Here is a 144,179-nt window from a genome sequence, read left to right on the forward strand (position 1 = left end):
AAAAAAAATCTCCTCTAAACCTTCTTAGTTTCCAGATTTTTCTGAGAGCTGATATTATCTCCAAAGAGTTCCTCTTTACAATTCGAATAGATTTTGAAGCAGTCATAATCACTTATAAAGAAATCAACTTTAAAAAAAAGATACTCTATATTTAATGGTCTAATAAATTAAAAAGGAAGCACTAAATAAAGTATAGGAACTTTATACTTGGGGCAGATCCAAAAACCAAAAAGGTTATCTATTTATTTAAAATTAATATTTATTTATTTTAAATATTATTATTTTAAAAATATTATTAAATATTTATTTAAAAACCAGAGTGATACCATTAAAATTCTTTTTAAAACTGGAAAGTGATTGCTTTATAAAGGTATAATAATTTTAAGTACTAGATTCACAGAACATGAATAGACACTCTAAACAAAGTGACTACATTAACTTCCCAGAATGTATTCAAATTATTTTAATTTTCATTAGACTGCCTACATTAAGCATGATTTTTTTTTTATAAGTTGAATTCCACTATTGTCATGAAAAACAGTCTTTGGAGGGATATTCTTTCTCTTACTTGAGAAGATAAAAATTTTAGGATTCAGTCCTAAAATTAAGAATGGGAAAGGCAATGAGATTGAAGAAAAAAAAAAAAACTCTACTTTTTAGTTTTAAAAATAAAATAAAAAAAAATAGGGTATTATACAATGTGAGTAGATTTCTAATGTGAATGAATGTCACAAGAGACTGAAGAGACCAAGGAGAAGTTATTTTTTCTGTTCTAATTTGATGTTTTAAAAATTGAAATTGCATCAAATATATATTATTACAAAATATTATATAGTATCTTGCATTTTTCTTTTGTAAAGAGCTTAACTATCAGTGTTTCTTTAAGACATGGAGAAAGGGACTCAAGTAACACCCAGTATTTGAACAGTGTTTTTCACACATACAGTATGTAGGTCATTAATATTAATACTGCTGACAAACATTCCTGTTTTTTTCTCCTTCCCAGGATATCTTCTTTTTTTTAGAACATTTTTTGGGCCACACTATGTGACATAAGGGATGACACCAGCCTTATGGCAGAAAGTGAAGAACTAAAGAGCCTCTTGATGAAAGTGAAAGAGGAGTGTGAAAAATTTGGCTTAAATCTCAACATTCAGAAAACTAAGATCATGGCATCAGGTTCTATTACTTCATGGCAAATAGATGCGGAGACAATGAAATAGTGACAGACTGTATTTTGGGGGGCTCTAAAATCACTGCAGATGGTGACTGCAGCCATGATATTAAAACACGCTTGCTCCTTGGAAGAAAAGATATGATCATGGCACCCCACTCCAGTACTCTTGCCTGGAAAATCCCATGGATGGAGGGGCCTGGTGGGCTACAGTCGAGGGGGTCGCGAAGAGTTGGACACGACTGAGCGCCTTCACTTTCACTTTTCACTTTCATGCATTGGAGAAGGAAATGGCAACCCACTCCAGTGTTCTTGCCTTAGAATCCCAGGGACGGGGAAGCCTGGTGGGCTGCTGTCTATGGGGTTGCACAGAGTCAGACACGACTGCAGAGACTTAGCAGCAACAGAAGCAGCAGACAGCATATTAAAAGGCAGAGACATTACTTTGCCAGCAAAGGTCCATCTAGTCAAAGCTATGGTTTTTCCAGTAATCAAGTATGGATATTAGAGTTGGACTATAAAGAAAGCTGAGTGATGAAGAATTGATGCTTTTGAGCTGTGGTACTGGAGAAGACTCTTGAGAGTCCCTTGGACTGCAAGGAGATCAAAGCAGCCAATCCCAAAGGAAATCAGTCCTGAATATTCATTGGAAGGACTGATGTTGAAGCTGAAACTCCAATACTTTGGCCACCTGATGCAAAGAACTGACTCATTGGAAAAGACCCTGATGCTGAGAACGATTGAAGGCAGGAGAAGGGGATGACAGAGGATGAGATGGTTGGATGGCATCACCAACTCAATGGACATGAGTTTGAGTAATGTCCGGGAGTTGGTGATGGGCAGAGAAGCCTGGCATGCTGCAGTCCATAGGGTTGCAAAGAGTTGGACACGACTGAGTGACTGAACTGATATGACATGCAGGATCTTATTTCCCCACACAGGTATAGAACCCATGCTCACTGCACTAGAAAGGTGGAGTGTCAGAGATGTCTCCTTCCTAGAATATGAGGAGATTGTACCTCTTGGCTTTCTTTTATTTGCATTGGGGCCATCCAACTACTTCTGGTCAATCAGTGGGTTGTAAGCAGAAGTCTCTACTTGAGACCCTTCCGTCTTGTCTTTTCCTTCTGGCATAAAAATTAGCAATGTTCAAGATGATAGCTGCTGCATTGGTTTGGAACCCTGAGAAATCCTGATGAGAAAGCCTTATTGCTGGCCTGAACTGGGCATGAAACACTAGTAATAAATAAATCTTCACCATTTTAAGCCACTAAAATTCTCTGATTGTTATCACAGCATCACTTTGTCTCATCTTATGTATGCACTGTTTCCTATTTCACAGATGGAAAATCCACTCTATCTCTATTAGTATCAGAAATCTGTAAAAGTTAATAGAGAAGAGACACAAATCAAAGCAAGAAAGGTCTGACAAGGACTTCCTCTCTCTTCATGGATGTAAATATCACCAAAAGTCTTTTGTAGATGCAGAGAATTCATTTGATTTGAAGTTGACAAAAGTAAGAGGGTTTCATTCTGAAACATGCATTTTTGTTAATTATTAGTATTAGCAAGGATAATAAAGACAGCTACCTTGAACTGAGAGTGAATATGTTCTGAGTTCTATAATAGATGTTTATTTTATCTCATTTAATTTCATTTAATCCTAAAAGGTAGCTATTACTAAACTAGATCTATCTTCAGTATTTTTTCCATTATGGCAATGGTATTGTATGGTTCACAAAGTACTTTTATTAAAAAATATTTTGCTGCAAATACCCTGTTGCTATTCTCCCATCTTACAAATGAGGAAAAAGGACATTTTTGATCTGTGCAAGGTCATACAGTAGTAAGAGAACCTGGTTTTTGGAATACAAACCAGTCTGATTTTTCTGTTAGAGGAGTAATAAATAAAATGCAAAGACATGGGTTGCATTATGTGAGTGTTCAGTCATGTCCAACTCCTCATGATCCCATGGACTGTAGCCTGCCAGGCTCTTCTGTCCACGGAATTTTTCAGGTAAGAATACTGGAGCAGGTTGCCATTTTATAATCCAGGGGGATCTTTCAGACCCAGGGATCGAATCTATGCATCCACCATCTCCTGCATTGGCAGGTAGATTCTTTACCATTTCAGTTAGATGTAGTATATTTCTACCTTCCCTTTATGCTTTTCTTTGGGTTTTTTTTAATTTACATAGGTGCGTTTAACTTTGGGAGAGAAATAGCCTAAACTTGGAATGCTTTAAACCCTAGGTGATAAATAGTTTGCAATTTAGTCAAGCCAGCTAAAAATTAAAGTATAAATCAATTAGAAGTCATTGTTTCCAGGTTTATAAAGTATTTTTCAGAAGGCAGTCTGGTGAGAGTTCTGAATGGATTGTCATGTGTTTGACTAAATGGTCCAGTGAAAGTCCCTTGAAGCTTGTAGAAAAGAGACTTTATTTTCAAATAGACAAACCTGAATTGCATTTAGCTTGTCTGGGCAAGAGCCCCTTTGAAAACCTTGGCTATGAGAAAAGAAGCCAGGGGTCAAGCACTCTTCATGTCAAACTGGAAAGGTCCATTCACTTTTTTTTGGTAAATCCTATCTACTTTCTATCTTTTCCAAAGCAGAAAAATTAATGTCTTCCTGTCAGGACACTCTTCCAAGCAGACTGAGAAGCACCTATTCTCTCTCTCCTTAAAGAAAAATTAATTGGCATAACATTATATATCATAATCTTTTTTTCATAATCACAACACTTAAAGCTTTTATTTTACTGTTTTTCTTTCAGTCTTTAAAAATTTATATATATATATATATATATATATATATATATAATATATGGAATGTGTGTATTATGAATGTATGTGTTTATGTGCTCAGTCACTCAGTTGTGTCCAACTCTTTGCAGCCTCACAGACTGTAATCCGACAGGCTTCTCTGTCCATGGCATTTTCCCAGCCAGAATACTGGAGCGGGTTGCCATTTTCTACTCCAGAGGATCTTCCCGACCCAGGGATCAAACTCGCATGTCTTATGTCTCCTGCATTAGCAGGTGGGTTCTTTATCACTAGCACCACATGGGAAGCCCATATTATTAATATATACATATATTGTTTTTCAAATAATTTTTATGTAAAAGCTGTTAGACTGTTGGTAACATGCTTTAGAACTCCCAAACCTAACAATATATTCTGAACATCTTTCTATGTTATTAACCATTTATCTACATACAATTTTAAACAAATATATGCTATTACATCGTACAGATCTACCTTCATTTATTACACTAATCCCTATCTTTAGATATTTAGATTAGTTCCAACTTTTCACAATTATGAATACATAATGCTGAGACATATTTCTGTCCATATATATGCATGTAGGCAGTTGTGGTCTTAATTCCACTTAAAGGATGGGGTTTATCATCATACTAGTGGGCTTCCCAGGTGGAACTAGTGGTAAAGAATCTGCCTGCCAATGCAGGAGACCTAATTGTCACGAATTTGCTCCTTGGGTCAAGAAGACCCCCTGGAGAAGGGCAAGGCAATCCATTCCAGTATTCTTGCCTGGAGAATCCTATGGACTGAGGAGCCTGGTGGGCTAGAGTCCATAGTGCCACAGAGAGTCAGATATGACTGAAGCAACTTAGCATGCATGCAGTACTCACAGTTAATAGTCACTGAACATGTTGTAAACAGGTAAGTACTTCAAACTAGTTTCTCTGTCTCCAAATTTCATGCTTTTGCTTTTGCTTAGTAGTGCTTCTTTGATCCACTATTAGGAATCTGGGTTGCTGGCTTTGCTACTTGCTACTGGGTGACCTTAGGTAAGTTATTAGAGCTCTTTGAGCCTCAGTTTCATCATCTATAAATTGGTGATAATACCTAACTCACCAACTTATTATAAAGATTACAATACAAGCAGAGAGAATAATGCTTGGCACACAGGAAAAAAAAAACCTCAATAAATATGAACTACTTTTCTTTGTCTATCCATAAAGCTAATGAGGAATTAACATTGCTCATACTCACACAGAACGAAGTGTTCAGCCAGCTTGTCTTGATAGCCTCTTGCTCTCTTTTCTTTTTTTTTAAATGTATTATTTATTTGTCTTTTGGTTGCACTGGGTCCTTGAAGCTGTGAGTGGGCTTTTTGGCTGCACTAGGTCCTTGAAATTGCAAGTGGGCTTTCTTTAGTTTCAACAAGCAAGGGCTACTCTCTCGTTGTCTGTAGGCTTCTCACTATGGTGGTTTCTCTGGTAGCTGAGCACAAGCTGTAGGCTTGAGGGCTTCAGTAGTTGTGGTGCACGAGCTTAGATGCCCTGCAGCATGTGGAATCTTCCCAGACCAGGGGTCAAACCCCTGCATTAGCAGGCAGACTCTTAGCCACTGGACCACCAGGAAAATCCTCTTTTTCATCATAATTTTTAATGCTTAAAAAAATCTCCATATCAGCAGTTATATCTCTATTATCATCCTTTTACTAGCTGTGTCTCCCCTGGATTCAGTTCAGTTCACTCAGTCATATCCAGCTCTTTGTGACCCCATGGACTGCATGCAGCATGCCAGGCTTTCCTGTTTATCACCAACTCCCAGAGCTTGCTTAAACTCATGTCCATTGAGTTGGTGACGCTATTCAGCCATCTCATCCTCTGTTGTCCTCTTCTCCCACTGGATTAGTTTTGCCAAAGATTTTCCCTATTTCCTTATTTCTTTGACTTTTCAAAGAATTACCTTATTGGTCAACTTCAAACATTTTTTTTGTTTTGTTTTGTGTTACATTAATTTCTGCCTTTATATTTTAGAATTGTATTTGAATTTGTTAATCTTAATAAATTACATCTATTTGAAAAATGGAGTTATATATGGGAGAAATTATGTATTTGATCTATAATACTTGGTACACATAAGGGCCAGGACATCTGGAAGGGATTCTGCTGTAATCTTAACATTCTTCTACTTTTGTTGAATTTATTTTGTTTTCTTTTTCAACTCGTTTCCTGAGTTGAAAGTTTGGTTCATTTGTCTGTACATTTTTGTGTTTTCTGTTCAATGCATTTAAAGCACCAAGTTTAAATACTACTTAGACCATATCCCACTGATGCAAAGCTGCGTACACAGGAAAACAACTTTTCTCTTTCTATGTTTTCTATGTGGAAGGGTTTTACTAATAGCTTCCTTCTGTTACCATTTACTACTGTCATTTGGCATTCTTTGGTTATTTACTACATGGTAGGTCTAGGAGAGCAAAAGTAATACTAAATTTCACACACTGAAAACAAAGATCAGATGAATTCTGGGTGCCAAAAAGGTTTTCACTGTGATTTTTCTCTGTGGGCTACAATTTTAGTTTGTCTGTCCACATTTGGTGTAATTTAAAGAAGAAGGAATAAGTGAAAGATAGGGGATAAAAATTCATATTCAACTATAGGCTACTAAATTTAGCAATGACCATGGTGTGTATCTGTTACCTGTATTACCTGAACTTTAATTATGATTGATAATAAGAGAGTTGATAAGAGTTTTGGAAAGTCCTACCAAAATATGTTATTTAGGCCAACAGTTCTCAATCTGGGTCTGTGAACTTTAATGAAAAATAAATATACAAATCTTATATACATATATATATATAAACATAGGCATTAATAATACATATGCATCAATGTATTTTTTCACTAATCTTTAATTGAAAATGATCATTTCTTCCATTATGAATATACTCAGCAAATCATAGTAATGTTAGAAATCTTTGACTTTGTTCCCAATAGAAATCATGCATATTTTCTACCTCATTAAGTTGGTACAAATATCTCAAAACATTGTTTATGTATATCACTACTGCAAAATTACTGTAGGTATTGATCTTGTTATTTGATGCATTAATAAAGAAGCAAATATATAACTATTTTTATCTATGGCTGTGTAATAAATTACCCCTGGCCCAAATTAATGGCTTAAAAAATGAATACATATTATTTCACAGTGTCTGCGGGGTAGGAATCTTGCAAGACGTTGCTGTGTATGTTGCCTAAGAGTCCTTTACCAGGCTGCAGTCATCTTGAAGTTCCACTGGGATAGAGTCTGCTTCTATGTGGTTGCGGGCAGGATTCAGTCCCTCACAGGCTGTCGGACTGGGTGCCCCAATTCCTAAGTGTCTGTTGACTGGAGACTTTGCTCTGTGTTTGCTGTGAGGCCCTCTTCACAAGACAGGGCAGAGCATGACAGCTATTTTCATTAGAGCGAGTAAGAAATGGAGCAAGAGAGGATGAATAAGATGGAAGCCAGAGTTCTTTGTAACCCAATTGTGGAGGTGACAGCTCATCATTTTTGCTGTATTCTCCTTTGCAAAACCAAGTCACTAGGTCCAGTCCACACTTAAGGGGGTTGTGCAAGATAGGAATACCAAAAGGTGAGGATTATTAAGAGTCATCTTAGAAGCTGCCTACATCAGTTCAGTTCAGTTGCTCAGTCGTGTCCGACTCTTTGCGACCCCATGAATCGCAGCACGCCAGGCCTCCGTGTTCATCACCATCTCCCAGAATTCACTCAGACTCACGTCCATCGAGTCCATGATGCCATCCAGCCACCTCATCCTCGGTCATCCCCTTCTCCTCCTGCCCCCAATCCCTCCCAACATCAGAGTCTTTTCCAATGAGTCAACTCTTCGCATGAGGTGGCCAAAGTACTGGAGTTTCAGCTTTAGCATCATTCCTTCCAAAAAAATCCCAGGGTTGATCTCCTTCAGAATGTACTGGTTGGATCTCCTTGCAGTTCAAGGGACCCTCAAGAATCTTCTCCAACACCGCAGTTCAAAAGCATCAATTCTTTGGTGCTCATCCTTCTTCACAGTCCAACTCTCACATCCACACATGACCACAGGAAAAACCTTAGCCTTGACTAGACGGACCTTAGTCGGCAAAGTAATGTCTCTGCTTTTGAATATGCTATCTAGGTTGGTCATAACTTTTCTTCCAAGGAGTAAGCGTCTTTTAACTTCATGGCTGCAGTCACCATCTGCAGTGATTTTGGAGCCCCCCAAAATAAAGTCTGACACTCTTTCCACTGTTTCCCCATCTATTTCCCAATAAGTGATGGGACTGGATGCCATGATCTTCGTTTTCTGAATGCTGAGCTTTAAGCCAACTTTTTCACTCTCCTCTTTCACTTTAATCAAGAGGCTTTTTAGCTCCTCTTCACTTTCTGCCACAAGGGTGGTGTCATCTGCATATCTGAGGTGATTGATATTTCTCCTGGCAATCTTGATTCCAGCCTGTGTTTCTTCCAGTCCAGCGTTTCTCATGATGTACTCTGCATAGAAGTTAAATAAGCAGGGTGACAATATACAGCCTTGACGTACTCCTTTTCCTATTTGGAACCAGTCTGTCGTTCCATGTCCAGTTCTAACTGTTGCTTCCTGACCTGCATACAGATTCCTCAAGAGGCAGGTTAGGTGGTCTGGTATTCCCATCTCTTTCAGAATTTTCCACAGTTTACTGTGATCTACACAGTCAAAGGCTTTGGCATAGTCAATAAAGCAGAAATAGATGTTTTTCTCGAACTCTCTTGCTTTTTCCATGATCCAGCGGATGTTGGCAATTTGATCTCTGGTTCCTCTGCCTTTTCTAAAACCAGCTTGAACATCAGGGAGTTCACGGTTCATGTATTGCTGAATCCTGGCTGTTTCAAGTGCTGCACTCAATATGCTGCCTACATCAGAACTATATAAAAAACTCAGTTTTAGTATTTTAATAACTTTACATTAATGTAATCAATTTCCTTTATATCCTAGGTAGCTTATTTTATGCATTTAAAAACACTATTCTGAAAAAGAGTCCATAGATTTCATCAAAATTCCAAAAGGGCACTTGGCTCTAATTTGATTCAGGTCAGGTACATTCAACACCTAGGGGAATTTGTTAGGAATGCCTTCAGTTTAGAAACTAGCCTGCCTCGTGTTATCTTAGTCTGATACCCTAGACTAGTTCATATCTCTTAGTGCCATGAAAATAGCATGGCACATTTGAAAACATAAGTTTGCTAGAGAATACCCCATAAACTGTTCTCAGTCCTCAGTTCAGTTCAGTTGCTTAGTCATGTCTGACTCTTTGTGACCCGGTGAATTGCAGCACACCACGCCTCCCTGTCCATCACCAACTCCTGGAGTTCACTCAGACTCGCGTCCATCGAGTCAGTGATGCCATCCAGCCATCTCATCCTCGGTCATCCCCTTCTCCTCCTGCCCCCAATCCCTCCCAGCATCAAAGTCTTTTCCAATGAGTCAACTCTTTGCACGAGGTGGCCAAAGTACTGGAGCTTCAGCTTTAGCATCATTCCTTCCAAAGAAATCCCAGGGCTGGTCTCCTTCAGAATGGACTGGTTGGATCTCCTTGCAGTCCAAGGGACTCTCAAGAGTCTTCTCCAACAGCACAGTTCAAAAGCATCAATTTTTCGGCGCTCAGCCTTCTTCACAGTCCAACTCTCACATCCATACATGACCACAGGAAAAACCATAGCCTTGACTAGACGGACCTTAGTCGGCAAATTAATGTCTCTGCTTTTGAATATGTTCTCAGTCCTACTCACCTGAATTAATATGTGTGTGGTGGAGGGAGAGAGGTGTATAGTCCTCTGTCAAGCGTGTTTGATCACAATTAAACTTCTAATGCTTGCATATGGCAACCGTCATTTGAGCCTCAAAATCACCATGATATAGAAGGAACTGATTTCTCCAAGAACACACTAATTACCAGATCACATAGTGCTTTTTCCAACAATCAAGCTACGTATGAGAGAGAAGAGAGTGTAAAAAAGAGAGAGAAGTGATGTTAAGATTCTTTCCTAAGTCTTTCCTATGTTTCACCTGCTCTGGGCAAAACTAAAGATAATGGTTGTCATCTCTGAATTACATTTTCTGCAAGCACAGTGCTAGCTTTGTATATTGTCTTAACAGTCTAAAGTAAATCTTATTTTATAAAATCTCCAATATTCAGATAGAAGATAATTTGTTAACGATAATTGGGGACAATTTTCTTATTTGATTTGCTCAATAAAAACTCAAATGCATCACCTTCCCAAAGCCATCCTTTCTGAGTCATAGTACAGGTGATTTTCCTCATAGTTCTCTGATCCTAAACAAGCAGCAGCCCAGTACCATCAGTTATTTTAGATTTTCCAAGATGATGCAAACAAATTTTTCATGAATGCTGCAAGTTTTTTTTTTTTTTTTTTTTTTTTTGTAGCTTTTCCAAATGTGAATTCCTCTCAGGTCTCTACAATCGTCATGATGGAAAAGGAAAAGGGTCAAGGAACACTGAGTTAAGAACTAGTTAGGCAACTGTGATCAGCCAATCCATTTTTGTTGACCACATTTTCCTACTCTGCAAAAGGTTCCAAAAAAATAATAGAAATGATCTCTAAGCTCCCTTTTAACACTCACTTTGCATTGTGAAGCATCAAGAAAAACTCTGGCGACCTGTAGGACACGTGACCAATGTGGCAACACCCCGGGTCACTCAAGAGTGGCCTGAGCTAGCTTTCAGCAGAGAAGAGGGAGGTGAGGTGAGGCTGATGAGGAAGGAAGGCGGTGACTCTTGGAACAACTCTTTCAGGGCCAGTCAGGAATTTACCGGGCGCAGGTGGGTGGTGTGTGTGTGTGTCGGGGGGTGCCTGCGTTGACGACAGAAGGCTACTTCCGGCTGTGGTGCGTATGACGTCAGGGACCGGCCGTGTCTCCTAGAAGCGGAGGAGAAGGGCTCGCGAGAGTTCAGGGAGGCCGCCCCGAGATTCCGGCGCCGCGGCGGCGGGTCCCACCTCCCGGGGGCGGGGCGAGGGCGGAGCGGGCAGAGGGAGCCTACGGTCGCCGGGCCGGCTGCGGTCCGTGCGGAGGCTGAGCCGGCCGCGGGCGCGACCGGAGGCAGGTGAGTGCGCTGATGCGGTGCTTCTTCGCGGAGGAGGCTAGGGGTACTGCTTGCCTCTCCGGCCCCAACTCTGAGAGCCGGATCAGGAGATCTTATGTGTCTTAGGGTGTCCAGGGAAAGCCGGGCTGATTTCGAGGCTGGAAATATCTCCGGTGAAGCTCCGGTGACGGCCTTGGCCCTCTTGTTCCTTGGGGTGATAGTGGCCCCGGGTGTCCGGAGAGGTGGCCTGTGGCCCGGGGAGGAGTCTTTGTCCTTCTAGGCTCCTTTGGCCTCTCCCCTCCGCGGTCCCGGAGCCCCGGGCTCTCTGTCCCTGCCTGGGCTTCATAAACAATAACAAATGTCGTGAGGACCTTCCCCTGTATCCCCTGCTCGCCTGTCCCGTGCCCTCCAGCCGATGCCAGCGAGGGGAAGGATTCTGGGCATGGCTCTTAGATTGTGGGGGCTGTTTGTGTACCATTCCTAAAAACTGATGCGTCAGATTCCTAAACATTTCTCAAATAGACACAGTAAAAGCCGTCCAGCTCCCAGAAGCCAAGGAGTGTTTAAAGCCGGTCTCTCAAAATCGGACCCTACCGGTGGAATCCTAGCCCCTTCTTTTCACCATCATTTTCTCCCACTCCCTTTTTTTCACCTTTACTACGAGGGGACGAACGAGTGGTTGTTTGGTATGGGTAAAAATAGGGGAGGTTGTGTCCGATGGAGGAAGGAAACATTTCACCCTTAAAAGTTGCCAGGTAGAGAGCAAAAGAACTAACTTTATTTTCAAAATCGGTGGCCTCCCGTTTACTGATACTACTTTTGTTTTATGAGACCGCTTTTCGAATTGTGGATTTGGAGGAAAGACTTAAAAAGAAATGGGGAGGGGGCGGGGAGAGCTGGTGGTGCAGGGAGTAGTGGATGGTCCAGAAAGTATGATGCTGGTGTTCCTCGCTTGATAAAATGCAGAGCCAACGCTCCTGTCTATTTCACGCAACTTGGATAAGTTTTGATAGAAGCCAATTGCTTGGAAAAGGTGGCCTGAGTATTAGCTTTAATACTACTAAAATCTGAGGAAACAGCTTTAAGTGTTTCAGTTATGACTCCTAGCTGTAAGCTGGGAGTGAGACTTGGTCTTTCAGGGGCTGTGAGTGGGGGACGAGGTTAGGCCTTAATACTTGCCAGGTCTCCTTACTTTAAGGCAGGGTTTATTGTTGTTTAAGCCCAGTTTTGCTTACTGAAGGCAGGTTTTTGAAAGTTCTTTGTCTCGGTCATAAATGTCTGTAAGATACTGGAAGCCTCTTTGTGTTTGGTTTTTCTTTGAATGCCTCAGGATATATAAAACAATTAAGTTTATTATACTGTCTATCCAGCAGCTGAGAGGTATTGTATGTGAATTGACCATTCTTGTGACTATGTGAGGGGAGAGAAATTCGTCCAAAATAGGATGTTAAATTATGATGACATTTGTTCATTGCATAGAATCGTCAAAGTACCTTTCTGTAAAAGATTCTGATCTCAGAGGAAGTACAATGGATAAAAAAATTTTTTTTTTAATTTGTTTAATCTGGCTTAGCATTTATGGTCTTCTCCTTGTTAAGATGGCTAATAACATTCCCCGTTTACTTGGGATATGTTTAGAATGAGAAACAAATTGGGTGTTGTCTTTGTAATCCTTTGGAAGCCCCTGCCCCTGGGGAATGAAAAAAAAATTAGAAAAACCACATTAAATGAGTGCAATTCTTCTTTAGCCTTTTGTTTTTGAGTTTCATTTTAAATAAATCATAGAGTGGAGACCAGAAATATTTGTGCAAATAAGGTGTCCTCAACAGTTTTTATGCTGAAAAAATTAATTTCTAAAGGTAACACGCGTTTAACAAAGGAAGAATCGTAGTTTGTAGAAAGGGATAATAAAGCAGCAGCCTCAATTCAGCCATTTGTTCTCAGGAAAGTTCTGTCCTCTCAAAGTTAGGGCTGCAGCATCATGTTAGCAAAGTTGGATAACACTTTAGATAGTGTTTTCCCAGTGATCTGGGATAAGTTGGATGCTCTTTTGCATGTGTGTGGCACTTTTTTGAGAGATGGAAAAGGGCACAAATCAAAGCCAGAAAGTTTTGCATCTCAATGTAATGTGAAAATGATTTTATTTTACATGAACAATAGAGGGTGAATCAGGCAAGCATATTGTCATCTAGCAACCCCAAGATTATGTTAAAATTAGCAGATGGGTAAGTTATGATTAGGTTGACTTGACGTATGTGGAAATTATGCTACTGTATTTTTATATTAAAAACACCATAGACTTTTTGAATGAAATAATGAGAGAGCTTTTAAAGCATAAGAAATTTTAAAAAATAATTTAAAAAGATAACCTTGGTCAGTAGTTAAAAGATATTAAGTGAATCCTTCTTCCCTACCTCCCAAATTTTTGTTTAAGTCTTAAGAGAGTGTTGACCTAGGTATGTCCGGTACTGATGTGTGCTAATTACATAAAGCTCCTTTCTCCAGGTAAATGTTTTATAATTGATTGACACAGTATTATTGTTCAGAACCTTTAGAGAGAGGAAACTGAAGGGCAACAATGAGTAGTATTTGCTGCCCTGTGCACTCAGATGAACTGTGGTCTTTTTCTTCAGCCTGATGGGAAGAAGATATTCCCAAATAACTATAATACACAATCCATTTTGTGGGGAAGCCAAGGAGGAAGGGGTTAAATTTTACTAGACCAATTAAAGAAGGCTTTCATCAGGGAAAGGCATTTGTGTAGATGAGTGAGATGATCTAGTCATATGATAATCATCATAAGCAAACACTTTATATAATGCTGCTTGCTCCTAAGATGTTATCATGCTAATCTACCTCAGTTTAATCCTTCCAGCAACTGTGGAGTGGGTGTCTTTATTCCCATTTTGCAGACAGAGTAATTGAGGTATCTAGAAAATGGTAAAGCAGGGGTTCCCACCCAAGAATTCTGACTTGTATTCCTGTGCTTAACCAGTCTCCTTGATTTTTCTCCCACTTTTGATGATGTTGGTTTGGGAAAATGTGTTCATCTGACATCTAAATTTAGGGATCTGTTTTCTAGGAAGAGCTCCAAAATGGTGAAAACCCAGGTAAATATGTTATTTTTGGCATGTTAGATACTGACTCCATTTTTAGAAATTGCTCTTGGTGCATATTAAGTGTAATCCTTGAGTGGGGTTTTGATAAATTTGATTCATTGTCTAGTAGCAGTACCCTCAAGGGTTTACAAGAGAGAAATTGTAACTATGTTAATTCCTTTGCCTAGTGGAATGTTTGAATCATTGTATATTTTGGCTTGTAATTTTTTAAAACCACTTGGCACTGGGTATTTTTTGGATTGAATTGGGAAGTTGGAATTTAGTTAATTATTGAACGTCAGTCTCAGCAGCCTTTTTTATTTTTTATTTTCACCACAGTTAAATTTATAATCAGTGAATTTGAATAGTGTTGAACAGTTGAGTCAGTGTTTTGAATATTGTTGTACATGTATAAAATGAGAGAAGTTCAGTCACTGATACTTTTATGTTAGGGCAACTTTGAAAGCTCTTTGGGCTTGTGAAATAAACGGTACTCTAGAATTGCACTGGGCCCAGTACAAGCCTACTTGGTAAATGCGTCTTTGTTGAATGAATGGTCCAACTGATTTTATTTATGAAGTTTCAGGAGTGGTTTGCACTTGTTGGTTAGGTATTGAAGTAACTTTAAATTGGATTTAAAGATAAGGGAAAAAAAATTATCATTAGACCATACCAACCATATGGATACTTAACTGTCCTTTCCTCCCAGCAAGATGCAGACCTTTGTCAGAGCGCTTATCAGCTGTACTTGTAGTATTAAGTAGAGCTCTAGGGGCACAGTTTTTATGAATGAATATAAGTATCTTCTCCTTGTGTGAGTGTGGTAGATTGTAGGAAACCTTGACAAGCTTACAACCTAATGGGAAAAAGTGGCAGAACAAAATCCAGGATTTAGAGCCCAATGTATTTATATTATTACAGTAAGACACAAATTGCAACAAAACAGATTTTTAAAAAATGTTTTTCCACACAGCCTGAATTAGTAGTGATGGCATATTATTTCCATTTATCACTGCCTGATTGACAAAATTTTGGGGATCTTCAGCCCATAATTTCAGGGAGATGCTTTTAAGTCTGCTCTGCTTTGTTATTAAAAAAGAAAAATTACACATTCCTTTAAGTACAGGTTTTATTTTGAAAGGTTATTCTCAGTAAGGAGGAGTGTGAGTTGGGCAAACTCAAAGGGAAACCAGACATACCCTCACCTCCTTGAGCAGTTACAGGTCAGATAGTGAGTTGACCGTTCATGTTGATATTGTGTAAATTCAGAAAGGCCTCGAACTTTGGCAATTTGCCTGTGGCTTATGACAGTAGTATTTGTACTGTGTTCAGCTTTTAAATTCTTAAACAAGCTCTTTGCCTTCCCCTGAATTAACCCTAGACAGGTTGACAACCCAAGTGGGTGTTGATTCTCTGGCCACCCATATGGAACATTTCCTCTTTTCCTGGTCTTTTGCTGATTCTTATTGGTTCCATGGGGCTTCCCATATTGCTCAGTGGTAAAGAATCTGCCTGCAATGCAGGAGACCTGGGTTTGATTCCTGAGTTGGGAAGATCCCATGGAGAAAGGAATGGCTACCCATTCCAGTATTCTTGCCTGGAGAATTCCATGGACAGAAGAGGAGTCTGGTGGGCTACAGTCCATGGGATCGCAAACAGATGCAGCTGAGTGGCTAACACTTTCACTTACTTTCACATCAAATCTCTGATTGGTGACATGGGTCTTAACATCCATGGGTGCAGACTTTTCACATGTTAGAGTGTTTAAGACGCTGAGCTCATATGCAAAGTCAGTGTCCATTGTTTTTCACCTTTTACAATTATTTGCTATCTCTTCATCTGCTTCAGGAGGGGATTCGATTCCTCTTCTTCCTAATTTTAGGACACTTTTACTGTTTTTGCAGTTATCAAATATGATGACGTTAATAATGATTTCCCAGGTGACCCTACTGGTAAAGAGTCTACTTGCCAATGCAGGAGATGCAAGAGATGCGAGTTCGACCCCTGGGTCAGGAAGATTCCCTGGAGGAGGAAATGGCAACCCACTTCAGTATTCCTCCCTGGAAAAATCCTATAGACAGAGAAGGCTGATGGGCTACAGTCCATGGGGTTGCATAGAGTTGGACATGACTGAGCTACTGAGCGCATGCATGCACGCGCGCACACACACACACACACACACACACACATACACACACACACACCATCTCAAAATCAATCACGATACAGCCACTTCCCCAGAATAAAAAACAAGATGGCAGAAACTGAAATGATTCTACATGATGCTGATACCATCTATTTTGGGTCAGCAGAGTTGTGGTAGCTTTGCTATGGAGCCTCACTTTCATTCTATCTATGAATATTTGGAAAATTGAAAGTTGCACATCACTAAGCACTTTTTTTTTGTCCTGTTCTCCTTCTATACAGTCGTTGCTCTTCAGCTTTTATGACTTGGAGATTTTGGCTACGCTTCTCTAGATTCTTCAGCAGTCCTGGAAGCACAGTAAGTAATTTGTGTATTTAATACGAAGAATGCTTTGTGGTAATCCATGTTTCCCAAATGTTGTCGCCCAGCAGTGGAATATAGACTTAGCCCTCTGTATTTCATCTTCCCCCCTGACATGTTCTTGGCTCCTTTTTCTTGCTGAATGTCACCAGTCAGGTTACAGGTCTAGTAATAATTTTACCAACAACAGTAATCATTTATTCGCTTAATACTTACTATGTACCAGATATAGTACTGAGTACTTCATATAAATATTATCTTATTTAATCCCACAGCAACTGTCTGAGCTGTTATCTCTAGTTACAGACAAGGAAACTGGAGCCTAGTGGGGTGAAGGGACCAGGGCCACAGGAGTAGCTGAGCAGATAGTTAAGTGGCAGGGCTAGAAACTGATTCTGAGATCTAGGGTTGCTTTCTCTTATATTGCTTAATTTTATTACAAAAAACTTCTCCTGTACTATTTAAGTTACCTCCTTCTTCTAGTCTCACTTGAAATTTGTTTCCTTTCCTCTCCTCCCTCCTTTTTTTAGGAGTTATTTACATTTTTGATATAGAACATAAATTCCTTTGGGAAAAGTGTACAGAAACAACTTCACTTCTGCTCAGATTTCCTATAAAGGGGGATCTGCTCTTGCCGAGAGCTAACTATAAGAAGAATACTAGTAACACCTTAGTTTGTATTGTGCTTTAGAGTCTTATAAAGCATTTTTAGACATTTTCTTGGTTAATCCTCAAAACAAACTTAACTTTGTGTCTTTAGATTAAAAGCTGCCAAAGGTAGTTTGCTAAGGCTTCTGCAAAGTTAGTTGATGAGACGATTTTGGTTCTCAGCAGTTTTAATGCTGAAATAAATGATGTGATCAAATGTTCTGATTTCATGCCAGTTGGGAGCAGATGTATATTGTTGTAGCACAGCGTTTTCCTAAAGGGTCTTACAGGTTTGAACTTTTTTGGTCAAAACTGAGAAATTGGAATTTTAGTTTTGCATTTTGAGTCATAAACTGTTTTAAGTCCCTAATTCTTACAGTTCAGGTGAGTGACGGTGAAGTTTCTATCTGCCTCATCCTGCACACAGCTGTTGGATTTAACCAGATTAATTATGATGAAGGAATGGGTGGAGGGAGGATAGATATTGTTTCAAAAGTGAAATTAAAGAACGAGGGCTTGGTGAGGAGTCTTCCAGTAGCTTTGTTTTAGGAAACCGATTATAAGCTTTAAAGGATGGACAAGCTGCAAGTATTCACCTGTGGAATTTGAATGATCAGAGAGTTTATTGAATGATCCATTTTTGAAATACTATCTTGTACCTGTATCTTGCTTTATTAAATTCAGTGTTTGCCCCGCTGTGGACATTTTTAGTTAGCTGAGCACTTGTCCATTGACTTGTCCGTATTATGGAAACACCATAACGTTTGCCCTTCATAATGATTCTGTATGTGTAAGCAGGGGCTGACTTTAGAGACTGGGGAGTTGCCTTTTGTTGTGTTTTTACAGTAGTGATCCATTGCATTTGGGCGTATCTTTCAAATCTGGTTGAGGATGTTCTCCTTATGTCCACTATTACTTTGCCAAACAGAATAGACTTTCTATTTTGGTGGTGAGAGTGGAAAAATTTCAGTCTTGAATTGTGTGTATTATTTGACCCACTGATATTCTTAATATTGGCAAATCCTCAAGGAATCACAGACTCATAATATTTTCATGAGCTTAATCATCACAGTTCAACATTTATCAACTATATTCTGGACACTTTATTAGGTACCGTGGCAAAATAGAGACAAGTGAAAGGGATTGCCCTTCTATTTAGGAAGGTTCAATCCAGTAAGAGACATAATGTATGAGTACAAATAAGTGTAAATCAAGCAGAAAGTGATAAGCAAGTAACAGGGTACTGGGAAACAAGGAGAAAAGAGTGCTTCTGGCTGGAGAAATTAGGATGGCTTCCTATATAAAGTGAAATAGAAATTGTCTATTTTTGAGTGAAAGACATGCCAGTGAAAGACATTAGCATGAGTTTGAAATATCTCTATAACACTTGATGAGTTTTGTGTTAATTATTTACTTCTTTCTCTGCCATTTTGGATTTTAGCCCATTCAGCTTAGAGAACAGGTGTTTTTCAGCTTTTCATTCTCTGCATCATCAACTGTTCAACCTGGTACATTTAATTAAAGTTCTACGTTAGTAAGATTACAGAGGCAGTAATGTATATGGGATGGATTCAAGGGAAGATGGACTGGAAATGGGAAGACCGAGGAAGAGGCTGGTTTAAATAATCTAAGAGATTGCACTCATGCTCAGTTGTGTCTGACTCGTTCATGACCCCACAGATTGTAGCCCACCCACCGGGCTCCTCTGTCCATGGCATTTTCTAGGCAAGAATACTGGAGTGAGTTGCTGTTTCCTTCTCCAAAAGGATTGATAGTGAAATTCTAAACCTGGTGGGAGTAAATAAATTTATATTAAAAAAAAATAAAGAAACCTGGTGGGATTGGAAAGGAGAGACTTGGATGGGTGAGTGTTGGCTCTTCATGTTGAGATGTAGGGAGTTCTTTGCCTCTGTGATTACGTGTGAGGTCTGTGTCCTGTTCCAAGAGATGCGGTGATGGAAAGACGAGTTGTGCCCTCAGAAAGCAGGCAGGCAACTGCTGAGCTACCTCAAGGTTGAGAGATAATTGCAATAGCATATAGCTGCTGTAATGAAGGAGCACTCAGGAGGAAAGGAAAAGGAGCACCTGTTTGGGAGAATCAAAGGTTTCCAGAGAGGTGGTGGTGTTGGAGCTTAGACTTGAAGGGTGAGTAGGAGTTTTTCTGGCCAACAAGCAGGAGGAAGATATAATAACATAGAATGTGAGAGACTGTTTGGGGATTACTTTAGCGTTGGGACAAGAGGCTGGGTAAGATAAATGAACTTGCCCTGGTAAAATAACTTTTTATTTGCTGTGTTTTTCCATATTTAGTTTCTTTAGCTTCAGCACTCTGAACTTTTGTAAGGAAATGTTTCTGTTGCCTCTTATAGCCTTGTGGAAGCACCTCTGTGGTGTTTCCCAAATCGTCTGCCAGGGATACATTGTCTCTTGCTTCCATTTTGTGAAATTAAAGAGAAAAGGTAATGATACCATTAGCCAGAGAGGAAAAAGTCCTAAAACCCTTTCCTTTGATGAATGCCTGGAGCAAGTAAGCTTGTTGTATGAGAGTGCAGCATCAGAACACAGCTTCAAGAGCACCTGACTTGAGAGGAACATAATTATTTACCTTTCCCATAAAGTTTTATGGTGCCCCTAGAACTTTCCCAGAATTGTAATATCTAGTGCTGAAGTCCTTTTGTTTTGGATCTAGCCTTGACTTTTTTTTTTTCCCCATCTTCTCTACTTTAATGCTTATTGTGTTGTAATTACTTAGTAGGATTCTAAACTTCAAATGGTATCAACTGTTACCTCTCGTTTGTCCTGTTTCTCTCTGTTTTGCTCATTTAGAAACCTGCATCTGCAAGTCATGGTTCTGAGCCTCCTCATTAGACTGCTAGAGCTAAAAAGCACTTGTGGTTTCTTTGCACAAAAGTTTATTTGCTGGAGCCATTTGTTTTCCTGTCCTGTGGATTGGGTCACTGACACAGAATATAGTTAAATTCTTTTCTAAGGACAACCAAAAAGTTCATTGTAGACTCCAGTTAGATTTATACCCATTGTATTTCTAGGTGGGGGGTTGAGGGGGTGGCAGCTGTGTTAGCTTTACTGCCATTAGTGGTAATAAAAGTTTATGGGTACTGCCAGGAAGAAAGCGAAAGACAAGGGCACGAGAAGAAAAGGAAGGCTTGCAGAGGGGCAGGACAGGTGTTGACTGGGGGAAGGAGAAAGGTGCATGTGGTTGAAAGAGGTCAAATATCTCTGACACCTGTTCCAAGTGTCTCTGGGTAGAACCAGTGTCATCTTTTAAGGTGAAATTTTAGTCCTCTCTAAAAATACCCTGGGTGTATTGTTGTGCCAAAAATGACAGTTTGTTTTAATCAAACATTTCTGGATTTAATTTTTTAAAATGTGTTTATATACCTGTGTCTCTGTGTTTTTAGAATTGAGCAGAAAGGGAAACAAAAGCCAATACACTTTAAATATTAGTGGAAATTATAGCTACGTTTCGGAAAACCTTTAAGACTTAAAACCATAGATTAAGTCTAGCCCCAGTCAGGCACAGGATGACAGAAAGGGAAAGGAAGAATAAGTAGGCTCATGTGTTTGGGTAAAACTGCATCCTGATACCAACTGTATAACAGGACCCATAGAGGGGAACGAAGAACAAGAAATCAGGTAAGAGCCTGTGCTCGCCTGTCTTGGTCAGTCAGGGACTCCTTCCCTTTACGGAGACATTATCAAACAAGAAACTTTAGTTCCTCAAAGTGTTTTTTCATCCTGGACAAACATGGCCAAAGAATTAAAATAAGTATGGGAAAAAAAAGTATGATTTTAGTTTTTCTGTAGTGGCAATTAAAAGTTTCCTCAGATTGTAAGAAATACTAGATTGAATTAAAGTATTTGATTCATTTTCAGAGTTGAAAGATCCTATAGAGGTCAGATAGTCCATTTCTGTGCTGTAAATTCCCCCTAATCCTTGGGAAGTGGGTGTTTAATCTTTGCCTAAGTATTTCAGTTCCTTGCAAAGAAAAGAAACGTAACAGATCATGAAATCACTGCCTTTCATTGTCTTGAGTAGTTGGTGTTTTCCAGCCTTCTGTCCCCAACCCTCTGCTTACTTCTCACACCCTGGGGTCTGGATGGCCTCAGAGGCTCTGATGCTTCCTTCAGTGACTACTCGGTGATGATGACTTTCAAACCAGACCCCTTTTCTGAGCTCGAGACTCCATGGTTCATCTCTTTCGTAGACATCACCACCTGGGTGTTTTTCCGCAAGACTCAGTGTTATCTTCTCCTTTCCCAGAATCTGTCTCAGGCTTCTTACCTCTTCCAGTGCACGGTATTATTCTCTTTGGTTGTCCCAGCCGTAAAGCTGGAAATCATCCTTGACTCTCCTCTTGTTTATCACTCACATAAACTCTTAGTTGCAGCATGTGGAATCTAGTTCCCTTTCAGGGATTGAACTTGGGCCCCTGGAACTGGAAACATGGAGTCTGAGCCCCTAGACCACCAGGGAAGTCCCCATCTTAGCTTTTTCTACAATGTCAGTATCTTCATGTGGACTCCAAATGATTGAAATAACCGTCTTTTTCTGCTACCAGCCTTGTGCTCTTCCAATCCATTTTATGTGTGGTTGCCAAAAGGGTTCTCCTCAAACATAAATCTGATTATGTAACTCCCATCAGTTACAATTTCCAATGATTCTCCATCATCTCCACCAGATTCCTTACCATGGCCTGTGACCTGAGTCCCTTCAAGAAGTGGTGCCCTTTTGCTTTTCTAGCCTTCTCTTTTATTACCCCCTCTACTCACCTCTGCAGCTTTCTCTGACCTTGAATCTTACATGCTTCTTTCTGGAATTCCTTCTCCCACACTCTTCTGGGTAACTCCTGTGCTTTCTTTCATACCCTGCTTAGGTATCTCTACTTTTGAGGATGCCTTCCTTGATCTCTCATCTCTTGTTCCGAGTTAGGTACCCCTCCTTTGCATTCCCACAACATCTTGTAATACAACACAATCATAGCTAACATTGTGAACGTTTCCCAGGTGTCCAGACTTACTGAACCATGCCTGTGCCAGGCATGGGACAGTATAAATTGAAAAACTCTTCATTACACAGATTTCAACTGATTCTCATCACAGAGTTAGAGATAATTTTATATCACTGAAAATGATGAAGGAAATGGCAACCCACTCCAGTATGCTTTCCTGGGAAATCCCATGGACAGGAGCCTGGCAGGCTACAGTCCATGGGATCGCAACAAGTCAGACATGACTGAACAACTAAACAACAGCAAGAGTGATGACTGAGGACAGCTGTCTCAATCATCTCTGTCTCAAAATAAGCATGTTCATTTAATCTGTTCAAATATCAGGGATTTCAGACTTTTTACTTTCCTGACTACTCTCTTCCACATGTGTTATATTTTGTTAATTTTCTCTCTTAAATAAAGAGAAACAGGACTTCACAGGTTTGTGGTATCTGGATATAGAATGACACAACTTAATGTATAGACTTTGCTTTTCCAGTTCCATAAATGTGAATTTTTGTGTATGTGTGTGTCCAGAAATACTTGGGATTATGGAATCTACTTATATTTAGCAAGTGACCAGGAGACTGACAGAGAAATAAGACATCAACTAATGAATTTATTAATATCGCTGTGAGTAGAACGGAAACTTCATAATTTGGTCAGCGCACTGTCACCCCAGTAGGACAGTCTACATGGGAAGTGGTTAATTCTAATCAAAATAGGTCATCTTAATATGAGGAGTGTCACTGAGCCAGGAGAGTTGATGGCGCCTCTTTTTAATAAGGATACACCTACCAGCAGTGCTCTGGACATAGTTAGCCATCTCTGTCTCAGACAGTGTTGGGGAATACAGGCAAAATCTTGCTTGTTAAACTCCTGTCCCCACCCCCAACAGATTAATGTAACATTCTGCTCTTAACAGGCTCACCAGGTGGTGCTAGTGGTAAGGAAACCACCCGTCAGTACAGGAGACACAAGACATGCAGGTTTGAGCCCTGGCTCGGGAAGATCCCCTGAAGGAGGAAATTGCTCCCTACTCCAGAATTCTTGCCTGGAAAATTGCATGGGCAGAGGAGCCTGATGGGCTACAGTCCATGGGGCCACAAAGAGTTGGACACGACTGAGTGACTGAGCACCTTCTGTTAATACAGTCTTTCCTTTAGCCAGACAAAAACACAACTGACAATGTTTCAGCTTTCTTGATTCACATTCTGTTACAATCCAGCCTCCCAGGAAGTACACCCTGCTCACTTGTGACTGGGTTTGAATGTTCTCAAATATTTTCAATTATACCTTTTCTTGGAATTACTTATGTTGATAGTCATTTCTAATTCTTTTGGTTCATGCTGTTATTACTCCCAGAGGGTGACTTAATTTTCAAATTGTGAGGACATTTAACTTTGTCCTTTTGTACTTACCATAGCACATTGCCAACTGTGGAAAACTTCTCCAGGTCAGAACCCAGTGATACAGCCTGCTGCTGCTGCTGCTGCTAAGTCGCATCAGTTGTGTCCGACTCCGTGCGACCCCACAGACGGCAGCCCACCAGGCTCCCCCGTCCCTGGGACTCTCCAGGCAAGAACACTGGAATGGGCTGCCATTTCCTTCTCCAATGCATGAAGTGAAAAGTGAAAGTGAAGTTGCTCAGTCCTGTCTGACCCTCAGCAACCCCATGGACTGCAGCCCACCAGGCTCCTCCGTCCATGGGATTTTCCAGGCAAGAGGACTGGAGTGGGGTGCCGTCGCCTTCTCCGATGATACAGCCTAGTGTATGGCATTCATCTTGCTTGTTTCTAATCTATGTCTATTAACTCAGCCTAAGATTGAGATCATGTAAATTTTGAGGACAGCTTTTCCATACTTTTAATTTGTGTCAAGCTTTATTCAGCAAAATCTTTAGTTGTTCCTTATGTATATAATAGTTTATCACAATTTATACTTAGCATTTGTTTTTGAATCCAAATATAATTTTTACCTTCCTTCTATTAAATTTCATTTGTTAAAGTTCAGTTCAGTCGCTCAGTCGTGTCTGACTCTTTGCGACCCCATGAATCGCAGCACGCCAGGCCTCCCTGTCCATCACCAACTCCCGGAGTTCACTCAGACTCACGTCCATCGAGTCCGTGATGCTGTCCAGCCATCTCATCCTCTGTCATCCCCTTCTCCTCCTGCCCCCAATCCCTCCCAGCATCAGAGTCTTTTCCAGTGAGTCAACTCTTCGCATGAGGTGGCCAAAGTACTGGAGTTTCAGCTTTAGCATTATTCCTTACAAAGAACACCCAGGGCTAATCTCCTTCAGAATGTACTGGTTGGATCTCCTTGCAGTCCAAGGGACTCTCAAGAGTCTTTTCCAGCACCACAGTTCAAACGCATCAATTCTTCGGTGCTCATCCTTCTTCACAGCCCACCTCTCACATCCATACATGACTATTGGAAAAACCATAGCCTTGACTAGATGGACCTTAGTCGGCAAAGTAATGTCTCTGCTTTTGAATATGCTGTCTAGGTTGATCATAACTTTTCTTCCAAGGAGTAAGCATCTTTTAATTTCATGGCTGCAGTCACCATCTGCAGTGGTTTTGGAGCCCAAGAAAATAAAGTCTGACACTGTTTCCACTGTTTCCCCATCTATTTCCCATGAAGTGATGGGACCAGATGCCATGATTTTCGTTTTCTGAATGTTGAGCTTTAAGCCAACTTTTTCACTCTCCTCTTTCACTTTCATCAAGAGGCTTTTTAGTTCCTCTTCACTTTACCTTCTGTAAAAATTAATTTGGATTCTGACTCTGCTGTCCTGCTCTTGGTTATTCTCCAGGATCTATTCATCCTCACGGTTTGGTAAGAGTGTCGTTAAAAGCTTTGTCTGGTTCATTGTTAGTATAACTGTTGAAGCCCCATAACCTTGTATAGAACTTGCCTATGAGCATTCTGAGTTTTGTTGCTTTATAAACACATCTCAGCCCATGTTTCGTCATCTTTCTCCCTTACCCCTCTAAAAAGACTTGGAGAGTGACTTGTTAAATACCTTTCAAAGAGTCACATAGATTGTTTGCCAAGAAAAGAAGTAGAGTTACTGGGCAAGACTTGTTCCTCCCGAATCCATGTGGATTTTTAGTGACCACCCATCTTTGTTCAAAAACCATCAGCACAGTTCAGAGGCAAATTCCTGGTGTGTGACCTTAGCAGCTGGCTGAGTCAGAAGACTTGCAAGGCACTGGGGGCAGCTCTTTTGTGGCCCCTGCCGTCTTGGGCTTTGGTTCCCTCACCCCACGGACTCCACTTCTGGCCCTCATCCTGAGGAGGAGACCAAGGAAGGAGGCCGAGGTCAAGTGGGGGATGCACACTGGACAGAGAGTTTTTAAAGTATTGGCTGGCCCTACCTCTCAAGGACGTTGTAAAATAGAAACATGTAAACTGTAAGGTGGTATTCAAGTGTAAAAATTTTAAAAAGCAACATAAAAGTAGAGGTCATTCTTTTTTCCCTGTCATGGGTTAACTTCACCATTCACTTTAACCAGTGTACCCAGGCCTTTTGCAAATTTTCTCTCCTGGACATAAATTCAAAAGCCCGTTTGGTCGCCCTTGATGGTTTTCTTAAGCTCAGCTCACTGTGGGCTTTTTGCTTCCTGATGTCACCCTGAGCTGCTTTTCCAGGCGTCCATGTTATGTGTTGTCTTTTATCTGTGTCTTTTAAAACCTCAGCTCGTTGGAGAGCTCTGTGTGCACCTAGTCCTTTCAGACTCTTTTCCTCTTCTGTGTTGCACATTATAACCAGAATTCCATTTTTTTTATACCAAATCATTTAAGTTGTACTTTTTTCTATGTGACTAGAATGAACTGGGGCATGCTGTTTGATTCTATCTCTTTCCACATGTCTTTCTCACTTATCTTCTTTTTTTAGTTCTCTCACTTTGTCTCAGCCTTCTTTCCTAGATTATTCTAGTGATGTGGCTTTAAGAATTATTTACTCTAAAACCCAGAAGTTTAAACCTGTTATTTTATCAAGTCCTGTGTGGATATGAAACATCTTCCTAGTTATTCTTTTAAATTCATTTTCAGTTTATAATTTACTTTCAATCATGTCTGACTCTTTGCAATCCCCTGGACCATAGCCTGCCACACTCCTCTGTCCGCGGGAATTCTCCAGGCAAGAATACTGAAGTAGGTTGCCATGCCCTCCTCCAGGGGATCTTCCCGACCCAGATGCCGAACCCAGGTCTCCCGCGTTGCAGGCGGGTTCTTTACTGTCTGAGCCAGTGCTGCTGCTGCTAAGCCGCTTCAGTGGTGTCCGACTCTGTGCGACCCCAGAGACGGCAGCCCACCAGGCTCCGCCGTCCCTGGGATGCTCCAGGCAAGAGTACTGGAGTGGGTTGCCATGGCCTTCTCCATCTGAGCCACTAAGGAAGCCCAAATTTTCTTTCAACCAAGTTTGAAATGTTCACCATCTCCAGGGCAGTAATCATGTCTTCTACTTCCTTTGTATTTTCCTTGTGCCTGCATACTTGGTTCTGTCTGACTCTGCCACCGGATAAACTGTAGCCCACGAGGCTCCTCTGTCCTGGGATTCTCCAGACAGGAGAACTGGAGTGGGTTGCCGTGCTCCCCTCCAGGCGATCTTCCTGACCCAGGGATTGAACCCTCATCTCCGGCAGCTTCTGCATTGCAGGCAGATTCTTTATCGCTTTGCTACTGGGGAAGTCCCATTACCTGGCCCATAATAGATGCTCAGTAAATATTTGTGGGATTAATTAATCAAGTATTGTTTAGCTAGAATTCTGTTCTTGAGAACTTCCTAAAAACATAGGATGCATCTTCCCTTTTAGAGTCTCAACAGGGTTTACTTTTCTTTCCTCTGAAGTTTTTGTAATTTCTGTTCCCTAAGCACGTCCCACATTCCTGTCCCCAGCAATTGTAGCCAACTTGAGAGTTACTGTCAGGTTTTCCAGTTAACCATTGCTCTTCAGTCAGCTGATTTCTTCCCAGTGGTTGTATTCCTATCCAGAATGTTTCTTTTCCTATGTGAGAGATGGAGATTAAGCAAGGCATTATCAGGTGCCTTGAGTTTTAGCTGTAGGAGAGCTCTAGCAAATATCCCAAATGTTGAAGTCCCCATTACAGCTTGGTTTCTTTCTGTGTCAGCTTCAACCTCTAACATAATCCAGACCAGCAGTTCTTTATGTTTCTAAGTCCCATCCCTTCAAATCTCACTGATGCTTGGTGGTATTACAACTTATTTTTAGCTTATTTTTATAATGCCAATTTTCTTTCTTTAATCCCATATTCTGGACATAGGTTTGCAGGGAATCTAAGGCTGCATTGTTGCTCACACCTTTCCCATTTCTTCTTCTGCAATAAATAACTTGCTAGACCATTCTCACTATTGTCATTTTTTAAGGAGAGCCTGACCAGCTGCTTTCATTGTTGCAGTAATATCTGAACTTTTTCTGTCTCCTTTTCCACTTTAAGCTTAAAGTCCACTTGATCAGTAAGTCAAAATTACATAGTAACTTCTGAGAATATGTTCAGAGGAAACAAAAACACTAACTGGGAAAGATATCTGTACCTCCATGTTCATAGCAGCATTATTTACACCAGCCAAGATATGGAAATGACCTAAGTGTCCATCAGTGAATGAATAGATGCAGAACTTACGTACACACACATACACACTTGAGGCAGGTTCAGAAAAGTGAAACATGAGGTTGGAGAAATCGAGAAAAGCTTTGTAGGAGAGGGGAAATCCATTAGGCTTTCAAAATAGAAGTACAGATGAAAGGAAGGGCCTTTTTTATGTTTAGATTTTCCAGAGCTTGGTGGTAAGATTGATTATGGCATGTCTCTTAGTTGATGAGGGGTGAGACTGGCAAATAATGGAAAATAGAGTTAAGTAGTTAGGGTGGAGCCAAATTATGGGGTTTAATAAAAGCCAGGCAAAGAAGTTAAGATTGGAATGGAAAAAAGGAGACAGTGTCGAAGTTTTTGAGCCTCCAAATGACATCATCTAAATTCTGTATACAGAGCCGTGATTTAGAGAAGGGTGAGATGGCCTCGGGAAGACCCGCTTGAACGCTGGTACCGTCACGTAGGGCGTCCCAGGTGGCGCTAGTGGCAAAGGACCCACTTGCCAGTGCAGGAGATGTAAGAGACACGGGTTTGATCTCTGGATCGGGAAGATCCCCTGGAGGTGGACACGGCAACGCACTCTAGTATTCTTGCCTGGAGAATCCCTTGGACAGAGGAACCTGGTGGGCTGTAGTCTGTGGGGTCGGAGCGACCAGCATGCACACACGCACCGTCATGTTACTGACAGTGCGGTCAGGGCCTGGACTACCCAGTGGCAGAAGTATGGATCAGGAGTAAGATGCAATGGGGAGAGATTTCAGCAGATTTTATTAATGAACCTGAAATGGGAAAGGGAGAGGTAAATGAAGGCTGTTTTCCAAGATTCTGATTGGGAGAAAGGTTAGTGCCATGGCTAGAAATGGGGTTGTTAGCAGACTGGCTGTGGGGGAAGAGTTACACATTTACTTCCAAGGTAATTAAATGTAACTTTTTTTGTAAGATGTTTAAGTTGAAAGGAAGAAGAAGTAGGAATGAAGAGATAACAAGGTGTGTTACTCGTCCTTGTGGAGTATGGCTTACAGGCATAAGGAAGGGTGACTTCTCTCCCTGAAAGTTCAGAGACAAGCCAAGAACTGGCATTCATGGATGGCTTCTTAAAGATAAATCTGAAGAGATTCTGGTATTTATGTCAATTGAAACTACTTTGAAAGTAACCCCTGCCTTGGTGATAAAAGACATGTAGTGATATGTCAGGAAATTAGAAAGTTTGAAAAGGTATCAAGTTTTCAGTTACTTTTGAAAAGATAGCAGAGGAAAAATAGATAATTATTGGTGACTTTCTGGCTTTCTCGTATGCATCTAGAAGGGTAGGAAATGTATACATGTATGTAAGTATACATGTGATACACATATGTACGTGTGATCATACACTACATACACTTTCACAGCCTACTTTTTTCATTTAATGTTGCACCATAATCATTTGTCCATGTCTTGAATTACTGCTTAAAAGTACTATTCTTTAAAAACTATATTTTCCCCATCATTTAGATTTATAATTATTTAATCAACAGCTTTATTGTTGAACACTTAGATTGCTTTGAAATTTTTTACTCTGTTAATAATACTATAGTAAACTTTGATGAAATATATATTCTTCAGCTGTTACTTAAATATGAGCTCTCTGAAAGCAAAGACCTCCATATCCCTAGGACTTGGAAGAATGCCTAGACATAGGAATTGCTTAACTAAAGAAAAAAACAGTTATTGCCAGGATGAAAGAAGACCATTAAATTCTCAATTCCTCTTACTTCCTTAATCCTGATTCCATGCGTACTTTGGAATCTTCTCATTGTGATTTGGCTGTCAGTAGGAATCGGGTTGTAATGAAATGACTGGCCACGGATGTCCACATGGCAGGTGTTCTTCCTTCTGTCACTGTCATCTTTGTCAATCTTAATCATTTTTGGGGGGGTACACAGCACAGCATGTGGGATCTTAGTTCCCCGACAGAGATTGTGCCCCCTGCTCTGGATGTGTTTTCTTTTGAAGAGCGTTATCACCTTATTTTCCTATGGTAATAAAACCACATTTTGAAGAACTGACTGACCCAGTTCACAGATTTGTTTTACTTAGGGAAAACTTTAGTAGAAAACTAGAAACTTTCTAATTGTATTAGGGAAAGGCTAGTGTAAAAACCTTTTAACTAAGAGGTATGATTTGAAACATATTTTTCTACTGGAGGCTTCCGTAAAGGCTCTACCTAAACCAAATAAGACCTGCTAAAAGCTGTAGAAATAGATTTATTTTTTATATTCCATCCAGATCTTTTCTGTTGCACCTTATGCTTATGTTATGTTTTGCCCCCAAGGGAATCACATAAAGCTGTCACCATGTTCATGTAACACTTGAAATGACTGTTCCCTTAGTTACTAAAGGGTTGTATTTGGTTATGGGTTTTGATCCCAACTGCCCAGGGTTTGGCTTGGACAGATCAGCCGCTGAAGACTTAGGTATCTGAATACCTTTCACCAGAGTATTGTCTGCTCTCATATGCTCTCTGGTTTGACCTCTGTGTCATAAAATGTTTCCCAGTTTGTGTTATAGGAAATATGAATCCTAAAAGATCACTATGTAATTCACCATGTTAAAAGATTCTAGAGTCAAGTTAAGGAAATTCTATTTCTTCCTTAGGAGATTTATCTGTTTAACCCATTAATCCTCGAATTTATTTCACTCCTGGTACCCATTTTCCCTTAGACATCTAAGAAAAAAATGGTTTATAGAACACACTTGAATAACTGATGCTTTGAGTCATTACTGTGTTGTTTTTCTGATTGTGAATTCAGTTTGGTTCCATTTTAAAGTTTAGGATTTTTGTTTCTGCTGCAGATTTTAAAATTTTCTTTATTTTAAAATTATTACTTTTCTAGTCTGCCATGTGTACGTTTCAATGATGGATTCATTATGTAGACTTGCCTAGGACTCATCTAAAAGGAATACATGTTAAATTGTTTTTTTAAGATTTTGAAGTGTGTTACATGTTAGAATATAAAATATATCTGTACAAAATAAGGAAAAATAATGAAACCCATTACAAAGTATCTTCCAGGGAGTTTAAAAACTAAAACTTTACCAGTATTTCAGAAGCTTCCCGAATGCCCTTCCTCCTCCGGGCTGTCTTTAATTTTATGGTAAACAGAGGAGTCAGACATGATTTAGTGACTGAACAACTAGCACTTCCTGGCTTTTACTTACAGTTTCATCAGCTCGGAATAGATCCCATTGAGTCAGTATTATTTTTTAGGTTTGCTTGTTTTTTTGAACTTTATATAAATGGAAACATACAGTGCATAATCTTCTTTTACTCACTTCCATTTTTCCAGTTTATGTTTCTGAGATTCACCCAGGTGGTGGTACCTTGTTCATTTTCACTGTGGTGTAGTTTTCAGTTAGATGAATGTACCAGAATTTTTTTTTATTCCACTTCTATTGATGGTCTTATATTAGACTGTATAATAGAATGTATAATCTATAGAATATAATAGAATATATTAGACCATATAATAGAATATTCTATTCTATTTGTTTCTTTCTTTTTTTTTTTTTTTATCTGTAGTAACAGCGTCCACTGAATGTTTTTAGGTATTGCCCTTGTGCAGGGGTATCTTTTCCATTTATACCTAGGAGTAGGATTGCTTAGTCATTGGCTATTCATTTTTGCTTAGGAATATCCAACTGTTCTCCACAGCAGTTATACCAGTTTAGACCTTTACCAGCAGTGGATAAGAATTCTCATTGTTCTGCTTCCTCAGTAGAACTAGATGCTGACAGCCTTTTTAGTGTTTGTGAATCTAGTGTGTGAACTGATACCTCATCAGGCCTTTAATATTCATTTCCCTGATTAGAATTGTAGTTGAGCATCTTTTATTATGTGTATGGGCCATTTTTGTTTTCTGTGAAATTCCTATTTGGGATTTTTGCTCTTTTAAAAATTTTGTTGTTTGTGTTTGTCTTTATTGATTCATGGTAATTCTCTATGTATTTAAAATACATGTATATAGTTTAGAATAGTGCCTGATACTTAGTAAGAACTGTATAAGAATAACTATTACTGTTATATTACCATTGTATTTAGTTCTTTATTTTTATGTTTCAAATGTCTTATGCTAGTTTGTAGCTTATTTTTCATTCTCTGATGCTATATGTTTTTTAACCTAGTATTTTAATATGTATAAATTAAGTTTTATATAAGATCACCATGGCAAATTCATGGGGCAAATGTTACATTTCATAACCTATAACTTTTCAGTCTTGAGTATCATTTTTGTTGCTACTGCTCTTTTTTCCTAACCCCAGGAAAAATTAACCTATTTTGTTTCCTGTTCAAATTACTGTAGTTTAATTCTCTATGTTGTAGCCTAGTTAAAGATGCAGCCATCTCTCCAGATGTATTGTAATGATTTTGAAGACAAAATATCTTTGGCTTCATTATTTCAAAATTAAATACTCATAACTTAGGGCCTGCCTGAAATCTGTAACAGTTGCCCATAAGAGATTTAAATGAATCCTAAACTATTTATTATAGTTGAGTGGTTGAGTCCTTATGATGTTAAATCACAGACTTAAGTTCTTTGAAATATGTAACTTGCCGACCAAGCTGTTAATGGATTATTTTCTTCAGCTTAACAGTAGTTAAGAAATCTGATTATCTCCTGATAGATTCTTCCACATACTAGAAGGATGGTAAAAGGGGTATGTTAACAGATTATCGAGTTAACAACAGTGATGATGGACAGCAATGATAATGATAATAACAGTTTCTCCAGATTGAACACTTAAGTGTCGGGTACTATCCTAAAGGCATCACATGTAGTAACCGACAAAAATTTCTTTAATCAGTGAGAAAACTAAAGACTCAGACAGGTGAATTAACTTCTCTAAGGTCCCAAAGCTAGCAAGAGTGGGATCAGATTCAAACTCAGTGAGTCTAGTTGCAGTCTCAGAAGTAGATTCCTAAGGTAGTTACTGACTTGGTGTCGGAAGTGTTACCTCATTTAGTTTTAAAAGAATTTACCTAAAACTCTGTATTGTTTTTTAATGTAGTGGTGAAAGAATGGAAAGCACATTTTCAGCACGATGGGTGGAATCAAAACAGGAGGAGAGCTTGGAACTGGAGGTGTCTGGTGTATCAGGCTCACATCAGAACACTTTGGATCTTTGTGATTGGACTGTGGCCTGTGAAAGATCTCAAGAGTCCATAGCCTTTAATTCACCGCCCCCTGCCCCCATGCCGTTGTCAACTATTTGGAAAGGGAAAAACGGGGGAAAGGCTTTAGAAATACCACAGAGAGCTCTCACTGATTAGAGCTTGCTTGGAGTTCTAAAAGATTTAATAGGGGAATCTTATACAACTATTCGGGAAAATAGGTAAACATATTTGAAAAGTGTCCACTCATTAACTTTAGGTTAAGAAAATTTCACCCCTCATAATCTTTATTTTGAATTTGAAACATTCTCCTTGGTTCGTGAAATAATCTTCTTTGTTGCTATTGCTGCTTTGTTGTTGTTCTGTCCCTCAGTCATATCCGACTCTTTGCAACCCCAGGGATTGCAGCATGCCAGACTTCCCTGTCCTTCACCAACTCTTGGAATTTGCTCAAACTCATGTCTATTGAATCGGTGATGCCATCCAACCATCCTGTCCCCTGTTGTCCCCTTCTCCTGCCTTCAATCTTTCCCAGCATCAGGGTCCCTTACTGCTTTGGTTAGTGGCTGTTTTCAGATATAATTTTCACTCAGCTGTGGCTTCTTGATTCATTCAGCTATAGATTAAGTACTTACATAAATTAAGGCCAGTGCATTTGCTCTAAAAATTATAGAGTTAAATAAGTGAAAAGAGTGAAACAAATTATAGCTTCTTATCCATTCTATTTTGAGGGAATTAGCAGAGTTGCAATGACCGTCTATAACAAAGGTAATTAGTACTGAGGTGAGCCACTGTAGGGTGTTACGATGATGACTCAGCTAGGGTGTGGATCTTAGTGGAAAAGTTTTCAAACTTTGCTGTGGGATTTAAATATTATGCCTTTTCCTTTTGCTTCCCCCTCAAGGAAGGACCAGGAAGGTAGCTCTTTTCCCTCCCTTATTTGGTCATAATGAAGGATTGCAAGTTAATTAGCTGCATTCAAAGCATCACACAGATTGAATTCCATATTTGTCTTGGAGGGAAGTCCAGACTTCTGTTTGGGGTGATTGAATCTGTGCTTTGTGAGACTGGGTGCAACTTCCTTGTATTCAAGGGTGGGATCATCTTGTCAATTATGAGGTATAAGTCACTTGGAAGAAATGAGCCCCTGAAGTGTGGGGTTTTTTTTTAAATGTTTCTCTCTGCCCTCTTTCACCCATTCTGTCCCCCCGCCCCCACTCTGTACATCAGAGAGATATGGCACTTGCTTGCTACTTGGCAATAGGATCTATGAGGATTAATTGTATACATTGTTTTCTTTGTGGGTTGGGAACAGAAAATTGCTCATTAACCTTTTCCCAAGTCCCTGAGAAGTACTGAAAACTTTGACAATTAAATATGAACTGTAAAAGAAACATGTAAATAAATATTGGGAAAGCAAAAATAAAAGGCATAATTAGACATCTGAGAAGCATTATTTTCTAAATTAGCTCCTTTTATGATTTGAGTTTAAAATGCCCTTGATGTGTCAAAAAGAAACCCTACTAGCTTTTTTAAAAAAAATTTTTTTAAAGAACGTCATGACCTTTATGCTATGTTGACAAAGCCTGTTTTGTTTGATTTTTTTTTTAAACAGGGTGGGGGTTTTATACTTTGTTGATTCCTGTGGGGTCATTATGGTTTGTTTCATGGAACAGATCCAGTATTAGAGGTAGAGTGTTAGAGGGCCTGAACCATGAGCCTAATGCTGGCTGCATTTCTAAATATGTGCCCTTCAACAAGTCTTGTCAACTTTGTGAGCCTCCGGGTTTTTTTTTTATCCTTAAATGGGTTTGGGAGAGAGAGTACTGCAGAGTGGTGAAGAGTTCTGGGCTACTGAGTCTAGCAGGCTTGTTTTGGATATATCATATCAGATAAGGTACATGTCTCTGAACCCCATTTTTCCCTACTGCAAAGTGGTAGTAACTTTATGTACTACTCCTTAGGGTTAATGTGAGGATCAAAATCAAATGAGACATTGTATATAAAGTGTTAAGCTTGTTACCTGACTCATGATTAATGCTCAGTTCGTTACTATTAATTATATATTGTTATTGTCAGTAATGTTTGAAGTGATATTAACATTTTATAAAGTTATGAGTTTGAAATTGGACGATCAGATTTTGAAGTTTTGATGTTTAGTAGCATAGGCTTACTGCTGAGAAAATCTTAAAAAGTATAAGAAAGTAAATACTTAACAGATGGGCAGAATTTTTTAATTTCAGACAATAGTTATTAATAGCAAGATGTTGTTTAGATGACCTCCCTTCCTGTGCTTTATTTTTTATTCAAATAAAGATAATGGTTTCTGAGGGAAAAATACTGCTTTTGTTTTATAAAAATTGAAACAGCATTGCATGTGGTTTGCAGCACCTAGGACTGACTGAGCGCTCCTAATTCTACTCTCAGAAGTGCCCCCTTGGGAGCTCAGATAAAAGATACAATGTAATTTATAAGGAAAAAAGTATCTTCTGTAATAGTCTACATGTTGGGTGTAGTCTGACTCAAATAATAACTGAACTATCCACTCATTCACTTGTGTGGGGATTATTGCTGATACGGTCTAAAAATCTGAAGGGGATAAGGGGTTATGGGGAGGGTCTCAGAGGGGCATAAAATTATCAGGACAATAATTTTCATCTCTCCTTACTGGTGCTCTTGATCAAGTCATTGCTAATATGGCCAGTGAGCAGGGAGTTAATCACCTGTACCATGTGGCACTGTTTCATTAGCTTATGAAAACTCATCATATCCAACACATAACCCACATTTGTTAAGCACCTGCTGTGTGTGGGGCTTCCCTGGTGGCTCAGTGGTGAAGAATCCACCTGCTAGTACAGGAGACGTGGGTTCAATTCCTGGGTCGGGAAGATCCCCTGGAGAAGGAAATGGCAACCCACTCCAGTATTCTTGCCTGGGAAATCCTGTGGACAGAGGAGCCTGGCAGCTATAATCCATGGGTCACAAAAGAGTCAGGCATGACTTAGCAATTAAACAATTGCAACAACATGTGTGGCACTGTGCTTGAACCTGGCCCCTCAGTAATGGTGAATAGATAATGCCTCATGCTATCATTTCTGTATTATCTTGGAAGAAAGAAGCAAACCATAGCAGAGTACCTAAAACCTGCATTTCTAAGATCTTTGCTTCATTTATACTTTGGAGAAGGAACCGATTGCCTTTACTGTACATGAACAACTACTTCCTCATGTAACTGAGTGTGCTTTCTGTTCCCTGTTCTGAACCTCAGGGTGCCGCTAGAGCAGAATCTCAGGAATCTCCGTCTGTCTCAGTTCAAGGCCTCATGCATCTCCTGCTTGACCATTTTCAGTTCAGTTCAGTCATGCAGAGATGTCTGACGGTGACCCCATGGACTGGATCATTTTAGTTTTCTCTTAAATACTAGATTTAATTTCCTTCCTTTTTACCCTCCTCTGTTCTATAAACACCACCAACTACCACCAAATCTGTACTCCTGTTCCAGCAGATCATCTAAAATGTAAATTGGACCACACCATTTCTGGTTTAGAAATCTTTAAGATGCTTTTCTTACCGCTTTTCAAGAAACTCCAAATTCTTTGGTGTGGCTTACAGGGTTCTTCTCAATCTGGTCCCTGCTTTCTTTCCAGTCTCATCTACTGCACCTTACTTTCTCTCTCCCTTTGCATTTGAATTTATTTACAATTCCATGCTTTCTCACATCGTGAAGGCCTTCTAGTATTTTTTTTTTTTTAAGATTATTTATTTTTGGCTGTGCTGGGTCTCCATTGCTGCACATAGGCTCTCTCCAGTTGCGACGAGTGGGGACTACTTCTAGTTATGGTGCTTGGGCTTCTCATTACACTGGCTTCTCTTTGTTGCAGAGCTCAGGCTCTAGGTACTGGGCTTTGTTAGTTGTGGCACACAGGCTCAGTAGTTGTGGTACATGGGCTTAGTTGCTCTGAGGCATGCAGGATCTTCTTCCCGGACCAGGAATTGAACCTGTGTCCCTTGCATTGCAAGGTGGATACTTAACCACTGGGCCACCAAGGAAGCCCCAGCCTTCTAGTATTTTCACCTCCATCACTGCGATGTCATCATACATTGTAAAGTTGTCATTTGTTTAGACATGTTTTCCACTGTGAGACTGGATCTTGACGGCAGAGATTTGCATCATTTAATTTTGTATTCTACCCACATATAATACTGCCAGGCACATAGTGCACATTCCCTAAATGTTTGTCAAATAAATAAATAAATGAGGGATTAAGGATGCTCCTATGTGACCATAGTGTATTACTAATAACATGTGCAGTTCTTAACTGTATTATTCAATAACTAAGTCAGTTTATAAATCCAGTAATCATGGTATAGCCAATAGGGAAGTTAAGAACCATCTCATCCAATCCTTTCACTTTTTCAGACGGATGAAGTCAGGACCAAAGAGACTGAGTAGCTAAGGCCACGGCGCAGAGCTGAGTGATGGCATGAGGATTAACCCTGGTGTGGACAGGCCTAGCAGATTAAAATGGGAAAGGCTTTTAATGTGATAACTGTTGTTTCAGTGGCTAAATCCTGTCCGACTCTTTGTGACCTCTTGGACTGTAGCCCACCAGGTTCCGCTGTCCACAGGATTGCTCAGGCAAGAATAGTAGAGTGGTTTGCCATTTCCTTCTCCAGGGGATCTTCCTGACCCAGGGATCGAACCCATTTCTTCTGCATTGGCAAGTGGATTCTTTACGATTGAGCCACATGGGAAGCCCTAATGTGATAATAAGTAAACAACTTAGTTTGGATATATTTTTTGAAAGCTTAATTATGAGAAAATTTTAATATATACAAAAATACAGAGGAGAGTATAATATATTCCCATGTACCATCACCAGATTTTATCAAATCATGGCATCTTATTTCATCTGTAACCATACTCATTCTTTTTGTATTATTTTACAGACAATTCTTGATAATGTTACAGTATTTCATCTGGGAATATTTCAGTATATATGGGATATGTTTTTAATCTTTTGAATATAGATCTCTTGGTATTCTGGGAAGTCATTATACTTCAGATAAAATAATGACGCCTCACTGAAGGCTTGGCTCCAGAAAACTGGCAGCGTCTCCCACTGGGGGGGTAGTCTTCATCCCTCTCCAAGCTGTTCCAAGACCATCAAGTCCACTGAGCCCATATCCTTGAGCTTCGTTTATCTGTATGCCCTGGAGAGAGTTGTGCTGTTTTATTTAGATTCAGTTAGATGGAGGGGTAAGGGAGAAAAGAATCGGTGACCGTATTAATAAGGAAAATAGTTGTTAGAGAAAGGAAGATACTCTATGTATAAGGTTAAATAGCTTTAAAAAAGTTTATCCACAGGAAACCTGTAAAAGTTCTTGGAATCTTTGTCATTTTTATTTTCTCAAGATTATATTAGAAACTTCCTTTTAATTATGGATTATTACAATGTTAGAGAGAAAAATGGAAAGAACATTTATGTACCTGATGCACAAATCTTAACTTTTTGCTCCGTTTGCCTGAGTTTTTATTGAGATAACAAAACATTACAGATAGAGTCTGAAATGCCTTTGTGGTCCTTCCCTTCCTTCTCTCCCAGACATACTCATCCTGGATGCAGAAGTTTCATTGTCTAGTGTATGTATAACTGCACATTGACTACTGTGTTGCCCTTTAGAAAGCAATTTTATCTCTCCCACTTGATCTTCACAACTCCTAAAGTATGTAGGGAACTATACAGAGTGTTTATTTCACTTCTAAAAATGTACAACCCACTGAATTATCCAAGTTTCACTTAAAAGCTACAGGGTATGAGGCAATGTTTTATGATTTACAGTGTATCTCATTAGAAATTGAGTTCTGAGGCTTTTGTGTGAATACTCTTCATATGCTTAAAGTACTAAAACTTACATTTAAAAAGTATAAACAGTGTCATGAGATTGAGAAGGAACCTCAGATGAATAAATGGTCTTAACTTCCTCATTTTAGTGAAGCTACGTTAATACTTCCCAGGGCTTCCTAGGTGGCGCTAGTGGTAATGGCTAGGTAATGGCGAGGTAATGGCTAGGTGGCTGCCATTGTAGATGTAAGAGTTGGGAAGATCCCTTGGAGAAGGGAATGGCTACCCACTCCAGTATTCTTGCCTGGAGGATCCAATGGACAAAGGAGCCTGGCAGGCTATAGTCCATAGAGTTGCAAAGAGTCGGACACTACTGAAATGACTTAGCATCCATGCACAGGTCTTAAAACTAACGCACAAGTAAGTTTTCTATGCACTTTCAAAGAAAATACCGTAAGTAATGCTTGTTGACATATCAGGTTGGTTAAAAAAATTCAGAGATGTCTTGCTTCGCATTATCTAATAATATTTTAAAATAAATATCTGTAGAGTTTGCATAAGATTAAAATTTTTTTAAGAGTTCCACCCCCGTTGCCCCCAACCAGTTTTCCCAGCTATGTTTAGCATTGTTTTTTTGTTCCTTGGGAGGAGATACAATGCTCATCCTGTTTATTCAACTAAAAAAAAATATTCTTTTATTCCTTTCTTTTTACTTTGAACAAATCTAGTGCTGGTAAAAATTTTTGACTCAGTGCTTTTGGAAAGAACTACCTCTTTCCACAAGTCAAGGAGCCCTCGTACTAGGTCTTCTGAGTAAACCAGTGACTTTCCATGATGTGAGGAAACTGGGTGGAGTTTCTGTGGATGTGAGTCCTCTAAAACAGGGACTTTTCAGGTTGAGTGTAGGGGAGTAGGATCAGGTTCTGGTATTGAATAGCCCTCATGCTGCAGAGTGTTTGGGGATTTCCCACTGGGTTAATCCTGTGCCCGCCGCAGTTTCTATGTGTCATCTGGAGTAGCTGCTTCGAGAACAGTGAGAGATGGCGTGCTTATGGGCTCTCTGCCCTTTTATCAGGATGCTGGGAGTTTGACTGAGTCGTGATTTATAAACCAAGGTGAGCTCATCACTGTTTTTCTTAACCTGGGCTCCTAAAAAGCTGTCATTAAATTTTGATTACCGCATTCAGGTAAGCTGGAGCTGAGTTTAGCCAGCTTACTAGTTTTTATTGGGTGCTACAGCCCACACTGATCTTTCCCTGTTTGAAGCCCTGCTTACATCACATAGGCTCACCTGGGCATATTTGTCACATGCACTGATGGTTTTTGTGGTTTTGTGTTGCTTTTTTCAACAGATCACCAGATTTTAAGTGCTCAGGTCACCTCTCTTACTATTTAGGTCTCTTCTTACTAGCAGAGTGTCAGGTGTATAAGGGGTGCTTATGATGCCAATTATTTGATCATAATTGGCCAAGTAATGATCAGTTATCTAAACCAGTGGAACTGTTAGCTGGTGTCTATCTCTCTGCCTTTGGTCTTCCTGAAAGCCAGCCTTTTAGCCACCACCTGGTAGGTTTACTGAATATTGATTTTTTTTTCCTGTAATCAATAAGAGACACTCTAAGTTTGGATGCCACTTTTAAAAAGGGATCTTTAGGGACTTCTCTAGTGGTCCAGTGGCTAAAACTCAGAACTCCCAGTTCAGGGAGTCTGGGTTCAATCCCTGGTCGAGGAACTAGATCCCACATGCTGCAATTAAAACCCAGTACAGTCAAATATATATATATATATGTATATATGTATGTATGTATGTATGTATATTTAAAAGAATTTTAAAAACCTTAACCTTCAGTTTGGATATTTGTTTCCCAGGTGATAGAAATACCTTGGCAAAGGAACCAAAATCAAATTGGTAATTTTAATCCTGAGGCTGAGGCTGAAAGTGAAAGTCACTCAGTCATGTCCAACTCTTTGTGACCCCATGGACTATACAGTCCATGGAATTTTCCAGGCCAGAATACTGGAGTGGGCATCCGTTCCCGTCTCCAGGGGATCTTCCCAACCCAGGGATCGAACTTAGGTCTCCCTACATTGCAGGTGATTCTTTACCAGCTGAGCCACCAGTGGCTGAGGCTGGATGTGCTTAAACCGCCATGCCCTTTCCTCCCCCTTTTCAAAAAACTGATACCTAGTCAAAATCCCAACAGTGTTTTTAATTGAACTTTAAGAACAGAATTTAAAATTCAGATAAAAGAGTGTATAAAAATTTGGGAGGAAAGCAAAAGAAAGAGGAGAGTCTTTCCAACAAGATGTCAAAATATATTTTACAAGCTCTGAAAATAGCTTGGTTTAGTTATGAGAATAAATAAATAAATAAATAAGTAGATTGATGGAACAGAGTAGAGTTTCAAAATGGATTGTTACCAGATGGTTGTCTCGTGCAGAAGTTCTGTAGTTGCTCAAACTCTAAATCTTGGTGCACATAATTTATTTTCCTTAGATTTTTAAGGTGTTTGCTGCATTTTTAAGTTGATTCTCTTTAGTTCCGTGAAACCTTGTGGTTGTCGTATTTGCACAAATTTTGTGTTGGAAAGAGATGAGGAACATAAAATTTATTATAAAGAACTTGGAGCTCTTAGAAACAAAGTGCTCTATAAACAGAGGCTTATTTACCCAGTTAAAAATAAAGGTCAGATGGGAGACGATGCAGTAGAGTGGGTTATAAGCTTAGGCTCAGTTATAAGGCAGAATCGGTTCCATTTACTAGCTCTGTGGCTTTGGGATGGAGACTTAACTAAGCCTCAGTTTCCTTATTTGTAAATGTGAGAAGCATCTACTTCATAAAATTGTTGTGAAGATGAAAAAATGTTAAATGTTTAGTACTGTACCTGACACAGAACGGTTTGAGAAAGTTACCTATGGTTTTATTTTTGTTGATAAAGACCTTTAAAAGCACTGCTGAAGGGCTTTTGTCTCAGTTAAGTACCAGTCATGAAGAGTTATAAATAAAGCAACTTTATTTTCAAACCAGTTTCACAGTTTTCTTGCGAGAAACAAGCAATTCTTCCCTTAGCAAAAAAGGACTGAAAACTTTTGATTATGCAATGAAGAGAATCAAAGAAAATCAGTACTGGTTCCAGCTACTTTTTAAAAATTTGCTGTGAGAATTTGAGCAAGTTAATTGCTGCAGCGACTTTCTTTCTTTTTATGGCAAATATGAGAAAAGGAAATAGGCTTGAATTTCAGTGGGAAAGATTTAGGTTGGATGTAAGAATCCTCTGATTATAAGACTGCCAAGCAGATAAGAAGGACTCCTTTGTCACCACCAGGAGACCTTTCTATTCTCAGGTTATTTCAGGGCTACTGTGACCCCATCTAGACACAGGTTAAACCTGGATGGACTTCAGCCCACATGATGGTATCTTTGCCAAGATTCTGGAAGCCTCTCAATGTTAGTTAATCCTCTCGCTCATATAGCAAAACATTCTGATACTGTTTCCCTATTTAGACAAGTAAATGAGGACACCAAAAATTCCCAGCAAGATTATGAAACTTTTTAAACAGCTTCTATAGCTGTGTGGACCAGAGGTCAGGTTAGCACAGTAGAGGAAGGTTAGCACAGCCTTGTTCCTGATAGAAGGATGAGAGAGTCGATCCTTTGAAGTTTCTTTAAAACTAGGGATTATACAGCAATTTAAGATTTGTCAAGAGTAAGTAAGGTGATCATGTAAGAAAAGGCCAGCCCTTCTCTGGAGTTGCCTTTTGGAAGTTACAGATTTATTTTTGGCTTTAGCTTCGTTTAATCGCTTGAGTCTGGTCATAAAAGGTAGACATGATGTTGGAACAATAGAATAATAGCTCTGGAGTCAGACAGGGTTGAAACCCCAGCTCTGCTACTTGCTAGTTAAGAAGCCTCTGGCAAATGACTTCATCTCTCTGAGCCTCAGTTTCTCAGGAAAATGCAGAAACAGTATCTCCTGCCCCTGGTTGTCGTGAGGTTACCTGAGAGGAGGCACACAAGTACCATCTGGCATGTCATGTTGGCTGTGATGCTGACAGTGATGATCATGAGAAGGACATGATTAGTTGCCTTCTAGAGAATTGTTATCTAAGTTGGGAAGTTTCTGCTGAAGAATAATTTGGCATTATTAAAAATTTATATATGCTGGTCCAAATAAATAGGGTCTACACAACAGGGTCTTAATGTTGCATCTGAATCACAGAAAGTTTTACTTAGTTTGGAAAGTTATATTTCTGTATATATTTTCAGCCTTTGAGCTTTGTGACACTTTTGATTTGATACTGTTGATTTATAGGAAAGTGCCTTGCTGCTGTTGTAGTAACTACAGTTCCTGCATGGACTAAATTTTCTTAAATTGTATAAATGGAAATTGTTTCAATATGGACATTATGATATGATTTAAGCTGGGCAAAGAGTGTAAATCAGGCAGCTTACAAAAGAAGAAATAATTATTTAAAATACACGAAAATTGGTTAACTCATTGTATGTGTGTAACTCAGTCATGTCTGACTCTGTGACCCCATGGACTGTAGACAGCCAGGCTCCTCTGTCCATGGGATTTTCCAGGCAAGAATACTGGAGTAGGTTGCCAGTTCCTTCTCCAGGGGATCTTCCCAATCCAGAGACTGAACTTGCGTCTCCTGAATTGTCAGCAGATTCTTTACCACTGAGCTACCTGGGAGCTCACTGTAGTCAAAGAAATGCAAAACTAAGATGTCCTATTGGGCTGGCCAAGATTAAAAAGATGGACAGTGACTAGTTTTGGCTCTCTCATGTAACTGTGGTTGATCAATTGGTTTTATATCTCTGGAAAGCAACCTTGCTGTGTGTATCAAAATTTTAAATGTGAATGATTTGACAGCAGTTGCATGTCTGCAAGAACATAATAAGGAAATAGGAGAAAGCATGCACAATCTATGATCTAATATATTCATTGTAGTATTGCGAAAAATCCCCTCCTCATCCATCAGTAGAGACCATTTGAACATTGGTTTAATGGACACTGGTTAAAAAGTATGGCACTATAGAGAATGAAGTGTGCTTGGACCCTCAGTCACAGAGGAAGCAAGTTCAAATCCTGGTTCCACCATGTTCTTGGGCAAGTTACGTAATCCAGCGATGTCTCACCGCCCTCTTCTCTATTAAAGGCACATTCATTTTAGGGGTCTTGTGAGGATTAAGTAGGGGCTTCTCAGGTGGCTCAGTGGTAAAGAATCCATCTGCCAAGCAGGAGATGCAGGTTTGATCCCTGAATTGGGAAGATCCCCTAGAGAAGGAAAGGAAAACCCACTCTAGTATTCTTGCCTGGGAAATCCCACGGACAGAGGAGCCTGGTGGGCTACAGTCCATGGAGTCCCAAAGAGTCCTACAGCACTAAGCGACTAAGCAGCAGCAGAGGATTAAGTGAGATGATACACAAAGCACGGTATCTAGTACAAAACAATTCATTACATGTTAGTATAATGTGTTATTATATGTTAGTAAATATTATTACTATTTGTTGCTTAAAAAGGATAAAGTGGATCGGTTGGAATTAACACTGAAGGATGTCTGCAAGTTAGGGAAAAAGCAAGTTACAGAACATTTTATATAAATGCATTTTGTTGAAACTGTGTGTGTGTTTGTGTGTGTTTATATGGACATTAAAGTTTTGGAAGGCCATAACAACAGTTAGCATTTAATGAGCCCTTGACTAAATCTCAGGCACTATTCTAAGTGCTTTAACTCATATCAATCAACTACTTTATTAAAATTGGTTAACATGTTTTAAGTACTTGGAATAATTCCTATACTTTGTAAAGTACTTAATCAACACTTGTTATAATTCTCACATGCTTTCATGGTCTCTGTTTATAGATAAGGATACCAACACCCTGAGAAGTCTTCCAGTTCTTAAGCAGCAGAACCAGAATTTAATGCAGGCAGTCCGACTTCAGTCCGTTACCCTACAGTGAAAACTGGATTTTAGAGTGATGAGGTCACTTTTGATTGACACTATATACTTTTGGATATTTTCACATTTTTTACATGACAGATATTTCTTTCATAAATAGAAAAAAAAGATATTTCTATCTTCAAAAAAAGTTCGTTTTTATATTTTAGAAACCTTGTTTCATCTGTTATAGGATACTATGCAAATTCCAGAGACCTGAATATTTGTGCACTTAGGTTTGCCATCATGCTAAATTATCTTGGACAAGGAGCATACAAGACCCCATTACAGTATACATGGTTTTGAGAAACTCATTTTGGAGCATAATTTTATAAGGAAATAATTACAGATAGAGGTAGAGCCCCAAACTAAATCTATATCACTTGTGTGTGTGTCCAGACTGCGACTCCATGGACTGTAACCCATCAGGCTCCTCTGTCCATGGGGGGATCCTCTGGGAAAGAATACTGGAGTGGGTTGCCATGCCCCCCTCCAGGGAATCTTCCCAACCTGGGGATCAAACCCTCATCTCTTTATGTCTCCCGCATTGGCCAGTGGGTTCTTTGCGACTTACACCACCTGGGAAGCCCTGTATTGCTTAGTGGTTGACTAACTTCTGTAATGAGGTACTAATAGCCTTCAAGAAGCCTTTAGTCACAATACTTTGGTTTCCAGAAAGTTTGGGGTTAAAATGTCATTCTTTGGTCATCTGAAAAGCAGGCAGTTATTTGATCCACAGATCCATAATCCTAGGAAAGAAAGCAGTGACTTAGTGTCAGATGTGGACTCCAGGGACAGAGCTGGTGGGGGCCACTGTGGTCCGGGGCTGCTCTGGTGTTCAGTGTTCTGAAGGGCAGCTCCACTGGGGGGTTACACAGAGCTACATAGAGGCTGCATAGAGCAGCTACCACACTGTGGACTCTCCAGATGGACTGGGAGCTCCCCTGAAAGTTGATAACCTAGTCCATATGTCTCCCCCAGATGTGACTGTGGGCCTCATGTCTGCAAAATGCGGGAGATGAACTCGATAACGGAGTTTCTGTCTTCAAGTTCTATGATTCTGACAGTCTTGCCTGAGTGGTGAACTAAAATTGTGACCTGAGACCTTTAATGGCATCAAGAAAAGTGTTGAACAGAAATGAACTCATAGGCTGATTTATGGAAGGGTTTGCCAGTGTACTGTCTTGAATTACAGGATATCCCCAGTGACAGAAACTGTATTATTCTCTTTTATTCTGTTTTAGGCACAGTCTTCCTCCTATATTTGTTTTCCAAATAAACCAGAATTGTGTTCTGAAGATCACAGCTCAGCACAGTGGTCTGGCCCTGTTTGATAGATAATAAGTTTTTCAGGTATTAATTATAAAGGTTACTAGTACTAAAAACATTTTTTTCTGTCTTAAAGTTTTCTGTTCTCTGGTGTCTTAACGAGGTGGGTACCTCGTGTTTTTTCTCATGATTGCAGAAGTGAGGTAATCTCTTGTGTTCAGCAGAATATCCGAGTCTGATGAGTCACAGGGTATGTCTTTCTAGCTGGGAGCAGTTTTCACTGGTCCCTTGTAATGGTCAAAAAGTATCTCGGAAGAGTTTAAATCACCCAAAATAACTAACAGTAGCTCAAAGCTACTTAAATCTTAAAACCATAAGCTTGGTGATACCATGTTTTAATTTTAGTCTAATCTTTGCCCTCAAAAATGACTTCTGCTCTGGCCCTTATGTTGTTAAATTAGTCTGATCTCTTTGAGTGAGTGGTTTTCATTTAAGAACAACAAAGAAAAAGCAACACAGTAATTTTAAAATTAAAACATATAAAAGAAATTGATACAATGGAGGAATCTACATAAGTCTCCCCTGAAGCTTTTTAGTGATACAGAAGCTTTAAATATTCTGAATGAATGGGAAAAGTAAAATCGTTTATATTTTTAATTAAAGTCATTATTTAGGAAATTTATATTTTACAGCCTCACTTAAAACTTTTCTGTTTTCAGGTTTTATTGTGTGTGTGAATGCTGATCTGTTTTTACTTCTCCTCTCTTAGAAGCTTACTTTCAGGAAAGTTAAAGGCAAGAGAGTGCAGAGATGACCAGGCTTTTTATAACTGGGCTGCTGAGGGATTTGTGTGCTTAGGCTACTTCTAGAGCTCCTCCTCTTTCCTTTACCAGCATGTCACACCACCTCTCACTATTCATCATTCTCCTGCCTTGCCCACTCATTGGTTGTTCTCTGTCACACCAAACCTTCACCTTGTAGCACAAAACAGTTTTGGTTGTACTGGTGTTATGAATCAGGCTTTATTATTTCCTTTAAAGCAGGCAAAGAAGGAGTAAAGAGGAGTGAGGCTCTTCTTTAAAGCTAGAGTGCTCATTTCTTCTCTTATGCTTTTGGAGGAGTAGCTAGCTTCCTTACGTGAAATGAGGCTTGAAGTTAATTGAGCTGAGATTTGTGCTGTTTTGCTTTTTGATTGTGGTACAGGCCTTTTGAATCACAGGTGGAAGAGCTATTTGAGAAGTGAGGGGCAGTCTTAGCCCTTGTAAATATGCACAAGTATAAGTCCCCACCCCCAAAATGTTTCCCTACAAAGATGTGTGAGGTATGACTGAAAACTACGGAATTCCCATGAGTCTTCTGGTTTGCCTTTAGTTTTATTCTGTGACCTCAGACTCTTTTTGCTGTTTTTTGTAATCCTCTGCTAAACCCAAACTAAGAATTTGGTTGTTTTTGTTGTTGTTTACTCGTGTCCAACTCTTTGCAACCACACAGACTGCAGCATGCCAGGCTCCTCTGCCCTTCCCTATCTTCCAGAGTTTGCTCAAACTCAATGTCCATAGAGTCAGTGACGCCATTCAATCATCTTGTCCTCTGTCATCCCCTTCTCTTCCTGCCCTCAGTCTTTCCTACCTGAGTCTTTTCCAGTGAGTTGGCTCTTTGCATCACGTGGCTAAAGTATTGGAGCTTCAGCTTCAACATTAGTCTTTCCAATGAATATTTGGGGTTGATATTTTTAGGATTAACTGGTTGGATATCCTTGCATTCCAAGGGACTCTCAAGAATCTCCTCCAGCACAATTCAAAAGCATACATTTTTTGGTGTTCAGCCTTCTTTATGGTCCATCTCTCACAGCTGCACATGACTACTGAAAAAAACGTAGCTTTGACTATACGGACCTTCATCAGCAAAGTGATGTCTCTGCTTTTGAATATGCTGTCTAGAATTGTCAGCTCTCCTTCCAAGGAGCAAGTGTCTTTTAATTTCATGGCTGCAGTCACCATCTGCAGTGATTTTGGAGCCCCCCCAAAATAAAGTAGAATCGCTGAATGGATTAAAAAACAAGATCCAAGAATATGCTGAATAGGAGACGTTTTAGCTTTAAGGACATACACAGACTAAGAGTGAAGGGATGAAAAAACTTATTTCAAGCATATAGTAACCAAAAGAAAGCAGGGGGAGCTATAGTTATAACAGCCAAAATAGACTAAGCTTAAAATATCAGAAGAGACCAAAAGATTATTATATAATGATAAAGGGGTCATTTCATCAGGAAGAACAATTGTAACTAATTATGTCCCCAACATCAGAGCATTGAAATATGTAAAGCAAATACTAACAAGGAAAAGGGGAAGTGAACATCCATACAGTAATAGTGAGGACTTTAATACCCCCTCAATAATGGATAGATCAATCAGACAGAATCAATAAGGAAACAGCACATTTGAATTAAACCAAATAGATCTAACATTCCATCCAGTTGCAGCAGACTGCACATTCTTCTTAAGTGCACACAGAACATTTTCTAGGAGAGATCATGTGTTAGGCCAAAGACAAGTCTCAACAAATTCAAGAAGGTAAGAATTATCAAGTATCTTTTCTGACCACAACAGTGTGAAACTGGAAATCAATAACAGAACAAAAGCTGGAAATCTTGCAAATATGTGAATTTAAATAACACAGAAATGAACAACTAATGGGTTGAAGAAATAAAGATATTTCAAAAACATGAAACAATAAAAAATGAAAACACGCATACCAAAACTTGCAGGATACAGCAAAAGGATCTAAGAGGGAAGTTGATAGTGATAAATGTAAAACATAGATTAAGAACAAGGGAAGCTCTCAAATTAACAACCTAACTTTCCACCTCATGAAGCTAGAAAAAGAACAAGCTAACACAAAGTTAGAGAAGGAAGCAGATAATAAAGATCAGAATAGAAATGAGTAAATTAGAGAATAGGAAAACAATAAAAAAGATTGATAAAATTAAAAATTAATTCTTTGAAAAAACAAAATACAGAAACCGTTAGCTAAACTAATCAGGAAAAAAGAGCTGAAATAAAATTATAAACAAAAGGGGAGGTACTGCCTCTCATACCACAGAAATACAAAAGATCATAAGAGAATACTGTGAACAATTACAGGTCTCAAGTTAGACAAGCTAGAAGAAATAAATTCCTAGAAATATACAACCTATCAAGAATGAATCCTGAAGAAATAGAAAATCTGTGCCAAAAATAATGAGCAAGGAGACTGAATCCGTGATCAGAAATCTCCCAACAAAGAAAAGCCGAGGACCAGGGGTTTAATATCCAAAATATACAAGGAACTCGTACAACTCAAATTCACAGTCCAGTTTAAAAATGGGCAAAATTTGTATAAACATTTTTTAAGAGAAGATATTCAAATGGCTAAGAGGTGTATGAAAAGGTGCTCAACATTACAAGTCATCAGGGAAATGCAAATCAAAACAGCAATGAGATATCACTCTGTACTGGTTGGAGAGGGTTATTATCAAAAAGGCAAGAGAGAACAAGTGTTATTGAGATTGTGAACAAATGGGAACTCTTGTAAACTATTGGTGGGAATGTAAATTGGTACAGCTACTATGGAAAACATATAGAGGTTCCTCAAAAAATTAAAAATACAACTACCATATGGTCCAGCAATATAGAAAGGAAATGCAGTTACTATCCAAGAGATTGCTGCACCCTCACGTTACAGTAGCCAAGACATGGAAACAGTCCAACTGTCCATTGATTGATGAATGATAAAGAAAATGGTGTACACACACACACAGCCTACTAGAATGTTATTCACCCAGGGAAAAAAAGGAAATTTGTGACAACACACATGAACCTTAAGTTACACAGTCTTACATATCCATTAAATCTCAATATAGCTATAAAGCATCCACACGGATACAGATGATGTGTAGAAAGGTATCTGATGATAGACTGGGCCCAAACAAGAAAGTTTTCCCCCAGGTTGTGGCTACTTTTACGTAGGGAATATATTGCATTATTTTAAAATTTTAAAGTTTCCATGTCTTTGATTTATTGCTAACATTGAACGTTTTTCATGTTTGTTAGCTACTTTTACTTATGTATTTGTCAGTATTATCTATTTATTATTAGGGCTTTTATTGTCTCTTTATACCTTTAATGTTATAAAACTTGTGTTATGAACTTTGTATGTATTTTAAGAAGTTAATTTATTTTGACATAGGCATAAGGTATTTTTAACATAAAAGTTTAATATATACTGCTATTTTGCAGTTTCCCTTAAAAGTACTATCTTTTAATCTTGTTTGATACATATATGGATATTCAAAATTTTTCTGTAATTGTACCTAGGACTCTTTTCCTTGTGATGATTTCCTATTATGACAGTCCTTTTCCTTTAAATGATCAGTTAGTCATCTAATTTTCTTGTAATTTTTTTGAAGTTTAATTTTTCCTTTTCCTTTTATTTCCTGTTCCTCCTCATGTTTTTCTTTCCCTTCCCTTTCTTTTTCCTTCCTTTCCTTTTTCTCTCTTTAGCTTTATGTTCACCCTTTTGTACCATTTGAAATTTATTTTGCCCTTTGGAATGAAATGAACATCTGACTTGTTTTTTTTCCACAAATAGATAGCCAATTGTCCCAACACATTAATTGACTAATTCTTCCCTTCTTTCCACAATCTGTGATGAGATTTCTTCATCAAAAAGCCAACACTTTTTTTTTTCTGGATCAAGGTTATTCTAGGTATTTTATGAATCTTGTTCTCCTCCTCCTCTTTGCTACTTTTGTAAACAGGATTATTTTTCCATTTCTAAATGTCTATCTTTAAAATTAACCCCTTAAGGAGTAAATTTTAAACCTTAAGTTGAACTCTTTATTTAGAAAATAATTTGTCTTCTTTTCACTGACCCATACTCTTTATAACAGAAGCAAAAAACATAGAAAACTCATGTTGCTGGATATTAGAAGTAGACAGAAGCATGACTGACAAGGCCAAAGGAGGGCTAGTTCTTTGAATGCATTCATTGTCTTCGTTCATGTTACTCCTCCATGTCTCAATTCAGAGCCACAGCTTAAATCTGGGAGCCCCAAATCTCCAGATCACTGTCATGCCTCACTCTCTCTCTCACTATCTAAGAACTTCTCTTGTGTAACTTTAAGATGTATAGTGTAATGATTTGATATATGTATCACATTCTGAAGTGATTATCATAATAGTTAATTAACATCCATCACTTCATATAGTTAAAATTTTTTGTGTGTCTAGTGAGAACTTTTAAAGTCTACTCTTGCTGCTAAGTCGCTTCAGTCGTGTCCGACTCTGTTCGACCCCAGAGACAGCAGCCCACCAGGCTTCCCTGTCCCTGGGATTCTCCAGGCAAGAACACTGGAGTGGGGTGCCATTTCCTTCTCTAATGCAGGAAAGTGAAAAGTGAAAGTGAAGTCACTCAGTCATGCCTGACTCTTAGCGACCCCATGGACTGCAGCCCCCAGGCTCCTCCATCCATGGGATTTTTCAGGCAAGAGTACTGGAGTGGGGTGCCATTGCCTTCTCCCAAAGTCTACTCTTAGCAGCTTTCAAATATACAGTACTTTCAGATACTTTCAACTTTCAAATAGCAGTATAATATTGTTAACTTAGTCTCCATGCTGTGCGTTATATCCCCAGGACTTATTCATCTTGAAACTAGAAGTCTGTAAGTGAAGTCAGCCAGAGAAAGACAAATACCATATGAAATTGCTTATATGTGGAATCTCTTTTAAAAAATGATATAAATAACTTATTTTTTTACAAAACAGCCTATTTACAAAACAGGCTTAGAGAATGTTCTTATAACAATTAATAGAACTTGATTTTAAAAAAAAGTTTAGGGCGACCTCTACTCTCTAAGCTTGTTTTCTTCTCCGTTGTGGTGCTAAATTATCAGTATTTGGAGTTGTCTGGCATTTCAGATGAGGAAGTTTATTTTTTAAGCATCTATCCTTTGCAGGCAAGATCTGATGGATTACCAGACAGAGCTATAGCAATAGAATAATTGAATTACGTAACTATATTTAAGAGTGGTTGACTTCTTTCTGAATACTTTTGAGAAAAATGGGTTACTACATTACCTAAACAATTAGAACTGTAAACAGGCCAGGTTTTACACAAAATTACCGCTACTTTGGCAAATTTAACTTTGTTTATTTAATTCAGCTTCTTGGATTACATTTGCTTCAAAAAACACTTTCCCTTCTCATTTCAAGTTAAAAGAAAAAAAAACTGTACAGAGGGAGTTTGGATTAACATTCTTAAGTAGTCTGCTGTTAACAGTATTACTATAGCCAAATAAGCTTTGGGGAGCTCAACCTTTGAACTGTATTTTGGTCACCAGGAAAAGGTGCCTTTTTATAAACAGTTTTAAAAATAAAAATGGTAATGTTGACTTTAGCACCTCCGCGCCATTACCACCAGGCTTATGACACACAGAAAGCAAGGACAACCGTGTATAAATTCGATCTTCTGGACTAGTAAACAGAGCCAGTTCTCTCTCCACAGATGGAGAGCGTCACATTAACTAATTAAAAGCAAAAGCTCTTGACACTAAGCAGAGTAAATGGATTTTAGGTAGAGTGAATGTCTGTTGCCTCATGGGAATGACTCCATCTTGTGAGAGGAATGAGAAGTTCTCTGGAACACTTCCTCCTGTCGTAGTCACATTCCCAGATCTTCACTAACATCTAGCAAGACTTCTACCAAAAATTGTCTTTTTTTTTTTTTCCTTCAAGTCTTTATGTTTAGGAAACTGATAAGTACTTTTTGATACCTTTCTCTCACCACTAAAAGCACTCTAAACTTTCAAATCAAGTAGGTTTTAAGACTAGAAGACATAGAGAATATCCACTAGAGAATAAATTTACAAATTAACTTACCAGAACAGTTACTCAAAACAGGAGGAATGAGCAGGAGGGCTGGGTAGAGAAGGGAAGAAAATTTGTCATTTTTGTTTTGTGTATTTAATATGAGCCACGTGTATTTAGAAGATTTTCTCATTTATTATGAAGGTATCAAACACATGACGTTTCTCTTTGCTAGGCACTGTTCTAAGTCCTTTACAAATATTAACTTTTGTGATTCTTGTAAGACTTACATTAACATGACAAGCATGTACTATATAAGTTGGCCACCATAATCTTTATTTTAGTCAACAGTAAACTGAAGCACAGAAAGTTTAAGTAATTTGCCTGAAGTGATGTACCTAGTAAGTGTCTGGGCCAAAATTCAGAGCTAGCAATGTGGACCTTCATCACTGGGCTTTGCCATCATTGGAGCTTCACGTCAATTCTATAAGGCGGGCCTGGTGTCTATCCATTTTAGAGCTGTGGATCCTGTGCCTGGTGAAATAACTCAGGATCAGCCTTGAGCTTATTTTCTTTCCCCACCAAGTTAGCATTTCTTATGTACTTCCTGTTCTTATTAATGATATCAAGATTTACCCAGTCATCCAAATCGGAAATTGAATTACAGATTTCATTATTTTCAGCTGAGTATCTGAGCCCTTCTTTTAATCTCTTCTGCTACTGTGTTAAATTGGGCTCTTATTATTCTGCCCTAAACCAAGGATTGTAATCTCAGATGCTTACTGGAAGCAGGCAGGTAGGTAGTACAAGGAGTGAAGGAGGCTGGCCCTGAGGAAGGAAGTTGGTGAACTCTGGCAGGAAGTGGGGTTTTCAGGGACCCACTGCTTCTGTCCTTGCCGTCCATTTGCAGGCAGGATTGTGGGCTCGAACTTGACAGATTGGATTTTTTCGAGAGGAGCCAGAAATCTGGACTTTTATGTGAAATCTTCTGATTTCTGAACCATAGTACAAGTTACACAAAATATGTTTGTAGGCCCTCAGTTTTGCTACCCCTGACCTTGAGTCCTCCAGGCTGATTTACACTCCTCCAGTCTAGTCTACTCAGCCTTCTTACATCCTCCCTGTGCTAGCATAATCTATCTGAAGTCCCAATCAGATAGAATTGTAGGGGAGATTAGCAGGATCAAAAGCATTAAAACATGTAACATTTTTGGAAGAGTTCTTGGTACTTGAGTAAGTGCTCAAGCACTGTTCTTTATTGCTTTTCACTTAATTAAAGGCCTTAGGCAACTCCCGTTTATACTCAGGATAATTTTTTAACATGGCCAGAAAAGTACTTTATGATTCCTGACTGACTTTGCACCTTCATCTTTGGCTATTTCACCAAATGTACTCAAGCCATTCTCTACACTTGAGTGTGTCAGTTGATTTCAAGCCCTTTCAGCCTCTTCCCCTTCTGCCCTGGCCATCTGACTTGTGGACTCTTTGATCATCACCAACAAGAGTCAACTGAGGCATCTCCTCCTCTCTTAAACCTCAGTCTGTACTTTTCCTTGAGTTTTCCTTGCGTCACCCTAGGACTATGAACTCCACAAGAGCAGGGACTGTGTTTGATCAGTCTTCATATTCTCAGTGCTTTGGCAGCGCGGGCACATTGTGTGTATTTGCAGAAAATGTTGGTTGGGAATAATGTGACTATAAAAGTTAGTATTGGCACTTGAACTCTCACCTGACAGTGAATATCTTGTTCTTCAGATGGAACCTCAGAGAGGAAAGAAACTGGCTGCTCTGTTGGGGACCCAGAGGGCAGTGTCCAGCCTGAGGACCTGCTGGGATTCTAGGTTGCAGCTAATGATGAATCTAGGAAAATGTTTATTCTCCAAGGCATTAATGCTGCTCTGTCCTCTGAAATGTAGTTGGAGAAAGTTAAGGTGAAGCCATTGGTTAAATCGTACTGGTCAGGTAAAGCAGCTCTGTTTCTCTATTCTAGAAGTGTGATGGTAAATGCTTGGAGACACTGCATCTATTTATAGATGGCCCCTGTGCCAGATTTGTTATCTCCTTTCCTCAGGCTTGATAAACGAAAGAATGCTGAACTGCCATTGGTAGCTTCTCCATTAATGAATAGGAGAGTCTGGACAAAACACATGAACAGGAAATTCAAGGACACCTACTGTTGTTTTTATCACTGCAGGAATTCTAGACTTGCAAATTATATCCTGTTCTTTTTCTGGCTGAAGAAAGGGCTTTAGTAAATAAAAGACAAAGAGCAGTGTGAAATCCATTAGAGGAATACATTTGCAGTATAACAAGTGCCAGTTATCCAGATCATTCTTTGTAATAATTTGGTCCCTTCTGTTCTTAGTTTTGCTAAATTTTAATATTATAAAGCCTATTTGTTTCTGGTTAGAGAGTAATGATTTTTGTTTTATTTTGTTTTTTTAAGCCAATCTCTAAAAGAGATTATTTAATCCAGATTAAGGGAGAGAGTTTGGGGTTTTTCTGTAGTTGACTCTCTCAAGTAGTAGTTGTCTTTCTGAAGGTTAATATAACACCAAATGATACTGTAGTTTTTAATCCAAAGGAAATTGTTAGATATGAGACATATATAATTTAAAATCCATTAATTTTGAGTTTGGTTGCTCACCATCATTTATAGAATGCAGACTGTGTGCTCAGCACTTTGCCAGGTGCTGTAATTTTGTTACAGAGATGAACAGACATATGTTTTGCTCTGATTAGGTTTTTAAACAAGGCATACACTTGCATGTATGTATAATTTGAATGGAAAAACCATGGTGATCATGGTTAAATTATGTAGTGTTTGGAAGTCTCTTTTCATCGCTTTATATCCCTTCTGGATTTTGGAGTTAAAAGTTCATTTCATCTTTCTATGGAAGAATCCTTCTCTTCTTTTTGTTTACCCCTCTTTCATAAAGACTTCAGGTTCATAAATCTTTATCTCAAACTGTCTCACATTTTTTCTGCACTGCTAATGCAAACACTTTCTCTGGTTTGGAGTTGTTTTTAGTACCCCAACTTCTTTATGTTTCACAGAAATTCCCCCCCCCCAAATTTTGCTCAGTAATATTTCTGCCCACTCCTAGCCCCCTAATTTTGCATCATCTGGGAAAGCCCTGTCAGCAATAGGACCTGCTGGGATTCTAGGTTGCAGCTAATGATGCAGAGAATTAATTAATTAATATTGGCCATCTCCTCTTGCCACTTTGAATGGGCAGAGGTGTCCTGGGCAAGATAGTGGTCAATCTTTTTTTTTTTTTTTTTTAAGATTCCACTTTCTCCTTGTGCCATTAAACAGTTGAATTGAATAAACACTTCTCTGTTTTGATGCCATGCTCACCAGCCTTCTTGTCTTTACATCTAACTTGCCTACAGAAACAGAGTGCGTTTGCCAAAACATGCAAGTTATCTGTGTCTTGTTCCTCAGTTTCTTACTGTGTAAATCTGTAAATTGCCATTATGTCTTGTTTATCAGTCTCTTTTGAACTTTGTGAGGATTAAGTAGCTTCCATAACCTGATTGCCCTGGAACACTGGCAGCTGAAGGCCAGACTCTGCTCCTTGGCAGACAGAGCAGAGCAGCCTGTTTTGCGAGGCCCTTTGGCAGCCTGTCAGCTGCCACACCCTGAGTTCATCATATATCCTTCTTTCTGAATTCTAAAAGCATTTGTGTTGTTTAGTCACTAAGTCATGTCCACTTCTTTGTGACCACATGGACTGTAGCTCCACCAGCCTCTTCTGTCCATGAGATATCCCAGGCAAGAACACTGGAGTGGGTTGCCATTTCCTCCTCCAGGGAATCTTCCCGACCCAGGGATCAAACCCACATCTGCTGTATCTCCTGCACTGACAGGCAGATTCTTTACCTCCGAGCCACCTGGGAGCATTACTGATGTGTTATTTCTTTGTGCTTTTTCAAGGGTCATTATAAAAGGTTTTATTTATTAGTTTTTTTCACCATTCACTTTTTGAAAGGAAAGTACAAACTTTGGATAACTATAGTTGAGTCTTGACCTTTTATCCTCCTGCCGACCGGCAAACCAATTGGGAAAATTCTCTTGTCAGCTACAGGTATTCTGGACAAATCAGAAAGCACTCTTAAGATTTCTAGATATTGCTCTTTGTTGGAGTTTCTAAGTCCTCCTCCCCCCGCCCCCCGCCAAATATTAAAAAAAGTAACAGGCACTTTTTTAAACCAGTGTTTGAAAATAACTGTCTATAAACTTAAAATTTATATGCCTAAAGGGGGTTTCCTCGAATACTGCTGCAAATGTCAACCTATCGCCTTTTTGAGGATTTAGGATACATATTATTCCATTAACAATACAATGTAATGGTAAGTCATACAGTAAAAACTTTGTATAATCTAGACTTCCTAAATTTATTTGACTTCTTCCACTTCCAGCCAGCCTCCCAGCTCCCCACTTCCTCACCAATCCCCAAGTGCCAATTAGCAAACATGACTGGGGATGTTTGCTCTGTACTATCCCATCCCCTCTTTTCCTTTCTTTGACCTTTCTGCGTCTGATCCTGAAACATAGACCATGAACCCAGTTTTCTGAGATCTCCAAAGATAACTGGGCAGCATTGCCTTAGGTAGCATTCCAAGCTTCGTCATCGTGTTCAGTCGTGTCCGACTCTTCAACCCTGTGGACTGCGGCCTGCCAGACTGGTCTGTCCATAGAATTTTCCAGGCAGGAATACTGGAGTGGGTTGCCATTTCCTCCTCCAGAGGATCTCTCCTACCCAGGGATCGAATCTACTTGTCCTCCATGGAAAGTGGATTCTTTATCACTCAGCCACCTGGGAAACCATTCCAAGCCTAGTGCTCAAAAATCATTTGGCCAGGATAATTCTTGAGCTCATTTTATTATTGTTTCAAAAATAATGCTCACTATTATTAAAGCACATTTAAAAAGTAAACTAAGTGCCTAAAATAATATCTTACATTTGTATAATTTCTATGTTGTATTATCTCAGATGGCCTTAAACTAGGTCTGTGAGCTAACCGAGCAAGTACTGTAATTCCTGGATCTGAGGGGAAAGTGACCTGAGTTCAGAGCATTGTGGTGATTTGAATAGGACCCTGGTGGCTCAGATGGTAAAGCATCTGCCTGCAATGCAGGAGACCTGGGTTCAATCCCAGGGTTGGGAAGATCCCCTAGAGAAGGAAATGGCAACCCACTCCAGTACACTTGCCTGGAAAATCCCATGGACAGAGGAGCCTGGTAGGCTACAGACCATGGGGTCACAAAGAGTCGGACACGACTGAGCGACTTCACTTTCACTTTTTCACTTTCATGTGATCATTTAGCTGCAGGACCTGGATTAGATCTCTAAATATCTGACTCCAAGGTTCAGTAAGTTTCTTTTTCCACAGTTGCCACCCTTTATAGGCAAGTTTTGCTAATTTTTTAACTCTTCTTTCACCCCATCCCCCATTTGATAAGTGGACTCATTTCATTGAGTAATACCTACTCTGAGTCCAATACAGTGCTATCAAGGTGAACGCTCAAGAACGAATCAGGGCAAGTTCTTCCCCAGAAGTGCTCCGAGTTTAGTGGGATAGGCAGATGACATGATCAGCGCTTGTACCTGGGGTATTTGTTACACGTGGCAGAGAGCACACTTGAAATAATGCCATTTGGTGTCTTCTGGTAAATTGATGTCTCTCCTGGCAGGGAACCTTAGAGAAGTCACCACAGTAAGGCTTCTGTCACACTGGGCTGTGACGGATCAGCAGTAGCCCTGCAGATAGAGCGTAGGACAGAACTGGCTCAGGAATAGGTCATGCCAGGGCTTGGAGGTATGAAAAGGCCAAGTGAGTGGTGCGGAAGGGCAGCAGATAAGCCCAGAAGGGCAGATTGGAGATAGGTGGGGTGGGACTCCAAAGCTCACCAGATGACTTTTCCAAGTTTCATTTCCTTTCTTTACTGGGCTGTTGTGAGAAAGAAATGCTTGAGAGTGCCATGGTCTTAAAGCCTCAGGCAAAAAGGGGGAATTTATGAATAAACTCTCATAAAGTTTCTGATAGATATCAGCAGTCTGTGTATGAGTTGTCCTTATTTATCTTGCTGAGCTCATTTGACTTGCTGTACATGCCATGAACAATTTTAAACAAGTAAAGTGATCAGCTTCTTGTTATAAAAAGATTTAGAGTAGCTAGCAGAGAAACAAGTTTATGATGTTAAAATAATAAGTGCAGTTTTAGACATAATGAGGTTCAAGCAGTAGATTGAGGTATAAACTCACTAAGACAATAGCGGAACTGGGAGTTTGCCATAATTAAATTTCAACCTGTGTATGACTTGTTTCACGTGAAGAATGAGATCCCTGGAGTGCAGTTCAGTTCAGGTCTATATCTAGAGCTCTGTGTCTTGATGTAGTTAGTTAACGAGAGGTTGGTGTTGGGGGTAGGTGTCAGATTTAGGAGAATACTTTTAGCTATTAATGCAGTGTTGGATAGTTACCCTGGCAATCTGGATCTTCTCGTATGGTCTGTAATGATCTCCCATCTAGATTAGCAAAAGCTTCTTTAATGTATGGAGCCATTCTAGGTTTCTTGTTTTGGGGTTTTTTGGGGGGGCAGTGGGGTCTAGATGTGGACTATGGTGAGCAAGTTTCTAGGGTCAGTGCCCACCTATAGCAGCCACCAGAGTTCAGTCTTAACATTCCTTATCTTGTCTAATTGTCTACCTTATCTTCTTCTTCTTGGTTTGTTGTTGTTGTTTGTTTTTTGGCCACGCCACACAGCATGTGGGATCTTAGTTCCCCAACCAGGGACCAGATCTGTGCCCCTTGCAGTGGAAGCATGGAGTCTTAACCACTGGAACTCCGGGGAAGTCGTCACATCATCTTCTTTAAACCAGTACTTTGCTTGGCTGGCTCAATGGTTTTTAAAAGTTGGCACCTGAATGACTTTAAAGTAAGCAAACATTGTCCAGGAAAGACCACAGACCTTCCCTGTTGTCACCTGACTTGATTCATATGTTTTTGTTTCCTGCCTGGTTCCTACAGGCATTTGAGTTTCATCTGAAAATGAAATGGACCTACCAGTCTAGAGTAGTGTACTAGACTTTGTCCTAACACTATTAGGAATGACTTAGGATTCAGGATGAAATAGGGCATCCATGGACTCCATTCAGAGGGGCTTGTTTCTGGGGCATCCTTGGTTAAGCCTGCACTTCCAGCGCAGGGGGCACAAGTCAGGGGATCAAGATCCCACATGCTGTGCAACGTGGCCAAAGGGGTTTGCTTCTAAAAGTAGTTTTTCCCTAAAACATAATACCCATAAGAATTGCTCTGACAGATGTTCGTGTGCATATTTGATACAACACTAATTGATTCATACAATTTATATGGCAGAAACTACTTCTTTCTGTTTAACTAAACTTTGTTAACTCTTTTGGGGATGTGTGTTTATTGGGTCATAAGTATTAGCAAAATCTTGTGAATTATTTAGTAATCAGTGAGACAACCACAAAATTGATTGAACCTTTCTTGTTTTGAGTGACTGGTGGAGTATGTATGTGTACGTGTTCATATTGTGTGTGGACTACTGCTGGTGCTTCTTTAGTGTGATTTACATCTGCCAGCACAGAACTCATTTCTGTTGCTTTGGGAATGGTGTATCTTTATCTTTCTTTGCTATATTTACTAAATACTGTATTTCTTTATTTTACTTATAATGTGAAAGACTCTAGTGTCTTAACTGTTAGGGTACAGTGTTGTTGCCTAGTAGAAATCAGGCCATTTCTAGAGTTTGTTAAAAGAGATAGAAAGTTTTCTTTTCCTATGAAATAATTTGTGTCTCTGTGTCATTCCAGTTTCTGTTACTATGGCAATGACGGCAGGGTCTACAACCACCTTTCCTATGAGCAACCATACTCGGGAAAGAGTGACTGTCGCCAAGCTCACATTGGAGAATTTTTACAGCAACCTGATTTTACAGCATGAAGAGAGAGAAACCAGGTATAGTAAAGGCTGGTCAAAATTTTCTGTGTAGTTAAATAAGCTATTATGTTGCAAGTGGGATGTAAATATGTTGTCCGTTAATAATATAAATATTGTGGATCCTTGAATGCTGCTTTTAAGTTTCCCATAATGACAGTGTACTTGGTTACTTGTTTTACCTTCACAGAATAGTGTCTTGTCCTGGCACCAATATATTTATATCTTATGTTAATTGATGTTTTAAACAAAATGTTTCTGACCATGAGATTATGGTATATCTTTATATTTTCTTTTTTAAGAAACTTTCTTTTAGAGAGCTTATTAATGAATGACTGCTTTTAATTCAGAAACATCTGTAGTGTTGTGTGTATATCAGGGGGAATGAGAGAGTTTTTTTAAAAATGACGTTATTTTGCCTTCAGAAAACTTACATAAGGAAGATAATGCACATGAATATTATATGAAAGGGTGAAAAGTGTGCCCCTTGGGAAGGGTGAAGGAAGGAGAGGTTGTTTTTGACAAAGGCAGCTGGGAAGGCTTCATCAAGGCTGGTGGCATTTGAACAGAGCCCCTAAGGAAGAGTACTGTTCAGTATGCATGAAAGGGAGAAGGGAGAGGTTAACAAGCTGGAGGGAGGGTACTGGAGACAGAAGAAAGCACGTTACCAGGTCAGGCATTGTCCAAGTTAGCTCCAGCTAGATTTTTACCATTTCCTGCGAGCCTTGGATGCTTCAGATCAAAGCTATTCTCCTGTGGACTAAAGTAAAGGCTCTTTCAAGTAAAGAGCCTTGAAAAATTTTGAACAGAAGATGCAAATGATCACAGGTGCTTCTCTGGAAGATCACTTTAGTTGTGTTGTACAGAATGGATTGTGGGAGGAGAAATTGGAAACAGGAAAGGATGTAGTCCCAGCCAGTGGAAAGTAGGCTAGCCTTAGGGTTATGACAGCAATAGTAAGGAAGAACTCAGTGAGAAAGATGGGAGAAAGATGGCAGCTACCCAGATAAGGAATGTGAGAGAAAGAAGTCAATGCTGGCTCTGGAATTTCACACCTGGGCAAACAGAGAGTGGTGTAACTTAGTGAAATAGAACTCGAGGGGAAGAATCTGGTTTTGGATGTAGTTTTGGGTGGGTCTAACTACAGATTAGACATGGCTGGGGAGAGTACAGAACTGGAAAGTGAAACTCAAGTGACTGTTCAGAAGTCAGCTTAGAGGAAGGAAATATAAAAGAGAGCTAAGAAAGGTAGAGACTAGTGAGGAGAGTAAATGTGTCCTTGATCAAAATTCCTAGAGGAAAGAGAATGGAACAGAGGTGAGTTAAACTGAGTTCACCATCAGCAGAAATTCCAAAAGATTCAGCTTAGGCAGAAGGCAAGTGAGCATACTCAGAGGATCTAAATGTAAATATGTAGATAAATCTCAGCCAAAATGACTGTATAAGAAAAGTTCAACAATAATGATACTATCTTAGATATTTTAAAGAACAGAACTAAAGTATTTTTATACGGGAGACTATCAGGAGGGAAGTGGAATTAAATTGTTCTTAGAGATCAGTGTGTCCTAAGGATAGGGATACAACATAGACAGGAGTAAAGATTGATTAATTTCAAGCTTTGACAAATTAAGAATGCTTGTTATAATTTCTAGGGTGGCCACTAAAAGAATAAAATTAGTTTGTAACTTTCAAATTAATAGAAGGAAAAAAAGAGCTAGGGGAAAAATAAGTTCAGAAGAAAGCAAGGGAAAAAGAAAAACTGAAATACCTAAAAGTAAGTACAAGTAGAAACCACACCATAAGTTAGAAATAAAACATATAAGAAATTACTGTAATTGTAAATATAATGAAAGTCTGAAAGTGATCAGATCATCAAGGGAGACTGAATGAAGTAAAAGAGAACCAAGGAAGGAAAGTCCTATATTTTTTCAATGGTCACTTAAGTTACCATCTTTTTCAGTGAGAAAGATGGGAAAAACATGGCAGCTACCCAGATAAGGAATGTGAGAGAAGGAAGTCAATGCTGGCTTAAAGGTTCATTATTGTCTTTTATTGCTGAAACCTTAAAGTAACTCAGTTTTGCCTTCTGTTCCCAAACAAAAGAAGAAAGTGAAAGAAAGTAAAGTTGCTCAGTTGTGTCTGACTCTTGCGACCCTATGGACTGTAGCCCATAGGCTCCTCCGTCCATGGGATTTTCCAAGCAAGAATACTGGAGTGGGTTGCCATTTCCTTCTCCATATCTTCCTGACCAAGGGACTGAACCTGAGTCCTCCGCATTGTAGGCAGACACTTTACCATCTGAGCCACCAGGGAAGTTTTAAACAAAAGAAAATAGATATAAAAATTAGTTTTTTAAAAAAGCATGGTAAGTGCCATGGAAGTCAAATTAAATAGCTCATGTTTTCTAAAAGCTTGTACTTTAAGGAACATGTGATGGATTTTTTAGGCTTAATTAATTGGATAAATGCATAAGCCAAATAAAGTACCAATCAGTACAAAGCTTAAGATCATTTCAGGAGGAAACTGTGTTTTAAGAAGGGACAAGAGAAGCCTGTGGGTCTTCTCATTTAGGTATGGAAACAGATGGAAGTTTTTGCATCTCTCCCCAGAAGGAAGGATAAGTTACTGAGGTGTTGGCTTTAGAAGGCGAGCGTAGGGATTTGACAGAAGAATAAAGTTGTTTGTATATTGATAGTCCCTCCTGTGATAATGGTCCTCTGACTATCTGGATTCTTCTTGCAGAGAAGAAAACTCAGATCATTCACCAAGCAGCTCTGGTGTCTAGAGGGGCATGATGGCAGACACAGAGTCCAGTATCAGGAACTTAGTCCATTCAAAGGGTTGGCCTTGGGCAATCATGTGTAAACAAAAGATAAAAATCAGTGTGATTAGCACCAAGGTAGGTGCTTATTACTAGAATTGAGGAAGTAAGTGGAGAATATTCTTATGAACAGCTGACTTATGAACAGGCTTTAGATAGTTTTGTTATGAATTTTCCATAAGAAATAAAAAGGATCTTAACAGTGGTTTAGGAAAGAGCTTCCCTTGGGGTATATTGTCATAAACATCATGGTTTCAATCCTCAACCCTTATGGATAAATCTTTGAAAGTTAGTCTTTTTCTAGTATGCTGCAAAACTAATTAGGAAAACTCTCTCAGGTTTATCATTAGAGGGGGAAAAAGGCAATACAATAGAAATGAAATACTAATAGTCATTTGGAAATGAGTTGCAAAGTGGATACTCCAGCTTTCTGTCTGGTTACCAGTCATTTGATCCATATGGACCAACACCACTCATCCCCTCAGCCCACCCCCTAGTCCCTCTGTAGCTTAAGTAACTTCAAGGGTACATTTTAAAATATTGAACTGAACTTGGCTATACCTAGCAATGCAAATACTCTAGTAGTTAATGGGTTAGTTTTTTAATGTACATATATCACTTTCCAATTTCCCAAGAATTATAGTAGAATCAAATATACTTAATTGCACTGAACATCTTTCCTTGATTAATTAGGAAAATCAAGTTTAGAGGTTAAGTGAAGGATGTAGACAAGCTTTAGCAAATAAGCGTTAAAACCAAAGTTCAAGCACAGGGAAGCCTAGAGATATCCACCTTAAAAATTTTTACTTTTAGTCACTAGAGTTACCTTTTTATATATCTAGTATAAGCGCTGATAAATGTTAATGATTTTGGAGGTTTGAACATTAGACAACAGAATTTTTCGTGTTAGAACATGAGTCATCTTTGCTAACAATTCATTTAGGCAGCTTTAGAAGTAAATTACTCATTTGACTAGTATAAGACAGCTAAATCTGGACTGGGCTTATATTTTGAAAAAGAAATATTTATATGTGTGTGTGTGTATATATATATATATACACACACACACATAATCACTCTTTCTAGTGATTACTTTGATTCAACTTGAAAGATTTGGTTTTTAGCATAGCAATCTGAAGTATAAACTTGAAAAAATAAATGTACATTTCTTAAATGGAAATACTTAGGAACACATTTAAATTTAAATTATTTTTTCTTCTAAAAAGGCAGAAGAAATTAGAAGTGGCTATGGAAGAAGAAGGATTAGCAGATGAAGAGGTAATGTAAGCTGTAATTACTATGACTAATGCCTCTGTTATATACCTGAAAGTCGCTAAATCTTAAATGTTCTCACTACAAAAAAAAAAATAGCATTTAGTTATGTGACATGATGGATGTGTTAACTAACTTTATTGTGGTCCACATTTCACAATATATATTCACTTGTATCAAGTCATCACATTGTAGGAAATTCCCTGGTGATTGGGACCCCATGCTTCCACTGCTGAGTATCTGGGTTTGATCCCTCTTTGAGGAACTAAGATCCTACGGATCACATGGCATGGCCAAAGCGTAGGGGGAAAAATTGCCACATTGTATACCTTAAACTTACACAATATTATATGTCAATTATCTCTCAATAAAAAGGGGAAAACTATAATAACTGTACAAAGCTACCCCAGTGGCTTTTTTCAAGTATTAGCGCTAGTGGTAAAGATTCCTCCTGCCAATGCAGAAGACATAAGAGAACACGGGCTCGATACCTGGATCAGGAAGATCCCCTGGAGAAGGGAATGGCAACCCACTCCAGTATTCTTACCTGGAGAAGCCCACAGATAGAGGAACCTGATGGGTTACAGTCCATGGGGTCACAAAGAGCTGGACATGACTGAAGTGACTTAGAATGCACACATGATCTTATAATTTAGATAGTGTGGGTTTAATATTTGTATGTGGTCTTCTTACTGTGTTGCTATGATGGAAATCTTTGAAAGGGGGAAGCTTTTTTTTAAAATTCTAATACCATATATTCAGAGAATAGTATCTACAGTATTCTAGGTCTGAGGAGTAAGAAAAGAGGGCTCCAAGAAGAATCAGTTAATTGCCAAATCTTTAAAATTTTCCTGCATGTTTCTTAAAACCTCCTGGTTCACTAGTCTGGTGCCAGGAACCCAGTTGTGTAAATGACCATGTATTTCACCTGAAGACTCACTGCCCGCAGCTAGTCTGTCTTGCGTTCTCAGCCGTGTTCCCACCCCCAGTTTTCCTATACACTGCAACCAGGGTTACCTGTCAAAAACCAGATCTGACCAAGTCACTCCTGTTTAATACCCTTCACTGGCTCCCATGTTCTCTCAGGATAAGGCCAACTCTTCAGTGTGAGTGGATATACAAGTCCCTTTATAATTTGGCTTTTGCTTCCCTTTCTCTCACCTTGTCTCCTGTCACCCCACCACCAGGCTGCCCAGTGGGATTGAATTATTTTCATTTCCTTGCTCCTGCCTGTAGACTTTCTTCTGTGCATCTCTGCTGCTTGGAACTCTTCCTTCTGCCTGCCTGAGTTCCACTATTCTTCAAGATGTTTCTCTCTCTTTCTAGGCAACACGTCCACTGAGATAGTACACTATTCTTGTCCCTGAGGCAACCTTAAAACCATCTTCCCAGAGTAGAAACTCTGTGGCGTCTATTCAGCATTACGTGATCCGGGCTGGCAGAGGGCTGGGATAAATATTTGGTAAATAAATGAACAAATGGACAGTGGATCTCTCCCTAAAGAGTTTATAGATTAGGAGAGGTTACCTGTGTGTATGTATACAAATAGGTATACATGATAGAATGTGGCAAACTTTGAAAATATGGAGAGTTTTTTTCTTAGTTCAGGGGATCAGAAAAGGTTTCACGGAAGAATTAACAGTTGATTTGAATCTTAAAGAAATAGGTAGAATTTACATGATTGTTAAGAGGTACATTCAAAGTAATGAATATGTGCAGAATATTGCACTTTAAAAATGAACTATATGAAAGCAGATGTCCAAAGGCCAAGCAAGTATCAAACAAGAGAAGCTGGTCACATTGGTTTCCTAGGGACATTTAGTCTTTTGATCTAATATATTTTGCATATTTAATTCACTTTTTTTTTATTTCCATGGAGAAATAGATTTTTTTTTTGCCTTGTTCTAAAGATTTTCTCCTCACAGTTTATCTTTTAATAAAGAATACCACTTTTCACTTTGCTGAAAGAAAACAAGACCACCAGCCTGATTATACCAGTTTCCCATGACTGGCACTGGGGTGGATGGAGGTGGCCTGGTTTCAGGGATATCCTGTTGGCCCAGTGAAGCCAAGTTCTGCTTTTCAAGAGAAGCTGGAAATCTGGACTTGTATGAAATCATTTGCCATTTTAAAATATTGGCAAGTTATTAGAATGATTTAAAAACAACTTAGGGGCCAAATCAGATGCATGTAAGCATTGAGTATAGCCTCTCATCCACACCAGGAGGGGCTAAGTACGTCTAGAACTGTTCTCTTTAATTCTCTTTAAATAACTCACAGAAAATGTGAGATGATTTTACCCCTAAAAGTTCTCAGTGGCCTAAAATAACCATGTATAAAACATCTAAAATTTTCAGTGAAGATATTAGAATTCCACAAATGCTCCTTGTTGGGCCCGTTTCTAAGCCCTAGACGGTCACAAATAGACGCGATCTCTGAAGGAATGTACAGTGTGCTGAAACTATCTTTATGTGGGGTGGATCCAAAGTAAAGTTGTTTTATAAAAATAAATTCATCCTTAATGCATTCTGTAATAGAAACTAACTTGTGAAATAGTTTATGAAAGTTAGTTGTGAAAACTAAACCATATATAATGTGGCCATGAAAAGCATTTATAAGAGATGAAGTTATTACCTGAAGTATTCCCCATAGCTTAAAACTTCTGTGTACACTGTCTTCTACAAAAATTGAGCGCCCTGCAAAATGAGTGTTTGAGGAACACCCATTTGAAGAGAAATGGAGTAAAAAAAAAAAGAAAATGGTGTATTTCTAGTTTCATCTCCTTTTAATCCTGTCTAACATGGAATATTATTTTCTGTAAGGAAAAACCAAACTGTACAAGTTTAAGCTGCAAGAGAGCCTTGAAATGTTAAGCCTGCCCGTAGATTTCTGTTGTCTTCAAGAGGAAAGAATATGATTACCAAAAATATGATTACAACGTTACTTGCTTTCCAAGATGACTTGATTTACACAAGTTGTGAGCAGATATATCAACATGCTTTTTTCATCAGTTTTTTAAGAAATGTGAACTTGTTTCAACTCTCTTTGGACTACAACATGGACTTTGATATTTGATATTTGATAGGTTTTTTTGTTTTTCAAGTGACAGTGTCATAGGTGATTTCCCTTCTTCATAGGATTGTATATTCCATACACTGTGATCTCCCTTTCACCATTTAAAAGCCGTCTCCTGACTACATAAACCTGTCAAATAGTGATAAGCATTACATTCTTTGACTGCCTCTCTTGTCTGTCAACTTTGAGCATAATTTATGAAATTGTGATGAGGTCTTTTCCATTCAGATTAGACAAGTTTCTGAATCTGCATCTAACTGTACATTGTTAAACCCATAAAGCCAGAAATCCAGCCTGCCTTTCAGAATTCTTATATTTAATCATGCATGTAATTTTTAAAAGGGTCTTTTGTTTCTTTGAAAAATGGTGTTATAGTGCCACCATGTGGCCTTTTTAAATTAGAGTCAGAATTTATAACAAGTTACTTCTGAGCTATCCTTTTGTTTTACTAATAATTCATTTTTCAACATTATTGATTCAAAAGGCATTTTTAAACAAAGAAGGTCTTCACTATTTTCACCATTGGTGTGACTTCATTTAGCTGTTTTAAAGGTGTTTAGATTGAAGACATAATTTCCTGATTTTATTTTTGTAGACTTTGTTAGAGGTATCAGAATTCCATTGTGTTGATGATGCATCCTTGCATATTTCTAATTAATAATTCACTTTACCAATTTGGAAACAGTTGCACACAGTGGGAGGAAGGGTTTATTCAGTGGTTATATCTTGAACTACATTTAGGAACAGTGCTTCTGAACCGTTTCAGTCATTTTGACTTGTTTCTTTCTCAGACCTGAACCTCTGCATGTTTGATAGGGTTCAGTTGAAGATGAACTGGGGCTTGATTTTCTCACTGATTTTGTTTGTTCTGTGTGACCTCTATTATGTTGTTCTGTTGCTAAGTTGTGTCCAACTCTTTGCAACCCCATGGACTACAGCACGCCAGGTCTTCCCTGTCCTTCACTGTCTCTGGAGTTTGCTCAGGTTCATGTCCAAGTCGGTGATCCCATCCAACCATCTCATCCTCTGCCGTCCCCTTCTCCTCCTGCCCTTAATCTTTCCCAGCATCAGGGTCTTTACCAGTGAGTCAGCTCTTCACACCAAGTGGCCAAAATATTGGAGCTTCAACTTCAGCATTTGTCCTTCCAATGAACATTCAGGGTTGATGTCCTTTAGGATTGATTAGTTTGATCTCCTTGCTGTCCAAGGGACTCTCAAGAGTCTTATGTGACCTCTACTAGGTTGAGCTAATTTGACATAATTCTATGTCAAAAAGCAGAATTTTGTTTCATGAGGGGAAGGAAAAGCAAGGTTTAGAACAATTAAATAAATGCTCATTCCTAGTGTAAGCTTCAGGTAGTTCATAATTTTTCTTTAATAGTATTTTTTGTAATCTTTGTATAATGAATTGTAGAATTCTTGACTTGGATATTTTAAAGGATTCTTTGTGTAATTATTTTGTTGTTGTTGCAGTTTCATATTTTTAATAAGTTATATGCCAACTCTCAAGCACTTTATTTAAAAAATCTGCCCAAGAATAAATTCTACCATAAATAAGTCTATATGGAAATATTGCTGCTGTGTCATTTCAGTGTCTGAGAGAGCAGCCTTGGAAATTAGGGAGTTGACACAATTCCCTAGTAGATTTGTTAACAGTAAAAAATGAATATCAGAAATTATGGGACTTCCGCAGTGGTCCAGCAGTTAAAAATCTGCTTTCCAATGCAGGGGGTACGGGTTTGATTACTGGTTTGTGGAATTAAGATCCCACATGCTGCATGATATGGCCAAAAGAAAAATAAAGAATGCTATTAGCATTTCCTAAAGTTTAATTTTTATTTTTGAATTAAGTTAGTATATAGATGAAAGAATATATGGACTTGTTAAGATGAAATATTTAACAGAGTCTGTCCCAAGAATAAAGATTTATCAATTGCTAAAAATTTTTAAATGATTTTTAAAATGATTTTATTTTTTACATGCTCAATGAATGTTCAACTTTGGTAAATAAATTGTAGCACCAGTATATAATATTTAAGATATGTTACCTTCATTTTAATATATCACTTCTTTTAACACTATAGGCTTCCTTTGAAACAATCTGATTTTAAAAATCATCATCCTAAAATGTTCTTTTTTAACAGAAAAAGTTACGCCGATCACAGCATGCTCGCAAGGAGACAGAGTTTTTACGGCTCAAGCGGACCAGACTTGGCCTGGATGACTTTGAGTCTCTGAAAGTTATAGGAAGAGGAGCGTTCGGAGAGGTGTGCTTCTTTTTTAAAGTTGCTGTTATTGAAAATATGTATCTTAAGATAGTAGCTTCATATGTGGTAGTGTAATGGGTTAAAATGTGTATTAAAGTAGTGTAATTTTAATAGAATTTCTAAAATAACCAGCAACAGCAAATTACAGCACTGCTTTCTTTAAAGGAGCCTACCTTTCACCCCTAAATAAATAGCAGTGATAGAAATTTGTGCTATGAATTTTTACATTCAAGGTGCGGCTGGTCCAGAAGAAAGATACAGGCCATATCTATGCAATGAAGATATTGAGAAAAGCTGATATGCTTGAAAAAGAGCAGGTAAGAGTTCTTTAGCACATGTAACCAAAAGAACATCCACTGGCAAGGTGTTAGAGTAAGTGTTAAAACTGGGGTTTTAAGAAAGAGAAAGCTACACATCTTACTACTTAATTGATTATAGATTTTTTGGTAGCCTGTTTCATTGTTTCTCTCTGGTTAAAATTTCTTCCAAATTCATAATCTAGCTTGTGTGTTCAGGCTGTCATAACAAAATACCACAGACTGGGTGACTTAAACAACAGAAATTTCTTTTCTCATAGTTCTGGAGGCTGAAAGTCCAGGAGCAAGTCAGGGTTTCATTGCTGGTGAGAGCTCTGTTCCTGGCTTGCATACAGCAGCCTTCTCACCAAGTGCCTACATAGCCTTTCCTTGTGTGTGCAGAGGGCAGAGAGTGACTCCCTGGAGTCTCTTCTTATAAGAACACTAACCCTCCCTGCTTATGACGTCACTAAACCTACCTCCTTAGAGGACCCCATCTCCAAATCCGGTCATAGTGGGGTTTAGTGCATCACCATAGGAATATTCAGGGAGGACACAAACCTTCATTTCACAGCAAAGTACCTCTTCTCTGACTTCAGTAAAAGTAAAGGACAGTTATCAGCACTCTCAGTCCCTATTATCTATCAAATAAGCAAACCAGTCTCCTAAGAATTTGCTGATTTTATTACACGTATTTCAAAATCTGTAAAGGGCCCCTCTTGTGGCTTGGATGGTAAAAGATGTGCCTGCAATGCAGGAGACCCAGGTTTGATCCCTGAGTTAGGAAGATCCCCTGAAGAAGGGAATGGCTACCCAGTCCTGTATTCTTGCCTGGAGAATGCCATGGACAGAGGAGCCTGGCAGGCTACAGTCCATGGGTTATAGAGTCAGAGACGACTGAACGACTAACACTCTAACATTCAAAATCTGTAACCCCTCCAATTTTGTACTCCTGAGCTCTCTCCCTCTTTCCTGTGACTTGGTGCAATTTTGGGGTGACCAAGAATCTGAAGACATCGATTGTTGTTGTTCTATTAATTTATGCATCCACCTGAGTAGACATTGTTAGAAACCTGAGTGAGTATATGTGCTAGTGAAAGACTCAACCGTGGGAGGATGCAGAGGGAGACGGTACCTCCCTGGACTTAAAGCTGAACTGCACTGTTAGTCCCACCTAAACTAACTTTGTTATCATAACAGTACGATCCTGATTTTTCATTTAAATATGGCCCAATTGAATTTTCACTGCATTATTTCACTTTATTTCTGTTCCATTCACTCAACAAGTATTTATTAGGTGCCTACGATGTGTCAAATACTATTCTAGGTTCTGGGAATACAGTGATTAACAGGCGAAACCTGCATCTTGTTCACTGACAGTTGTAGGGAAAATGAGCAGACAGCTGTTTGAAATAGTCATGTCTGCCGAGTACTATGAAGACAAATTTTACAAAAGGATAAAGTGATGCAGATGACCTGGCTTTAGAAGAAAGAATTAGATGAGGGAAGGTTCTCTGCAAAGAGAATATTGATGAGAAAGAGTGAGACCTATGATCAGGTAGATCCAGAGGCTCTGCAACAAAAAGAATCTTGGTCTGTTTAGAGATGGAAAGAAGCCACTGTGGCTAGAATTCAGGGAGGGGAAGAGTGGTGGGAGATGAAGTGGGAGAGGGAGGCAGGGAGCAGATCACACAGAGCTTTGGTGGTTGAGAAATGGTGTGTGGGTCCCACTCCAGATGCAGTGGGAAGACACTGTTTTGCTTAAACAAGAATTGATCTGTTGGATGCTTGACAAAGATGGCTTGCAGGCAGGACAAACAAGAGTTGGAGCAGGGAGAACACTTGAGAGAGTGTGTAGCAGTGGCAGACAGGATGTGATTGTGACTTACACAATAGTGCGTGCATGCCCAGTTGCTTCAGTTGTGTCCAACTCTGTAACCCTATGGACTGTGGCCCACCAGGTTCCTCTGTCCATGGGATTCTCCAGGCAAGAATACGGGAATGGGTTGCATTCCCTCCAAGGGATCTTCCCAATCCAGGGATGGAACCTGAGTCTCTTTATGTCTGCTGCATTGGCAGGCAGGCTCTTTACCCCTAGCACCACCTGGGAAGCCCTGTACAATAGTACAGGGTTACGACAATAAAGCGGAAGAAAAGTCGCAGATGAAGTGGATGATCTCATGGAAGAGCCAGCAGGATTTTCTGAGCCGTACTCTATATTGGGAGGGAGAGGAGGGGCAAGGATCGTGAGAAAAGAGGGAAGAATCAGGGATAATTCCCAGAGTTGTACCTGGGAATGGGATGCTTGATGGTGTCGTTTTCTAATGTAGAAAAGATGGGGAAAGCAGGTCATTCCTGACCACTCACTCTCCAGGAAGACAGGACTCTCTGCAGACAGCCTGCTTTCAGGATGAGAAGGTGACAGAAATGTTCAGAGATGCGGTGGCAGGGGTTTTGTTGAACACAGGCTGATCTACAAGGAAAAGGTTAGAAGGCAAGGGAGGTCAGATATTGAGATGTGTTAGAGAATTACAGATAATGATGGAAATAAACATCTGGGTCAAGGTATAGAGCCTCCAAGATTAGGAGATAAACAGGAAACTTCTAACTAAGCCATATGGGATTGGTCCTGGATTGAGTTTTAGAGGAAAGACTAAAGGCAGAAGTGAGTTCCAGCCCATAGTCTTTAGGTAACTGGCCACATGTGGCTGCTGGGCACTTGAGTGTAGCTAGTCTGAACCGAGATATGCTGTGCAAGGGAAAATGCCCTACCAAATTTTGAAGGCTTGGTGTCCCCCCTCCCTCAAAAAAAGAGTATAAATAAGTAGCTCAATAATCTTTTCTGTTGATTACATGCTGAAATGATAACATTTGGATATATAGGGGTTACAAAAACTATATTGTTAAAAATAATTCCACCCATTTCTTTTTATCTTTTGTGTGACTACTAGGAAACTTAAAGTGACATGCGTGGTTTGCATTTATTTATGTTGGACAGCCCTGGTCTAGAATTTTTGCAGGAGAATCTTCAGTGTAGTCCAACATCAAGTCTGTTTTGCACTTTGGGGTTGTTTTTTCCCCCTATTTAAATTAATCTGCTTTTGTCACCATTGAATTTCATTTTAAAAAATGTTTTTTCCCACTTACTTCTAATATATTATTATTTTAAGTTTTTATCACATTAACTTGAATGCTAACGACTCTGCAAAATTAAATAGCAACTTATCTCCCCGCTTTCCTGGTGGCTCAGATAGTAAAGCATCAGCCCGCAATGCAATGCGTGAAACCCAGGTTCGATCTCTGGCTTAGGAAGATCCCTCCCCTGGAGAAGGAAATGGCAACCCACTACAGTATTCTTGCCTGGAGAATTCCATGAATAGAAGAGCCTGGCAGGCTACAGTCCTTGGGGTTGCAAAGAGTTGGGCATGACTGAAGCGACTAACATATCTCCCCACTGTTGTGGTTCCAGATTACTGTGCATGGCACTTCCTCTACTATAGAAACCTAGGTCCATTTTGAAAACATGCCTGTAATTGGGCTTTAAGATACTTAAAAATGATTAATCAAGCCAAGTTAATGATGTAGTTATCTTGATAACACCAGAGGCAGCACCAGAGTTTGTTTTTCCTTTACCATCTGAAAATGCTTTGTAAAAGGTGGTAGGTAGGAATTTCAATATAATTTTTCACTTTATGAAACAGGTCCAAAGAAATTTTAAGTTTTTTGATGCCAGAAAACAAGTTTTTAATGTTTATTCTTGTGCATTACTGTATCAGACCGTAATACAGTAACCTCAGTTATTTTAAGCAGATCATATTTTGTTATCAAGAAAAGGTTTACAAAATCTGTATCCTCATGTGCTTTAGGCCAGAGTTCATAATGGCGCACAGTGAAAATAGCAAAAGCATAAAATCAAATATCCTATTGTTAATTAAATTTGAAGAAAGAATGTATAGGTGTATCAGTGGGAAAACATCTGAAAATTAACTGTACCAACCCCACAAATCACTCAGTTCATAAAGTTTTTCAGTCTCCAAAATGTTCATTTAATAGTAACTGTAGTAATTATGTGTCTGACAAAAGTCAGTAGCAAAATCCCAAAAAGTTATATAAGAATTTGCTGTAGATTATGTTTATGGATATTATAAAGGTTTATTATAACAAAATAATATAAGATTATTATAAATGTTTCAACTTCTTAAAACAACCTAGTAGTTAAAGGCCAAGTTAGGCCCTTTGTTGGACTGGTAACAATTAAAAATAGTTTGTTGAGGACCCTGACTTTGTCATACCAATCTATAGGGCATTGCTAACTACTTAACTTTTAATAAAAGTCAGACCAGGACCTTAAATTTATTTGACAAAGCCAAGATCCTTGGTTAGGTGAAGATTCTGGTTAGAAAATCTTTAGACTAATCATTTTTCTATCTGAAAACTCTCAGCTTCCCTTTGTGATCCCACCTCTTCAGACCTAAAGATATCAGCTAAAATAAACTGTTTCCTGAACTTCTCCATATTTAATGAGAATATGGTAATTGTTAAGAAGTAAGCTTGAAAAATGTGTAACGTATTACAATTATTTTTTCAAAATACATTCATCCAGGTGGCCCATATCCGAGCAGAAAGAGATATTTTGGTAGAAGCAGATGGTGCCTGGGTGGTGAAGATGTTTTACAGTTTTCAAGACAAGAGGAACCTTTATCTAATCATGGAATTTCTCCCTGGAGGTAAAAGCAAACGTAATAGCAATGACAGGCCAACACAAGCACATCTTTATATCTAACTATGATTTTATTGATTATATAAATCAATAAGCTAGGGATATTTTATACCTCTGGCTCTGAGGTTTTACACAGTCATAATTTTCTAATCATTCCTCCCATAATAATACTAATTTGAACTGCAGATCAGATTGTTTTGAAGAAATGATAAAGCTGGCACATTTTAATTATTATTAATCCTTTTACTATATATAATTTTTTAGATCTTTGCAAGTCTAGAGTTGAGAACAAGTCACCAAAGAAGAAGACAGACAACCCAGTGGGCAAATGATAGGCAGTGTAAGGAATAGAACTCTTAAGAAAGTGTTCAGCTTTACTCATATTCAGGGAAATGCAAATTAAAACAAGAATGAGATTCCATTTCACACTCAACCATCTGATTGGTAGAAACATTAATAGTCTGATGAGGCTGTGGGGAAACCTGGCCTCTCATCTGTGCAGCGGAATCTCTGACTCTTGGGGAGAGCAGTTCAGAAACACCAAGAAAGTTAAAAAGACATGTGTGCTACAGTCAGGGATTCTTCCCCGCATGTGCACAAAAGGCCTCATGGCAGCAGTGTCATAAGAGTGAAACCATAGATGCAAGATGACTGTCCATCAGTAGAAGAATGGATAAGTAAAACATGGCATAATTATGTCATTAAATATTTTACAGTAGTTAAAAGTCAGGCGCTGTATTTGTTTCAACAGTAAGATCTCAGAAATCAAGAGAGATAAAGCAAGCTGTGGATTTATATGTACAGTTGATATCACTTATGTAATTTTAAAAACCATAAAAAAGACTCTAAATTCATAGATTAATATATATGCATCTGAAAACATTTCAAAAATAAGCTGGAAGAATACACACCAAAGCAAATCCATGATAATGGCAACTCAACAAAAAGGGGAAGGGAAATAAAATGGAAACAGAGGATGAAGAATTTGCATGGTATTTTTTTTTTAAAGACTTGAAGCACCATATTAACAGTTGTCAATTTTGAGTTGTAAATTTACCAGTGTTTCTTCTTTGTCCCTTGTAAAAGAGCAAAATTTCTTGGGAACAAGAATGTCTAGAAGTGACCCTCTTGGTGGAACAATATCTTTGTTGGCCCAAAGAGTGCTGAGTGCTTTTGAAACTTGAATTTGAAAGGATATATTCCATTTCCAGATGTGCTTACATGCATTCATTTTCCCGGTTTGATATCTTTTCCTCAGCAACTTATTTCTGGGAGTTGAATGGTAGATACTATATCATGATCAGTTCTGCTGTGATTTGATTTCACATATTTTCTACCTTAAAACCATTGCATGTCATGAAACTTCTCCTTAATGAGACTTTTTTTTATTTGGCCCTAGAGATGGTTGGAAGTACTCTGGGTAGATCATAAAATGCAGAAATGAGGCTTATATTGTGTATTACAAAGACATCTTTTACAAAACATTCCCCCTTTTGAGGCATTACTAATACAAGGTACTTAACTCTCATTTACTTAGGTGACATGATGACATTGCTAATGAAGAAGGATACTTTGACAGAAGAGGAAACACAGTTCTACATTTCAGAGACTGTTCTGGCAATAGATGCGATCCACCAGTTGGGTTTCATCCATCGGGATATTAAACCAGACAACCTTTTGTTAGATGCCAAGGCATGTGAATAAACTGGTGAATTACTAGGTCACTGATTGTTTTATGCTGTAAGAGGGGTGATTTTGTGATTGGAAATGGGCAACTGCAATTTATATGACTGCTAACCTACATTATTTCATAAACTGGTACAGTAGGAGAGAGCCCTTGAAGTGAAATGACATCAAGGGAAAATTGGCTGTCTTTTTATCATCTTCCATTTCTCTTTAAGATAATCAACATCAAATATTGATAATTTTGCATTTCACCTCTAGGAGTTCTAAGCTAAGAATTTTTATGATTGCATTTAGAAGAGTTTTAAGTAAGTCTTTTGTCTCTAATGATTTTATGAGGTTTTTCCTTTTTTTCCTTAGGGTCATGTAAAATTATCTGATTTTGGTTTGTGCACGGGATTAAAGAAGGCTCATAGGACTGAATTCTACAGAAATCTTACCCACAATCCACCAAGTGACTTCTGTAAGTTGGATTTTTTTTTTTTTTCGAGTTAAAGTAGTCCAGCTGGTTTAATCCAGGACTGTTGAGAACTGAAGCTTCTCTCCTTCTCCTCAACCCTTTAACTGGTGTGTTTTCAATGCATGTATGTGAATTTGTTTTTTGGTAAGAGTTTTTCCCTCATAATTACAATTCTGTCTCATTGAAATTAGCATTCCAGAACATGAACTCAAAGAGGAAAGCAGAAACGTGGAAGAAGAATAGGAGACAACTGGTAAGTAGCCACATCTGGAAGAAAGGATCTGGGGCCCTGGCCCTAAAATCTCATTTGGTATTTGTTTTATTATTTAGAGCTTCACAATAATTAGTTCTTACTTCCTAGCAGTGATAGAGCTTGTTCTGAGATCGTATAGTAAGTAAGTAAGTAAAGTCGCTCAGTTGTGTCCGACTCTTTGTGATCCCATGAACTGTAGCCTACCAGGCTCCTCCCTCCATGGGATTCTCCAGGCAAGAGTACTGGAGTGGGTTGCCATTTCCTTCTCCAGGGGATCTTCCCGACCCAGGGATCAAACCCGGGTCTCCCGCATTCCAGGCAGACGCTTTAACCTCTGAGCCACCAGGAAAGCCATCTGAGATCGTATGGTTTTCTTAATTTTTCTATAACATTTCCGTTCCTATATCAGAAAATGCCACTTTTATATTTTATGATTTCACTTCAGAGTATTTTATCAAGCATATCTCTGATCATGTATTTGTTTACCAGTACTAGCACTTTCTATAAAACTCACCGAGATGAGTGTGTGAGTGTGCTAAGTCACTTGTCTTGTCTGGCTCTGTGCGACCGTGTAGACTGTATGTAGCCTGCCAGGCTGCTCTGTCCATGGGGCTCCCCAGTACTGGAGTGGGTTGCCATGCCCTCCTCCAGGAGATCTTCCCAACCCAGGAATCGAACCTGTGTCTTTTCTGTCTACTTGCATTGGCAGGCGGGTTTCTTTACTTCTAGCACCGCCTGGGAGATGAGTGTAAATTGCGGTAAATGCTGAGTGGTATTCATGTTTCCATTTTCCCTACCTGTCCTGATAGAACAAATATCAGCCAGCATAAGTAAGGTCATTGTGTGTTTCTAAGAACTTTACAGACAAAGTAAACGTAAAGTTTGTTGCCATGTTAACAGTGTTACAATAAAATGGAATTGAAAAGCGGACTTTACCGCAAATAAACGTGATGACTCCTTTAATGCCCAGCAGCACTGTCTGTTTTTAACCCTACAAGCTTTCTCTTCCTTACTTAGCAAATATTAGAATCATTTGTCCTTTTTCCTCTTTCCTTTTATCCTGTGAACATTGTCAAGGTTACGAATGTGCCTTTTGACTTTAATTTCCTAACTTCTTATACAATGCCTGGTACATATCGACAGATATCTATAAATATTTGTTAAATTCTGCCAAGTGATGAAGGGAAACTTACTCAGCAGTCCTTCAGGAAGGTAAACAGACTGAAAGGCAAGAGTCTGGTACCCTCTCAAAGCAAATAAAATGACCTTTGCATCACTGAGCTCATTCTCTCATTAGTCCAAGTAAACTTTTTGTGCTTGTAAAACATTTTGGTGTTTTAAAGTTTTCAAAAATATTTTTAAAATGTTTTGAGCTATGCATTAATGACAGAATATTATTTCTACTTTTAAGTGTGTCACTTTTAGATCAGATTTTACGATTGAGAAGAGAATTGCAGTATTTCCTACTTTTAAAGGGAATGGTGGAAATTCTGTACCCCCTAATTACAGAGTATTCACAATCATTACTCATGTGCAGGTTTTACTATTCTTGTGACTATCATCATGACTTACATCAGTATTTTCCAGTGACGAAATAGAGCAGACTCTTGGTGTTTGGGGCAGGAAATTCCTTTAGAGCCTATATCCCCTGCCACTAAATGCCAATCATGTCCTTCCGTGGATCATAGAAATGTCAAAATCTGCTGTTACACATTTTCAAATGATCCCTAGAGTACTACTACCTGTAATAGAAAATTGCTGCCTTAAAGAAAGTTTTTGTAAGATTTTATATTAATTAAGAATGAAAAACTGCATTGCTTTCTAATAGATAAGCAGTACCCTGGAAATGAGTTTATGATGAAAATAACTGATCTTTATATGGGAGGCTGTGGTTTACAGACACATTCCTTTGCTTGTTTCATCTTCGTACCCACTCTGTGAGGGCAAGAGTTATTAGTCCAGTTTTATGTAAGCAGAAGTTGAGGCTCAAAACGGCTGAATAACTTGCCTGAGAGCAAGTATCGAGTGGAGAAGCCAGGCCGACTGAACACATCCTTTTTATTCTTTTTTGGAATGGATTTAGGACTGAATACATAAATAACTTAGTTGAGCTCTTTAGGGACAGAAATCATGTCTTAACATATTATCTGACTCCATGCCTTTCACTAAGCCTTATACATGATAAACATGCAAAACACATATTAGATTCAAAATTAGCTTCTGTATATTTTAGTTTTTCTAGTAGTGAGCCATACTCAGATCTTTCAAAAAAAAAAAAATATATATATATATATTGAGGACACTGGTTTGACAAGCTGTTCCTTTGCAGGCATATTCAACAGTTGGGACACCAGATTACATTGCTCCAGAAGTATTCATGCAGACTGGTTACAACAAATTGTGTGACTGGTGGTCTTTGGGAGTAATTATGTATGAAATGCTAATAGGTACGTTTTATTATTCATTTATGTACATACCATGTAAATCAGAGCACCACTGATTGAACATACTGTAGATATTATGGGCTAAAATATCTGAACTCTTTAAGCTGATTTCTGGCATCCCCCAATGTTAAATACACAATGATAAATATCAGTGAGCTCTCTAGGGATCCTGTGTCAGGAAGGAGGCATTTAACCAGAATTCCCAGGTATCTAAATTGTATCTGCGTGACCTTTTAGGTGAAAGAGGGGCAATGCTTTAAATCCTTTATTTTGTTGACTTTATAAGCCATTTTATTGTAAATGGATGAATGGTGGGGTTTTTTTATTGTTAAGTAGAGTGCTCAGGGCTATTTTGTTTTTTTGTGACATGTAGATAATAGGTGCAGCAAATTTGATCATAAAAGGCTAATGAAACCTTATTTCTTGTGATACTTAGGATATCCACCTTTCTGCTCTGAAACACCTCAAGAAACATACAGGAAAGTGATGAACTGGAAAGAAACTCTGGTATTTCCTCCAGAGGTGCCTATATCTGAGAAAGCCAAGGACTTAATTCTTAGGTTAGTAATTAAATCTCTTAAAGAGGTTATGGTATCTTAAGGCCTCACAGGGACCTAAAAGATTAAATTGCCTATTTCAGTTTTGTGGGAAGAAAAAGACTATCACTGATCTATACAGTCAAAGGACTCGGAAAAGAAAAGGCATTTTGTTTTTTTTTTTAATGCAGATTCTTAAAAGGTAATATTCAGGGGGGAAAAAAAAAGTTAAGAGGGAAGAAGTCTTATATTATTTCAGAGATCACTCCTGTTGGATTACAATGACTTTATCCCCTAAAGAGAAAGGGAAAATAAATTCTTAGTAGCAGTTCATATCACAAAATCTATGTAAGAAAAACACCAACACAGTATATTAATGCATATATATGGAATTTAGAAAGATGTTAACGATGACCCTATATGCGAGACATCAAAAGAGACACAGATGTAAAGAACAGACTTTTGGACTCCATGGGAGAAGGTGAGGGTGGGATGATTTGAGAGAATAGCACTGAAACATGTATATTATCATATGTGAAACAGATCACCAGTCCAGGTTCGATGCATGAGACAGGGTGCTCAGGGCTGGTGCACTGGGATGACCCTGAGGGATGGGATGTGGAGGGAGGTGGGAGGGGGGTTCAGGATGGGGAACACATGGACACCCGTGGCTAATTCATGTGAATATATGGCAGAAGCCACCACAATATTGTAAAGTAATTAGCCCCCAATTAAAAAAAAAAGTCTATGTATGAAACCTTTTCTAAGCAAAAGATTCCATTCTTTTTCTCAACTAAGATGAAGTGTCTAGGTTCTATTGTGGATTCCAGAAGGAATATGAATTGGGATAGTCTGTGGGAACAGCCAGTTGGTAGCATCCTATTAAAAAAAAAAAATCTTCAAACTGTCTTTGACCTTTGACCCAGCAATTCTGCTTCTAGGAATTTTGCATATGCAGATAATCAGATGTGTATAAAGATTTAGGGTATATTATGTTATCTTGACTCATTGGAAAAGACTCTGATGCTGGGAGGGATTGGGGGCAGGAGGAGAAAGGGACGACCAAGGATGAGATGGCTGGATGGCATCACAGACTCGATAGACGTGAGTCTGAGTGAACTCCAGGAGATGGTGATGAACAGGGAGGCCTGGCGTGCTGCGATTCATGGGGTCGCAAAGAGTCAGACACGACTGAGCGACTGAACTGAACTGAACTGATGTTATCGATAACTGTTTTTAGTAATGAAAAATTGAAAATCATCTAAATGTCTGGAAATGGTGGACTAGCTAAATAAATTGTAGTGTTTCCATGTGTAAACTTTAGAAAAAAATGTATAGAAAAATAGTTAAATTACTTTGGGAAATGTTCTTAGTATATTAAGTGAAAAAAATAATAATGGAAACTCCTTATCAGCACCATATTTTTGAAATTGTAATAAAAGACTGGAAGGAAGTGGCCTCAGACTGTTTGAAATAGTTATATCTGAATAGTGCAGTTATAGATGATTTCTGTTTTTCCTCACATTTCTCACAATAGAGTTAACTTCAATAAACAGAAATAAAGATGAAAGGTTTGAAATAATGCAGAGTACTTGAGATGTCGTCTGCATATTATAATTTCTCTGTTTGCATTTTCTAGGTTTTGTATTGATTCTGAAAATAGAATTGGGAATAGTGGAGTAGAAGAAATAAAAAGTCATCCTTTTTTTGAAGGTGTTGACTGGGGACACATCAGGTATGTTTACAGGCTTTGAGTGGGATAAAGCCGTGTGAGTGAAAACTTTCTACTAGATTTGGTGATTAATTTATCTCTGATTCTGATAGATTAAATACAAGAGGTAACGTTGTGATCATGTGATAAGTTAGTGTTTTCTGGATTATATAAATGAGTGAGACTGTAGTGGCTATAGATAAATGACTCATTTTATATAACATCCACTTTAAGAAACAAACACATACTGTGCCCCTGTTTAGATTTTGATATGCAGAGTTACATGATGAAGGCTGTTAGCACAACAAAGATGTAATTACATTTGACACTGTATAACTGTTTTTGTCCTCTCATATTCTATACTGTGTCTCCTTTATTAGTTTTGAAGAATATACAGTCCCTCTTATAAACACTGTGAAAGTGAAAGTCGCTCAGTCGTGTCCAACTCTTTGCAAACCCATGTACTATACAGTCCATGGAATTATCCAGGCCAGAATACTGGAGTGGGTAACCTTTCCCTTCTCCAGGATATCTTCCCAACCCAGGGATCGAACCCAGGTCTCCCGCATTGTGAGAGAAGTTAAATAATGCAGGTAACTTTTAAGAACTGGCTTAGAGTTGTTTGTTGTGAGCATTGGCCTTTATTCATTTTGGGGCCAAACTGTCTTCAGCAGTTCTGGTCTCTCCCCTACACAGCAACAGTTCAGAAAAAAATCTGATTGCGCCATTTCCTTCCTTCTCTTTGTACTTAGAGAGTGATTCTAAGGGTCCTTCCCTGCTTTTCAGGATCTTGGGATATGATTCTTGCATCATCTGTAGAAGCTGCACCTTGTGTGGTTCCTGCCCCATTCCTCCCACCCTAGGGCCTTGTCATTTGCTCTTCATTCTGATGAAAATGCTCTTCACCTCTCTGGCCTCCCTGCCCTCAGTCCTGCCTCGCCTAGGCTCGCCATCCCCCCTTTCCACTTTCAAGACAGCTGAGTGTCCCCTCACGGGAGCCCATACAATGTGCTAGACACTCTACCTGATTCTGCAGTAGGTATATTTGGGGGGACTGTTAACTGGATGTCCAGCACTGTTGTAAATACTTTATGTACATTTCTCATCTTATCCTCATAATAAGCCTTATACAATTGGTATTATTATTATCCCCATTTTACAAATGAGAAAACTAAGTCACAGAGAAGTAATTTGCCTTACTAGTGCCTCAGCTAGTAAGTGATCTGGCTGGAACTGAACCCAGGCAGTGTGATTCCAGAGTCCTGACTCTAAACTGCTGGGCTGCATTCTACTGTCCACGTGTCATCTCATTGAGCAGAACTATCACCTGACCCCCCTTTGTCACAGTTGAAAGAACGCTTACAGACTGCCAGTCCAGTCCCCTGGTTTTATATGCGGGAAGAGTCACAATGTCTAAGGTCATTCTGATAATTACCAGAGATTAGATCTTAGGGCACCAGAGTTTATATTTTTTTTACACTAAACTAATATAAATTTATTAAGTTAGTACATTAAGTGTAAATAGGTTAGAGTAATTCTGGGGAAAATATAAATGTGTTTTTACACAATTTTGTACACTTATCACCTAATAGATCAATAAGTACTTGCTGAAAAAATAGAAGCAATAAAAATTGATGAATTTCCTAAACTAGTTTTAGCATGATAAAAAAAACATTTTTGTGACTTACTATTTTTTTAACCTAATGCCCCCAGTTCCCTTAAAATTTATATGACTGAGAAATTTTGGGGTTCAGATTTCATCACAAACATGTTGTCCCTTCACTGTTTGAGCCCCTTATTTTCCCAAATGACTTGACTTATGAAGTGGTAGATCCTCTACTAGACGAATTCTGTTCTTAAAGTAATTAGGTTGGATTCTGATCCCAACAATGTTTAGGGTACTTTATAGAATGATTAAATTTTTTAAATAAAATTCTCTGTTCTCCTTTCCCTTCCATTAACTATTGTTTTTCCTCTTAAAAAAAAAAAAAAAAAAAACAGCATGAAAAAGTCTTGGTATAAAAAAATAAAAATTCCAAGTAAATGATAATATTTTAATAAGAAAATTCTACTCAGCTATGAAATCCACTTAACTTCAGAAATTTCAGATCCATAATAAATTTTCTTGGCTCTTCTAATATCTATAGAGCAGCATGCAGAATTTGCAAGTAGAATTAAGCTTTGGAAAACTGAATTCAAGAAAACTTAACCATGGTTACTCAATACTATTTTACAGGGAAAGGCCAGCAGCAATCCCTATAGAAATCAAAAGCATTGACGATACATCAAATTTCGATGACTTTCCTGAATCTGATATTTTACAACCAGGTAAGACAGTCTCACAGTTAACCACATTTAAAAGTCTATGAAAGTGATAACATATTTCATTAATGAAATTCCTTTGGTCTTGGTTAATTTTTCTATCTTTCCAGTGCCAAACACCACGGAACCAGACTACAAATCCAAAGACTGGGTTTTTCTCAATTATACCTATAAAAGGTTTGAAGGGTTGACTCAGCGTGGCTCTATCCCCACCTACATGAAGGCTGGGAAATTATGAACGAAGATCACGTTGGCTCACAACCAAGAGAACTCAGGTAGCCGCATCACCAGGCTTGCTTGGCGTAGGTAACAATACACTGTAATACTCCTGACGACGGTGGTGCTTCTGACTACAAGAGGAAATTCTACAGGATTAGGATTTCGAAGACTACTACAGGAATTGGTTGGCAGTGCCAGCTGGCTTTTTTCTTTTTTTAATATTATTTTTGTTAACTTTATTATATGAAGGTACTGGAATAAAAGAAATGTACATCCCTTTCTAACTGCACTGCCTACACGCGTATTAAGGTCCATTCCGCCTGTGTGTGCCGTGGCTTTGTACTGTAACACCTCTAATCAATTCAGGAGAAACACATATCATTTAAAGCAACATAGGCTAACCTGTAGGTAACACTGCAGTATTGGCTGTTTTACTGCACACCTTATGGGTCTAGATAATCAATAAAAGCCATCTTCCATAGCTGGTATTAGAACACTTGCCCTATTGGTTTGGACATCTATAGAATATATATGAAAACAATTTCTGTAATGGTTTTAAGGCATTTTAAAAAGGAAATACACTGGGTTATTTAAAAAATAAAGTTTACCATCATATTATTACACAAACTCCACAGTAGGGAGTAACAAGTTTTGAATAAGGAGGAAGTTGAACAGCTTCACTCAAGCACTCCACTAATATATTTACTTTGCATTCAGAAATACTGATGACCTTTATACATGTATTCTGTATACTCATAGGGAGATGTACTGTATCATATAAAATGTAAAGTTGCTTTTCTTGTGACAAGAGGACTTCTTTTTTAATAAGAGGACATGGCATTATTTTAATTTGATTATGGTGAGTTGAATTGAAGAAATGACCATGAAGGCTGCTTGTAGAACTACTAGTGTATTTTTATTAAACTATTTTTTTAAACGTCAAACTTCTGATCATGTAAATGAACTTGTAGAGAACAAAGAGCTATTTACTTTGGTTTTCTAGAAAGTTGTTACATATCATGGCTGGTTAACTTTTATTTGTTTTGATGAAAAATTTTCCTTTGATAGTACTTGTATTATTGTGCCATTATTTTCTTATACTCCAAATGTACCAAAGATCCTGAACAGAGTGGATGTTCACAACTGTGGGGGGATTTTACTGTCCTGCGGGAATGCTGTCTTCAGATCTTTGATGGAGGCTAGCTCATTCAAGGGCACTACCGTTCATGTTTAGCTCCATCACTGTGGTTACTGTAAACGAAATTAAGGAAATAAATGCAGGCCAGGGGGCTTGTGAATAGAGGATGGGGGAGGTGATATCAGCAGCTAATTCTTTGGATATTCCCCCAAGAATGTGATAGTCTTTTCCAGCTCAACATTTTCATTTAAAAATGACTCTCTGAGGTTTTGGCTTCATCAGTAATAGTGGAGGAGTATTAATTTATCAAAGAATGGCCTCATGTTTGTCTTAACTGTTAACTAGTAGAATTTCTTTTTTAGATACAACAGTTATTACTGTTACAAATGATCTGTGATCAGCATCTAAAATGATAATTTATTTGTATAGATGTTCTCTAGTGGGGAAGAGTTGCATAGGACCATTATGCAGATCTACAAAAGCTTTTATAAATGTTCCTGCTTGCTAGGGAGCTCCATGGTGTTTCAATAAAGGCCATTCTGTTCTTTTTTTCTTCCTGCCCTGTTCTCCCCTTCCCTTTCTTCCCTTTCCTTCCTTTCCCTCCCCCTTCCTTCCTTCCTTCCTCCCCTTTCCCTCCTAGTATTTATTTGATACTTATTATGTGTTCACCTAATAGTTCATCTCCATTTTTCTTATCTGGAACATGTGACCAAGTATTTAGGAGACAGAACTATTAAAATTGGGGGGTTATCTCCTTTTGCCTAGCTCTGGTTTTTCTAATTACAACTGCCTCTAATTTTAAAAACTCTCTAACTTACATTTAGTTTTATGAGATTTTTCTCATTGCCCCCTTCCCCACTGTTTTTTAAAACAGGGTGTTTTGTGAGTGTGGATGGGTAAGACACAAGGAGATTGCAACATTCTCTGGCTCTACTATGGTAACTATTCTAGTATTAAAATTTTCATTAATTCAAGTGAGAGAGAGAGAGATGGATATAAAGGAGCTGAATTACCTAAGTTTACCTTTTAACTGAATAAGAATAGAGCATTTTAGGTTCCATTTCCTTCATTCTTATTAATAGGAAGAACTTGGGGATAGTTATGGTTTCTTGGCAGCAGAAGGGCAGTTATGAAAAGTTTACCTTGTTAAGATACTCATTTTTCCCTGGAGTTGAGTGATTCATAATCTTTGGGGTTTCCTCCTCATCAAAAGCATTTCTTAAGTGCCTATCTAAAAGCAATTAAAGACTGTGTCTGCCCTTTGGAAGCTAAGAATTTGATTCATAAAGCAAATTAGATAATTTGCAAAGTACCCTTGAGCTTGAATTTTCTCTATTACATACTTCCCATATTTCAGGTGAACCATTTAATTTAAATGACAAAACCCTATCTAATCAACAGAGCATAATGACATTTTCTTTAAATTAGACTATTTTGAATTAAAGAGTTTTGTTATAAACTGTGTTTTTGCTTTTCTAAGTATATAGAAAGCTTGTATAATTCAGATTTGTTGATTTCCTGATTTAATGTAGACTTTGACTTTTTTTATTAAAAAACCTTTGTATTAAAGCAAGTTATGCTTTTTTTCTTTTATGCTTTTCTTATTAACATGGCTTTAAATGTTTAAATTTATTGAAGCATAATGCTATCTGAGAATAGGAAATTTCTTATCAACCTTTACTGAATGGAATATATATCTGATTTAATAAGCTGTTAGTTGAATGGAAAATAACAAGTATGGAATATTCAAAACTGGTTGCTTAGGGTTAAGATAGGGTTTCATTTATTTCTGTGATAATATACTTTTCTGTTTTTTAAAACACCTGTTATCTTTGTGTAGATATGTAAATCTTACAATATTTTTAAGTACATTTATTTTTGGTGTTTTATTGTAGAAAACCTTTAGACAATCAACCCAGCAGTATCTACTGGTAGGAGAAACAGCTATCCATCTATCAAGGATCTACAAAGAAATGGATTGAAATTTTAATCAATAGAGAGGTCCCTGCCTACAAAACACATTCTATTCTCTCTTTGAATTGCTAAGAGTCAGAACATTCAAAATAACTATTTTGCTACAACCATGAATATTTCCCCTTATCTTTATTTAAATTTTGTTTTCTCTGTAGAAGTGCACTTATCTCTGGAACATTTTAATGAAACAAACACTTGGAACAAATATAAATACAATACACTTAGGACTATTAGAGGTATTTTAAATTTTTATGAAAAAATGAGAGTAATATTGCTACTTTAAAATGGATTGAAGTAATAAAAATAGATGTAAGTTATTTTTAAAGCAATATAAATTATTCAGCACTTGTCTGAAAAATAATCACCAGGCTATTGAGTTCTGTGTTCAGTTACTGAGTTTCAAAGAAATGTTTTGGTGGCATCATGCACTTTTCACTGAAGGTAAGAAAAGAATAAAAACTATGTTTACAATATTTTTGTTGGTGAGGTTTTTTGGTTATATTTTTGAATTTTGATATAGATGTTACCCAAATCTCAAGAAAGCCTGCTTTGTAAATGGATCCAACTTTTACCCTTAAAGATCACATCAAGAACAACATATTGGATAAATATTTTAAGTTTCAATTGTCTTATGTTTAAACACTCAAGATAGTTGTACAGGTTTATATGCAGCTACTCCACTAGGCCAAAATCAATTAGCAGATAGAAATGAAAATATGCCTCAAAATAGCAATGGAAACTAGGGATATAAGTGCCGCGGGTACCCAGGTACTACTTCATCTCTCCCATTGGAGACACCGATCATTTATCATGACACTGTTTCTGCCAGTTTCAGAGAGAGCCAGTCAGAATCCTGTTCATCCTAGCTGTGCTTCCAACTGTTCCCTGACTGACATAATTTCAGTAATACTGTTGTTAAGAAAATGGTGAAAACACTGACTATCAAAATTTGGAATTCAGAGCAAACTTTGATATTCTACATTGATCTTTCAAAAGCATCTTGTTAAAAGAACTTACATTGCTTTACAAAAGGCTTTCACTTAGCTTACTCATTTTGGTTTTTACTACTACTCTGTGAAATAAACATAATTACTAATATTTTACAGATGATGAACATGAAGCTGAGTGTGAATTACCCAAACTCAGGTAATAAATTGCTCTTGAACCAAGTCGGGAGCTCGTTCCACTCCCCAGATCACAGAGCACACTTCCTTGACAAATTATCTGATATGCTTCTAGACCTCAGAAAAACACATGGGAAGCCAGTGACCAAGTTGGTATTTTGGATGCTTTTGACTGCAAGTATAAGATGCAAGTAAAAATGTAAAAATAAGGAAAATGAGTATCTTGTGTAAAACAGACACAAGATAGGGACCTTCCAGAGTAAATTTAGCCTCTCAAAAATGTCTTTAAGAACAGAGATTGTTTTTAGTTTTCTACATTGTTGTCAACAGTGTTAGATGTCCTTAGGCTTGTTTTCTCAGAGGGCTGGATAGCTACAGGGACTCTAAGCATCAAATTGTCATACAAATTTTTTAAAAGATTGTTCATCCTATTTTTAAGAGTAAGGAAAATCTTTTCCAGAAGCATTCTAAGCAAGGAACCCTGCCCCCCAACCCCACTTGGTTGGCCTTGATTATGCCATCCATCCATTCCTACAATAGTACCTGGTCTGTTGATTGATTTAAACTAAGCAGGCTTCACAGCCTTGGTACAGAGTGAGGCTCTCGTAAAGCACATGGCCACCTGATACCAGAACCAAATTGGAGTTAACCCCCAAGATAATCAAAAGGGTGCCACACTGGTTTATACCAATGGTTCTTACTGAAGCCACTGCACTTGGGTTTTGTTACTGATTCTGCCATTGCCTACATATGGACTGAAGGGCTGGTCCATTAACACCTTTTCTGACCCGTGTGAAACAGGAGTACTGAGGGACCACTGTGCTAGACCATAGCTCAGCTACTGGGAGCCTAGGTTGCTTGTCCTTCAGAGAAGCAGGAGTAGGGGTGGGTCTCTGGACATCATACAAACAATGGATGTTTGGCCCAGTGACCAGGGCTTGGTCTTTTTAGTGCTACTGCCAAGCCTTCCAGCTGCCTTTCATCTCACAGGTCCATCTCCCACAAAGCTGTTATACCAGTCACAGGGATCCTCATCTACTTACTTCCTCTCAAGATCCAGGCAACAATGGGCTTGATGACTGACCTCATCACTAGTGGCTCAACTGCTTTGTCTAACTTGAGAAGATAGGCTTTGATTAGTAGAAATCAAAACATTTCTCAGGAGGTTGTGCTAAAAACCGTTACAAAGTTACTGTTCATTCTAAAGCATTCCTTAGCAAATCCTTAAAGGTTGAGATGACTTATAAGTCTCTGCCAAATGGAGAAATACATAACAGGAAAGGGAGATTGTCCTTTGCCTTTCCTGTCCTCTTAGGTAAGTTAATCATGGACAGAACTTGAAAAATCCTCCATATGGTTCTATATAGTAGAGGACTGAGGAGGGTCTAGGGTACCATAGATATAAGACTGTCCAAAACCTCCAAAAGTAAAAATTACTTCAGCTTTTGACACTTACATATACAAATACATAATCTCTAAGGAAAAAAGAAGCAGTAGCTCCATATATAAAGAGATGTCTGTAAACTCTTCCCTCTTGTTCTAAGTTGTGTTCTCCCTGTGTTTTTCTTGAGATTTTAGTTTATTGCTACTTCTGTCCTCTGGCTTATAGAAACACACACACACACATACACACAACTTCTCCTTTGCAACAACCTAGGCTTAAGAAAATTCATTTTTGGCTAGTTGAAGCAATATTTCCTGAAGTAGAGTACTTGGAACAACTATTTCAAACTCAACTAGGATACTTATTTGAATAAAGATTTAGTGTGTCTCACCCCAGACTTACTAAATCAGAGTTTCAGGGGGTGGGTCTGAACTTCTGTACAGTCTCAATTCAACTTGGGAAACTACTAAGCTAAAGCAAAAAAGGACACTGGTTGGACTTTTCTAAAATGAAATAATACCTGCCTCACTGATTGTTATGAAAACAACTATATGAAGTAATGGATGTCCAGTTGGTGATGTATGGCAGTCAGTGCTTATCACCATGCCTGGCACAGTGTAGACACTCTATAAGCATTTGTGAACAAATGAATAACTGCATTTTGTGAACAGCCCTACTCCCCCTCTAAGGCCAATCTCAAAATGTTTTCATGTTTAATAAATACATAAATCAACTCCAAAAGCATTGAAACAAACTATAGCCTTTGCTAAAGTTGTTATTTTCCAGGGAAATAATGTAAGAGGGTTTGCATTACACAATGAAGCTTCCTAAATACCCTTTAAAAATAAACTCAAATTTCCACTCCCGGTGGCAGCTGCCACCACCACTTCTGCTCTTTCTCATGAGTATGCTGCTGCTGCTAAGTCACTTCAGTCGTGTTCAACTCTGTGCGACCCCATAGACGGCAGCCCACCAGGCTCCCCCGTCCCTGGGATTCTCCAGGCAAGAACACTGGAGTGGGTTGCCATTTCCTTCTCCAGTGCATGAAAGTGAAAAGTGAAAGTGAAGTCGCTCAGTCGTGTCTGACCCTCAGCGACCCCATGGACTGCAGCCTTCCAGGCTCCTCCATCCATGGGATTTTCCAGGCAAGAGTACTGGAGTGGGGTGCCATTGCCTTCTCCTCTCATGAGTATACCCTCCTGCAATTACCTTCTCTGCGTCTCATCTCCATGGGCCAAGCTGAAGCTGCTTTCTCCCTTTCCAGAAGCCCATTAGAGGCATGTCTATTCCTCAAAACACATTTGTGCCCCCCTGTTACTCCTAACTGCATTTCCACTCATCAACCTGCTCAGCAAATCCAAGAACCTCCCCCAGTATTCACCCTCCATGGAATGTCAGGGGTGGAGGAGTGATAGGGAAGAAAGAGAAGTTTTAAATATTAATAATTTAATTATTTCCTCAGTCACTTAGGAGCTCATTAATGGGTAGTTTTTTATTTTTATATGTCACTGGAGATGGGGGTCTTCAATTTAACTATACTCTGAAACAGGTGATTTTGTTGTTGTTGTTCTGGACCAACTGAAATATATATGTGAACTTAAAAGGTCCTCCAAACAAAATTGCACTGTTACAACCCCAGCAGGAGGTTGACAAGAATAGGAATTTATAGTGTGCTAGGCAGTGGTTCTTAATGTCAGTCTTGTTCTTGCTTGAGTATTTGGCAGTGAAGGAAATTAATGAACAAACTAAATTCCCCCTAAGATTAGCAATGGTTCCTGAAAGCAAAGTTGTTCCTGGGCTTTTGGGAAGGAAACCACATTGGCCGGAAGGAACTATACCATGCATTCTGCAAGTTATGTTTCAAATCACTTTCTTACATTTTGCTCAAGAAGAAAATATGAAAAGACCACTAGTTGGAAAGGAGAGATGATTTTCCTATCCATCTGTCAAGATATTGTGTGACTGTCTCTGACTTATCCTAGGAGGTATAATATAACCACTCTAAAAAAAAAAAAAATCTTAGGAAGTAAAGCTCCAGAGTTTAAAGAAAGAGTTGAAAGCAGAATTTAAATTTGAACAATTGGGGAAACACACATCAAACTATGAGAATAATTTGCCCCAAGAAATCCTGTGTGCTCTCCTTGTGTGTTACACTTCTGGCATCACATTTAGGTACTGGATTCCTGGCTCTTGCTCTCAGGCTTTTGGTGGAAGTGAATCATCATTTCTAAGAAATGAGGACTGTGATGACTCACCAGCAAGCTTATCATACCACGTATGAACTCCTGAGGAGATCTGACTTTCACCATCTGGCTTCTACTGTATACTGAGTGATTCTGGCCAAAACACTCATCTCTGAACCTCTATTTGCCTACTGAGAAGACAAGAATTATAGGTGTTCAACCACCTCACAGAGGTGGTTGTGAGGCTCACCTGAGATGATAAATGGAAAAACACTTTGTAAGCAAGACAGCAAGTTTGTAGCTTGTCCGTCGGGGCTCAGTCACTAAGCTGTGTCCAATTCTTTGCTATACCATGGACTGAAGCCTGTGCACTCCTCTGTCCATGGGGTTTCCCAGGCTAGAATACTGGAATGGGTTGCCATTTCCTTCTCCAAGGGATCTTCCAAATCCAGCGATCCAATCTGCATCTCCCGAACTGCAAGCAGATTCTTTACCTCTGAGCCGCCAGGGAAGCCCCTGTACTTTTTGACCAGGATCCTAGAAATTCCGCTTCACCATCAAAGTGGCACTGAACACATGTGCAGTCTAAGAGTACCCACCCCCCTGCCCCCAAATCTGGGTAAACCACCTCAAAACAGTGTACACTTGTCTTGGAAAGCCAAGGTTTGAGCATGTTCAGGGAAACCTAGGCCAGATCTTAAGAGTGTCTGTCAGGCTCTCTGCTGAATTTTTCTTTCTGAGCCTACAGCACACATTGGTGTGGGTGGACTTTGGGTGGAGTTCCAAGTCACAGCCAGGACTCAACAACGGTTTTTGATTAGGGATGTGTCTCCTTGTGTGTTATCGAGGGCAGCATCTCTTGCCACCTCCAGCAGGATAAAGTCCGAGACCCACTGAAGGCTGCATCAGTTTCTCTGCGTCTGCCCACTTCTGTTGGGAACACGCGTCTAACTCCCTCGTCCTAAGTAGCTCTCAGGACACACAAAGCAGCTAGTTATGATGCTGTAATGGAGAGTCCTGAAGGACAAGTATTAGTTTTAGGCTGGTTGATGCAGAGCTTTGGTGTATTCTCCGCTGTTCCTTCCCTCCTCTACAAGACCAACTGTGACCAAGGAACCCTAGGGTCCTACGGGAGGGGAGCGAACCAGCGTACTCTGCGTATGACGACGGGCTGAGAAGTGGTCCCCAAAGAATCTTGCTTCTGGATTTACCCAGCTGTCTCAGGACGCCAAACAGCTTCTTTGGCGATGTGAAAGTTGGACCATAAAGAAGGCTGAGTGCTGAAGAACTGACGCTTTGAAACTGTGGTGCTGGAGAAGACTTGAGAGTCGCTGGGACTTCAAGGAGATCAAACCAGCCAATCCTTAAGGAAATCAACCCTGAATATTCATTGGAAGGACTGATGATCGAGCTCCAATACTTTGGCTACTTGATGCGAAGAGCCAACTCATTGGAAAAGATCCTGATGCTGGGAAAGATTGAGGGCAGGAGGAGAAGGGGACGACAGAGGATGAGATTGTTGGATGGCATCACCGACTCAATGGACATGGGTTTGAGCAAGCTCCGGGAGCTGGTGACGGACAGGGAAGCCTGGTGTGCTGCAGTCCATGGGGTCGCAAAGGGTCGGACATGACTTAGAAAATACACAACAATCTCCCCCGACTCCAGCCCCCACACACAAGGGGAACAACTCCACACTGCAGAACACCAGACAACGAATTTGGAAGTGATGGAGGAAACCTGCTTTAGACAGGCACGTTTCCAGCGAGGCTCCAGGCGCTGCTCTGCTGGCCTCCCCACACTTCGCCTCCCTCCGCCGGGGTCGGCGGGCGGGGCTGCCGTGACTCCGCCCCGCGCGGTCCCTTTCTCCCGCCCCCGGCCCGGCGGCGGCTAGACCCCCGGGCGGGCGAGCCCCGGGCCGCAAGCTCCTGAACCCCGAGCTGCAGTGGGGCCATCGCTGCACCAGGCAGAGAGAGCCCCGCGGGTGCCTGCGCCCCGCCTCGGGGCGGCCGCCTGGGCCAGCTCAGCGCTGGCCCGGGGCTCTCCATGCTGCGGGCCCCGGGGCTGCGGAGCCGGCCGGGTGGCTCCTGCGATGGCGACGGAAGCGGAGGCGGCTTCGAGAGGTGAGGTTGCGGGCGGGGGTCTCCGGCTGCGGGAGCGGCAACCGGGCCGGCCTGGAGCGAGCGGCCGGTGCGCGAGGCCAGGTGGGCGCACTTTGCCGGGAGCTCTCCTCCGACCCTGCATCACCTTGGCGGGCTCGAGAGCGAAGGTCGTCCCTTGCGGCACAGGTGCGGCTCGGCTCCCCGAGCATCCTCGCCCGGAGCGGGAGGTGGGGGGGTGACGCCCGCCTTCGCCGCCGGCTTTCGAATTGCCGCAGCCCCATTTCGGGGCCCCGGGTCGGACGTTTCAGCGAAGATGAGCTGGCGAGGGACCGTCCACCCAGCGACCGCGAGTAGCCTCCCCCAGCCTACCGCTGGGCGCCCACTTCTCAGTCGGCAAGGACTGCTGCGCAGACTTTGTAGATTTCGTTTTCCCCCTTTATAAACCATTTGCCATTAGCCGTTGAAGGAGCTCGGGCTCTGCGGTCCTATTCCCTCTGAACTGGAAATTCTCACTTCTATTCCCTTCTTTAAAACCTGCTCAGCGGTGGATCGGGCAGGCGAGAGCGGGGAGGCAGGTCCCCCACATTTCTTACTCTTGAAAACCACAGATTGCACCGCAACAGTCCTCTCTCAGCGAGAGGCGGCTCTTGTGCCATTTCAGCACTAGGAAAGTCATCCGTGGAATTTGTTTCGTTTTATATTATTTTGGAGTTTTTGTGAATTGAGTTGGAAGCGTTGCTACGTCTTTTTCCTCTCTCTAGTGTTTTCTGGCGACATTCTCTGGTCTCTCCCATATGACTACTCATAATTACGGACTGATCATAAAATATTTGTTACTTAAGACGGACAGGAGGCAGGGAAAAAACATGTAAATAACTAAAAGACTGGCAGAGAGAAGTTCAGGGAAGCAGTTTATTAAATCTCCCGTTTCCTTTTAGAATATTGTGATGCGTTTAGATTCTTCTGGGAAATAAAGCAATGAGAAGAGGTCTTTTGAAAATCTAATAGGGGATTTAGATCATGAGGAGGTTTCTAAAATTCTGTCATTTGAATATTTGAAATCTTTCTGGTCTATATGAAGATGTGAGAAGGCACTGGTTTGAAAGGAGAAGGTAGTATTCATCATTTTAAGCCCAGAAATCCTGTTTTGGCTGTGACTGAACTCTGCCCTTTACTATGTCACCTGGGTTAAGTTACTTAGCATTAGTCTCTTCCTAAAGTGGAGATAATTTTAGTATCTGTCTTATAGGATTGTTAGAATTAAATGAGATATAAATATATATATATATTTTATTTGGATATGCTTTTATTACTGATAAAATTTAGTGTAGAGATTACAAGAGTCATTTTGGACAAAAGGTTTGCTTTAAGTTTTTGTAATAGTTTCAGCTCCTTGTTGTTCACCATTTCTCCCTAAAAAGTAGAGCACATTTGTTTCTCTGTCTTTTTTTTTTTTTTTTCTTTCCCTAAGAAGAGCCTGGAGAGAAGCATCAGTGTTTCACATCCCTGTGATTTTGACTGATTTTTACCTCCCTTTTCCCTTCCTCTTTTTTTCTCCTGGCATTTACTGTGCCATGTTGGGCCATTGATGTCTGCGGACACTGGGTGTCTACATAATGCCCACCCTCCCTGGAATCTGCATCCTTGTATCTGATACCCTATTTAAGCTCTAGACAGGGGATAGCTGTTAATGACATGCTTTGGCACAAATGGTGATGTCTCACTCAGTGTGTCTGATACTGTGCCTGTCATCTCCTTCCTCATCCCAAATGGCTCTTCCTCCTGCCATAGTTGTGGTCCTCTCCTTTAATCCAGAAGTCTGAGAGTCTGTTTTACTTCCCCCTCTTCTAGGCCCCCTAGGGTGACTACACAGACCTTAATTCTGTCCCATCTTCTCTACAGTGCCGTTGCTGGAGGTCACACTCTGATCACACCTTATTTAGATGGCTGTTTCCCTTCCTGCCTTTGACTGGGCCTCCTGAACCCTTCTGTCCAGGTACCAGGGCACTATCCTGTCCCTCCTTTGATAGGATCTTCAATAGCTCTCCATTCCTATGTGAAAAAAGTTCAAGGTTCTCAACCCACCGTTCAAGTCTTTCGGGCATCTGACCAGCCTTTGCAGCCTCATCCTGAGTCCTACCTCTTCATCTTCCAGAGCTCCCTGTCTCCAAGCCTGTGTTCCTGTTTGAGAGCTCCTTGGACCGTTGCCGCTTTGCCTTGGCTCTGTAGTCTCCTCTGCCCCAAGCACCCTTCTTTTTGCAACTGGCCCTCATGACCAATATACCCCTCTCCTTCACTGGGCTAACTAATTTTCTTGAAGATGTTTTTAAAGATATGCTGTCCTTTAGGAAACATCTTACACCCTCCTCTATTAGCCAGAATATAGTTGAGGTAACTTTAGAGAGACTTCAAAAAGAATTGTTCTATATACATGAAAGTCTAACTGGAGAGTAGAGTGGCTTGCTCTATGAAGTTATCCAGGGGCTGTGTTCTTCTTTGTTTTTAAAACATTTTTATTGGAGTATAGTTGCTTTACAATGCTGTGTTTTTCTACTGTGCAGCAAAAGTGAATCAGTTACATATATGCATATATCCACTCTTTTTTTAGATTTCCTTCCCATTTAGGTCACCACGGAGCACTGAGTAGAGTTCCCTGTGCTATACAGTAGGTTCTCATTAGTTATCTGTTTTACCCATAGTAGTGAATGTATGTCAATATCAATCCCAGTCTCCCAAATACATTCCACTCCCCTTTGGGCTTCCCAGGTGGTGCTAGTGGTAAAGAATCCACGTGCCAGTGCAGGAGACGTAAGAGATGTGAGTTCGATCCCTGGGTCAGGAAAATTCCCTGGAGAAGGGCATGGCAGTCCACTCCAGTACACTTCCCTGGAGAATCACATGGACAGAGGAGCCTGGTGGGCTACAGTCCATAGGGTCCCGAAGAGTCAGACATGACTGAAGCAACTTAGCACACACCCCTTTGGTAACCATAAGTTTGTTCTCTACATCTGTGACTCTTTCCTTTGCAAGTAAGTTCATCTGAGATATAAATGTGTGTGTATATATGTATATGTATATAAAGTGCTTAGCACAGTTCTTGGGAAATAGTAAGTACTCCATAAATGTTAGTTTAATATAGTTGTTATTCATTTACAGCTTCAATTTGCTTTCTGAAAGTAATGAATCTCGTGTCTATTAAGAAAGTATTGTTGCACTCAAGTGTGTTGTTGCACTCAAGTTAAAATTGGCCAAATATTTGGGCTTTTCTGAAAAAGGGAGGTATGAAAATACACCTGCTAATTCAAAATATGGCTTATACCAGGTAAGTCTTTATGACAAGTTTTTGGACAAAGAGTTTATTGCTATTTAGCTACATACCAGATGTTAACTTGGGGATGATCAAATTTAATCTTTTTTTGAAAAGAGGAACAAAGTCTCCATGGGGCCTCAGAAGGCCAGCGTTTATTGAGCTCCTGTTATGTACCAGGCATTTCTTGGCCTCATACCAGCCCTGTGATGTGGGTGATACTATCTCCCTTTCATCGATGAGGTGAAAAAACTGAAGCTGTAGCCAGAAATTGACAAACACACCTGAAGTTAAACTCTGCGGCTCCTGGCTGGGCTGCTCTTCTTTCTTTCCTGTCTGCTTGGATGGTTAATGGGCAATGTGCTCACTGCCAGACACTCTCTTTGTCTAAAGAGGGAGAATTATTGTTGCAACTTCTCCCATTCCTGGAGGAAAAAAAAACAAAACAGGTCTCTATATCAGAATCCAGGGCCATGGGTTTTTTCCCCCTGGCACAAAATCCCTCCATATTCCTTTTTCCTAGGCAGATTGACATTCAGGCCTTCACCATAAAATGAAAATCAAGGAATTCTCTGGTGGGCCAGTGGTTAGTGGTTAGAGCTCTGCTTCCACTGCAGGGGGCTTGGGTTCAATCCCTGGTCTGGGAACTAAGATCCTACATGCCATGCAGTGGAGCCCAAAGGAAAAAAAAAAAATCTAATAATGGGGATATGGAAAAAAATCCCCATGGTTTGATTACACTGCTGAAAAAATTGAGGGAGCTGGTTTTGAAGACAGGCACCAAAAATCAGCTGGTACCTAACATGATTGCCTGCTCACTTATTTTTGATGGGTTGATGGTAAACAGCAAGATTAAGCAAGCTGCCATGCCAAGTGACTGGCACCTTCTGGTAAATGATTCCAGAATCTTTGGAGTTAGGGAGCAGGCATTCTCAGGAGAGCAGCACACGTCCCAAGGCTGGTTGCCAGATTTGGTCTTGGGTTTAGGCATCCAAGCGGCAACTTTCTCCCCTTCCCCTCCCGGACTTTTTACCATCCCCTGTTTTCACCTGTGATGTTATCATACCCAACCCTTATGAGGGGTGGTTCTACAATTACGTAGGGGCTTAAACTCATTTTTGTGATTCAGATATCGAAAGTCACGTCCTTGTCCACTGTGCATGAACTCCTCTTCTTTTCCTAGCCCTTCAGTCTGATGTGTGTTACTCAAGATAGACCAAGATGGGCTAAAAATGACTTTTGACATGTTTTAGGGGGAGGAAAGCGAGAGGAAAAGAGAGAAAGGTGGAGGAGTGAGAGAAGGGTTGGAGTAAAGAGAGAGGAGGAGAGAGGGAAAGAGCTGCGGAGGGACGTTGAAGACGAGGATGGAGAGGGTGGAGAAGGGGAGGGGAGAGGAACTGATCCCCTGGCGGTGGCAATGGTGGGTCGGAGGAGGGCTGAGGAGGGATGGAGGTGAGGAGAGATGCAGGGGAGAAGGAAGGGTAGGGACTGCCACGCATTAGAATTTGACTCCAGGGAAAAAAGAAATCTAATGTTTAAAATACATGGGAAAGCCAAAATATTAGTAAACAGTGATTTCAGTATACTTTTTTCCTTGTGGAAAGACTTCTTGATTCTGAAAAGCGTGATCTGGACTTCCCTCATGGTACAGTGGATAAGAATCCGCCTGCCAATGCAGGAGACATGGGTTCAGTCCCTGGTCTGAGAAGATCCACTTGCCACAGAGCAATTAAAGCCTGTGAGCCACAGCTACCGAGCCTGAGCTCTCGGGCTCACAAACCACAGCCGCTGAAGCCTGTGCACCCTAGAGCCTGCGCTCTGCAACAAGGGAAGTTTCCACAGTGAGAAGCTCACACATCACAATGAAGAGTAGCTCCCGTGTTCCACAACCAGAAAAAGCCCAGACAAAACAACAAAGAACCACCAGCACAGACAAAAAAAGGAAAAAGCATGATCTCTTTCTGTGTGGTGAACATTAATTAGTGCATGCTTTTGAAATCTCTTCTTTTGCATAATGTTCAGGATATCATAAACAAGATAATAAGATGTCATTCAATAGCCCCAATTTCAGTTGCCTTGGGCTGAAAACCTTGGTGCCTGGCATCCGGGTGGTTAGTCAGCATCAGCACCACCAGGGTCTCAGTGAGCCAGCAAGAGGCAAGTGTCTCATCTACCCAGCCCCCAGTTTTTAAACGTAAAATACTTTGAAACTAATGTAAAATATTTAAATCAGTCTAGGCATATAATATTAAAATTCTCATTTGAAAATACTTAGTTGTTGGTGGGGATGATCGGAAATTTGTCATTTATCTCAGTAAATTTCTCGGATTTCGTTTCTCTTTAATCTTATGATTTAAATCTCTAGCTAGTATCTTTACAGAAAGAGAGAAACAAAGAAGACTGAAGGAAAAGGAAATATAGAGAGAATCCTTCTTCCACTCAACCTGGTTTGCATTATAGTGACATGAAAGTGAAAGTCGCTCAGTCCTCTCCGACTCTTTGCGACCCCATGGCCTATACAGTCCATGGGATTCTCCAGGCCAGATCTTTGCGACCCCATGGCCTATACAGTCCATGGGATTCTCCAGGCCAGAGTACTGGAGTGGGTAGCCTTTCCTAGGCGTTCGCTTCTCCACGGGATCTTCCCAACCCAGGTCTCCTACATTGTAGGCGGATTCTTTACCAGCTGAGCCACAAGGGAAGCCCAGGTTTGCATTATAGGAGATTTACAATTGAGGGTCAAGATGATTGCCGTAAAACAGCAATTCCCAATACATTCAAAATGTTTTACTTACAATATTTTATTGAATTTTTTAAATGTTATTTTAAAATTAATTTTATTTATTTATTTATTGGCCCTACTGCACAGCATGTGGGATCTTTGTTCCTGGATGAGGGACTGAATTCAGGCCCCCTACAGTGGAAGCCCAGAGTCTTAACCACTGGACTGCAAGGGAAGTCCCGTTAATTTTTTTACTTAGATAAGAAATGCACTTTGCCCTCTGTTCCAGTCATAGCACAGGGGAAGTGGAGGACCATCCCCTGGCTTGCTTTCTCGGCACATCTCCACTGCTTCTCCTTTACATGCCCTAGATAGTTATGTGAGGGAGTCTGCCTTCCCATGTATGGTCCAGGCCTCTCCTCAGGCTGTTGGCTGCCCCTAGACTGCCCTGTCCTCCCTCTAGATGGGCCTGTAGGGGGTCTCCTGTAGTTCTGAAGGCCGAACTCAGGTGTTACTGTGTGTCTTCTATCCCTGGAACAGAAGAACTGGTGCAGGAAAATGCATGAACTTTGGACCCAGTGGGAGTATGTGTGTGCGCGTGCTCAGATGTGTCCAACTCTTTGCAACCCCATGGACTGTAGTCCACCAGACTCTTCTGTCCATGGAATTTTCCAGGCAAGAACACTGGAGTGGGTTTCCACTGCCTACTCCAGGAGTGGGAGTATCGGTGTCAGTTAATATACTAGCTCTGTGACCTTGACCAAATTATTTAACTTCTCTGAGCCCCAATTTCCTCATCTATAACATGGGGGTAAAAAATTACCTAACTTGAAGAGTCCTGTGACAATTAAATGAGACGATTCCAAGCTAGTGAAATCTGACCTTCAACAGATGAGTTTCCTTCTCCTCATGAACCCTTCCCAGAACTTCTCCTACCCACTGATGGGAATGAATCTTCCCTTCTATTTCCTCACTGTAGTTTTTGGCGTGCCTACAAGAACCCTGTGCCCACTTGCCGTGGCTTGTTTAGGTACGTATCTTAGCTCCATCCTTGGGTTGCACATCCCTAAGAGAGCAGGGTAGGACCTGGCTCATCTTTACAGTCTTCACCTCCTTGCACTTATTAAATACCTAACCAAGCTTTTTGATTGTAAGTGACTGTTGGTTTGAGGTGCTGACAGGACTGGTTTGTTCATAAAGCATATTGCCGTTCTAGGCAAACAGAGAGAAAGCAATGGATGAAACAAGCAGAAGGATTAAAGAGCTTATAAAAGGAGAGATGAAAAACGGCCAAAATACATGTTGTAAAGACAGAAGCTAGCACAATCTATGGTTTAACTGCTAGGAGTGAGCCTCCCCACCCACATTTGGGAAGAATTATATCTAGTTTGTGGGGGAGTTGGCTTTCAGAGAAGGGGTCAAGTTTAGTATTGAAGGGTAGATAACTTGTGGAGGCAGCAAAGAGGGTCATCGACAACAGAGATTAGACGTGTATATGGAAAATCATCAGTGATGTGCTTGGAAGAACTGGTGCTGGTCTGGCTGGGAAAAGTGAGACGGAACAACTGACCTGTCCTTGCCTTGTTAATGTCGCCCAGCACTGCCCTCCCACCTGTGATGCGGCAGGACAGCTAATGAGGAAAACCTGAGTTACAGGCTCCAGAAGGAAAGATCTGTGCGTCTTCTTTTTGGTCCCTGGCCAGCAAGAGACCAGTTGTATCACCCTGAAATGTTACTTGCAGCGTATTTCTGACCAGAAAGAACATCAGAGGTCCTGGTTCCTGCCAGATGATTAGTTATATGGTCTTAGCTTTGCCTCCAGGTGCGTCTGGGCCACTACTTTCGCCCATCCTCTCTTCTCTGAAAAAAAGTAGCTGCTTTTATCTTTAAATCCATTTCACATTCCTTCTGCTTAAAACCATCACTAGTGCTGTCTCATTTATTCCTGTTGCAGCCTGCTGGGAAGCAGGTTTCAGGACTTCTATCCTCTGTCCAGTGTAATGGCCACTGATGTCCTCCTGTTATGGACATGTGCTCCAGGCCTCCTTGCAGCCCCTTCCTATGCAGCCCCAGTGTGCAGGACTGAACAGAACTATCAGCCTTGCCTTCCAAAATAAGCAGTGAAGGTTTATAAACCAAAAGGACTCCACTGCCATGCACATCTGAACACATTCCTAAAAGAGCACTCCCGCAAACGCCTGTGTGTGATAACATCAGAAGATGTTTGTTGATTCAGACTCAGTGCAGAGAATCTCTGGCATAGAAGTTACTCAAAAGCAGAAACACTTATGTACATCAAAATACCTCTTCATCTTTTCTTCTTAGGAGAGGAGAAGAGAGGGAGAAGAGATTGTCGTGGAGCCTGGATGGTACGAAAGTATAGGTATTTTATAGACAGATTGTGAAAAAGAGATCAGTATACGATGGGCAGACTTGAACACTTTACAGAACAGAGATCAATATATGTTTAAAATGAATAGAAGATTGTGACGATTAGTAATTGTTTTGTCAAAATCTAGAAAACAGTTTTGATTGAAAAATTGAACACGGTTGCCAGCTTTACGTTTATTTCTCTTCTCCACCTCCTGGGTAGAGAACTGGATTTCCTCTCTGACTTACATGGTACCCAAAGGTAGGCCATGCTCATACTACTGTGGAGACAACAATATGGCCTTCTAGGGAGGCCATCTCTTCTCTAATAAGTCATCCAGGCAACAACACTGACCTAGAAAAGAGAGACCAAACCCAATTTCCCATGCATTCTGGGGCTAGTGGCTTCTTTAGGACAATTCTCTTTTCTTTACCTTTCAACTTGAGTTCAACTAGCACTTTTGGCCTGTCAGTTCCTTTCAGCAGTAACCATTGCTACTTCTGGGACATGTGGGTCACAAACCATGCAGCATGATCTTAGAAGAACATTCGGATTCACACCTCAACTTTCAGAAGACATCTAGGACAAATTCTTAATCAAGAGGCTTTAAGTAATTTTTTGTTAGCTGCTTATTTTGGAAGAGCCTGAGGCAGCTTTGGATTCTGATCATCATTGTAACTATGGTATGTTAATACATAAATAATATTAAAGTCATTAATGGTGTGTTGGGTTTTATTACTTTTTAAACTCATACTGTGTTTCAGTTTGTAGGGCCTTAGCATTTTCTTATTGCAAAGTCAGTGCTTCTCCTCTCACCCCCTTTTAAAGGGTCTTTCTTCTTTCTAGAATAATCACCACTGGGTGAAAAGATACATAAATACTTTTGTGAACACTGATGAATTCTTTTTCTCAGAGTTAACTGAGGGTGTCTTATTTTGTCGATACGTTAGAGGTGAGGAACCATGATATCTTTTGTAGGTTCTGTATCGAATCTGACATATCAAGTCATGCCTGACTAGTACTGATCACGATGATAGTCTACATCGTGTTTTCTGTGTACTCATAACCTGCAAGAATTGTATTTGCCTGTGTAACAGTGATGCGGGTATAGCTCATCAAAATTGTTTCTGTGCCTTTTGGAGAAACTTGCTGATGTTGAAAACGCTGAACCCTGCATTCTTCTTATTCTTGAGGATAAGTCCTGGACCAAGTTAGGGGAATTTTCTGTTTCAGTGTGGAACAAATTCTGATGAGCTGCTTTTTCTTGCTCTTGCCCATCCCTGGATTAGGTTATAATGCCTATGAAAGGTTGGCCTTTTCTGGAATAGTCATCACCAGGGTAGCATTGTTAGGTGCTTATATCACTCTGATTACATTCTGCATCACAACTGAATGGTTTCCCACGACTCTGACTTACTTATAGTCATCATGGGTGTTTCTGTTCCCTCTTTGCCCCATTTCAAAAGCTTAGCATGGATGATTCTCACCTTTTGGTTCTTCTAAATAGTTAATAATTCTTAACATTTACTATGTGCTAGTTGTCTAAATGCTTTACATGGTATAATTCACAAATCTTCAGCAAATCTATAAACTAGGTACTATTATTGTTTCATGTTTCTTTTTTAAAAATTATTTTTAATTGGAGGATAATTGCTTTACAATATTGTGTTGTTTCTTACATACGTCAGCATGCATCAGCTATAGGTATACATACGCTTCCTCCCTCTTAAACCTTCCTCCCACCTCCCACCTCATCCCACCCCTCTAGGTTGTCACTGAGCACCGTAATTGATCTCCCTGAGTCATACACCAAATTCCCACCAGCCATCTATTTTATGCGTGGTTATGTACATATTTCTTTTTTTGGCTGCACAGCATGGCATGTGGGATCTTAGTTTCCCAGCCTGGGATGGAACCTGTGCCCCTTGCATTGGAAGCATGGAGTCGTAACCCTTGGACTGCAAAGGAAGTCCCTGTTGCATATTTTTCATGAAGAAATTGAGACACAGAGATTTTAAGTGCCTTCCCCAAGGTAAAGTTTCCATAGTAATTAGCTAAACCAGGATCAGAACCCAAACAGACTGGCCTCCTGAGCTTTTATCCTTGTCTGCCATGCCTCTTAGACCTCTGGGAAAGTGAAAGTGAACATGTTAGTTGCTCAGTCGTGTCCAATTCTATGTGAGACCATGGAGTGTAGCCAACCAGGCTCCTCTGTCCATGGAATTCTCCAGGCAAGAATACTGGAGTGGATTGCCATTTCTTCCTCCAGGGGATCTTCCCAACCCAGGGATCGAACCCAAGTCTCCTGCACTGCAGGTGGATTCTTCTATAGGGAAGCCTATAGACCTCTGGAGGAGGTGCCATTTCTGCGATGTGCTGATGTCTAAAATTGAACTTATTTGAGGAGGGAGTGTGGAATATTGGCCTTTTTTGGCTTTGAGAAAATCTGAGCTCTCTCATCTTATAATTAGGTCATCTTTGGCACGTGTATCAGTCAGGGTTCAACCAGAGGAGCAGAACCAATAGGGGATATGTATAGTGAGAGATTTATTACAAGGAAGTGGCTTATGCAAATGTGAGGTCAGGCCACAGGACTGGAGTTCGTAGGGCCTGCCCTCAGGAAAGGTGGGCTAGAGCTCTCAGGCACAGGCTGAAGCAGCTATCCATGGGTGGAATTTCTTCTTTAGGAAAACCTGGTGGGGAAGAATTCCCCAGGAATGCAGGATACCCAGGTTCAATCCCTGGGTCTGCAAGAACCCCTGGAGAAAGGAATGGCAAGCTACTCCAGTATTCTTACCTGGAGAATTCCATGGACAGAGAAGCCTGGCCGGCTACAGTCCATGGCGTGGCAGAGATGGACACAACTTAGTGACTAACACTTTCACTTTTGCTTTCACTTTCAGCTGTGTTTTTAAGGCCTTCAACTGATTAAATCAGGTCCACCCAGATTGTCTAGGATAACTCTAAATCAAGGGTCCCTAACCCCTGGGCTGTGGACCAGTACTGGTCCGAGGTCTGTTAAGAACCAGGCCTCACAGCAGAAGGTGAGGTAGGGTGAGCAAGTGAAGCTTCACCTGCTGCTCCCATCAATCACATCACTGCCTAAACCATGCCTGCCCCCCATACATGGAAAAATTGTCTTCCATGAAACTGGCTCCTGGTGTCAAAAAGGCTGGGGACTACTGCTCTAGATAACCCTTGCCCTGACTCTAACCCTGATCCTAATCTAGGACAATTTCCCCTGTTAAGGACAACTGATTATGAAATTTAATCACAGCTACAAAATACAGCAGCACTTAGATTCATATCTAACTGAGTGCCTGAGGACTGTAGCCAGCCAGGCTGACACAAAGACCATCACAGCAAGTGACTTCATTTCTGTGAATCTGTTTCCTCACATGGTAAACCCTCACCATAGGGCTGTTATGAGGACTGTGCAAAATTAGGTATAAAAAGATTACTGCCTGGTGTGTAAGGATTCAGTACAAGATTATTCATTTGTGGTGGGGTGGAAGTGGGGCTAGTGACAGCAGCAGCCCCTGTGGTCTCACTAGTGACTTCATCCCCCCTTTTGTCTCTCCTGTTGAGTCTGGTTCACTGCAGTGGTTGCTGCCTAATTGACATTCCTGCCTAAAATCTCTTCTTATCCATCCTTGTTTTTTTTCTGAAGACCATATTGGAGGCTTAAAGTAACTCTCTACTCTCCATCTTTGAAAAAAATATCTTCCTGAAATCCAGCCCCACGGTGTTTATAGCATTCCTCAACATTTTGGTGCAACGGTGTAACTCCCCTTGCTTGCTTAAAGCTTGTGGAAGGGAGAACTTCCTCTCCCAGTGGCACTGTTTTAGTTTTTTTTTTTAAAATGTCTGCAGTGGTTGAGTGGGAAATGAATGAGAACTATTTCTCCAAAAGAGGCTATTGTACTTCAGGACTGTTTTGTTTTTTTAATTTAGTCATTTATTTATTTTGGCGGTGCTGGGTCTTCGTTGCTGTGCCCTGGCCTTCTCTAGTCATGGCGATGGTGTGGTGCCTGGGCTTCTCATTGCAGTGGCTTCTTTTGCTGCAGAGCACAGGCTCTAGAGCACACAAACTTCAGTGGTTGTGGCTCACAGTCTTAGCTGCCCCAAGACGTGTGGGATGCTCTCTGACTAGGAATTGAACCCATGTCCCCTGCATTGGCAGGCGGGTTCTTACCCACTGGACCAGGAAAGTCCCTGTTTCTGTTTCTTTTATTGAAACTGTAGTGTAACACACAGCTGGCGTCTTGTTTCTGAACCTCAGTTTCCTCCACTGTAAGGTGAATGAATTGGACCAGATGGTTTCTTTTGTTCCTTTTCCCTCCTCTTGACCTTTTATTAAAAGTTAAAATCAGATATATCTATATTTTAGGGTTTTCTCCAAATATTTTATAATAAATTTTTATATTTGTGAACAGAAAGTTTTTTTCCCTCAGATCAAAAAAGAACCTTAAAAGGCAGTACTTTGTTATAGTTGAATCAAATAGTACATAAAGAATTAGCCAAGAGAATTTTCCACTTCCCCATTCCATCAGATGAGAAACAACACATTAACGAATGAACTTAGGAACTGTGAAAGTCTATAGGAATAACATCTTTGGCATTGAATGTCATCCAGAAAGTGAGTGGGCTACATACCTCAACACTTTAAGATCATGTACCAGATTTTACTCACTGAAATTCATAAATGATACCTTTTCCCAATAGTTTGTCCTTTTTCTCCATTTCACTGTACCACCAGCGGCACTCAAGCTGGTTAACACCAGTTGAACCCCAAAATACACAGGAGGACTGATTAAATTTCCAATTCCATGAGGAGGAAGTCTGGTCACCATGTATTCAGCCTCTAGAGCATGGTGTCTGCTTTGTAGTAGCTTGATGAATGTGTACTGATGGCATGATATGCGGATGTCTTGGGATCACAGCTGACAGGTTCTGCTCATCAGGTGACTAGCCCAATAGGGACTAGACTAGCTCTTCTCCTTCCATGCCCTTTCTACCTGTTGTACCTACTGTGCTGCAAACTGGGGAACTGGTTTTGGGGTTCATTCTAAGGTTTGGAAGCTCTAAAGTTTCTATCCCTCTGTATCTTGCTTCTCCCATTCACACCCATGCAATTGGTTTGTGTTCCACCCTGAAGGCCATACCCTCATGATCAGATATGGAGAACCTTGCAGGAAATCCAGGACACCTTCTTATAGTAAAGCCATTTTTAGTACCTAGTCTGCTGGGAATGGTGTAAGCAAATTCATGTCTCACCTCACACGTGCTCTGGAATATAAATGCCTTTTGTGCAGAGCAGGTCTGGGAGAGCCTCGGCCCCTCCTTCCTAGTGGGAGGGATTTGTCATGTGGGAAACCAGATTCCCCTTTGGCCCATTTTAAGCCAGAAGGCTCAAGATAGCCCATGCAATGAACACAACTTAATCCCCACAGCTCCCTGACACCCTTGCTTTGTTCACTATCCTGCTCCCAGACTGCTTCTCCACCCTAAAGAGGATCCTTTCTCCTATTAGCTGAGTGGTTGTCCGAGCCCATTATAGCATTCCTCTCTCTTCCCTAGTGTCAACCTTGTGCTCACCTCTGTGACTCTGACTTGGGTCTCACTTTACAACTCTTCTCTGGTGGCTCAGAGGTTAAGCATTTGCCTGGAATGCGGGAGATCCGGGTTCAATCCCTAGGTCAGGAAGATCCCCTGGAGAAGGAAATGGCAACCCACTCCAGTACTCTTGCCTGGAAAATCACATGGAGGGAGAATCCCTTGGAGAGAGGAGCCTGGTAGGCTACAGTCCATGGGGTCCCAAAGAGTTGGACACAACTGAGTGAGTTCACTTCACTTCACTTCGCCTATGCTGTATTTGGTCACAGTGAATAACTCCCTCCTCTCTCCCTCCCTTTTTTTTGCTCAACACACCAGCCAGACATTTGGTTTGAAAACGTAAATGTCATGCTGGTCACTTTTGCAGATGGCATATTTTGAGGAGGCTTAGTCAATCTGGTAGATAGAATCTGAATCCAAAAAGATGTTGATAGGGTGATATCAAAGATGAAACTTAGCCAAAAAAAGGGCCAGCATCTAAGTGTAAAACAAAAGGTACGTCTTTAAAATGATAAAGATGTGACTTAACAACAGCCTGTAGAAAAGACAAGTTTAGGTTTACTCCAAAAAAGCCCTATTGGGAGTCAGGAGCCCCTCCTACATCAATGTGTGGCTGTATGATAAAGGGCAAGGAACTGAATCAACTATGAGACTCTGTTTCTTTCTTGGAAAAAGAGGGAGCTATACAGGATCATCTCTCATGTCAGTTACAGTTCTAAAGTTACATAAACAAATGAATCAACAGTTTAAAGTGAAGGCCCAATATGTAAACTAAAAGCTAACGCAGTCTTATAAATAGTGAGAGTATAATCAGAACCTTATCCATCAAAGTTCTGTTCTCCTCACTGTGGACTAGACAGCTCTTGGATGTTGAATACCAATCACACCACACGTCAAAGTATTTTTAACCAAAGTATATTCAGAAGAGAGCTAGCTAGTGATAAGGCAACCTATGGGTAATGTTTGAAAGGATCACATGGTTTGGTTTAGATGAGAGAAGGATTTAGGACAAAAGTGTCTATATTATGGTTAGCCATCAAAGTTTGAAGAGTTCTACGCTCTATACACTTGGAGAAGGAAATGGCAAGCCACCCCAGTATTCTTGCCTGGAGAATCCCGTGGGCAGAGAAGCCTGGCTACAGCCTTGTGTCCATGGGGTTGTAAGAGTTGGACATGACTTAGTGACTAAAGCAACCAGCCATTCTCCATACAGATTGTCTAAGCTGCCACCTCCTTCCTGAAGCCTTTACGGAGTGCTGTGACCCAGATTTCTCGAAAGACACTTTCCAGTCTACCTTGCAGTGGGGTTATGTCTATACTCCCTGGGCTTCCCAGGTAGCACTAGTGATAAAGAACCTGCATGCCAATGAAGGGGACACATAACAGATGTGGGTTCAGTCCTTGAGTTGGGAAGATCCCCTGGAGGAGAGCATGGCAATCCACTCCAGTATTCTTGCCTGGAGAATCCCATGGACAGAAGAACCTGGCGGGATACAGTCCTTAGGGTCACAAAGAGTCAGACATGACTGAAGTGACTTAGCATGCATATTCTTATCTGTCTGAACTCTGAGGGTGAATGGCATGTCATACTTATCCTTGCATCCTCTCTAGCTTCTAATGCAGTGTCTCGCACAATAATAAGTATACAACTGAACTGAAATTTATTAGACTTATCAGACATGGAGATGATGGATAGAAATTGTAGAGAGACTTTTTGGCCTTCCAAGAAGTAGACTTTTCAAATAATAAAAATGTCATGAAAGTACACGGATAACTGTAATTCATTGCACAACCTGTTCTTCAGAATGGATAGTTTAAAAGGTGCCAATTGTTGGTGAGACTGGACCAGCTGAAAGTCAGACTGATACTGGTGGAAATGTGAAAAGCACAACCACTTAGGGACACAGTTTGGCAGTTTTCCCCAAAACATGTACCTACTTTGCAACCTAGTCATCCTATGTCTGTGAATTTACCCAAGATAAATGAAAACATTGCCTACACAAAGACTGGTACACAAATGTTTGTAGCAGCCTTATTTATAATAGCCTCCAATTGGAAATAAGCCAAGTGTTCATCAACAAATGAATTAAATGGATAAACAAAATATGATGCCAACTCAATAGAACATACATCAACAATAAGACCATACAACAACATGGATGAATCTCAAAACATTGTGAGGAAAAGAAGCCCAACTCAAAAGAATATGTCATGTGATTCTATTTGTATGAAGTCTAGACAATGCAGACAAATGGTTAAAGACTAAAAGCAAGTCACATTTGCCTTGAATTGGGGTAGAGGGAAGGGCATGGGAAACATTTTCCTGGTTTTTTCATATCTTAATTTTATGGTGGTTTTGATATATAGAAATTTTAACTTTTCAATGTAGTCATTTCCTTCCCAGTTTTTACATTTGACATCGTACTTTGAAAGTCTTCACTTTAAAATTATTTATACGTCCACATATTTTATTTTATACTTTTAAGATTTTATTTTCCTACACTTAACTCATTCATCCAGCACAGATGAATTTTAGTAAATAGAAGGAAATAGAGACCTAATGTTTTCCAAATAGGTAAGGATTTGACCTGATACTAGCAATAGAATATTCCATCATTTCCTCAATTGTTGAATGTGGGTGGTATATCAAGGATTATGTTAAACTAATACGAACATGGTCTCTGGCCTCAAGGAGCTATGTCTGGTGAGATAGATGGACTGGTGATGAGATAATTACAGTGAAGTGGGGTCAGCTCAATGATGGTGTCAGTTACAAGGTGCTCCTGGATGACAGGCATTTCCAGTTATGGGCATGCCTGGAGAAGAGAGCCAGGGAGCAATGTGACATGACTGGGGACTGTCACTTGGCACCCTGTGGCTGCTGCCTGGGTCATGAATAAGAGAGTGGCATGGAATCTGGCTCATAGGCACTGTCATTTCATGTCATCTTAAATTTGGTGGGGAGCTATACACCTGAAACTAACACAACATTGTAAATCAACTATACTTCAGTTAAGAAAATTCAGTGGGGAGCCACAGTTGAATTTTGAGCAATGGAATGGAATACTCAAGGTATTGGGCAGTGATCATACTGCTAGGGGACTTCATATTGAGTAGTCTCATAGTGCTCTGCTTTTTTGCTATGAAAAAAAGTTTTCATAGCAAAATCACAGTTTTGAATATGTGTTTGGTCGTTGATCAGTGTCTCACATTACCTTCTTCAGAAGGGGTAGGAGAAATTGTTTGTTTACTAATTATAAGAGGGTTTTCATGCAGAAACCTGAATTATCTGATACAGTACCTCTGATTTAATCTCCTAATAGCTCTGCAGCTGCCCCTGAATTTGACTCAGACCTCAGTCATCTTTACAGTTACATAATCATTCAATCTGACCATTTGTGTGAGGGTAAAGAGAGATGCTTTTTTGTGTCCCTTTGGCCATAAGCCCATTATACCCAATTCAGATAAGTAATTAATGTCCTACCTACTATCTGTCCAGCAAAACTTTATAGATTCCAAGAGGCTTCTATATTTATCTCCTTTTTTTTTTTAAATTAAAGCTCTGTGAGGTAACTCTAGTCTGTATCATAATCTCTTTTCTGTAGATGAGCAATCCACGGAAAGAGTAAACCACTCACCCAGAGGCACACAGTGAGCTGGGGGGGCTTGGACCGAAGTGCCCTTGCTGTGCCTGGTACCAGCTCATGGCTATTCAGTCCCATGGTTGGTGAAGGTGATGGGTTGCCCTTGTGTGGGGAACAGTGTTATTGCAGTGGGGGCTGAACTTGTGCTGGGCTCCATGAAGTCCACACAGTCAGGAAGTTCTTCGCTTAGAAGAGTCCTCAGAAACCAGTACAGTTAGTCAGGTCACTTAGTCTCTCCCCATGAAGAAGCAGTGTTGGACTTCCCTGGTGGTCCAGTGGATAAGAATCTGCCTGCTAATGCAGGGGACATGAGTTCAAACCCTTGTCAGAGAAGATTTCACATGCTGCAGAGCAGCTAAGCCCATGCGTCATAACTACTGAACCTGCATGCTACAGTCACTGAAGCCCATGTACCTAAAGCCTGTGCTCCACAAAGAGAGAAACCACTGCAATGAGAAGCCCATGCACCACAATGAAGAAACTTGCTGCAACTAGAGAAAGCTCCCTGCAGCAACGGACAACTTAAAAATAATAATAATAAAGAGAAGCAGTGCTTTTGGCAGACTGGGGGCTGTTCTCTGCCACCAACAATAACCCTTTATGAACGCTGTGGTGTCACAGTTCTTCCCGAAGCATTAAACATGGCACCTGATGGATGCTTTCAATCAGTCATCCAACGTGGCCGCCACTGTGTGAAATCAATAGTTAACTGCCCTCTCCACCTCTGCAACAAAGGGAATCCTCTATAGGCAAATAACACTTGCGGAAAGTTTCTTCTTAACTCTTTCTTAAGCACTTTGCCGGTAGACCTCTCTTTCACCCACAGTTCAGGACAAGGGTCAATCTGAACTCCTATATATTTGATTAGAAACTCCCTGCTCCTTCTCTTTAGGAAAACATTGAAATGTGCCTTGTAAGTGGCTTAGTACCTTCTCATATCTTCAGCAGCACCAAATTAGTGGTGTCAGCAGTCTGTATTCACTCTTTGGTTTTAAAAAACAGTATAAGAAGGGCTGCATACATTACTCTTCAAATAGTGGTATATATTTATCCTTTCAAAGAAATACCCAAGGCTTATGAATAACAGAGAACCTTGGGGGGAATATTTACTTTTTCTAAATTAAAAAATAATATGAGTTAATTGTAGAAAATTGGAAATGTTTAATTTTTAAACAATTTTAAATGAAGGAAAATAAACACGCTCACATATTCTTTATTTTCTGTATTCTGATGCCTTGACATCTGGGGCGTTGCTGATGCTGGAGGGGCTGCCCCTGCCAGGATGAGCCCATTGAGAGTCAAGAACTTACCTGTGAGTGCACTTTTCAAACACAGACCAGCCAATTCAGAGCCCACACCCCAGCCACCTCCTCTATTAGGATCTCACACACTGGCCTGCTATCCACCCATCCTGAATGCCCCTGGGCCAGGTACCAGACAGCTGGGTATATCCCCGATGCTCCATGGGCTGCTGAAGTCATTCAAACTAGCCAGTCCTCATAGTGCTCAGCCTGTCTTGCCCATTCCCTCCCATAGAAACCACAGTAGAGACATTTGCCCACAAACTACCCCCTCTCTCTGCTTCTTGATTGGCCCTGGTGCTGCCCCATGTGGCCTGGCATGCCCCTTCCTCTTAGGAACTGTGAGCAGCAGTCTACCTTTTTGTTGGCAATTATCTTCTCATCTTTTGGCCTTAGTATACCTCAAATCTTCTATTCATATACTTTTTTTTAGGCAATAAAGAACCCAAAAAGTCATGCAAAATGTAGTATTTTGTATAGCATATACTGGGGCTACCCAGGTGGCACTCATGGTAAAGAACCTGCCTGTCAATGCGGGAGACCTAAGAGATGCGGGTTTGATCTGAAGGTCAGGAAGATCCCTGAAGGTCAGGAGGAGGGTATGGCAACCCACTCAACTACTCTTGCCTGGAGAATCCCAAGGACAGAGGAGCCTGATGTGTTACAGTCCATAGGGTCGCAAAGAATTGGACACGACTGAAGTGACTTAGCACAATGGCAATAATGCGTAGCATTTGCCATTTCATAAATACTTAGAAAACATTGTATGTAAAAGCTCCAGTGTGGTCCGTCACAGGGTTACACTCTGGTTTTGAAGTTGTTCCCTTGTTTGTTGACACCTTTAGGTTGCTTTCATATATACACTGTTGAAATATTTTAATTCATTTCCATGTACAAAAGCTTTTATGTATGTCTTTAATATTTTTAGGATAAACTCAAAGAAGTAGAATATATGGGCCAAAGGATATAAATATCTGTTTCCCTTGGTACAGTTTTCCAAATTTCCTTTTAGAAATGTTATGCCAGTCATCCTTTTCACCAGAAGTATATGAAACTGTTAAGAGGGTCTCTCTTTGCACCTCTTTTGCTTCTTCAAGGCTCTCTTGTGGGTATAGTAATTTATTAGAATAAGTCATTTTGATAGGGGGGAAATTTCCTCATTTTTCAGTGCAGTAATTCTGAGGTGATCTGTATTGTGGTCAGGCCAAACTTGAAGGAATTGACCATTTGTCAATTGGTTTGTGGAAGCTAATGACTCTCGTGTATTTCAGAAGTAGAAAGTGAAGTTGGCATTTGTCTGAGGCTCACTGCTATTTCCTGATGTTGTTCCCCATTGTCACTTACTGAGAGGCATGCCTCAGAGATATTGCAGGTTTCGTTCCAGACCGCTGCATTATCGCTTTATGCAAAATATCACAATAAAATGTGTCACACGAATTCGTTGGTTTCCCAGTGGGTGTACGCATGTGTGTGTGTGTTAGTCACTCAGTCATGTCCAACTGTTTGCAAGCCCATGTAGCTTGCCAGGCTCCTCTGTGCATAGGAATTCTCCAGGCAAGAATACTGGAGTGGGTTGCCATTCCCCTCTCCAGGGGATCTTCCCAACCCAGGGATTGAACCCAGGTCTCCATTATAGCCAGGTCTCCATTAAAGACTGCATTACAGGCAGTCTTTACTGTCTGAGCCAGTAATTCCAGCCAGGTATTCCCAGTGCATAGAAAAGTTATATTTATACTCTACTGTAATCTAAGTGTACAATAGCAGTATGTCTAAAAATATGTACATACCTTAATTTTGAAACACTTTATTAAAAAAATACTAACCATCATCTGGTCCTTCAGTGAGTCACGATCTTGCAATAGCAACGTCAAAGATCCTGATCACAGAGCACTGTGACAAATTTAATAATAATGAAAAAGTTTGAAATATTGTGAGAATTACTAAAAATGTGATGCAGGGACATGAAATGAGCTATTGGAAAAATGGTGTTGATAGACTTGCCCATTCAAGGTTGCCACAGACCTTCAATTTGTAAAACAAACAAACAAAAACAACACAAGATCTGGAAAGTGGAATAAAATGAGGTATGCCTGTACCTTCATTTAGGCTTTCTGTTTATTCAGCCATCTTCTCTCCTTATTTTAACCCCCTCCCCCAGGAGGCTGCCCCTTGTGTTCTGATGTTTCCTCTACTGCCATCCCCCAATGCCATGCTGGGCGACTTTGGTCTTTCTTCTCTTTCCCAACACACCTCGTCTTCACTGCACTGAAGTGCCTCCTTGGGAACATCTTGTGTGTGTATTTGTGCTCAGTCATGTCCAACTCTTTTGTGACCTCACGGCTTGAAGACCACCAGTCTCCTCTGTCCATGAGATTTCCCAGGCAAGAATACGGAAGTGGGTTGCCATTTCCCACTCCAGGGGATCTTCCCGCATCTCCTGCATTGACAGGTGGATTCTTTACCAGTGCACCACCTGGGCGATCCCTGGGCACCTCTTACTCGGCCCTTGAATCCGCTGCAAACGCTTTACCTCTGAACTTTTCCCTGCTGACCATGGTCTTGTACACAAACATTCTAGCCACCTGCCTGTTCTTTCAACCTCTTCTGGTGTCTTTCTTTCTTACCCATCATGTACTCTGTGAGGCACTATTTTACTACTGTTGTCCCTTGAATAACAGCGAGGGTTGGAGCATTGACCCTCAATACAATAAAAAAATCCATGTGTAACTTTATAGTCTGCTCTCTGTATCCATGGTTCTGCATCCATGGATTCAGCCAACTGCAGACTGTTTAGTACCCTGGTATGTCTTCAGTGAAAGAAATCTGAGTATAAGTAAACCTCTGCATTTCAAGCCTATGTTGTTCAACAGTCAATTGCTGAATGCTGTAGATATTACTTATTCCTTTTCTTGACTTTCTGCATAACTCCCTAGCAACTGACTGATCTTGGGCCAGTAAAGCCACCTCTTTTCTCTGCTTTGGTTCTCCAGCTTTTAGACATCTTGCTACTTTTGAAGTCAAGGCCAAAGGAATAGAATTTCCTCCCTCTAGTTTATGTAGGAGAAGTTAATTTTTCTGTGATACGTTGATGTTGTATCGTTGTTAGGTGGGGCCCTAATTCCCATGTGAAAAGTTGTTGGTTTTCCCTGTCCATGCTTGGCAGCAAAGCCTTTTCCTAGCCAGGCTGGAATAGCTTTGAGTACAATCTTCATTACAGAAATAAATAGGAACCCATGTAAGAAGTGAGCCATTCAGGTTGGGCAAATGTGGAATGCATTAAGAGGAAACTTATAGCTTATAATGGGAAGCTAGTTCCTGGAAAACAGTGCAGATGTGCCTCCTGCTTTAGTGATAACTAGCCAAGAAATGTAGGGGACTGAGATGCAGTGCTAGGAAACTTCACTAGCTCTCTGGTACCTGGAAATCAAACTCAAACTGCTTAGTGAGACATCCAAGCCCCCCAACAAACTAACACAGTCTATTCTTCCAGCTTGATCTCCTGTTTCACGCTATATCCAGCCATATTGAGCTACTTACTGTTTTCCAGTTGTTGTTCAGTAGTTCAGTTGTGTCCAACTCAATCTTTGTGACTCCATGGACTGCAGCATGCCAGACTTCCCTGTCCTTAACCGTCTCCTGGAGTTTGCTCAAACTCATTGAGTCAGTGATGCCATCTAACCGTCTCATTCTCTGTTGTCCCCTTCTCTTCCTGCCTTCAATTTTTCCAGATCAGGCTCTTTTCCAATGAGTTGGCTCTTCACATCAGTATTGGCCAAAGTATTGGAGCTTCAGCTTCATCATCAGTCCTTCCACTGATTTCTTTCAGGATTGACTGGTTTGATCTCTTTGCTGTCCAAGGGACTCTCAAGAGTCTTCTCCAGCACCACAGTTTAAAGGCATCAGTTCTTCAGTGCTCAGCCATTTTTATTGTCCAGCTCTCATATCTGTACAAGACTACTGGAAATGCTTGCTAAGTCGCTTCAGTCATGTCACTAGCTCTTTGCTGACCCTATGCAGTAGCCCGCCAGACTCCTCTGTCCATGGCATTCTCCAAGCAAGTATCAGGAGTGGGTTGCCATTTCCTCCTCCAGGGCTTATAGTTTTGCCTATACAGACCTTTGTAGGCAAAGTACTATCTCTGCTTTTTAATACATTATCTAGGTTTGTCATTGCTTTTCTTCCAAAGAGCAAGTGTCTTTTAATTTCATGGCTGCAGTCACCATCTGTAGTGATTTTGAAGCCCAAGAAAATGAAATCTGTCACTTTTCCTATTGTTTCCCCATCTACTTGCCATGAAGTGATAGGACTGGATGCCATGATCTTAGATTTTTGAATGTTGAGCTTTAAGCCAGATTTTTCACTTTCCTCTTTCACCTTCATCAAGAGACTCTTTAATTCCTCTTTGCTTTCTGCTCTAAGGGTGGTGTCATCTATGTATCTGAGGTTATTGATATTTCTCCTGGCAATCATGATTTTAGATTGTGCTTCATCCAGCCTGGCATTTCACATGATGTACTCTGCATATACATTAAATTAGCAGGATGACAACCTCAAGAGCCTTGAGGTACTCCTTTTCCTATTTGGAACCAGTCTGTTGTTCCATGTCAGGTTTTAACTGTTGGTTCTTGACCTGCATACAGGTTTCTCAGTGGGCAGGGAAGGTGATCTGCCTACTGAGATTCTCATCTCTTAAGAATTTTCTACAGTTTGTTGTGATCTACACAGTCAAAGGCTTTAGCATAGTCAATGTTTTTCTGAAACTCTCTTACTTTCTCTATGATACAAAAGATGCTGGCAATTTGATCTCTCGTTCCTCTGCCTTTTCTGAACCCAGCTTGTAAACTGGAAGTTCTTGGTTCACATACTGCTGAAGCCTAGCTTGAAGGATTTTGAGCATTACTTTGCTAGCATGTGAAATGAGTGCAATTGGGTGGTAGCTTGAACATTCTTTGGCATTAGCCTTCTTTGGGACTGGAATGAAAATTGACCTTTTCCAGTCCTGTGGCCACTGCTGAGTTTCCAAATTTGCTGGCATGTTGAGTGCAGTACTTTCATAGCATCATCTTTTAGGATTTGAAATAGCTCAACTGGAATTCCATCACCTCCACTAGCTTTGTTCATAGTGATGCTTCCTAAGGCCCACTTGACTCCACACTCCAAGATGCCTGGCTCTAGGTGAGTGATCACACCATCAGGTTATCTGGTCATGAAGATCTTTTTTGTATAGTTCTTCTATGTATTCTTGCCACCTCTTCTTAATGTCTTCTGCTTCTGTTAGGTCCATACCATTTCTCTCCTTTATCTAGCCCATCTTTGCATGAAATGTTCCCTTGGTATCTCTAATTTTCTTGAAGAGATCTCTAGTCTTTCCCCTTCTATTCTTTTCCTCTATTTCTTTGCATTGTTCACTTAAAAGGCTTTCTTATCTCTCTCTTATTTTTTCTGAGAGAGAAAAAAAATCTCTTTTCTTTTTTCTTTCTGAGCTGTATGTATGTCTTATAAGAATAAGACATGATACTTGTAGAATTTAGAACAATGCAGGAAAGTAGAAAGGAAAAAAGAGCTTTGATTGGCCAGTCAGACAAAATAATTGAAAATTTTTCACTGTGTTTCCTTCTAGATTTTTTCTCCCCTGAAAATATTGGGTTGGCCAAAAAGTTCATTCGGGGCTTTCCATCTGATGTTATGGAAAAATTCGAATGAATGTTTTAGTCAACCCAATAGTTATCTTTGTTTCTTGATTTTATGTAGTCTCTGTGTCTTTCATGATGCTTTTTAAATTAAACAGCACATAAACATTTTCCATATTTATAAAGCTCATAAACATCATTTTTATTTTATTTTTTGTCAACAACAGAAATTTATTTCTCATGGTCTGTGGGCTGGAAGTCTGAGGTCAGGGTTCCCGTGTGGTTGGGTTTTGGAGACAGTGCTGTGGTGGGGCAGCTGGCCAGCTTCTTGTTGTCTCCTCAGAAAGACAGCGAGCCAGCTCTCCAGCTTCTTCTGATAACAGCACCACTCCCATTTGTTACAGTCCAACTCTCAAATCTGTACATGACTACTGAAAAAACCATAGCTCTGACTATATAGACCTTTGTCGGCAAAGTGATGTCTCTGCTTTTTAGTACCCTGTTTAGGTTGAACCATAGAAAAGGCTGAGCATTGAAGAATTGATGCTTTTGAATTGTGGTGTTGGAGAAGACTCTTGAAAGTCCCTTGGACAGCAAGGAGATCAAACCAGTCAATCCTAGTTGAATTTCATTGAAAGGACTGATGCTGAAGCTGAATCTCTAATACTTCGGCCACCTGATATGACGTGCTGACTCATTGGAAAAGACCCTGATGCTGGGAAAGATTGAGGACAGGAGGAGAAGAGGGTGACATAGAATTAGGTGGTTTGATGGCATCGTCGACTCAGTGGACATGAGTTTGAGCAAACTCTGAGAGATAGTGAAGGACAGGGAAGCCTGGCGTGCTGCAGTCCATGGGGTCGCAAAGAGTTGGACACGACTTAGTGACTGAACAACAACAATCCCCATCTTGCGAGCTCCACTCTCAGGATCTTTGAGTGGCTCCACCCAAAGGCCCCATCTCCAAATATAATCACATTGTGGATTAGATTTTATCATATGAATTTTGTAGGATGCATTCACTCTAGAACAGCATCTAAGTAGGTGCTACGGAAGAATTGTATCCTCTTATAACTGCCTCACATTGCCTGTTAATGAGCTAAGTAGAGAGTGCCCATTATCTGAGAAGGAGCTCACTCTGAGGAGCTCCTCGGAGCTCTGTATGAGGTGGGGTAGCAGGAAAGGGAGAGATGCTTCTGAGATTCTCTGCGTGATGGAGATCAAAGCCTTCAGTTTTGGAAGCCTGTCAGAATAGCTGAAGCTGTGACTCTCCAACTTCTCTTATGATGATAGTGTAATAAGTTTCTGCTGAAGAGCTACAAGGATTGAAAAAAAAAACTGTTTATGGAAAGGGGCCAGACAGACTCCCAGGAAGTCAGGCAATGTGGGTATCAAGCAAGAGTTAAGCATTTTCGACCTCTCTGCTCCACAGGTCAGGTTAAAATTCCAGCACCCCTGACTTTAGATTAAATTTCATCTATCCCAAAGGAAAGATCTTTGAGGTGCATATTAGATATGATAAGATCAGAAGAGCAATGGTCCCTGAATGTCTCACAATTAAACAATCTGGCAGTCAGAAATGCTTTACAAAGGAGAGGAACACTCTGATAATGAACAGGCCTCGGGGCTCCCTTGGACATGAGGCATCCAGTTCTATTTTCCCTTATAGGAGCCCTGGAGAAGGAAATGGCAACCCACTCCAGTATTCTTGCCTGGAGAATTTCATGGACAGAGGAGCCTGGCAGGCTACAGTCTGTGGGATCACAAAGAGTTGGACACAAATGAGCGACTAGCACTTACCTAACCATGCAGAGCTTTCTTCAAGTGCGGCAACTGGATAGAGCTTGAAGAAAATAAATTACTTCTTATAACCGCAGCTTCAATCAACCCCTGAAACTTCACCCACTTGCCAAAGGTGTCACATGTTTCAATAAGCAGAAGAAGAGTGGAGGTGTCAGTGGCGCAACATGCCATCATAGGGAGAGACCTTCAATGCCGATTTTTGGACATGTAAAACAGGGCACCAGTTTATTTCTGAATGCAAAGTGTCTGCATCAGAAGGCCTTGTCTGGGTGTGTCAGTGTGGTTTCCTTCATTTTTCTTCCTGTAGGTAGACCCATGTAGAAATGGTCAGAATCAGAGGTCAGATTTTCTTCCTCTTCCATGGTGGCTGAGGCTGAGATTGTGGAAAAAGTCATCACAGGTACAGTTCTTCCTGAATAGGAAGGCATGTATTGGGGTCCGTAATTGAGTACTCTTCAAAAGGAGTAGGGGTGTTTGAACTGTGAAGGCTCTATTGACAAATTCTGTCTAAGAGACTGGATGGAAATCTGGAAAATTACCTGATTAGCCTGCGGTATCTCAACACCCCCATTTTGAGCAAGCTACTCTGCTGGCTTCAGTTAAGACCAGTCTGGCTAAATATCGCTTTTCTTCAGGGTTCATTTGGCTGTTTGGATTGAAACACAGGAAAGGCAGTCATGGAACACTTACTTGCCTGCCTTTTCCAAGTGTAGTAAGGACTCGTGGATAAATGTCTTGATAGGCTTGCGTGAAATATCAATGAATCTAAAACTCATCCCTCCTGTGAATTTTCTAGGTAATCTGCATTTCTGGATGGTCCATGATAATTAGGTATCTGGTTTTTGGTCTGGTAGGTGTTCTGTCAATTTAGTGTGCATTTTGTTTGATGTACGAGAAGGTAAAATTTGTTCTGAAAAAGTCCAGTTTTACTGATCAGACTCATATCAGCAGATGCATTTTCTAATACTTGACTTTGGTATATTCTCCAGATACATTACCTAAACGTCATTTTTAATGATAGTGTTGTTGTTGTTTAGCCGCTAAGTCATATCTGACTGTTTCGTGACCCCGTGGACTGTAGCCCGCCAGGCTCCTCTGTCCATGGGATTTCCCAGGCAAGAGTACTCGATTGGGTTGCCATTTCCTACTCCAGGGGATCTTCCTAACCCAGGAGTCAAACCCACATCTCTTGCATTGGCAGGCGGATTCTTTACCACTGAGCCACCAGGGAAGCCCAGTGATAACATAGAATTATACTAAATATATTTGTTTCACTTCCTGTTAACCGTGTTCTCTTAGCCTAAAATACCCATCCAAAAAATGTTTTCAAATGTTACTCCCTGCCTAAAACAGACTTAAGTGCCCTTCCTTCTGTGTTCTGGTAGGATGAACTCATAAACTTGCACCTCTGAACAGATCTAATGCATTCTGTATTTGGTTTCAATGTCTGTACACCTGCATATGCACAAATGTATACAGAATTATAAACTTCCTGATGAAAGTGAAAGAGGAGAGTGAAATATTTGGCTTAAAACTCAACATTCAGAAAACTAATCACTTCATGGCAAATAGATGGGGAAACAATGGAAACAGAGAGAGACTTTATTTTGGGGGGCTCCAAAATCACTGCAGATGGTGACTGCAGTCATGAAATTAAAAGATGCTTGCTCCTTGGAAGAAAATCTATGACCAAGCTGGAGAGCATATTAACAAGCAGAGACATTACTTTGCCAACAAAGGTCCATCTAGTCAAAGCTATGATTTTTCCAGTAGTCATGTATGGTTGTGAGAGTTGGACTATAAAGAAAGCTGAGTGCCAAAGAATTGATGCTTTTGAACTGTGGTGTTGGAGAAGACTCTTCAGAGTCCTTTGGACTGCAAGGAGATCCACCCAGTCCATTCTGAAGGAGATCAGTCCTGGGTGTTCTTTGGAAGGACTGTTGTTGAAGCTGAAACTCCAATACTCAGGCCACCTGATGCGAAGAACTGACTCTTCGGAAAAGACCCTAATGCTGGGAAAGATTGAAGGCAAGAGGAGAAGGGGACAACAGAGGATGAGATGGTTGGATGGCATCAGTGACTCAATGGACATGAGTTTGAGCAAGCTCCGGGAGTTGGTGATGGACAGGAAAGCCTGGCGTGCTGCAGTCCATGGGGTCACAAAGAGTTGGATGTGACTGAGTGACTGGATTGAACTGACCTGAGCTCAGGTACTAAATCTTAACCGTTTTAGACATATTGTCTACCTGGGCCAACTCTTAATAAATATTGTCAAATAATACAGTGTTTTATTCTGCCTAGTAAAAGCTTTTTCACAATTTGTATATTTCTAGCAAGTTGGTATTTTTCCTGTAGTGCCAATTAGTATTTCATTTTTATTATGTGACTAAGCATCTTCCAGTAACTTGTCAGTGGTAAGAAGCAGAATCTGGTTTCCATTGTAACAAATTAGCACAAACCTGTGAAACAGCTACTGCTTGTTATTTCAGAAAGCTACTTCCAATTGACAAATCTCATGCCACATAGTGTCTTTTCTTTCAGAAGACAATCAGGTGCATTTTTTTCCTTCTGTGGAAAAAAATTGATAAAAATGAAATAATGGTAGGGAGTAGGCCTCCTTGTTTGTGAGGTAGGTACCGAAGGAAATTGCATATTCTTTATTGTGGGAATTTCATCATTCCCAGCAGCCCAAATATGTGAATCTGTGAATCCCAACTTTCTACCCCTTTCAGTTTCTCTTTTGAATGTCTCTGGGTAATGAAATGAAAGGTGATTCATTCCTTCAACAAACCCTAAAAACTGTATGTCTGGCCCTGTGCTAAGATTTGGAGCTGAAAAGATGACATGGTCCTGAAAACTAAAAGCTTCCAGTGTTGGAGCTTACAACCAAAGAGAGGATCTCATAAATCTCTCCCCTGCCTCTTTTTTTTTATTGATTCCATGGGCTGAACACCATTTGACATCCTAAAGAGTACGATCTTAATGAAGCAACCAAAAGCACCGGAAGCAATTAAATTTAAAGTGAAAGCACTTGGTACTGAGAAGGACACAGAATCAATTTTCTGGTGTTCTTGAAAAAAGTGCATAACTACCCTTCAAAAATATCAATAAAGATGAAAGAAAACAAGATGTTTTAAAGAAAACTGAGGCCAATTAATAGGCACTTTTTAACCCTAGCATTATTGAGATCCATCCATGCTGAATATACTGCATTCGTTTGTACTACTCTTAGTATTCTATCCAGTGAATAAACAGTTTATCCATTTGTTGAGGGAAATTAAAGAGTTTCTAGTTTTCTCATTCATTTTTGTTGTTCAGTTGCAAGCCATGCTGTGAAGGTATTTCTTGTACATGTCTCCTAAGATAGAGGTCCCCCACCTTGGGCTGCACAGCAGGAGGAGGGTGGCAGGGGAATGAGCAAAGTTTCATCTGTATTTACAGCTCCTCCCCAACCCTTGCATCACCACCTGAGTTCTGCCCCCTGTCAGGTCAGGGGCAGCATTAGATTCTCACAGGGGTGTGAACCCTAACCCTAAAGTCAGGGCAGAATATCCTCAGATTGATGCAAAATAGAAATAAAGAGCACAAGAAATGTAATGTGCTTAAATCATACTGAAATCATCCCCTCACCCATGGTCCATGAAAAACTTGTCTTCCATGAAAACAGTGTCTGCTGGAGAAATAGTTGCAGACTGCCATTGTAAGATATATAAGAGTTTCTCCATATACTTAGGAATGAAACTCTAAACCATGTTATTTGCATATGTTTCACTTTATTAGTGAAAATAAAATAAAACTAATGCAAAAATAGTTTCCAAAATACTTGTAGCAATTTATTTTCCCAGCAACAGAGCTTTCCATTTCTGTTTCCATTGCTCTACATTCTCGCTTACACGTGGTATCATTAAACTTTTCATTTGCAGCCATTAGATGGGTATGCAGGATGTCACTAGAGTTTACTTTGGATTTTCCTGATTACTAATGAAATTGAAAATCTGTTCATTTTTGTATTGATAATTGGAATTTCTTTTATGAAGTGCCCTTAAAGTCTTTCCAGTTTTCTGCTGGGTTGTTGTATTGGTCTTTTTCCTATTGATGCAATGGCATTCTTTATACAGCCCACATAGTAACCGTTTATTGTTTATATGTGTAGCAAATATCTTCTCCCAGTTTGTGACTTCTGGTTTCCTTCTCTTTATAGTGCCTTTGGAAAAATATTAACTTAATTTTAAGACTATTTTAGTCAGTCTTTTCCTTTATTGTTTTTACATTTTACGTTTGGGAAATTCTTTCCACAGTTCAGTTCAGTTCAGTCGCTCAATCGTGTCTGACTCTGCGACCCCATGAATCGCAGCACACCAGGCCTCCCTGTCCATCACCAACTCCCGGAGTTCACTCAGACTCACGTCCATCAAGTCAGTGATGCCATCCAGCCATCTCATCCTCTGTCGTCCCCTTCTCCTCCTGCCCCCAATCCCTCCCAGCATCAGAGTCTTTTCCAATGAGTCAACTCTTCACATGAGGTGGCCAAAGTACTGAAGTTTCAGCTTTAGTATCATTCCTTCCAAAGAAATCCCAGGGTTGATCTCCTTCAGAATGGACTGGTGGGATCTCCTTGCAGTCCAAGGGACTCTCAAGAGTCTTCTCTAGAGAACACCACAATTCAAAAGCATTAATTCTTCAGCACTCAGCTTTCTTCACAGTCCAACTCTCACATCCATACATGACCACTGGAAAAACCGTAGCCTTGACTAGATGGACCTTTGTTGGCAAAGTAATGTCTCTGCTTTTGAATATACTATCTAGGTTGGTCATAACTTTTCTTCCAAGGAGTAAGCGTCTTTTAATTTCATGGCTGCAGTCACCATCTGCAGTGATTTTGGAACCCCAAAAAATAAAGTCTGACACTGTTTCCACTGTTTCCCCATCCATTTCCCATGAAGTGATGGGACCAGATGCCATGATCTTCATTTTCTGGATGTTGAGCTTTAAGCCAACTTTTTCACTCTCTACTTTCACTTTCATCAAGAGGCTTTTTGGTTCCTCTTCACTTTCTGCCATAAGAGTGGTGTCATCTGCATATCTGAGGTTATTGATATTTCTCCTGGCAATCTTGATTCCAGCTTGTGCTTCTTCCAGTCCAGCATTTCTCATGATGTACTCTGCATAGAAGTTTAATAAGCAGGGTGACAGTATACAGCCTTGACATACTCCTTTTCCTATTTGGAACCAGTCTGTTGTTCCATGTCCAGTTCTAACTTTGCTTCCTGACCTGCATATAGGTTTCTCAAGAGGCAGGTCAAGTGGTCTGGTATTCCCATCTCGTTTAGAATTTTCCACAGTTTCCTGTGAGCCACACAGTCAAAGGCTGTGGCATAGTCAATAAAGCAGAAATAGATGTTTTTCTGGAACTCTCTTGCTTTTTCCATGATCCAGCAGATGTTGGCAATTTGATCTCGGGTTCCTCTGCTTTTTCTAAAACCAGCTTGAACATCTGGAATTTCATGGTTCATGTATTGCTGAAGGCTGGCTTGGAGAATTTTGAGCATTACTTTACTAGCATGTGAGATGAGTGCAATTGTGTGGTAGTTTGAGCATTCTTTGGCATTGCCTTTCTTTGGGATTGGAATGAAAACTGACCTTTTCTAGTCCTGTGGCCACTGCTGAGTTTTCCAAATTTGCTGGCATATTGAGTGCAGCACTTTCACAGCATCATCTTTCAGGATTTGAAATAGCTCAACTGGAATTCCATCACCTCCACTAGCTTTGTTCGTAGTGATGTTTTTGGAGGCCCACTTGACTTCACATTCCAGGATGTCTGGCTCTAGATGAATGATCACACCATCGTGATTATCTGGGTCGTGAAGATCTGTTTTGTACAGTTTTTCTGTGTATTCTTGCCACCTCTTCTTAATATCTTCTGCTTCTGTTAGGTCCATACCATTTCTGTCCTTTATCGAGCCCATCTTTGCATGAAATGGTCTCTTGGTATCTCTAATTTTCTTGAAGAGATCTCTAGTCTTTCCCATTCTGTTCTTTTCCTCTATTTCTTTGCATTGATCGCTGAGGAAGGCTTTCTTATCTCTCCTTGCTATTTCTTGGAACTCTGCATTCAGATGCTTATATCTTTCCGTTTCTCCTTTGCTTTTCGCTTCTCTTCTTTTCACAGCTATTTGTAAGGCCTTTTATGTTTAGGTCTTTAATCTAGTTGAACTGAATTTTTATATTTGGTTTGGTTTTTATATTTGGCATAAGGTAAGGGATCTGACTTTATTCTTTTTCATAGAGAAAATAAGTTGGCACAGGGTTATTTATTAAAAAGCTGGACTCCTCATGCTGATTTGAAATTCCACCTCTGACATTTAGCAGATGTCCATATTTATGTGTCTGGGCTCTGCATGGTTTTCTTTCAGTCTGTCTATATCTCCACACCAATACCACCCTGTCTTAACTACCTAAGTTTTATAATGCTTGATATATGAGAGGCCCAGTCCTCCCATATTTCCCTTGGCTGTTCATAAGTCATTGCACTACCATATATATTTTATATTCAGCTTTTGATGTTCCACCAAAAAAGAGAATATTTTGAGAGGAATTACACATCCATTTTAGGAGAATTGAAATATTTAAGATATTGAGGCCTTCCATCCATAAACATGGTGTATTCTTCCATTTATTTGAATCTTTTTCAATGTTTTAAATAAATTTTTACAAGTTTCTCCAGAAGGACCTTATACATTTTTATTTAGGTTATACATTTATTCTTGTACATTTGTTCTTTAGGTACTCTATATTTTTTGAAGTTATTGTAAATTATATTTTTTAAGTATCATTTTCTTATAGTATGTTACTGGTGAATAGAAAGACTGATTTTGTGTATTGACTTTATATACATACAGCCAACCTTGATCCACTCCCTAATTTTAATAATTTATATTATTTTGGGTTTTCTATATTCTCAATCTTATCATTTCCCAATAAAGATATTATTTTTTCTTCCTTTCCAATTCTTATACTTCAAGTATAGTTTCTTGTCTTATTCCACTGACAGGTCTTTTATTAATAATACAGTGTTGAAAGATGTTCTTTTGTTGTTGTTTTGTTTAATGTTTTTGTTTCTGATTGTAAAAAAGGTTTTTTCAATGTTTTTTCATTAGTATTTCTGAATCTTTTAAGATAATCATATTTTTTCAATGAGCTCTTATTGTGGTAAATTATATTCATTAATTTACTAATATTAAACTGGTATTACATTCCTGGGATACAACTATCTTGGTCATGATGGGTTATTCTTTTTGTACATTTCTGAGTTTTTGTTAAAATTTTGTTAAGATTTTTATATCTTTGTTCGTAGATGAGATTAGGCCTATAGTTATCCTATCTTGTACTGCTACTGTCAAATTTTAATATCAAATTTATGTAAACCTTATAAAAAGAGTTGAGGGACAAAGAATTCCTTCTTCTTCTATGAAAATAGAAGTGTTAGTCACTCATCCATGCCTGACTCTCTGCAACTCCATGGACTGCAGCCTCCAGGCTCCTCTATCCACGAGATTTCCCAGGCAAGAATACTGAAGTGGGTTGCCATTCCACTGAACTGAACTGAAAAAAAAGTCTTGCCATAGGGTTATTAGAGTTTCCAATCTGGAAGAACCTATGTTTAGCTTTTTTGATCTGTACTAATTTGTATTCTAATTCAGTATTTCTAGTGTTATTTTAACAATTTCCTTTCTCCTAATTCTTTAGATTTATTTTAGGAATCTTTGCCTGATTTCTTAAAATAAATGATTAGCTCATTAAATTTCAATCTTTTTTTTTAAGCACTAAGGGTTAAAATTTCCCTCTAAGTCAGTTCAGGTTTAATTGAATTTTAGTCAATTCAGGACTAAATATATTCATGTCCTGTGACCTTGTTAACCTATTTCTGGGATACTATCCACAAGAAATGAGTAGAAGATGAAAAGAATTCGCCAGTAGATTAAAAGTTTTATACACATAGATAGAAGCACACTGCATATTTATGATGGGGAAAAAAATAGAAACAAACTTGGATTCCAACAATAGAAGAGTGGGTAAGTAGCTATGACACAGCTGCATGATAGCGTATTATGCAGTCATTAGAATCATCTATAGAGAATTTGTGATAACACTGATAAGTTAGTATCATAATGATATGTAAATAATGCAGAATATACACTATGATTTCAATTACTATAAAAACAACTATAGAAAAAATTCTAAAAGGAAGTCATTCTAAATAGTAACATTGCTGCTGCCGCTAAGTCACTTTGGCCGTGTCCAACTCTGCGCGACCCCATAGACGGCAGCCCACCAGGCTCCCCCGTCCCTGGGATTCTCCAGCAAGAACACTGGAGTGGGTTGCCATTGCCTTTAGTTGGTGAAATTTGGATTTCCCCCTTCCATTCCACCTTTTTGTTTTTCATATTTCCCGCAATATCCATATATATTTTTTATAATTAGACAGGGAAAATAAAGCTACAGGCTAACAATAGTTTGTTAGCTAGTATTTGATGTATAATTAGTCTTCCACTCCATGTCATTTAATTTTGGCTGCACTGGGTCTGCATCGCTGCCTGTAGCTTTCTCTGGTTGAGGTGAGCAGGAGCTCCGGTCCAGTTGTGTGCTGGCTCCTCACTGGGGTGGCTTCTCTTGCTGTAGGGCACACGGGCGTCAGTAGCTGTGGCAAGTGGGCTCTGGAGCAGAGGCCCAGTTGTGGCACATGAGCTTAGCTGTGCCACTAAGTAGTGTGCACTGCGGCATGTGGCAGGGGATTGCCAACCACTGGACCACCAGACAAGTCCCCCATTTTATTTTTACTTGGTATTTTAAAATATCAAAGTATAAAGCCATTTAAAATATGTAACATAGATCTATAAAGTGAAAATTAATGTTTCAAACAGATGCTTTATTGCAGTTTATGTCTCACAGGTAAAGTACTGATGGAAGGGAACCGGTGCATTGCTTCCGTGGTTTCCAGTCATCTAAGCCCCTGGACTAAACCAATAGCCACTGGAACCTTCAGCCCACATGTGACAGAGTTGCCAAGGAAACGAAGACGGAGTGATTCAGACCCATCGCAGTAAGTGAATTTGTTCCTGTAACCCTAGGAAATCTTCAACCCTAGGGAGAAAAGAAAAAGATTACATTTTAAACAAATTAAAACCTTTTGTTTCTTTTTATTTTTTTTAATTGAAGTGTAGTTGGTTTATAATTTTGTGTTAGTGTCTGGTGTATAGCCAAGTGATTCAGTGATACATATATATATATTCTTTTCTATTATGGTTTAATATATGGATGTTAAATACTTGTGCTGACCTGTACAATACGACCTTGTTGTTTATCCATTCTAGATTGTCTATAGTAGTTTGCATCTGCTAGTCCCAAATTCTCAATTCACACCCCCTCCTTGGCAACTGCAAGTCTGTTCTCTATGGCTGTGAGTCTATTTCTGTTTTGTAGATAGGCTCACTTGTGTCATATTTACATTCCACAAATAAGTGATATTATGTGGTGTTTGTCTTTTTCTTTATGACTTACTTTGCTAGTATGATCATCACTAGGTCCATCCATGTATCAGCAGAATGCATTATTTCATTCTTTTTTATCCCTGAGTAATATTCTATTGTGTATATATATTCTTTAGAAAAAGATTACTTTTAAATTATTACTTTAAATTACATGGTAAATAAAAATTTGGACAGGGTAGATTACTTATCCACCCGGCTGCTACCTCTGTCATTGACTGATCCAACTCTTAAGGTTATTAGCTATCTAGGAAGGTCAACTGGGATCTGAAAGACATAGGAACTTGAGGTTAATCTGCTTAACAGTTAAGATATTTGCCTTCCTAATTGAAATACTTTACCTTGAGGAAAACATCTTGCATGTTTGGGTGAAAATAATCACAACTTGCTTCTTAATTTACTCATCGTTTATGTAACAACCAACCCTTGGTTATCTGAGGCAACTTTAATCAATTAAAACTCTTGTTTTCCATGTTTATTAAGCTAAGTAGATAATAAAATCAATGTTGAGAATACTTTCTATCTCCTTGTTCATTTTGTTGCCTAATGCAGCTTGCAGTCTCAAATATTCTTTAATGATCTCCCCAAACATAGGGTTTTTATAGTGAAAATAACAGGGCAAGATAAATATAACAATCCACAGCAATTCATTTTAAGCTGGTACTTTTTTACATGAACGTGAAAGTTGATGACCATTCTCCATCATGAATGACTGGAAAAGTCCTGAGTAGGGGACCAAATGAGGATGTAATGAAATATCCAACTCTTTTTAACTCAGTTCTCCCTAGTACACTTTATAATTTAGCTTCAGTTTCCAAGATGGCAGAATCAGTGTTATTCAAATGTAAGGACCAACACACTTTCCAAGCCACATATAAAATGTATATAAAGATTGTATACATAAAAGTATATAAAGATTATATACTGTTTTTGATTGTCTGTATTCTCTTAGTCTCTTCCAATAAAGTGGATGATTATAAATAACTACTGTTGACCAAGTGACAGTCTACCTAGAACTGTTTGCTGTTCTGCATCCTTAATCATCAGGTGGTAGCCCCATTCCCAGGTGGCTCTGGGCTTCCCAGGTGGTCCTAGTGGTAAAAGAACCTGCCTGCCAGTGCAGGAGACGTAAGTGATGCAGGTTCGATCCCTGGGTCAGGAAGATCCCCTGGAGAAGGAAATGGAAACCCACTCCAGTATTCTTGGAGCCTGGAGAATCCCATGGACAGAGGGATGGGTGGGCTATGGTCCATAGCACCGCAGAGTCGGATATGACTAGAGAGACTTAGCATGCATGCAGTCCTCAGTCACCTTGAGCTAGAAATGACTGTTAGTCCTTTTTATTTTCTTCTTTCTTTAGAATCATAAGTACCATTGTTCTTTCTCAATATTTAAATAAGAATATGACTTTCAAGTGAGAACTAGAGTCACACAATAGAACTTGCGTCACACATGTCCCAAGGGGACATGGTTGAGCCAGTGGTTTTGAGAGTGAATGGAAAAATGAGGGCAGTGACAAGGGAAATACTAGAAATACCAGTTCAATATCAGTTCAGTTCAGTCACTCAGTTGTGTTTGACTCTTTGCGACCCCATGGACTGCAGCATGCCAGGCTTCCCTGTCATCCCCCTTCTCTGCCTACTTTCAATCTTTACCAGCATCAAGGTCTTTTCTAATGAGTCAGTTCTTTATATCAAGTGGCCAAAGTATTGGAGTTTCAGCTTCAGCATCAGTCCGTCCAGTGAATATTCAGGGTGGATTTCCTTTAGGATTGACTGGTTGGATCTCCCGTCCAAGGGACTCTCAAGAGTCTTCTCCAACACCACAGTTCAAAAGCATCAATTCTTTGGCGCTCAGCTTTCTTTTATGGTCCAACTGTTACATCCATGCATGACTACTGGAAAAAAACAATAGCTTTGACTATATGAACCTTTGTTGGCAAAGTCTCTGCTTTTTAATATATTGTCTAAGTTTGTCATAAATTTTCTTCCGAGGAGCAAGCATCTTTTAATTTCATGGCTGCAGTCACCATCTGCATTGATTTTGAAGCCCTAGAAAACATAGTGACAATATATTGATGGATAATGGCTTTCTGGTAGAAGGCAATCCTAAAGATTATTTATTACACACATTTTAGAAAATGAAGCAGCTACAACTCAGAAACATCAAGTACCTTGCCCGACATTATCCAGCTAGTTGGAATGCCTAATTGTCAGTGTAGTGGTTTCCTATTTACACCCTACTTCCTGTCTCTCTGCAGCTGGACAGGGGAGGGTGTTTCTAGCACATGAAGACAGCCATGCTGTCCAATTTTCCAGCATATCTGGTAGGGATGACCGAAGGCCTCTTCCCTTCCAGGTCAGGAATCATGAAAGAAAAAGTAGTGGAAAAACTTTCTCAGAATCCCTTTACCTGTCTCCTTTCAACAAGGGTAGAAATGTCAGCATTCAGTTGCAGCAGGTAAGTACTGGACTCTCACGTGACATAATCTCTACTTGAAGAGCACATAGAGTGGCAGCAGAAAATGAGTGTACACCCTCTGATTTGCTCATTATCTATCCCAGAATTTCTTCACTCTGCCCCCAATCCTTCTTTCATCTCACCATTTTCCATTCTAATGAAATAAGGGATGTCAAAGTGCTTTATGAATTTTACAAAGTACTGACTGTGCAGCATCCTTCCCAGAGACTCAGGGCATGAGGTTGATTTCATTGGTGGAGCCTCCAAACACTGGATATTTTTAACAGAAGAGAATGTGCAAGAAGTTTCACCCTTTCTGCAGCACTGTTGGATTTGAATGGAGAGCTGCTTCTTTAAAAGGGTCATTGATGAAGATTCCTTGGAATGCAATCATTAAAAATTTATTGAGTATCTACAATGTGATATCTACATTAAACATTTATTGAGTATCTACAATATATCTACTGCGTGCTGCAGTCCATGGGGTCGCAAAGGGTCAGACACGAGTGAGCGACTGAATTGAATTGAAGAATGTGATACCCAGTAGGTGAGGAGGAAGACATATATAAGGCACAATAAATTCGTACAAATGGGAATGATACAAAGAATTATTACATATCATGATAATTTCCATAAGAGGGACCCTTGGTATTATGGCAGCAAGGCAAATTGGGTGTTTAAATAATAATGAAATCAGAAGTAAAGAACAGCTTCCTGGAAATGTTGATGGTAGCTAAGTTTTGAATGAAAAATAGGGATGAGCCATTCAGAGCAGAAGTAGAGAAGGTATTTCAGGCAGTAGGAACAGCTCTGCAGAAGCACAGAGTATGAAGCAGCGCACTGCTGATCAGGAAACAAGTAATTGTCACAGTAGAACAGAGGACACACCAGGAGGTGGGTGAGCTGTGAGGCTTGAGGGATAAACTTGGACTAGGTTATGAATGTCTGCTGAACTAAAGAAACTGAAAACTAAAATGAAAGTGTTAGTCACTCAGTCATGTCCAACTCTTTGCAACCCCATGGCCTGTAGCCACCAGGCTCCTCTGTCCATGGCATTCTCCAGGCAAGAATACTGGATGTGGGTTGCCGTTCCCTTCTCCAGGGGATCTTCCCGACTGAGGGACTGAACCCGGGTCTCATGCATTACAGGCAGATTCTTTACTGTCTGAGCCATCAGGAAAGCCTGAAAAGTGTCTTAAATGCAATAAGGAAAATGGAGGCATTTTGAGAACTTGATCAGATTACATTTTTAAAACTTTTGTTTACCTTTGCACTTTTATTTTTTTTAATTTTTATTTTTAATTTTATTTTTACTTTATTTTACTTTACAATACTGTATTGGTTTTGCCATACATTGACATGAATCCACCACGGGTGTATACAAGCTCCCAGTCCTGAATCCCCCTCCCACCTCCCACCCCATATCATCTCTCTGGATCATCCCCATGCACCAGCCCCAAGCATCCTGTATCCTGTATCGAACATAGACATTTATCAATAATTACCTTAAATGTAAATGGGTTGAATGCCCCAACGAAAAGGCAAAGACTGGCTGAATGGATACAAAAACAAGATCCCTATATATGCTGCCTACAAGAGACCCACCTCAAAACAACGGACACATACACACATACCTTTGCACTTTTAAAAAAGCTTTTTTATTGTAGTAAAATATATGAAACATAAAATTTGACATTTTAACCACTTCTAAGTGTACAGTTCAGTGGCATTAATTACATTCACAATGTTGTACAATCATCAACACTGTCTGTTTCTAAAACTTCTCCATCACCCCAGTCAGAAACACTGTACCCATGAATCAGTGGTTCTCCCTTCCTTTCCGTGGCCCGTGGTAACCTCTAGCCTACTCTCTAGCTCTGAGAATTTGCCTATTCTAGATATGTCATCTAAGTGGAATCATACAATATTTGTCCTTTTATCTCTGGCTTATTTCACTTAGTGTAGTGGTTTTAAGTTTCACCTTCACTGGAGCGATGTAGCAGAACTTCATCCTTTTTTACGGCTGAACCATATTCCATTGTATGTATATGCCACATCCTATTTGTCCATTCATTTGTTGGTGGCATTTGGGTTGTTCCCACTTTTTGGCTGTTGTGAATAATACTGCTGTGAACGTTGGTGCACGAGCATCTGAGTCTCTGCTTTCAAAGTTCAGTTCTTTTGATTATATACCTATAAGTCGAATTGCTGGGTCAGATGGTAATATTATGTTTAGTGTCTGAGGAACCACCAAACTGTTTTCCACAGTACCTTCACCATTTAACATTCCCACCAGAAATGTGTGAGGAATCCAATTTCTGCATATCCTTGCTGACACTTGCTATTTTCCATTTAAAAAAAAAAAAGCTATCCTAGTAAGTGTGAAGTGGCACAGATTTATATTTTTAAAGGAGCACTCAGGAAACAGTATGGAGGATGGACTCACGGAGGAAAATCCATCAGGCAGAGAAAACAGCGGAGAGACAGTTGCTGGGGAATGGTTTTCTGAGCACTGGTCCAAGAGAGTAGCCTGGGCAGGAAGGGCCTGGAGAGGGAGGGACATATTATGACACATTCAGAAGAGAGAATCTCTAAGATTCAATCTTGTTCATGAGGAAGAGTAGGAATTTAAGAAGCATCCAAATTTTCTGACTTGGACCTGGATGGAGGATGGTATTTCACTCACTGATATTGAGGGGAAGATGATTAATTCAGTTTTGGCTACAAGGAGAATGTGACATTTATGGGAATCTTTAAGTAGGCCGTTGGATATAAGGGTCTGGAACTCAGGGTTGAGGCGTGGCCTGGAGATGGAGATTCAGACACCGTTAAGTATAAAGAACAAGAGCGGTGACTGGCATGGATGCAGGTATGGGTGCAGGAAAGGTGGGGGAGGCTCAGGGAGGAGGGGCACCTACCCAAAATGTGAGGAGATGGGGCTGTAAAATGAGCATAGTAGCTCAGAAGGGAAAGGAAGAAAGTTTCAAAAAGGAGAAAGGCATGGAAAGCAACAAATTGGAGGAGTGTTTTGACCGTATTTGCTCCAATTTCATTTGTTTTTGCTTGATTCATGAGGAGGGCCTACATTTCATTCAACATGCAGTGAAAGTAGTTTTCAAGGAAACCTCCACTGTGTTTTGAAAAAGTTATATTACTTAATATAAGAAGCTACAGTAAAAAATGCATCTAAGTAATTAATGTGAATGTTATTAATATCAGTGAGCTTATTAAAATTCATAAGTAAAAATAGCTTTACTATAGACCAAATGCCAGCATGGAGAAAACATACAAAGAGCAAATTTACTAATTGTCTAGGTTCATGTTGCAAAGGAATGAACTGTTTGACTAATGAGATCGTGCCTTTTTTCTGTTCTGCACAGGACCTAGTTAAAGTGTATTTTGATTTCTTAAGTACAGTCGGTTTGGATTTCATCAAGGAGGCAAATTTAGCCAGTGAGTTAATTTGCTAAGATGTGTATAATCAAAGCAAAAGCATGATTTAAAACAGTTAAATTTTACCTTTTGAAATTGAAGTAATATATATCTATATATGGGGCTTTCATGGTGGCTCAGCGGTAAAGAATCTGCCTGCAATGCAGGAGGCCCAGGTTCGATCCCTGAGTCAGGAAGATCCCCTGGATGGGGCATGGCAACCCACTCCAGTATTCTTGCCTGGAGAATCCCATGGACAGAGGAGCCTGGTGGGCTGCAGTCCATAGGGTTGCACAGAGCAGGACACGACTGAAGCAGCTAAGCAGCAGGATATCTATATATGGGGATCCCAGGTGGCTTAGTAGTGAAGAATCCGTTTGCCAATGCAGGAGACATGGGTTCAATCCATGGATCTGAAAAATCCCCTGGAGAAGGAAATGGCAAGCTACTCCAGTATTCTTGCCTGGGAAATCCCATGGACAGAGGAGTCTGGTGGGCAACAGTCCATGAGGTCGCAAAGAGTCGGACATAACTTAGCAACTAAGCACACATGCATCGGTTCAGTTCAGTTCAGTCGCTCAGTTGTGTCCAACTCTTTGCGACCCCATGAATCTCAGCACGCCAGGCCTCCCTGTCCATCACCATCTCTCAGAGTTCACGCAGACTCACGTCCATCGAGTCCGTGATGCTATCCAGCCATCTCATCCTCTGTCGTCCCCTTCTCCTCCTGCCCCCAATCTCTCCCAGCATCAGAGTCTTTTCCAATGAGTCAACTCTTCACATGAGGTGGCCAAAGTACTGGAGCTTCAGCTTTAGCATCATTCCTTCCAAAGAAATCCCAGGGTTGATCTCCTTCAGAATGTACTGGTTGGATCTCCTTGCAGTCCAAAGATCCTCAAGAGTCTTCTCCAACACCACAGTTCAAAAGCATCAATTCTTTGGTGCTCAGCCTTCTTCCCAGTCCAACTCTCACATATGACAACAGGAAAAACCATAGCCTTGATTAGGCGGACCTTAGTAGGCAAAGTAATGTCTCTGCTTTTGAATATACTGTCTAGGTTGCTCATAACTTTTCTTCCAAGGAGTAAGCGTCTTTTAATTTCATGGCTGCAGTCACCATCTGCAGTGATTTTGGAGCCCCAGAAAATAAAGTCTGACACTGTTTCTACTGTTTCCCCATCTATTTCCCATGAAGTGATGGGACCAGATGCCATGATCTTCGTTTTCTGAATGTTGAGCTTTAAACCAACTTTTTCACTCTCCTCTTTCACTTTCATCAAGAGGCTTTTTAGCTCCTCTTCACTTTCTGCCATAAGAGTGGTGTCATCTGCATATCTGAGGTGATTGATATTTCTCCTGGCAATCTTGATTCCAGCTTGTGTTTCTTCCAGTCCAGCGTTTCTCATGATGTACTCTGCATATAAGTTAAATAAGCAGAAGCAGAAGATATTAAGAAGAGGTGGCAAGAATACACAGAAGAACTGTACAAAAAAGATCTTCACGACCCAGATAATCATGATGATGTGATCACTAATCTAGAGCCAGACATCTTGGAATGTGAAGTCAAGTGGGCCTTAGAAAGCATCACTATGAACAAAGCTAGTGGAGGTGATGGAATTCCAGTTGAGCTGTTTCAAATCCTGAAAGATGATGCTGTGAAAGTGCTGCACTCAATATGCCAGCAAGTTTGGAAAACTCAGCAGTGGCCACAGGACTGGAAAAGGTCAGTTTTCATTCCAATTCCAAAGAAAGGCAATGCCAAAGAATGCTCAAACTACCACACAATTGCACTCATCTCACATGCTAGTAAAGTAACGCTCATAATTCTCCAAGCCAGACTTCAGCAATACATGAACTGTGAACTCCCTAATGTTCAAGCTGGTTTTAGAAAAGGCAGAGGAACCAGAGATCAAATTGCCAACATCTGCTGGATCATGGAAAAAGCAAGAGAGTTCCAGAAAAACATCTATTTCTGCTTTATTGACTATGCGAAAGCCTTTGACTGTGTGGATCACAATGAACTGTGGAAAATTCTGAAAGAGATGGGAATACCAGACCACCTAACCTGCCTCTTGAGAAATCTGTATGCAGGTCAGGAAGCAATAGTTAGAACTGGACATGAAAGAACAGACTGGTTCCAAATAGGAAAAGGAGTACATCAAGGCACACATGCACATGTGTATATAATTCCAGGTCATTAGGAAGAAAATCATTCATCCTGTATCATTATTTTTTACTTTAATCCTTAGATGTGAAGTCAGGCAGAAAAGAGAGGGGGAAAAAAAAGCTGACTTAATCTAACACTCTCTATTGCTTTAAAAATGTTGTTTAATTTTATACCACAGAGCAGGCTGATAATAAGAGAGGCATAGAGGAAGGCAAATGAGCCTACATAGAATAAGCTTCACTGGCCTCCTGTTAGGTCTATGACCTCGAGCAGTAACCTTATTGGGCCTCAATTCCTTCATCTTTAAAATGGGGAGAATATAACTACATGGAAATCAGCCCTGAGATGTGAAGAACTGACTCATTGGAAAAGACCCTGATGCTGGGAATGATTGAAGGGGAGAAGGGGAGACAGAGGATGGCGTCACCGACTCAATGGACATAAGATTGAGTAAACTCTGGGAGTTGGTGATGGACAGGGAGGACTGGTGTGCTGCAGTCCATGGGGTCACAAAGAGTTGGACATGACTGAGTGGCTGAAGTGAACTGAACTGAATAACTACATGATTCTTAAATGGGGTCAGAACCAAATAACACATGTGAAAATACTTTTGATAAAGTGTCATCAAAGCTACTTATTTAGACAGTGATAAGGAAAAGCATCCTTTGATTAAGCTGTTATCTTAGTGGTCCTATTTTATTTGGAACATTTATATGCATCTCTTCATAAATTTTATTAAGTCTTCTATCAACAGCATGTAGTATCTTTTTTAAGCAGGAAAATAGTATTGAAACCTCAAATAAAATACATCATATGAATAAAATAGTTCGCAGGTAGATCAAACTCTTTCAAAGTCTAGAAAATGATCATTGTTGAGTCTTCTAAAAGAAGGAAACTTGGCAACATGAGTCAGAAGCCTTAAAGTAGTTATCCGTACATTGTACATCTGAAGGTTTATCCTGGACTTCCCTGGTGGCTCAGACAGTAAAGAATCTGCCTGCAATGTGGGAGAACCAAGTTCCATCCCTGGGTTGGGAAGATACCTCGGAGAAGGGAATGGTTACAAACTCCAGTGTTCTTTCCTGGAGAATCCCATGGACAGAGGATCCTGGCAGGCTAATTGCATGGGGTCATCAAGAGTTGGATAAGACTGAGTGACTACCAAAGTTTTATCCTAGGACAATAATCGGAGATGCATGCACCACAGTGGCGTTAGGCGCACTATTTGTAGTATTGAAAAATTAGAATATTGAGATATCTAGTAATAGAAAATTATTAAATAAATTATAGCATAGCTAACCAATGGGCCACTATTTAGTCATTTAAAATTATGTTCTTCAAGAATATTTGAAGCTCGGGGAAAATATTTATGTTATAGTGTCAAGTGAATCAGACAAGACATGAAAAATTTTACATGGTCATCTGAATTTTATTTTATATATTTATATCAATATATACACAATATAGAACACAAATCTATATAAATACCCTCCATGCTCCACAACTCCCCCCTGCCCCCCATGACTAAATTAAATAGTCAAAGCTGTTTTTTTTTAATGTATCTAGATACATGTCTGGGCTTCCCAGGTGACTCAGTAATAAAGAATCCACCTGCCAGTGCAGGAGACTCAAGAGATGCAGGTTTGATCCCTGGGTCAGGGAGATCCCCCTGGAGAAGATCATGGCAACCCACTCCAGTATTCTTGCCTGGAGAATCTCATGGACAGAAGAACCTGGCAGGCTACAGTCCATGGGGTCACAAAGAATCAGACACGACTGAGCAACTAAGCACACACACAGATACATGTCTACGAAAGACTGGGGGAGACCCATTAAAATGTTGATTGTAATTATTTCCAGATGAGATTATTGAAGCTTTACTGTGAATTTTTTAAATGCCCTTTCAAAAATTAATACACTTGGGAGTATATATTTTAAAACATGTATTTGAAGAAAAACTACTCGGCCTGCATGATTTTTTAATGTGGTAAGTATTTTATCACCATTGCTTTGGTAGTGGTCTGGTGACTACATTCTGAATGAATAAATGCACTGCCACACATGTATACATTTAGAATATTCTGCTAAGGCATATACTAATGTGAAAATTAATATTATTGGCAAGTGATCAGTTTCCAGTTTTCAAAATTATTTCTTATTGTCTCGATGAATTTTCAGACAAAATTAAAGGTCTTAGAGTTTTAATAAATTTTCAGGCTATGTAATAGAGCTATTACAACATTTTTAGCTAAGCCATCCATTGTTTTAAAAATAGCTATTTTATTTAATGTTATTTCTATGAATATACTCCTTTTGAAGAGTGGAAAGGCAGAATTTCTAAACAGAGCAGAGAGTATTATTCACTGTTGCTTCACATAGTTATTGTTACCTGATGGAGATGAGGTACCTGTCAGCTTTGGTACAGGAGCAGCTCACCCAGACAATAATAATTATTTCAATTAGGAACTCAGGGTAGCATGTATAATTAAAGACTTAATCGGAATTAGGATGATTGAACTTAATCTCACATTTATTTCTCAAGAATTACTGAAGATCTGTTTCATGCAGTTGGATACTTTATCTTGCTTTTTTGAAGAATGGAAGAAAGTGAACAACAAGTAAAAATTAAGTCCTTCAGGTACAATGAACCATTGAGAGGGTATATGTTCGGTGGGGAAGGTCACATATGCAGACCACTAGCTGAAGCAAACAGTGATGTCAAGATAGACCAGATTCATGAATATTAGGTTTTTCTCATATGTTCTGCTCTGAGATGTAGTGATCATCGTATACCTTATACCTTTTTTCTCTATCTACTTGGATAACATTTTGGCTTATGTGTCTTTAAATTTTTCTTAGAATAGCTATTTATTAAAAACAACTATTATTTCCTTGAAGTACTAGAGAAAACCTAATTCATCCAATAAGCAAATCAGAATTACTTACAAGGAGCTTCTGATTATTAGGAATCCACTGTCATAAATTCTGTCAATTGTTTCATCATATTCTTTCAACCTCAACAAGTATTTTTCTACCTCTGGCCTCATGGCCAGATCTCAATTTTGCTTTTTCTCCATTTATTCTTTTTTTTTTTTTTAATAAGACTTTATGAAATACTGACATGGTTCAAAGTGACAGTAGCTATTCACAGGATTAAGAGCCAGAGCCCTGATAAATTATTAAGCAGAGAACTGTCCTCTGGGTAGATATACCTTTCTTTAATAAAATTCTCCAAGAAATCTTTTCAAGTGCACCCCCTTCCAGAAAAGTACCTTATTCAAAAACTGGCTATCTCACCTTCCTCTCTGTTTCCTAGCTCCCAACATCACCATTCCTTATTCCCAACTGATGAGAAGAATTGTGATGAAACACGGTCCACTGGAGGAGGAAATGGCAAACCACTCCAGTATTCTTGCCTGGAGAACCCCATGAACAGTATGGAAAGGCAAAAAGATATGACACCAGAAGATGAGCCCCACAGGTTGGTAGGTGTCCAGTATGCTACTGGGGAAGAGCAGAGGGCAATTACTAATTGTTCCACAAAGAATAAAGCAGTTGGGCCAAGTGGAAACGATGCTCAGTTGTGGATGTGTCTGGTGATAAAAGTAAAATCTGATGCTATAAATTACAATATTGCATAGGAATCTGGAATGTTAGGTCCATGAATCAAGGTAAATTGGACGTGGTCAAGCAGGAGATAGCAAGATTGATTGAAGATCTTAGGAATCAGTCAACTAAAAAGGATGAGAATGGGTGGATTTAATTCAGATGACCCTTATCTATACTACTATGGGGAAGAATCACTTAGAAGAAATGGAGTGGCCCTCACTTTCAACAAAAGTGTCTGAAATGCAATATTCGGATGCAATCTCAGAAACGACAGAAAGATCTCAGTTCATTTCCAAGCAAATCATTCACCATCACAGTAATCCAAGTCTATGCCCCAACAAGAGAGAAGAAAAGTGAAAGGAGAAAAGGAAAGGTATACTCAACTGAATGCCGAGTTCCAGACAATAGCCAGGAGAGACTAAAAGACCTTCTTAAATGAACAATGCAAAGAAATAAGAGGAAAACAACAGAATGGGAAAGACTAGAGATACTCTTTAAGAAAACTGGAGCTATCAAGGGAACATTTCATGCAAGGATGGGCATGATAAAGGACAGAAACAATAAGGACCTAACTTGAGAGTCCCTTGGGCTCTAAGGAGATCCAACCAGTCAATCCTAAAGGAAATTCACCCTGATTATTCATTGGAAGGACTGATGCTGAAGCTGAAGCTCCAATACTTTGGCCAGTTCATGGGAAGAGCTGATTCATTGGGGGAAAAAACCCCGATGCTGGGAAAGATTGAAGGCAGGAGAAGATGGGGGTGACAGAGGGTGAGATGATTAGATAGCATCACTGACTCAATGGACATGAATTTGAACAAACTCTGGCAGATAGTGGAGGACAGAGAAGCCCAATGTGCTGTAGTCTCTCACTAAGTTTCTAAGTCCAACTCTTGTGATCCCTAGGACTGAAGCCTGCCAAACTCCTCTGTCCATGGATTCTCCAGGCAAGAATACTGGAGTGGGTTGCCATTTCCTTCTCTAGGAGATCTTCCTGACCCAGGAATCTCCTGCATTGCAGGCAGATTCTTTACCAACTGAGCTATGAAGGAAAACCATGCTATAGTCTATGGGGTTGCAAAGAGTTGGACACAACTTAGTGACTAAACAACAACAGCAGACCATAGTAGGAGTGAAAGTGAAAGGCATTCAGTTGTGTCCGACTCTTTGCGAACCCATGGACTGTAGCCTGCCAGGCATCTCCATCCATGGGAGTTTCCAGGCAGGAATGCTGGAGTGGGTAGCCTTTCCCTTCTCCAGTGGATCTTCCCAACCCAGGAATGAAACCGGAGTCTCCTACATTGCAGGCAGTTCTTTACCAACTGAGTGATCAGGGGAGCCCTGTATGTTTCACAGATGATAAAATGTTGGGGTGGGTGTATATCTGTGATTTCAAGAATTAGGTTATTCTACTTTTGACACTTCACTGTGAACATTTGTCTATTTCTCCTACCACACAGAGATCATGGCAACTCCAGAGTTTCTATATAAGAAAACTTTGGGGAAGTCAATCTAATGGGAAAGGGGAAAAATAGGAGATTTGTCCTGATCTATTTTTAGAAACTTTAGATGAAGGAGTGAAAGGAAGGGGAGAAGCACTGATGGAGCTAACAACCCC

At 39.9% G+C, this 144,179-nt stretch overlaps 2 protein-coding genes across 2 annotated transcripts in view; both read left to right on the forward strand.

Annotated features, from left to right (window-relative positions):
- The first annotated feature begins 10,975 nt into the window (after nt 1–10,975).
- On the forward strand, nt 10,976–88,634 carry STK38L (serine/threonine kinase 38 like). Its single transcript, XM_040234601.1, has 15 exons — nt 10,976–11,076; nt 16,581–16,656; nt 60,847–60,991; nt 65,018–65,069; nt 70,283–70,405; nt 70,639–70,722; nt 75,305–75,428; nt 76,959–77,113; nt 77,465–77,567; nt 77,756–77,817; nt 80,147–80,264; nt 80,698–80,821; nt 82,437–82,532; nt 84,745–84,836; nt 84,941–88,634. Exons 3-15 carry the CDS (start codon nt 60,858–60,860, stop codon nt 85,066–85,068), a joined length of 1,395 nt encoding a protein of 464 aa, XP_040090535.1. The 5' UTR covers nt 10,976–11,076; nt 16,581–16,656; nt 60,847–60,857; the 3' UTR covers nt 85,069–88,634.
- A 41,635-nt stretch (nt 88,635–130,269) lies between these two features.
- ARNTL2 (aryl hydrocarbon receptor nuclear translocator like 2) overlaps nt 130,270–144,179 on the forward strand; it is a 53,108-nt gene continuing 39,198 nt past the window's right edge. The window contains exons 1-2 of the mRNA XM_040233905.1: nt 130,270–130,448; nt 133,252–133,353. Of these exons, the coding sequence (XP_040089839.1) occupies nt 130,270–130,448; nt 133,252–133,353 (281 nt within the window). The remainder of the gene's footprint in view (nt 130,449–133,251; nt 133,354–144,179) is intronic.

Source organism: Oryx dammah, unplaced genomic scaffold (assembly GCF_014754425.2).
Source record: "Oryx dammah isolate SB20612 unplaced genomic scaffold, SCBI_Odam_1.1 HiC_scaffold_29, whole genome shotgun sequence".
Taxonomy (NCBI): Eukaryota; Metazoa; Chordata; class Mammalia; order Artiodactyla; family Bovidae; genus Oryx; species Oryx dammah.

Bases quoted from the DNA above. Each gene is read 5' to 3' on its own strand.
- STK38L (XM_040234601.1), top strand. From the start codon at position 60,858: ATGGCAATGACGGCAGGGTCTACAACCACCTTTCCTATGAGCAACCAT. The intron at 70,406-70,638 runs GTGTGCTTCTTT...TTTACATTCAAG, and splicing joins GAAGAGGAGCGTTCGGAGAG to GTGCGGCTGGTCCAGAAGAA. The intron at 84,837-84,940 runs GTAAGACAGTCT...CTATCTTTCCAG, and splicing joins ATCTGATATTTTACAACCAG to TGCCAAACACCACGGAACCA.